At 50.5% G+C, this 120934-nt stretch overlaps 2 protein-coding genes across 2 annotated transcripts; one reads left to right on the top strand and one right to left on the bottom strand.

Moving 5' to 3' along the window:
- Positions 1-2646: 2646 nt before the first annotated feature.
- On the bottom strand, positions 2647-24142 carry Angel1 (angel homolog 1). The gene is made up of 10 exons (XM_027931605.3): positions 24021-24142; positions 20605-21180; positions 19579-19805; positions 19082-19151; positions 18045-18478; positions 15572-15695; positions 15164-15274; positions 6402-6471; positions 5716-5879; positions 2647-4767 (listed from the first exon to the last, which is right to left on the bottom strand). Exons 1-10 carry the CDS (start codon positions 24082-24084, stop codon positions 4607-4609), a joined length of 2001 nt encoding a protein of 666 aa, XP_027787406.2. The 5' UTR covers positions 24085-24142; the 3' UTR covers positions 2647-4606.
- Positions 23988-61424, top strand: Lrrc74a (leucine rich repeat containing 74A). The gene is made up of 15 exons (XM_071607643.1): positions 23988-24060; positions 28729-28893; positions 30229-30357; positions 32545-32717; positions 36557-36664; positions 38411-38507; positions 41453-41502; positions 41848-41929; positions 46175-46260; positions 46669-46863; positions 50009-50104; positions 54067-54213; positions 57451-57558; positions 58311-58393; positions 61354-61424. The coding sequence occupies exons 2-15, from the start codon at positions 28854-28856 to the stop codon at positions 61412-61414; spliced, it is 1455 nt and encodes a 484-aa protein (XP_071463744.1). The 5' UTR covers positions 23988-24060; positions 28729-28853; the 3' UTR covers positions 61415-61424.
- Positions 61425-120934: the final 59510 nt, after the last annotated feature.

Genomic DNA, 120934 nt, shown 5'->3' with positions numbered 1-120934 from the left:
TTAACCCTTCCTTCTGTCCCATGTCTCTGCTCTCCTTTCCTTCAGCTTAAAAGCAAAACCCAGACTTGTAAGCAAAGGAGATGAGATATTTCCTACTTCTTACCCCAGTCCATCTCCACAAAGTCCTGACTAGACTGCAGTTTACCACAGGAAGCTGCCCTTGTTAGTAGTGTGGCGCGCTCAGATTGGCAGCGGGCAGCTGGAGAGGCCACATCGGAACTGACGACATCTTGGACTGTGCACTGTTAAGTAGAAGCACTTTTATTGCAGGCTTATTTGAATCCACTGAAATGACATCCCAAAAGCCTTTCCACGAAGGTAACTGAATTAGCAATGTCTCGCACTGCACAGCCTTCCACAGGCAGAGCCGTCATCCACACTCTGAAAGTTCAGCTAAAACAACACAGCACAGAAGCCTGGTGGGCAAGCACCAAGAAGACGGCTCTCCTGTGTAAGAGGCCTGCGGCAGGCCTGGGCCCCTTCCTTAGAATGCAGACTCCAGGGAGGGTAAGAACCCAACTTCCTGGGGAGAGGGGCTGCCTCATTTCTTGCTCCACTGGTTCTCTCAGGTGCACAGCATGTGCCTGCCTAACCTAAGCATGTGATTAAACTGGATTGGACCTTTGGAAGTGGGTAGCACGTCTCAGCCCTGAAGATGAAAAGGTTGACACTCTGCCCCCCCCCATCCGCCAGGACCTGGCACTCTGACTGCTACTGGGGAGGGCAGTGGCCATGGGAAGCAGTTGTCACACTAAGCAGACTGGCCCAGACGCAGGTTGACTGATAACCCTTAGCGTTTGCCAGTGGGGATGAAGGGACCAGCTGTTGAGGCCTGGCTTGTGGTGATGGGCCACCTCAGGTCAGCTGGAGGGCTAGCTGACCTAGCCCACATGACAGTGTGCACAGATACATAGATTCCTGTTAATCCCTAGCCAGAAAGGACTTGGTCATGGGAAACAAAACTTCGAAGGATGTAAAAGTAGAGACTGTTCTCACCACAGCTGGCTGAGGTCCCAGGCATTAGGGTATAGGAGCAGACTAGGAATGGGACAGAGGGAAGTTCCCTTCAAAACACATGGAATTCACATATTCTGACCCAGGCCAATCTGCACTCTACCAGGCTCTCAGCCAGCTGGCCCTCATCTGCAAGAGTTTTGGTTTTGCACATTTGTTCAGAAAGGCTGGGTGCACCAGGGTGTTGGGAGCCGAGAGCTGCAACAGATCCTCCTGATGGACACTAGGGAAAGGAGCCCCAGAGTCCACTCCCAAGATGCATCCCAGCCTATATCCCAGCCGTGCCCTCCCTGGTCCCTGCCAAGCCCATGGTAGTCCATCCGGAACAGAGGAAGGAAGGAGGGTGGGAAAAGCCATCACGCAACTGACCAAAAAGCAATCCTCCAGTGAGTAGCTACGCCAGGGCAGGAACTGCAGAGGGAAAAAAAGTACCCTGGTTGATCATTTTCCTTCTCAGTCCTTGGTTTCAAGCTGCCTCTGAGCTCTCCTTCTCAGACCTTTGCTTCCAGAAAGGCTGTGTTCCGAGGAACTTATGCCAGCAAGAAATGAAGCAGTAAGTCGAGGTTCTCAACTTCTCTCTGGGATGGTCTCATCAGATGTAACGGCCCTCTCTGAACACCACCACGCTGTTTGGTGGCATGCTGTTCGACAATGGACAAGCACCAGTGCTGTGCCACACCAAGTGACTGAGGTAGCCAGGATTCCTCTGTGCCAGGGCTCATCTACCCCAAACTCCTTAATTCTGTGTAATTCTGAGCCTTCTTTTCTTGCCGCAGCACAAAGCAGATCTGAAAATCCTCATAAGAGAAATTTCCATTTCACCAAGTGAATGTGAACTGAAACTCAGAGGGCTAAGTAATTTACCTGCAGTCACCAACCAACCCAGCCAAGATGGCGAGTGGTGTTCTTAATCCCTGGCTCAGTTTTCTTTCTACCAAATCAGTGAATCCCAACCTGGGTAGTGCAACTGAAGCACCAGGTGGCTCTAAGTAACTCAGATGCCCAGAGACTCTTGAGAGGTCGAGTCTGAGGTCTGGGAATCTATTCAGAGGAACACCATACCTGGCTCCTCATGCTCTTGGCAAGGCTTAAATGCATAGAGAGGATGGAGGACAAAAGTCCCAGAAGTGAGACCTGGCAAAGAAGAAAATGTTTCCAGCGACAGATGGCCCACAGCTCAGCCCTGGCTCCAGAATGCAAGAGATGATCAGAAATAGATGCTCGGCGAGAGGCATCTGCCACGTGCCTCATGCTTCTCACAGCTGCCGCAGCTCTGACCAAGAAAACATGTCTTTCCTGCTTTGGGCACAGGCCCTCCTTTACATGAGGTGTGGCCCATGGGGAGGCAAGGGACAGGAGATGAGGTGAGCATACAGCAGCCCAGACAGAGCTTTTTCTTCTCACCAGGAAGAAAGGCTGGCGGAGGGTTTGCTCAAGCCTGTCTTCCTCCCAGGCCGGGGAAGTAGGAGGTTAACAAATGCAAATTACAAGAAATTCCTCTTTTTGGATTTGGTCTTGAAACCCCACCCCAGGATCAGAAGCTCCACAGTCTCTTCCTTTGTGTCCACCTCATCCTCCATGACCTATCTCAAGACCCCAGGCCCTTCAGGGTCCTAATAAAAAGACCAACAATAGGGAGGTAAAAGGTAAACCTTTATTTGGAAAAAGTTGCCCCAGTTCTGCAGACTGCAGAATGAAGTTTAAATGACCATTTAACCACCACCACCCCCCATTTCATCTCTAAAACAGAAACAAATAAGAAAACAAAGAAAGGATAACCTGTCAACTCCGGCCTCTGCTGTCTTTAGCCATTTCTAACCTGCATTTCCTGGCAGAAGAGAACACTGATGGGCTCTCATCCTAGGAACAAACAGGGAACTGTCTTGACACCACCTCAAGCGGTGCCCAAGGACAGACAGAGTTAATGATGGGCAGGCAGGCCTGGGGCTCAGACAGGCACGTGCCTGGTACCCAGGAAACAAAGCTTTAAAATACACAAACATAAAAAAGGAAAAATTTCAGAACTTAGACATGAAAGCTTATAACCAGGAATGCAGTAGCAGAATTGGAGCTAGGTCTTTGGCTTTCAAAAAAGAAAAGAATATCAACTTCTGGCCCACCACTGTCCCTAACGCAAGCCTCTTGGCTAGTCCCTTCAGTCTCTTTCTGGAGGCTAAGTGGAGCAACAGCAAGTCACAGTGACAAGGGCCAGCTATTGCTCTGGAGTTCAGGGAATTGGGAGGAGGTGGCCCAGGAACACCCTAGGACACACCCCAGACATGAAAAAGTAAGGCATGCAGGTGACACAGAGTGGGCTGGGGTCCCTGGGTGGGCCACGGTACCCTGTGCTACGGAGGGAAAGCACAGACACTGTGCATTGAGGGATGCTGGACAGAGCAAATCCTCAAGCATGGCCGCCCTGCGTTCTTGGACCAGGTTGGCCCAAAGCCATCTTTTTGCTGAGACAAATTGGCCTGTGCGAAACAGCAGGCTTTTCTAGAGAGAAAGTGGAAGGGAATGGGAAAAGAGGAGGCAGCAAAAAGTAAAAAAAACTGTGGGAAAAAAGAAACAGACAATTGCTTGTGGGTGTAGAGGAGAGAACAAGCCCACTAGGTCTTGGGTGCTGGTTAAGGCGGCTGCAGAGCCCACCTACTCTCCCCGGCTGTGACTCCCTCCTATGCCCAATTCTGTCGAGTCCACTGAGCAGCAGTTTCCTAAAGGTTCTTTCTCCCCATTCTTAGAAAGTTTTAAACTTCACACCACACCCAGCCCACTGAACCCCACATAAGATTTCAAACTTCTGCCTGTCTCAGGGCAGCCTGGGAAAGGGACAAGCCCTAGAGCAATCATGGCCAGCCTGCTGGGACCTCTGGGCTGAAGGCTCAGGGCCCACTGGGTAGGTGGTACATCCCCCTCCATCTGCTGCTGCAGGCTGTGGGGCCCATTTGTTCCCAGAGCCTAGACTGCAAGTAGGCCCTGGCTGGCAAGATAAAGAACTGACGAAACTCAAGAGGGTCACAAGAGGGAAAGCCCACAGCCCTGCTGCCACCTGGCAGCACCCAGCTCTCAACCTGCCCTTGGGCACCCAGCCCCATGTGGAAAGTGGACCGGGCAGAGGCAGGCATGGCCGTGCTGGGCAGTCCCACCCCAAGGGGGCACATGTATCATATACACGTCACATGTGTGCATGCCTTGCAAGAGGGTTAGGCCCAGGGGTCAGGAAGGCAGGGAGAAGGTCAGGTCAGAAGGTACCACCAAGAAACGGCCTAAAAGCAAATAACCAATGAGATCAATAGCTCCCACAACCCTGGTAATTAAAAATCAAGGGGGAGCGCTGGGTACATGGAAGGAAGGGGGACCCCCCCACCGCTTCTGCCTCTCCCAGGGCCACTGAGTATGTGGCAAAGGATTAGGAAGAGGTTGGGGCAGGGCAGGGACCACAGGCAGAAAACGTGGACAGGCCTGGAGAAAGTCTAACCACGGGCAGGAGGGAATGAGGGGGAGGGACATAAGTTTCCACAGCACAGGGCATTTCCACAGTCGCTGGTCACTGAGGTCTTCCGGAAGAGAAGCTCTCTTCCCCTGGGGGCCGTCACGGGGCGGTGACTTCCATGCCAAAGCTGGCCAGCAGGCAGAGATGATCTGAAGAGCAGAAGGGGTTGGGCAAGCCGTTGGCGGCCCACAGAATCTCTTCAGAGAGGAGGGAGAGGCGGCCCAGGAGCTTGAGAGTTCCATCTCGATCCAGCCTATCACCTGGGACACAAAGTAGAACTCAGTGGGTAGAGCAGCCACAGCCACTCCTGGGGAGCACGACAGGCCCTCCAGGAACCAAGCCTCTGTGGGCCACATCCCTATGGCTGTGTCCCACCTCCTACAGCTTCTGGCTCTGAGGCCTCATTTCCTCAGAGATGCCCCCCTGTGGTAATATCAATGAGAAGACAGGTGGGTGCCAGGGCCTATGGCAAACAGGACCATAGCCCAGGTACAGTTTTGCTTCCAAGAGAAGCAAAAAAATCCAAACTTTTGCTAGATACGCTGACACACGCCTGTAATCCCAGTGGCTCAGGAGGCTGAGGCAGGAGGGCCATGAGTTCAAAACCAGCCTCAGCAAAAGCAAGGCGCTGAGCAACTCAGTGAGATCCTGTCTCTAAATAAAATACAAAATAGGGTTGGGGATGTGACTCAGTGGTCAAGTGCCCCTGAGTTCAATCCCTGGTACCCGCCCCCCCAAAAAATCCAGACTTTCTATATAAAATCTGACTTTTAAACATAAACAATTGATTCTAACACTCTAAAAACTACATTTTAAACAAAATAGGCATGACGTTGGTAAACTCCTCCCTGTGACTACTGGTATGAGATGAAGAGAGAAAACAGGGCCTCATTTAGTTGTGTCCCCCACATTCCCACCCAAACAAGTCCAATCACTCCTAGTACTCTATTTTTACCCCTAAAATAGGGGTAGAGAGTGCCTGTTTCACTCACCTCTCTCTGATGCTGGAAGGATAAATGGAGAAGGCAGGGAGGGAGCCTACAGGAAGAATGAGGGCAGCAGCCAGCACCAAGGTTGGTACAGAACCTGCTCCTCTGCTAATCATGTCCCAGCAGCCTAAGTTATGCCACCAAATGCCTGGCTTATTATCAGCAGATCCCCAGGACCCTGGAGGTAGCTTCTCAGAACCTTGGATCCCCCAGACTTACCAGTTCTGTTCCCATTCTCGCAGGACTCAGCTGAGAAAAAGATGTAATCCACTGTTGTTCCAAGACCTAAGGGCATCGTGGTGACCTCTGGACGGCCATGCTGGGGCAGGAAATGGGTATAGACTGAGGTCAGGTGGAGGCAGTGCTGGATGGTGCCTACAACCCTATAGGAATAGAGGGGAGATGTCAGTCAACAGAAACCATTAAAATTTCCCCAGATCACTTTCTCTCTGTGTTTGATAAAGCTTTTTTTGTTTTTAAGGGATAATCCTAATGATTCAATCTCACCAAATACCTTTCCATGCTAATACAAGATGGGCAGACTTAGCTAAAATTAGCCCAGAAACAGACACATTGATACTGAGACCCTTAACCCTTAAAATCTGCATTTTCCACTTGCCACCTGATAAAGTATACCCAAAGTGCCCCTGTCCATGAGCCACCAAGCTCTCTAAGAGGCTTTACCTGCCTAGGAAGACATTCATGTGCTTTCTGTCTGCAAAAATAAGAGTGGGCTCCTCTGAGTTCTGCATATCCATACACTCTCTCCATGATCTTCTTGGGAGAAGAGCAAGAGCTTAGTAAAAATTGCTTCCCAAATCAGCCTCAGGATAGCCAATGGAATCCCTCTTCCACACCTAGGAAGGGGCTGAATAAAAGCTGAAGAGAGCTGGAGGGAAGTTTACCTGGGGAAGACAGGCTCAAGCTCAGATGTGTCTTCCTCAAGGACAGACTCGGCCCAACCAGCAGGTCGCTCTGTAGAAGACCAGAGAGAGAAAGCTTTTATCATTCTCAGTCAGTGAAGTAGGGTCATAGCTTTCCACCTTGAAATCACTTTTTTTTTTAATATTTATTTTTAAGTTTTAAGTGGACACAATGTCTTTATTTTACATTTATATGGTGCTGAGGATTGAACCCAGTGACTCACGAATGCTAGGCGAGCGCTATACCTCTGAGCCACACCCCAGTCCCTTGAAATCACTCTTAGATCCTTGTCTAGATTGCTCTAGAAGGATCTAGAAGGGGAAAGGGAAAGAAGAACAGTGAAGAGAGGAAGAAAATAATGAGCCAAGGTCAAGAACCTCAGGCCTCTAACAGAGACATTGCATTCCTTGGCTCAGCATTCTAAAAAAAATTTAATTCAATTTATAAAAAAGAATGGATCATAGAGTCACATGGTACAAAAATCAAAATGTGGGGAGGAAAAAAAAAAATCAGTGATGCTTCCTCTTACTTCTTACCACTCAATTCCCCTCTCCAGAGGCGACCAAGGTTACCAAACTCATAATGTATTTCTCTAGAGATTTTCTATCACATAGCATTGTGTGTTATCTATATACATATGTAGATATGTATACATGCATAAATACACACATGTACATATAATATCACCATATATTCATTTAAAGAAAAAAGATATAAATTATCAATTATGAGGAAAGAAAGAGGGACATAATCACAGATCCTAATGCCATTAATAGATATCGAAGATCAACAATGACAAACCCTTACCAGGACTGCTGAGAAAAAAGAACACTCAAATTACTATAATCAGGAATGAAAGAGGGGACATTACTACTAATGACACAGGACAAAAACAGAAAACAAAATTTTAAAAACTCCATAAGCAAATATTATAAACAACTGTAAGCAAATAAATTAGATAAGTTAGATAAAATGAGCAAATTCCTAGAAAGACGTAAACTATATAAACTGACTTAAAAAGAAACAAAATATCTGACTAGGCCTGTAACAAGTAAAGAGTTCGATCAGTAATTTTAAAACTTCCCACAAAGAAACACTCAGTCTTGGATGGCTTTACTAATGAATTCTACCAAAAATTTAAAGAAGAATTTATACAAATCATCCACCAACCTTTCAGAACATAGGAGAAGGGAACCCTTGCCGATTCTTTCCATGAGGTCAGTATTATTCCCATATCACAAAAAAAACTACAGGCTAATATCCCTTATGAACACAGATATGGTAGTATTCAATAAAATACTAACAAATCAAATTCAGCAAAATATAAAAACAATTTGTATAATACACTGTGACAATACAGGATTTATTCCAATAATGTAAGGTCAATTAACATAATGCAACCTATTAGTAAAGACAAAAAAACATGATTATCTCGACAGACTCAGAAAAGACATTTAACAAAATACAACAACCTCTGATGATTTAAAAACACTCAACAAACTAGGAATAGAAGAGAACTTCCTCAACCTTAAGGGAATCTATTAAAAACCACAGCAAACATCATACTTGCTGGTGACAGACTGAAAGTTTTACCTCTAAGATCAAGAACAAGACAAGGGTATCTGTTCTCACCACTTCTAGCCAACAGTGTAACCAAAGTTCTCATTGGGTAGTTATGGAAGAAAAATAAAAGGCATCCATATTGGAATAAAAATAATATTATTTCTATTTATAAGATGACATGATCTTATATAGAGAGAAAATCCTAGTGGAGATTTTAGTATTAAGTGGAGATATCCACTAAAAACTATTAGAATCAATAAATGAGTACAGCAAAATTGGAGAATACAAGAGCAACATACAAAATATCATATTTCTATACGCTAGCAATGAACTAATCTAAACATGAAATTAAGAAAATAATTCAATTTATAATATCATTGAAAAGAATAAAGTAATTAAAATAAAATTTAACAGAAACAAAATAAGACTTGCACACCCAAAATCATAAAACATGGAAATTAAAGATCTAAATAAATGGAAATTTTTCTCAGGTTCATTGTTCATAGACAACACTGTAAAATGGCAATACCTCCCAAACTGATACATGGATTTGTAGATCCCTATCAAATCCAAACTGGTTTTACAGAATTTAAAAAAATATATATTTTTGTAGTTGTAGATGGACACAATACCTTTATTTGTTTATTGTATGTGGTGCCAGAGATGGAACCCAACGCCTCACACATGCTAGGCAAGCACTCTACCAAGTGAGCCCCATCCATAGCCCATTTTACAGAATTTGGTTAAGCTGATCCTAAAACTCATATGGAAATGCAGAGGGCAAAAGCAGTCAAAATAATCTTGAAAAACAACAAAAAGGACTTTCCCAGTTTGAAAGTATACAAAACTATAGTAATCAAAGACAGCATAATACCCAGATAAAGATACAGAACAGAGAATGGAATAGAATTGAGAGTCCAGAAACCCATATTGATGTTCACTTGATTTTTGACTTGGAGGGGGTGACTGAAGAGTGACTGCTAACTCGTCTTTGTGGATGTTGACAATGTTCTAAAATTAGATCGTGGTGATGGGTATACAACTCTGAATATACTAAGGGTCACTGAACTATGCTTTTTAAATGGGTGGATTTTATAAAATATAAATTTCATCTCAATAAAGCTGTTTTAACAAAAAGAATAAGGGAATGTTATAGACAACTTCATGCCAATAAATTCGATAATTTAGATGAAAGGAAATGTTCCTTTTCATACGTTACATTTTTCCTGTCAAATTCATTTCTATATTTTTTTGTTGCTATTACAAATAGGGTCTTATTTTCTTTATATTTTTTAATAAATCAATCAGCATTTTTACATGAGAATACTACTGATTTCTACATATTAACTTTGCACCTACTTTCTAAAATCATCTTAATACTAATGGTGTTCTTAGCTGGTTTTCTTAGATCACCAGTTATATAACACATAATAATCTCCCAACGCACATAATAATCTGCCCTCTCCTTTCCATTTTTACCTTTGTATTTTTTTCTTCTATTTCTATATTCTATACTTCTAATTCTGTTATCTCCAAACACAAATAAATAATGATAGTGGATGTCCTTGTCTTGTTCCTAACTTTAACAGGAATACTATTTAAGCAAGATGCTGATTTTTGGAGTTGAGATAACCTATCAACAGTATAAGGAATCATCCATTGTTTCCTTATTTAATATTCTTATTTTTTTAAGTATGTAGAATTGATGTTGAATTTTGACAATTATTCTATGAATTTTTCAATAAAACACTGTTTTAGGTATATCCCACAAATATATTTTCTTAATATCCTACAGTTTCACTTTAAATTTCCTCTTTAACCTTAAAGTTTGTTTTTTGAATATTTTTTTGGTTGAAGATGAACACACTATTTATTTGTTGTTTATTTATTTACTGTAGTAGTAGATAGACAGAATGCCTTATTTTATTTGTTTATTTAAGTGGTGCTGAGGATCAAACCCAGGGCCTCGCACATGTGAGGCAACCACTTTCCCACTGAGCTACAGCCCCAACCTCAACCTTAAAGTTTTTTAAATGTCTAGAGCATACTGTTTTCTTTCATGTTTTTAAATTCTATTTTTACTACACGTGCTTTGTTGTCAAAGTTATGGTCAATTCTAAGAAATTTCCCAATGATTTTTTTAAAGTCTTCTTTGCTTCAATGTTTAGAATTTGATATGAATCAATAAAGGTTTACCATACAACATCGTACTTAGTTTTTTTTAATATTCTTTTTTTTTTTTTTTTTTGAGAGAGAGAGAGAGAATTTTTTTTTATTTTTTAGTTTTCGGTGGACACAACGTCTTTATTTTATTTTTATGTGGGGCTAAGGATCGAACCCAGCGCCCTGCGCATGCCAGGCGAGCACATTACTGCTTGAGCCACATCCCCAGCCCTCTTTTATATTCTTAGTTACCTTTTTTTAAAAAAATTTTTTTAGATGTTGATGTTTATTTTATTCATTTATTTATATGTGGTGCTGAGAATCGAACCCAGGGCCTCACACATGCTAGGCAAGTGCTCTACCACTGAGCTACAACTCTAGCCCTCTTAGTTACCTTTTATTCACTAGATCTATTGGAGACTGAGAGAGATGGATTAAACCTACTACTTATTTTCTGTTTATTCCTTGTTATACCTACAGTTTCACTTTGTGATTGTTGATGTGATGTTATTTGGAGCATAACTTTCATAACACTAATGTTTCCATTTTGAGCTACATCCTTTGCCATTACAATATGCAAGAAAAATCACAGTGACCATCAGAATCTTAAAGGTGGTTTCCCCTCAATACCAGGTTCTGCCTCTGCACACAGTACTGTGTACAAACAGCATTGTTCTTTCAGTGCCACAGAAATGAAGGCTCCCACCTGCCCCTCCAGGTCACATGAGGTATAGCTACCTCTACAAAAGCATCCTGTCTCAACATCTTGCCAGGGTCCATTCAGCATAGGCAGGAGTCAAGCAAGCAAGTTCTGCAAGTATTTGGGAAGAGGACCACATGGATGAGTGGAGAAGCTGGACAGAAATTTTCCTACTTAGAAAGCTAACCAGATAGCCAGGTAGGTTTCTATGTAACCTCTGGTCAACATGTTAACTAGTGATTTACGAAAGTCACACTTATTAGCAATTATTTTTTCTACAATGCACAACTTGGGAACATACTTTCCTCTTACTTAGTTTAAGACCCAAAGCCCCAAGATTCAGTGCAAAGATTAGAAAGAAAACAGTGATCCCTTTTCAGTATCTGCTATACTGTTAGTGTGTCCTCCCCACACAAATTCATATGTTGAAAATCCTAGCCCCCGTGTAAGTGATGGTATGAGGCGGCGGCACCCCTGGGAGGTGATTAGGTCATGAGTATGGATAAGAGTGGGATTAATACCTTTACAAAAGATGCCCAAGAGAGAATCCTAGTCCCTTCTATTATGTGAGGACACAGTGAAAAGATGCCATAAATGAACTGGGAAGTGGGTCCTCACCAGACAACACATCTGCCAGTACCTGATCCTGGAATTTCCAACCTTCAGAATTGTGAAAAATAAAATTCTGTTGTTTAAAAGCTACCCTGTTTATGATATTTTTTACAACAGCCTAAATGGACTAAGACTGTGTCTTTCAGAATTATACAGTAAAAAAGAAATCATTAATAATTGAAAATATTTTTAATATTTATTTTTAGTTGTAGTTGGGCACGATACCTTTATTTATTTATTTTTATGTGGAGCTGAGAATCGAACCGGGGCCCTGCACATGCTAGGCAAGTGCTCTACCACTGAGCCACACTCCCAGCTCAATAATTGAAAATATTAACAAGAAGGACGTAAGTACCCTATTTATGAACTATTTTTTCACAAAGGGAGTTGGAAAGAGTGAGAATCACAATGTTTTGTATTACACAACCTGAGTGATGTGGAACGCTCCAGTGCAATACAATGTCAGCTTAGGGGAAAATCAGACCATTACTACCACCACTGCGTTTCCTTTAGCATTCAGAGGCTCCACTGAAGTCACAGTCAAGTGGGCACGTTTTGATATAAGGTGGGTTAGATAACTGGTACTGAACTGGAATAGTATTTGTTGGCATATCTAAACAGATTCTCCCGAAAAAAATGAACTGAAACACTTATCTCCCTGTACTCCACTTAAATTTTCGCCCTCGAGGCCTAAAAATGGTGAGCTTTTTAGATTTGGAATGTGAAAGATTCATCAGCAGCCTGTTCAGCCCTAGGTGGGAGCAATGAACAAATGGAAGGGCACATGGCAGATCCATGCGTTTATCCAAATTTAATTTCAATTGTGAAAATACTATGTTATTTTGCACTGTTATTGAACTAGATATTCCCCTACTGTTGAGTGATTCTTCTCTACTTACAAAGTGATTGTCAGTATGTAGTTTAAAGGTCCTTAGTTTAGCTTCGTTATTAAATTTAAATGCTATTTTATGCTTCTTTCAAGTACAGCACTGATTTTTTTTTTAAACAACTTATTATAAAATTACCTATGTAGGATTCTGTTATTGTTCAACTATAGAATTTTGAGGTCTAAACACATGAGCCACAGCTCTCCTCGCTGAGCCTGAGTGATACAAGCACTTATCTTGTTTCCTGGTACATGTTGGTCATTCAATGCATGGTGGCAATCACTGTACTACTACTGCTCTTGCTCTTGCCACAGTTATAATAATACTAAAGCTTTGCAATTGAAACAACAACAACAAAAAAAAACCCTGAGCCACTGAAATGTTCAAAGCTCTGTGGGTGGAAAATGCCAATTCAAATTAACTACAAGAAAAACAAATTCATCACTCACCACTAGACCTTTCACTATAGTTTCCTAGCCCTTGTCTGGTTGTCTATACTTCTCTACTAATTTCTTCTTCAAGCACTGTTGGTGGTTATCAAATCTTGAGCTAAACCTTTTTTTCTTGAAGCCTAGTTTTCCAAAGTTGAATGTTGACATTAAGAAATCTGGAGCCAGGTGGCTGGGGTGTGGCTCAAGGTAAAGCGCTTGCCTCTCGCGAGTGAGGCACTGGGTTTGATCCTCAGCACCACACAAAAGTAAATGAACAAAATAAAGATAAGTTTAAAAAAAAAAAAAGAAATCTAGAGCCAATCTGATTATGGTTATACATAATAATAGCACAATCTTTTGGTTCAACTGCCCAAAGGATTCTTTGACTTCTAGTAACTTCACTATGATGTCTTGGTATTGACTCTCCTACATGATTTTTTACTGAAACATGATATGTCCTCTGAATCTGAAGAGTCGTATCTTTTCATTTTGGGGAAAGACTTCCTAGAATAAATAGTACTCTGAGGTTATTATATTGGTTTCCTTCTTTGTGGACTCCAGTTATGCATACATTGAATCTTATCTTTTACTACTGTCATTTTCTCTATAAATCCTTTCTTGTAATTTTTTTTATTTGTTCTAATTAGTTATACATGATAGCAGACTGAATAAATGACAGTAGATACCATACATAAAAGCATTATAATGTCTCATTCTTCTGGTTGTACATGATGTAGAATTACAGAGGTCATGTAATCATATATGCACATAGAGTATATAAATCCTTTTTATGCTTCCTTTTCTTTTTTGCTAGTTTTATTTATTTTGAGTTCCTGGCCTCTGTCTCTTGCTTCATTTTCAGAGTATCTATTCTTCCTTGTGCTTCATCCAACTTTGGCTTCATTCTATGTAATGTTTTGTTTTATTCTACTTCTTTTCCATGCTCCAAAACTTGTGTTTCATCTTCTGACATTTTGGGCTGGCTATGCAGTTCAGTGGATAAGCATTTGTTTTAATCCCCAGTGCCATAAAGAAAAAAAAAATCATCTGATTTTTTGCCACATGCCTGTATTTATTTCATAAAAAGCAGTCACTTTCTCATGCACAAAGCCCTAAATTCAATCCCCAGCACCCACAAAAAAAAAAAAAAAGCAGTTACTTGATTTTCTGGTCTTCTTATATAAACGTGATTGCCTTATTTTTTTTAATTCATGGGAAAATATTATAATTTCCCATGCTTCATGGCAGCAATTTTTATCTTTGAAGTGTCCTCTTTTTTCCCCTTTTCTTCTTTTATTTTTTGAAGCATTCTTTATCTGCTTTGGTTTTCCATTCCTTCTTTTTTTCTTATAGTAATTTAGTGCAGATCCCACACTGTTTTAGGCAAGCCGGGCTTGGAATTAGCGTAGATTCTTTTGCACTAGCTATCTGAATGGAGTTTATACAAAGGAAGGACTGGTTATGTACTCCAACAGGAATTTGCATGATGCAGTATTGTGTGAGGACTTTAAATCTTTATGTCTCCCCAAAGAGATATGCAGCTCTGTAAGTATCTCATTACCCTTCCACCACTTGAACAGACTGCTTAATGCAAATATGGTTTGGTTCTTTGATGGATCCTTCCTCCACTGCCTCTTAAACAGCCCAGGGATTTTCCTATCACACACTATCAATGCATTTTATTCTTGTTGCAAAAACGCAGGATTTGGGTTTTGTGCCTTAAGGTATATTCCTCACCTTGAGGAAATTTACTCTGCTGATTCTGTCTGAGATCCATTCAGCCCCAAGAGAAGAGTCTCTCCATACTTCCTCCAGCAACCCTGGAACAACGTTCAGGTATTTCTTGCAGCCATTCCACCTAAATCATGGCTCATGGTTTCAGATATCTTCAGATCTCCTACTTTTGTCAAATATGGAGTTTGCATTTTTTTCCCATCCTCTTTGTGCTTTGAAGTGGCTCCAGAGAAAAGAAGGCAAGAATGTCATGTATACTCTGCTACATTCAATCTGGAAGTTCTCCACAGGAACAACTGTTTATTACAACCAGGTCCACTGTCACCTTATGATTTCTGATGTCTTTTCCCCTAGAAACACTGTATACATGCTAGTTATTAGCAACTCAAGTCTCAAAAGATGATAAGGTTTACTTAGGCTCTTAGAGCTAGTAAGAACCCACACCTCTTGATTCCTGGTCCAGTGCTCTTAACACACTACACTTCCATAAATGCATACGACCAATGAACTCAACTCCATTTCCTTCTTGTAGACTTACTTCCAGAAGCTGATCTCTAAGAATCATATTTAGAAAAGACTAGAAAACCACAGAACTGACAAGAGTCAGGAGGGAGGAAGGAAGAGGACAAAGAAATCAGGGTTAGTTCCATTACCTGGCTTAGTGTCTGTCACTCCTTCCATGAGAACCAGTCCTACTGGTCGCTGACAAGCGATGTTACAGAAGCGGAAACGTAACAGGAAGTCTCGGCCATATTTACGTCTCTCTGTAAACCAGGAAAAGCCATACGGTGAAAGAAAGGAAAAGGAGCAACATGCTGAGACCTCCTTTGAACCAAGAAGCTTCCAGCTTCCAGAGGAAGTCTGTGCTGAAGACCAGAAGACTTTCCACTAGCTCTGATTTCAAATTGTTCATTTCACTGGGTGGCCATATGGAGGACAGTGAGAAAAACACAGGAACTTGCTAAAAGAATTGAGACTATACTTTCTCATCATTGAGAAATAAGCTTTCTCCCAAAATGGTCACGAAGACGAAGCCAACCAAGAATGTGCCATGTGCTTACCTGATCTCTTGGGGTGACAGGTGACATACTGACAGCAATCAGTGATGCCTAGGGAGCTGGGCCACAGTGGGACCTGCAGCTTCCTCTGGTAAAGCTGATGGGAGAAGTCTTCCTGTCCAGATACCTATAAGGAAAGAGCAAGATGGGAATGAGGAAACCAAGACAGAAAAAGGAAATAACAGTCCATGTTTTGGACATGTGAACAAATACACACAATCACACACTACACACATGGAATAAGCAACCCACTTAAGTCTCAGGGGAAAGTTAAAAACAGTTTAAAATATTGCTTTTTCACTAGAAACACTGCTATGTCCATGAAACAGGAAGGGGAAGTGAGAGGGTGAGATATGTGAATTAAAGTTATAAGCATGTGGTTCTAAGTTTCATCTTAGAAAAATCTATACAGTTCTACACAGGGAAAGCCAATTCTCAGGCACTTTAACTTAAGTTGGGAAGAGGTTTATCCTGACCTTTGGATCTTCTGGATCAAGGTCTAATATCTTGAGCCTACTATTGAGAAACCACAGGGTCAAACCAAATGGGAAATGCACCAAAGCACTTTACCGTATCTATGTCACCATCCTCGGTCAAAGCCATTGAGCAGCCTGGGAACGGACAGAACGTAGTGGGGGAAACATTCGGCAACATCAGTCATCTGTACATCTCCAACATGTGTAGCAAAATGCCCTTTATTTCATTTAACAATAACAAATATTTGAATGCCAACTATGTGCAAGACACTAGCTAAATGCTAGGGATAAATGTGACAGATACAATCCTTCTGCCCTTAAAGGGCATAAATTTCAATATGTCATCTGAAGTAAAACGTCATCTGAAATTTATCATCTGAAATTTAATGGCCATTTAAGAGCTGTGATTTTGGACAAGTTAGTTATAACTCTCTTGGGTTCAACATCCTTTACTGTAAAATACCATAAACAATTAAAAATCTAATAAAATAACTACCAATTACTGACTGCTTCCCTTAAACCACAAACTAGAAAACACTTTACATGCATTATTTTATTTAATCTATTAAAAAAAAAATCCCACATCTCTGATGTAGGTCCCATTATATACCTAATGTACAGATGAAAGTAAGACTTAAGTGACCTGCCCAAGGAGGCAGAGCAGGGATTTGAACTCAAGATTGTCTGGCTTCAAAGCAAATCTACTACACCTCAGTGCCTGTCATGTGGTCGGCACTCAGCAAATTCTTTCTCCTGTTCCCTGAGCTCCTTGATTACGGCTTCTTTACAGAAAGATAATGGCCTTCTCTGGGCAACTAGAACATTGCTGGCACTTGAATAACCTTATTAAAATAAAAGCCCAAGTGCTCAGCAATAATCTAATTATTTTGTGTCTTTTCTCCACTGTGCTTTGCCAAAAGCTAACCAATAACAAAACAGAATAAAGAAATCAGCACAAGCTGAGAAAACTATGAACCATATATGCTATCAATATTCAGCAGCTAAAAGGTATAAAGTCAGGCACATGGCAAAAACCTGAAATCCCAGCTACTCAGGAGGCTGAGGCAAGAGAATCTCAAATTCAAGGCCAGCCAGGCCAATTTAGCAAGACCTTTTCTCGAAATAAAATAAAGGGCTGGGGATGTAGCTCAGTGGTAGAATGTTTAACTAGCATGTGCAAGAGCCTAGATTTGACCCCCAACACCAGGGAGTGCAGGGGGTGGAGTTATGAGAGAGATTCATATGCAAATTATTGACTGAAAACAAAAAACGAAGCTACAAATGAAACACACAATACTATATCATCAATTACAATATAACATCACAGATGTGTATATCACACATTGGCTGTTACAAGCAATCACAGCAGAGTCATAGAGGGCCAAAGCTCTGGGGCCAGAGCTCCTTCGGTACAAACCCTGGCTCTACCACTGATTACCTGAATAACCAAAAGCAAATTACTTCTCTTGGGCCTTAGTTTTCCTCATTTATAAAATGAAAGCAATGATAGAAATATTGAAAATTAATGAGTTAATGCATGTAAAGTGCTTAAAATAGCACATGGCACAGGCTAAGTGCTTAATAAATGTAAGTTGTGATTATAATATCATAGAAACAGATATCAACATAAATAGATAGGAACCAATCTGAAAGACCACCACCAAATTTAGAACAGTCAGTATTTGAGGGAGGGTAGGGAATTTAGGTAATAAAGGGAGCTTCTGCCTTATGTTTGAATTCTTGCAAAAATGTACTTATGTATTACTTGTGAATTAAAAAATACATAAAAAAACTGAAAGGTTTTCAATACGCAAAGGTACTTGTGAGTTTCCAACTTCTAGTTTGAGCATAAGCTAATCAACGTAAGGAGAAAAGGCAGGAGGGAGCCAGAATAAGTGTAACCCTGACCCTACCACAGAAGCAGCACTTGACACCAACACCCAAATCTCTCCCTAGACCATGTTCCCTCCCCCCTGCCTGAGTGGCCTCCCCCATTTCACCTTCCAGGCCGGCATCCCACTGTACTGGAGCTCTCCGTCCCTGATGAAGTTGTAGAGAGGTGAATCAGGGACAGAATTCAGGTCCCCACACAGGATGATAGGGCAGTGGCTGCCATCTGACAACCTGGCCACCTTGTCCACTTCAGCCAGGAGAATGGCCATCTGGGCCAGCTTGACATCACCCCGGCGTGGGTTGTACAGGACATGAGTATTTGCCACGCACAGAGGAGCCACTGAGACCTGCCCCAAGCCTTCTGGGACTAGTGGCTGTAGCAGCAACACTAAGCCCACATTGTCCCGATTGAGGAGCTCCAAGCCAGGCCGGAAGTACTCCACAGGGCTGGCACAGAGCAGACGGAATCTGGTGGGCTTGTAGCAGACAGCACAGCCATCCGTTTTACACCCGGTCCTCCTCTTGTAGAAACAGGTAAAGCCTACAAGGAAAATCCCACCAAGGACATCGGTCAGAGTCCCTGAAGCCTGAACCCCTTCCAACCAGCGGCAGCAGATCAGGGGTGTGTCCCTAAGGCACTGTTCCTGCTGCTCAATAAGGGGAGTCCTTGTCCTTGACACCTCCTTGGTCCTGCAGAGATTCCCTTACAGCTGTAACCAGATGTCTGAAGGGCTAGAAAGGAAAGGAGGGAGGGAAAGGTATGAAGCAATAGAACATAACAGGAAGAACAAAGAATCTGGAGTCAGACAAGTTGGAGTCCTAGCTCCACAACCTACTAACATTGTAGTTTTGTGATTTTGAGCAAGTCACACAAAACTTTCAGAATCCCAGTTCTCTCAACTATAAAATGGGAATATAAACATTCAGCCTCACAGGATTGGTTACTTCAAGGGTTAAACGGCAATATGTCAGAACTGCTTAAAAACTGTAGAACTCTGCTTTCTTTCTCACCCACGTGTGGAAAGTGCTAGCTCACAGGTGAGACTGGGGGCTAATCAAGACACAAGAAAATGATGTGGGTTTCAGGAGAGTAGGTAAGGCTGGAGGAAGAAAAGCTGGCAAATATGACAGCAATCTGCAGTACCCATCATTCGCAGAGAGGGCTCCAGCTGCTCCCAGTAATGATCTTCCTGGACTTCCTGAAGACACAGGATCTGGGAAAATAACAAAGGAAACCAATCACTCCAGAGTTCTGGAATGTGACTCCCATTCCCTAGCAGGCTCCCAAACAGGAAACTACTATGGATCTCAGGTAGGGTCACAATGAAACTGCCCACAGGACTGAATTCCCAGTCACCATCAATAAGAACAGGCGCAGATTTAAACTGAGGAGGCCAGACAGGTGCACTAGATTTTCCTGCTCCTTGAATTCCTGTTTCCCTCCCTGCATAAAGGTGCTGGAAAACATATACCTCGAGAGTGTCTTAGGATCTTTCAAAAACTCAAAAGACTCTAAGCAGGCAAGCTCTAGAGCTAGAGGGGGCTGTAATCACTATGGATGTGAATTCATTCTCTAAGAGCATCGGGAAACAGTCCAAGTCTAGCACCAATGCAAAATGGCACTTTCCCCTTTTCACTCACATCAGGGTCCCAGTGCTGGAATTCCTGCATGAGGTTTGCAAAGCGATAGTTCCAATTGAGGATGTCCGGATGGCAATGCAGATACAGCTCTAAGCTCTGCTGCATGAGATCCTGGGCCAGAATGTTGTACGACATCAGAGTGAACTGGAACTGAGGGCCATCCCCTGCCTCCAGGCCCTGAGCATCTGGCTGGGTAGAGAAATCCTCCCATTCTCGCCACAAGATTTCTGCAGAGGGGTTGGTGAGAAGAGTTCACAACGAGTACAGGTTACCCATAGGCCCCGTCTCCTCCACTCCTGACCTGTAATATTATGCCTCAAGTTCTTTGTTCCATTGCTCCTGTCACTATCCCTCTCTGTTGTGATTTAGACAGCCCTAAGGACATTCTGTAGACTAGAGGGCAAGCCCCACAAAGCCAAGAGCAATCTTGACCTGTTCACAACTGCATCCCCACTACCTAGCACCCAGTAGATGCTCAAAAAATACTTGGCTCTCATTTTGGCTCCATTCAGGAGTCTCTGGAGAATCACTCAGCTGGTTGTAGTTTATAGTCACCTGAGATTAAAGACACTTCTGGAGTAATTCCAGTCTTGGGGCTTTTTCAACCTCTGCTCCTTTGTAGCATGGGGCAGCTGGGAGATTTCAAAACTATTTGAGCCACAGAGCTTTTCTTCACATTTTAATGGACTCTCAAAATGTAACTAGGCTAAGGCAAGGAGTGGAGGCCCTGAGACTTCTCAGAAAGCCCCTAAGTCACCTCTGTAGAAAGAGTGGAAAACCAGAACTAGCATCAGTCCTCAGTTCTCCCACTAGCTGGCTGTGTGACATGGCCCACTCCCTCTATGCACTGTGGTTATTTCATCAGTAAGTCCAGGGGGCTGGAAAAGATCATCTGCAAGACCTCTCTAGATCTGACACCAAAAAATTCTCAGAGACAGAAAGCAGCAGTGGTGGCGTTCCCACCAAGAACCTTCCCCAAGCCAAGCCACTCCCCTGGCTCACTCAATTTTAGTTTGCCCAACTCACCGTGATATGGTATTTCCATTGGAGGAGGCTGCAACTGCCCCAGGCCTTCAAAGGGCCAGATGGGATTCTCTTCCTGGGGCATAGGCTCTGGTGCTATGCTCCAAGCCACCATGGCAGGGTCCTCTTCCCACTGCTCTGCAGCCAGGGCACCCATTGGGAGAACAGCACAGTCTGCATACTGGGGGCCTGTCTGCACAGGGACAGCTGCCCACAAGGGACCCTGGACCTCTGGTAGCGGCTCCTCTCCTAGCACCTCAGGGAAAAGCTCATCCAGGTTCTCCGCTGCCCGCAGATCACTCAGCTGCCTGCTGGACCACTTGTCCTCTGAAGCAGCATCCTGTTCTCCAGGATTATCCATCAGGAGTGCCAGGCTGCTCTGGGCTAATCCCTTATCTGCAAGGGGACCCTCACTCGAAGTAGAGAGCACCTGGCTCGACCCTTCTTCTCGCCACTGCTGCAGCAGGCCCTCACACTCCTCCTGGTCAGGGCCCCGAGGGGCCATGGCAAAGTCACCCTCTACCTGGGGGGACGAGCTCTTCTCCAGGAGGGCATTTTTTCGACATGTAAAGAAAGCATCTAGGAGGAAAGCCAAAACATCAGGTTATAAGACAGCATCACCCAACCCACGCTCTTCTCACAGTAGGAATGTAATCCCCATACTAGCAAGAATCATGGCCACCTTGCTCACCATTACACCATCATCAAGCCTGCCCATCCTAATTCCTGGAATACCATCACCAGAGCAAAGTGCTTACTATGCACCAGGTACTGTTATAAGTGCTTTAACATGACTTAATTTACATGGTAGGGATCTGATAAATTTCAGTGCATGAGTGAAAGAATACCTGTCCCACATAATCTAGGGCACAGATAGGTACACATAACCACATCCCTTTTATCTGAAGGTTGGTTGCTATTAATATAAACTCTCTGGTTCCAAAAACCACATTATATTAGAACTAATACATGACCATGAAACAGAACTGTGGGTTATGGTCTAGCACCAAAATTAACAAAACTAACTAAACTTGGACAATGCCCCTAGTCTAAGGACTTACTCATAACTATAAAATGGGAACAAGAGAAGTTCAGATTATCTAATCTCCATGAGGATTTTTTTAGCTCTATAAATCCCTAATCTATTAAGGCATTTCAAAATAAAAAGCCCTAAAGCGAACAGTCTTAAAATCTATACAACTTCTTTCTTTACTAACACCCTTGGGCCTCTTCTCAAAGCTATTTATTGTACTCATAAAATTTTCACAAATTTCATTATCTGCTTTCCCATTCCACAACATATCAGAGGCTGCAAATTAAAAGGTGCTAACAACTGACAGTTAAGAGACAGCTGTCATCTCTCTGCTACAGCAGCTACAAATAACAGCCAACATATAAGAAAGCAGATAAGATGGGTCTGGAATTGTGGCTCAGTGAAAGAACACTTGCTTCATTTGGGTGAGGCACTGGGTTCGATTCTCAACACCACATATAAGTAAATAAAATAAAGGTCCAACAACTAAAAAAATATTTTAAAAAAAAAGAAAGAAAGAAAAGAAAGCAGGTTAGAGAATCTTTAAAATTCGAGCTTCAAATCCCCCATTGCAGTGTTTTGGTGTTGACAAATACTCTCAGTCCACCCTGAATCACTAATTTACAGCATAAGACAAGTACCATGCACAATGATTACCCACTGTCACTAAAGATTGACTTTATTGGCAATTTTTAAAAGAAAAACACCAACAGTTCCAATGTCTCACTTATGTGAATTTATTATACCACTCTAAACCAGTGACTTTTAACCCCAGTAGGAGGTTGGAAAGGGGGATTTTGCACACAGGTGACATTTAGCAATATCGGGAGATACTGTGGTTGTCACATGGTGGTAGTGCTACTGGCAGCCAGTGCTAGAGAACAGGGATGTTGAATGTCCTACAATGCGCGGACAGATTCACTCCAAATGCCAAGAGTGCTGCGAAATCTGCTCTAAATCTGTGAGCTGCATTGCTGGGCTTTATAATCTCGGAGACTTGCTAATTATCTGTCCCTTGAAACAACTCTGTGTATAGCAGATGGCAAAGGTTCTTGGTTTATATGCATAAGGTTACTAGTTTTCAAATTGAGTAGATTTTGTTGTTTGAGGTTTCTTTCTAAGAAGCAGAATAATTTTTTAAATCTCATTTAAAAACCAAATACACAAAGTTATTATAAAGTGGAAGTTTAATGTGTGGGTGGGGGGGCCTTCTCTGAGATCCCTAGAACTCTACTGTTCTGGAAACCTCTGGGCTAGCATATGTTACTAAAACTGCTCTCCTGGACATTGGACAAACTCCCAGACACTACAACAACATATGCTTAGTTCTCTGAAAACAATGGCTTCTGTAGAATTTCCCATTCCAGAGAAGTAAGGACACACAAGACAGGAAAATTCCTGAATTCACTGAATACCTACCATACACCAGGCAGGGTGTTAGCACTAGATATAATGAGCAAAATGGACATAGTCCTGCATCCTGAAACTTGTATTCCAGTGGCAGAGACCATAGAAATACACACACACATTTATATATATTTTAACATGAAATGTATTATTACACACACAAACATTGTGTAGAGCTCCAGAAACAAAAAGCACACAATGCAATTGGACTCATGACTTAATACTTCTTGGTCCTGTCGCCCCTACACTGCAGAAGAGTCTGGGAGTTCTATGTGATCTCAGAGAGGAACTGAGGGTCGCATAAGTCTCTGGAATTTCAAAGACCAGGAATGGGGCGCAGAAGCAGATTATGAAAAAGTGAAGGAATAACCCTCCCTCTTCTCTCTAAAGCATCCATGGGGCATTGCCCCATCCCACCACATCTCTAAGTCCCCGGGAAGAATGCTCCAGAGCTGGGGTTTAAATGTGTCTCTGGCTTCTGGGCGTCCGTTTTTCCACCAGACTCCGCTGAGCGAGCACAGGGAGCTGAGCGTCGGCGGTGAAGTGAGCAGGTGAAGACAGGTGCCTCCAGGATTCGAGCCCACCGAGCCCCGGGCCGCCCCGCCTCTACCGGCAGAGAATTCGGGCACTCGCCTGGGCCGGGCTGCCACCCTCCCGACCCCGGGGCGGCGGCTGAGCCGGCCCCAGAACCTCCACCCCACGGACAGCGAGGGCGGCCCTTTCCCCAGCCCGCGTCCACGTTAACTGTAGCCCGACGTCACCAGCCTCAGGCTGGAAGGGCCGCCCACGAGAGTCGCCGGCTCGGCCAGGCCAAGCCTCGTGGGGCCAGGTCGGGCCGGGGGCGGGTCAAGGACCGCCTCCCCACACCTTGGCGCTGCCGGAGGACCGTGGCCGGAGGCCCGGCGCTCCTCACGCCGCCCCGGGTCCCGCAGAGAAAGGCCGGGTCCAGGCTCCCGCCCGTCAGACGTGGGGCCGGTACCTGAGAGGGCGCGGAAGAGGCGCGCGGCCGGCAGCAGCAGGTAACACAGGCACGACGCGATCATGGCCGGCCCCCGCGCCGCCCTCCTTGCCGCCGCCCGCGGGGTCTTCCTCAGCTCGGCTCGCCCCGCCCCGCGCCGCCAGGCCCCGCCCCAGCCGGCCCACGTGTGCGCCGCCCGCATCAACAACTTTATTGGCAGCGCAGCCGCAGTGCGCCGGCAGGGGAGGGGCGGGGCGAGGGGGAGCGGGCTCCGTGGCGACGCGCCTGCGGGTCTGGGGGTTGGAATGAGTGCCTAGCTAGGACTGTCTTTCAGAGGCCATACTTTAACTCCTACTTCTGCCACTAATTAGGTGTCTACCTTGGGGCCACTATATGCCCTTTCTGCCCTTCAGTTCCCTCATCTGTGATACGGAGAGCTGGATTTTCTCTGAGGCTCCTATAACCCCAATTTCTATAATCAGGCTCTCAGCCCAGAGAAGAGAGGGAGCCAGCTTTTCCCGTTTTCCCTCCACCCCTTCCTGCCTTTACTGACTTCCCCAGTTGAGGTTTCTAAATAAAAACCGAGAGATTTTTATCTCCTTCCTGCCTGTTCCAAATGGACCTTCTTGTCCCTAATCTTGAAGAAAGGGGGAGGGGGGTCCTCATTGATAAAGGTGGGTGGAAGAAGGGAGGGAGGAAGGAAAGAAAGGGATCCACAGGCCAGAGACCAAGTGTAACTGGTGCTTGCTTACCCAAGGTGTCTCTCTGGTGCCTAATACCATTCCAGGCACTTGGTGAAGACAGATGATGGAGCGAAGTGTACCCCCCCCACACACACCACCAAATGAAGGCCAGTTCTTCCATGGATTCTGTGCTGCACAGAGCCCTGGGTGTTTCTTCCCAATCCCTCACCCTCAGTCTTCTGCCCCAACCACGCCCGGAAGAAGAAAGGACTATATGATACACCCACTTTCGGTACCCATTGTCTGAGCTGTGCGATTTCCAATTTGTGGTTGGAGCCTCGGTTGTTCAGGGATGCCCTCTGGCGAGTCACCAGATCCTGGACCCGCTGGGTACATCATAACACTGAAGGGCTAAGAGAAGGAAGGAGGAGAGAGTCAGTAGCTTGGCCTTCCCCCACGCATACCCTTAGCTCCAGCTGTAGCAATGCCTGCCTTCAGCTGGCACCCTTTGAGATGAACCAGAGGCCTCAATCTGAAGGCTGTAATCGTGGTGACTCCAGGGATTGAGGCAGGGGGATCGCAAGTTTAAGACCAGTCTCAGCAATTGAGTGAGACCCTCAGCAACTTAGCGAGAACTTGTCTCAAAATAAAAAGGACTGAGGATGTAGCTTAGCTGTAAAAGCACCCCTGGGTTCAATCCTCCCCCACCCCCAAAATAAATAAATAAATAAAAGCAACACACAAATGTGAGCTCTATCTAAGGAACCCCCAGGTCATGACTTCCTTTCTCCTGGCTTAAGTAAACCCTCTGTACCCTTCTTCCATTTTTGTACCAATAGTTACCAAGAAGTCCAAGTTCCAAATCAGATCTTAACTCAAAAGTACTTACCTGGAAACTATGTGTATCATTTTGTGAATTAATGGTTCTAAATGGGAGATGTTCTAAAATGCAGATTTCTAGGCCCTCCTCCTAGAGTTCTGCTTTTACATGTCTGGGATGAAGCCCTTTAAAACACTGTCATTCCGTGGTACAGACTGGGAACTTGTGCTAAAGTAGCTAGCCTCAGCGGGGGCAGCTTGATGCATAGTAGGTATACCATAGCAAGCTGCCTGATGACTTGTTCCTTCAAAGGCTTCTTTTATTTTTGTTTCCTGACCCTAATCAATTATGTTGGAAAGTGTAGGGTGACATGAGAATCACAAGCTTCGGAATTAGAGCCCAGATCCTAGTTCTGCCACATTTTACCCAGGGACCTCTCAGATAACCTAACCTCTTAATCCTTAGTTTCGTTTTCATGGCTGACCCAGGGTAGCTCTCAGTGTTCAGTGTTATGTTGTTTGAACTTGGACAGAAACCAGCACTGGCCACTGTAAACGTAGGGTCTTCTACAATCCCTGGCCGAAATAAGGCTCCTGCCCTCCAAATTGCAATATGGCATTGCTAAGCAAACTAGTAACTGAAGATTCCAAGGACTTGGCCCAGGGAAGTGCAGCCTCAGGCTTCCTCAGTCAAAGGAAAGTTACAAATATAATCTGCACTGTCTCTAGCTTCGACATGTCAAAAAATAATCCAGAGAGGGATGAGCCTCTGTGTTCATCCAGGAGTGATCTGCATTCATCATTAGCATGGTTGTGAGATGCAGAACCTCCCTAATGGGACAAGGGGGAGCTTTTATAGTACTTCTGAGGGACTTAAAGTGTTCTTTTAAAGAGGAATTTTCTACATACAGGAAATGTAAGCCCTTGAGGGTTCAAATTGTGCTTATGACAAAAGGTAGCTAGGAAAATTCAACAAGGTGGCTGCCTGTATTAACTTATCAGTTGGACCTGTGCAATTCTCAGGAGGCTACAGAATTCTTTCAGAATTTCAGATGCTACAGACCAAAGCCTGGGGCAGTACTGTCCAAAATAAAAGTAATGTGAACCACATATGAACTTTTTTATTTATTATTTATTTATTTACTGGGGATTGAACCCAAAAGTGCTTTACCACTGAGCAACATCCTCAACCCTTTTTATTTTGAGTCAGGGTCTTAGTAAGTAGCCCAGGCTGGCCTCAAACTTGTGCTCCTCCTGCCTCAGCCTCTGGAGTCGCTGGGATTACAGGCATAAGCTACCACACCTGGCTCCCATCAACTTCAGAGAAGTAGAAACACAAAATGTAAACTTTATTGGCTGGGGTTGTGGCTCAGCGGTAGAGCGCTCGCCTAACATGCGCGAGGCACTGGGTTCAATTCTCAGCACCACATACAAATAAATAAAATAAGGGTCCATCAACAACTAAAAAATGTTTTTAAAAAATCTCCAATAACTTCCTTCTGCTATTCAGTTGCATTTGAGTCTGTCCCTGAAATTACTCTGCCTCTCATGGTCTCCCTTTCCCTGTTCCTCTTGGCATCCTGCACTCCCAGAAATGCCCTATTCCCAGACTCTACTTATCCAGAGCAAGCTTCCCAGCAGGGAAACTCCTCCCTTCCCCTGGGCTCCCAGGGCACTCACCTTATAAGACATTTCAATTTCCAGTGCTGTGCTAAGACCTAGGCCAGCGGTCCTATGCGCCATGGCCATTTGAAGTACCTTCCTCCAGATTTCCTAACTCACCTTTCAATGCCTGAGACTGGATGGTGCTGTCAAGTGGCGCCCAGACCAGGACCCCCATACTCCCTGGTCCCTTCCTTCTGCTCATTAATTCTGCTTTCCTGTCCTCTACACCCTTGTGGGGCCAGTCAGAGGTGAGGAGCTCCAGGACTTATATCCTCCAGATCATCCTAGGAGCTGAGCACCCACTCAGCCTTCTTGGTATTACTCTCAAGGAACTGTGTGAGATTGGGACACCAGGGGTACTCTCGTGCTGATATAGGGTGACTCAAATTCTTTATATGAACAGGAATTCTTCCAGAAATATATGTTCAGGATCCTCCCCTAGGGATGGTCTTGTTGACTACCTCATGTCACACTTCTCTTAAAAGGTCCCCATCTGGATCACAACCTCGTCCCACCCACCAGGGTGCTTATCTTCGTGCCTTGTAACATAGAAGATGCTCAGCAAGTGTTTTTCAACATGAACGTCCAAAGGAAGGAGTCACACCTCGGGGGCACGTGTTTCTTTTGATCCATGATTCTGTGTTTTTCCTATACACATTTCTAGATTGTCATCGTTCCTCTGAGTGGCACAAAGGGATTCTCACATCCCCCAAGCCCTCCACTCACTGACCTGACAGTTGATGTGCCGAAAGTTTATCAAGAAGGAACAAACGCGCCTCCAGATTCTCTTGACAGCAAACTGCAAGTGAACTTCAACTCCAGGGCATGTGAAAACCGCTGAGCCCGGGGCTGGTGGTTGCCTGGTCTCAAGTTAGGCAGCCCAGGGGTTGGGGTTGAACAGTGCTTTGGCTGCAACAAACTGTAGTGATAGAACATATGTTTCTCGTGCTTTGCTTTTGATCTTCTGCTCCAAGGTCGAGGATGCTCTCCCAAGGGGGGAAGAAAAAAGGAAGAGGAACCGAGTGGGAGAAAACTGACTTCACACATCACTGAAATACTTCGTACCCGAAGCACAGTCACCCTGAGAGAAGAACATGGTGGCAGCTCTTCACGGTCACCTGATTAAGGGCCTTGAGTTTGGTCCTGACTCAGAGGGAAACACACCGCCACTGAGAGGCCCCCCCACAGCACCCAAGCACTCACAGCCAAGCCTGGGCTTGGCCCCAGCGGACATATGAGAAAAAGATGACCCCTAGAGCCACCAGGCGGGCGGGAATCCTGATGTTGCCAGGTCCACCTACGTGGATCACAATTACTGCATGAGGTCATGGAATGTTGAAGATGAAATGAAAGGTGGCTCCTAAGTCATAAAGTTGCAGGCGGGTGGGCATCCTTTCCACAGGGCTCTCAGGAACAAAGCTGATGAGCAGGGGGAGTTGCTACCTCTCCCAGACAGAGATGGGATCACACCCATGCATGTCCACATCCTCCCAAAGCCTGCTCTCCCCGCTCTCCCCGATGCTTGCTGGGTTGGAAGGGTAACCGTAGCCCCCCCCCCACAGGGTTTGCCTATGCAAAGGCAGGAGGCCCAGTTTGACACAGAGGTGAATGGACAGGTGCACTTCTTAGTGAAGCAACGGAGAGGTGGCCAGAAGCTGGCAGCAGCCCTCAAGAGAGTCTTAGCAGCATGGACCATGATGAGGAGCCTCTCGAGTCCAATTCAAAAGGTGACACTCAGTGATCACAGGGACCTCAGAGCCCTCTCCCCTCTCTCTGCCTGGTTCCCCCCAGAATTGGCAGGATGCACTACACTGACTTGGGATCAGGGCTTGGCAAAGAGTGAGATGGTTAGATGCTGTTCTGGGACTGCCTCATGCTGGCACAAGCCAAATTAATTTTCATTTTGTGGGCTGGTGGACGTCACCTTAGTCATTAGAAATCAGCTGTGCTGGGAATATTGACACCCCATGAATTGGCTAACACTGTAAATCGGGATATTTCTTTTTCTGGGAGAGCCTGTTGTTCAATATTTACGGGCATCCCACTGGTCCACTGGAATCCTAAAGTTGTTAGACTGATGAGCGTCGTGAGACTCAGAAACGCATCTCTTTTCTCAGGGCTGCAGTTGGGCAGCTCAGCTGCTCTGTGTCTCTCAACCACCAGGTCACTGATACTTGCACCCCATTTCTCACAGGCCTTGTCACAGGTTGGGGGCCAGTCTTTGGGCCAGGACTAAAAAAGACACAAGCCTCTGTGGGATCCTTAGGATCCCCAGCGTCCTAGAATCTGAGTGGTCAAAAGGTGGCGCTCTGACACACATGTTCAGCCATCCGGAGAGTAGACTGGCGGAGTTCTCCTGGGCAGTGTGGAGGGACAGCACAGCTTCCTAAACCCCAGAGTCCTGCAGATGCCGGAGGATTGAGCTCCATCCCTACAGTGGGCCCCAGATCGGGGGCCCAGTGGAAAACCGTAGCAAGGCTATGGGGGCCTGTGAGGGAGGCTCAGCTTTCCCCCAGCATCTCATCAACCCAAGGTGCATGTGTTCAATCATAGTGATGGATTTCAGCCCAAGGGAGAGTTTCAAGCCCCTTTTTCCTGGTCATAGGTACAAAGTTGGGCTGGAAGGAGAAGAAGAGGGACCACAACTTGAGTCCAAGTGCTCTCTCTTGCTCCCCCAAACTGCCCCTTGATCTTTTACTTTGTGTTTGTCCCAAATCACCACATACCATGCTCCTCCCCCCCCACCCGCCCGCCCCCCACCCCCACACCATTTGCACCTGAAGGTGGGGAAGTCTGGACTCCAAGACACACCCTTTCAATCGAAAGAGGAACAGCAGACCCCAAAACCCACCCAAGCTAATGAGATGGGAAAAGTGAACTGGAGCCCGCCTCTAAGACACGAGCCCAGAGACTGAGCTGTGTCTAGAAAGGAGGGCTTGTGGGACAGTCACCCTGGCAGGGCTGGCAGAGGAGGTGACAGAGACAAGGAGAGTCAGTGGCAGGCACACTGACAGGCCAGCAGGCTTCCTTCCCTGAACCCAGCAGGTGGTTCTGTCTTCCAGATGAGGACGACACGGACTTAACACCCAAGGGCAGCGATGACACACTCTACTGTGAGGCCGAAGCCATCGGGACTGTGGAGAAAGAGAAACCCCCCAAGGAGGATTCGGAAACAGACTTGGAGATCGAAGGTGACATGGGATTGGGGGGTGGGTTCCAGGCCCCCTGGGCCCCTGGAGGAATCCCATCCGCCCAGTGGGAGGTCCTGCAGAGGATGTCTGGAAATGCGGTTCTCCTCCAGGCTGGCTGGGGACAACGGCTGCCACAGCCCCGTGGCTTCCACACGAGCACACATCAGCTTGTTGAAAGCTGAACCAACACATAAACAGGGGTTTCTGGTCTTAAATGTGGCATCTCATGTGATGTCCCTTTAGTCGCAGAAGAGAGACATTAGTACTCACCTTTAGCCCTACTCAAGGGCCCCATGTGGGCCTTCAGCAAGTCTGAGCTGAAGTCATCAACCCAAGGTGCATGCCTACCTGGGTTTCAGGGCTGGCTGAGTGGGAGCAAAGACCTTTACTACAAACAACACCTCCACCCTCTTTTGCAGATTTCCCAGGCTGAGGCCAGCCCGACTCACCCTGGTGGGCAGTGGTCACAGTCTGCAGAGGTGGAGGGAAGGCTACTCAGCCATTAAAATTAAACTGTGCTGCTTATTTGCACAGTCAGCTTAGAACCCCACCTCTGTCAGTCAGCAGACAACGTCTACCCAGACCTCCTCTCTGCTGCCCCCAACATCTCGTTGCTCTCTGTCTTCTTGTCCACCCCGGGGCTGTCACTGACACTGCTTCCAACATGGGATTTTGCTCCTTGCAAACCTGGATGCTTTGCCAAGATCCCTGATTCTGCGTCTTTCCCCGCCCCACCCCCTGCTCCCCACACTCACAGCAAGTGATGGCGCTGTTCCAAGCTGCTTCTTAAAATATGACAGCCAGAAAGCGTCGGCATCCAGGGTCAAGGCAGAGCTAGTCCCAAGGACAAAACAGGAAGTTACCTTCCCTCTGGCCAGCAAGAACTTCTAATGGCTGAATTTGGCACTGACAACTCTGTCCTGAGCAGAAACTCAGGGCTGAGCTGCTCTGCCTCCAGGGCACGTGCTACAGGTACTGAGGTGCTGAGGACGGGGCCCGGAAGGACTTCCTGGGGAGTCTAGAGAAGAAGGGTTGGCCAGACTGTGGGCTCTTTCCCATGTAACAGTGGTTCTCCCCTGGGTAACTGCACACCTCAGGGGACACTTGGGGTGGAGGCACCCTGTGGGTGCAGGCCAAGGAATCCTACTGGATATCCTGCAATACAGTCCCTCACAACAGAGCAGGACCTGAGTCAAAATACCAGAGACACGGAGGGCGAGAAACCTCGCCCAGTGAGCATTCTAAGGAGAGGGTCGGTCTGGAGCTGCGCTTGCAAAAACAGCTTCCCTCTGAATCGCCCTTTCACCTCTGAGCTCTCACTGTCTACCTTAGAAGCTCGTGGTGTGGGTTGGCCAAAGGCCCTGGGATCCAAATAGAAAGCACACGAGTGTAGATGCCAGCTGGCCCTGGGAAGCCCTGCCGCCCACTGGACTTGCCTAAAGAGGACCCAGCCCTGGGGTCCCCAGGCCAGGCTGGAATGGTCCTAAAGCCTAAGGATGGCAATGGAGAGGTGGAACCCCTGCTTCTCTTAGCAGGTTTTTGTTTTTGTTTTTTGGTACTTACCGGCTGGACATTTAGGGCCTGGATTTGTCACTGGAGAAGCAGGGATGACTGGCTGTAAGGCCACCCGGATGCAGGTCTTTCTGTTTCTCACCAACTGGGAGGTCTCTCCCTCTTGAACTGATTGGCCATCTCGAGGTGACACAGTCTACTTCTCTGAGCCTTCTTCATGGCTCACGTTTTAATGGTGGCAGGGAAACTAAAATTGAAATGGAGACCCCCCCTCAACCATCAAAAGACCCCAGCCCTGTGCCTTTTGTTTTTCCCCTTCAGGGTTGTCCCAGGGTGGCAGGAGGGCTGGGCCTTTATATATTCCTGGCGATTGGTCTCGGGATGCCTCCAGCCTGGGAAGGTGGGGTGGGGTACGCCGCTCATCTCTCCCAGGAAAGCCCAGGGCTGACACCTCGGGCCCCTTCTCCTACACGGAGGGAGCCATCCATCGGGGGCAACCTGGAATTCGTGTCTGCCTCTCCCACCACTGGCTGACTTTAGGGTTGGAGTTGACTTCTGGAGCGCACACCCACAGGGGTGGATCCCTGGCAGAGCACAGCCCAGTCGGAAGCAAACCCTGCCCGAGGCCAGAGGGCAGAGAAGTCGAGCCCTACTGAGTCTTGTCTTTCTTCGCAGACACCGAGAAGTTCTTTACAATTGGACCAAAGGATCTGTACCTGGAGGCCTGCAAACTGGTGGGTGTAGTGCCTGTCTCCTACTTCATCCGGAACATGGAGGAGCCCCACATGAACCTCAACTACCATGGGCTGGGCCCCAGGGGCACCAAGGCTATCGCTATAGCCATGGTGGTGAGCATGGCAAGGGGGGCGTGGAACCAGGCGGAGGAGGAGGGTGGACAAGTGGCAGGCCCAAGATCCAGAGGGCCCCTCCCTCCAAGGCTGAAAAGCGACCTTGACGGACACCTGTCCTGGTCTCTGCTCCTCTGCCAGTTTCCCTGTCAACATGTGGACTTCCCTTTAGCTCTGGAAGGACATTTCTAGATACCTAGACCTTGAAGTCTGTGCTCTTTCACATTCAGGAAGCAAAGCACCAGCCCGTGGGACAAGGAAAAGGGGCTGGGCTGGAATTGGGCCCCAGAGTCAAGGCCAGAGCACAGTATAGAGTGCAGATCTGGGTCTCCAGGCCAAAGCTCAACTCTGCTAGAAATGGATCAGCTGCTGAGTCTTTCCATCCTCCATCTGCCTTTTGCGGATTTTTCAAGACCATGCTGTAGAGTAGATCATGTTTTCCTACAGGAATAATTTTATCTCTTGGTTTGGCCTAATCAAGCAAGGTCTTGACTTTGAATCCATCATAGCTTTATATAATTCCAATTGATTATATATAAAACCGATTCTCGTCCCAGAGATGTTAACAACTGTGTGTTAGCAACTCTGTTCACTTAGGAAGGTAAAAGGAAAGTTCGATGTTTAAAAAGCTCAGTAAGGCGAAGAGGCAGATGCTCTTGGGAGGCAATATGTAAAAATTGATAATAATTAAAAATTGATAACAATTAAATTGTCCATGGAGGGGCTGGGTTTGTAGCTCAGTGGTCAAGGGCTCACCTGGCATGTGGAAGGCAGTGAGTTCAACCCTCAGCACCACATAAAAATATAGGGAAAGGTATTGTGTCCAGCTACAATTTAAAAAATATATATTTTTTTTAAAAAATTGTGGTGCTGGGGATGTGGCTCAAGCGGTAGCGCGCTCGCCTGGCATGCGTGCGGCCCGGGTTCCATCCTTAGCACCACATACCAACAAAGATGTTGTGTCTGCCGAAAACTGAAAAATAAATATTGAAATTTTAAAAAAAATTGTCCATGGAAAGAAAGACCAGAGATAAAGAGGATTGAGGAAGAATTCTGAAAACATGTTATTTATAAAGGGCCTGAATTGAGAGAAGGGGTCCGTGAATTCAGTAGCAAATGAGTGGCCGAGAGCAGGGAGAAGTCAGCTACAGGTGCAAAAGAGAAGAGCCTTGGAGGGAGTGGCCAGGTTCGGGGATGCAGATGTGCAGGGTGATGAATGAGGGAGGCGAGTCCCCTCCTCTTGTGTATCTAATCATGGGACACAAGGCAATGGCAATGCATGAAGCACTGTCCTTGCTCATTGCCGGAACGTGATCCTATGTGAGTCCTCAGGACACACAATGGCAAGCTGGTCATTTGGGGTACTGGTCCTTGGTTGGCCTGGCACAATGCCTTTGAGGAGTAGAGGGTCTTATTTTTCACATCCTCTGCCCCACAAGCTCATGGCCATTAAGAAGTTACATGAGAGCCAGGTGCCATGGTGGTGAGGAGGCTGAGGCAGGAGGATTGCAAGTTCAAAGCCAGCCTCAGCAACTCAGCGAGGTGCTAAGCAAATCAGTGAAACCCTGTATCTAGATGAAATACAAAAAAAAAAAAAAAAAAATGGCTGGGAATGTGGCTCAGTTGTCCAGTGCCCCTGAGTTCCATCCCCAGTTGCACCGCCCAAGAAAGAGTTACATGAGAGCCAGGCCCAGTGGTGCACCCCTATAATCCCAGCAGCTGGGGAAGCGGAGGCAGGAGGATCAAAAGTTCAAGGCCAGCCTCATCCCTAAGCAACTTAGTGAGACCCTATCTCTAAATAAAAAGCAAAAAGGGCCGGGGATGTGGCTCAGTGGTTAAGCATCCTGGGTTCAATCCCCAGTACCAAAAACAAAAAACAAAAAAGTTACACGAGCCATGAGACTGTACTGTTTTCTGGTGAGGGGAGGAAAAACCAGAGAAGGAACAAAGCCATCTTGAAATTTACTGATGGTTGAAAGGCTGATTCATAAAGCATAGGAGGGGACCATCACTCCATGGACTTCATGGGAAAACTGCATAACGGTGACATCGTCTCGGGACTTGTATACTCAGTGGCCACAGTTTCTGTTTAGGGAGGGTAGTTTTTTCCTCTCTGACTCTCAGGATTGTTCAGGCAGCCAATGGTGTGACACTCTGATGTTGGAGCTTTTATTTGCTGTTTGTACTGCTGAATTTTTCACAGATTCACCCAGCTGGCTTTAAGAGCATGATCACGGGGATCCTGTTTCAGCCCTGGGAGTACAGCTCAGTGGTGCCACCCTGTCGGGGTGGCGGTGAGAGTCAGGAGGTTCTCGCTTCCCCTTGTTCCCCTAGCAGATAGCATAGAGAGTGACAAACAGGTGCTGGCTTTTGTGACATGAAAGAAGACAGTTTGGGGATAGGGCCTCCCCATTTACCCTGCAAAGTGCTGGTCCCCAGCATGACTCTGGAGGTGGCAATCAGCAGTGTCCAAACGCTGATCAACAGCACCTGGAAAGGAGACCCCAGGGCCATCTCCCTGGCCTTTGAACAGGTCTGAATTTTGCCCACTCCAGAGAGACAGCGGAGACTTGAGGACCCTCCAATAAGCCCCAAGGGAACCATCCCGCGTTGTGGAAGCAGGAGCTACCCTTTTCTTTTTTCCCTGGAATGGAGAATCGGGCCCTCCTGACCACTTGGTGCTTCTCTCACTGTTTGGTGGACTTTAAAACACCTGAGTCCAAAGATTCGACTCTTCTTTGCACCTGCTTGTACTGTGAATGAGGGGCAGAAGGGGAGAATAGAAGTTTTGGTTAGAGCTAACCCCAGTCGTTCATGCTGCAATGTTTCCTCTCATCTTGCTCCCATCGGGAATGTAGAATAGCCTGGACTTAGATATGAAGAGCTAAGCCCAGCGCCTTCCAAACAGGCTTGAGGTGACCTCAGGTAAGAAGAAGGCAAAATGGAAGAAACACCCTTGAAGAAGCAAAGCAAAGCAAGGCAAAAGCCTCAGGGGACCTCCTTTCAAGGACCTTCAAGTTTAAGTTCCCTTGTTAAAGGTCTCAAGTGTCTCTTAATCTTACAGTAGGTGTAAGATGGGGCAATAGGGTTAAAACCTACTTAGCTCATTCTTGTGCCTCTCACTTTTCAGGCCTTTAACTTAATGATCCCCTTCTAAGTACTCCCAGAAAAGCATATTGTTCTAGCAGAACTCAATGTGATGGCTCATCCTCTGTTTTTCTCCTTGTCCTCTCTTTCCTTTAGTATCCCTAATCTAACCTCCTGTGTTAGTTCATTTACCATAACTATAACAAAATATCTGAGGCTGGATAACTTTACAAAGAAAAGAGGTCTATTTAGCTAACCAGGTTCAAGGGCATGGCACTGGCATCAGCTCAGCTCAGGTAAAGGGCTCATGGTGGGTGGCATCGCAATGGCAGGAGTACATGTAAGAGGGAAAGATCACATAATGACTGAACCCAGGGCATTCTATATCACCAGCTACATCACCTTTAAAATGTTGAGGCAGGTCTCACCAAGTTACCCAGGCTGGCCTTGAACTTGTAATCCTTCTGCCTCAGCCTCCCAAGTCACTGGGATTACAGGCTCCTCTGCCTTAGTAACAACCTTTCATTAGGCCCCACCTCTTAAAGGTCCCTCTATCTTTTAGCATCGACACTCTAGGGTCCAAGCCTTCAATGCACAAATCCTAGGAGGACAAACCACATCCAAACCACAGCACCCCTGACAGTCTGGGATGTTCAGGAGAAGGGCCAAGCTCTAGACCAGAGCGAGCAAGGTACTGGGGAGGTCACCAACCGCTTCTCTTTCTTTCCCCCCCTCCCCTTGGGTGGTTGAAGTCTAACACAACCATCACCAAACTGGAGCTGGAAGACAACTGCATCATGGACATGGGCGTGACCTGCCTGGTGCAGATGCTGCAGGAGAACTACTACCTCCAGGAGCTGGTAGGTGCCCAGCTCTGCTGGCTCCTCCCACCACACTGGGGGCCCAGAGCCCAGGGAGCCCAGGCAGAATCCCCTGTCACTCTCAGGGCAGCCCTGGACTGTCTGAAACCCGTCATCAGGCTCTTCCCCTCTAGATGGGACTTCTCAGATGAGGGCCGCCCATCAGAGGCTGGTGATGACTGGATTCCCTGTGGCCGTAAGAAACCCTAAGAAGCCATGTCTTTCTTTTTTCATTTTTTTTAAGTTATACATGGACACAGTATCTTTATTTTCTTTCTTTATTTTCATGTGGTGCTGAAGATCAAACCCAGTGCCTCGCATGTGTGAGGCAAGCGCTCTGCCACTGAGCCATAACCCCAGTCTTTCTTTATTTTGAGTCTTTTTAAAATTTGTTCTAATTAGTTACACATGATAGAATGCATTTTGACACATCGGACATAAATGGAGTATAACTTCTCATTCTTCTGGCTGTACATGTTGTAGAGTTATACAGGTTGTATAATCCTATACACACATAGGGTAATAACGTCTGATTCATTCCACCATCATTCCAACCCTTGTGCCCCCTCCCTTCCTTTCACACCCCCCAATCTATAAAACCTCTGTTCTCCCCCATCGATTGTGAATTAGCATCTGCATGTCATAGGAACCATATCAGAGAAAATGTTTGGCCTTTGGGTTTTTTTTTGGGGGGGGGGAGTTGGCTTATTTGGTTTAGCATAATAGTCTCCAATTCCATCCACTGACCAGCAAATGCCATATTTTCATTCTTCTTTAAGGCTGATTAATATTCCATTGTGTATCACAGTTTCTAAGGAGCCATTTCTCTGTGTACCTTATAAGCCTATAAGTAGATAAGTTTACTTCTTGCACCATTACCTTAAGGTGAACTTTCTTAAAGGAGATAAAGACATGAAATAATATCATAAAACCCAATGTGCCTGAAGATAGGTGGTGGTGATGGTTATACAACAATAGAAATATATTTAATACCTCTGAACCTTATACCTAAAAAAAGGTTGCAATGGTAAATCTTATGTTATATTTTAATACCATAAAAATTTTGAAAAGAGCCGGGCATGGTGGCTCACATCCATAATCCTAGCAACTCAGGAGACAAAGGCAGGAGGATCTTAAGTTCAAAGCCAGTCTGAGCAATTTAATGATACCCAGTCTCAAAAAGAAAAAGTAAAAAGTGCTGAGGATGTAACTCAGCAGTAGAGCACCCCTGGGTTTAATCCCCAGTTCCAAAACAATTTTTTTTAAAGAAGGGGAGGAAATCAAACAAGACAGTCATGGCTGGTTTCTATGGAGTCTCTCCCACTGCCTGAGAGGACTCTGTCCTCATAAACCCCCGGCTCTTTCTAGGGTAGCGAATCATATTTTGTGAATCAATGAGTAGAATCTTTATTAACTCATTTTTTTTAGTTGTTTCATGCCCAACTCATCAAATGAAGCTGTCTTGGATTTCCAAACAAACAAAATAATGATGATGATGATCATAATAATAATAATAATAAATAATGTGCTCATCAGAAGTACGTGGGCTAAATTGGGGGAGCGGGGATTTAATGAAGCCAACTTCAGAGAAACAGATGGCCTGCGTCAGGAAAGCCTCCCCCCTCTGGCCTCCAGCCACTCCATCAGCCAGCCCCTCCTCCCCACCTTGAACCCTACCCGGATGCCCTTGTTAATGAGGCCCCTTTGGTGGGATTTTACGTACACAAGGGTATTCTTGCCTTTTAGAATGTTTCGAAAAATGAAATTGGTTTGGAGGGGGCCAAAGTCATCTCTGAGTTCCTCCAGAGGAACACATCTTCGCTCTGGAACCTTGGGCTGTCAGGTGAGCCCGGGCAAGGGGACGGGAGGGCATCGGGAATCAAAGGGGCAGGAGGGGAAGGGCAGAGAGAACCCGCACCTGGTTGACCTGACCAGAATGCTGTGTCTGCCCTGCCCCTCCCCATGGCTTCCCTCCCCCTCCACAGCCACGTGGCTCCCTGCCGTCCTCAACAAGCTGCTTCCCACCGACCTGCTTTGCCATATTCTGCCCTTGGACGTCCCCGCCTGCAGAGGTCTGCTTGGTTTATGAGGCTTCCTCTCAGGTCTCAGCTCAAATGTCACCCCCTTGGAGAGGAGGCTCTCCTAACCACCCTATCCAAACAGCAACCCTCCACCACCACTCTCTGTCCTGTGTCCCCGATTGGTTTAACTGCATTTGTTACCACCCGATGCCCTCCTGTTTTTAAATTAGCTTAGTAACATCTCCCATGGGGGAGAAAGTCAGGTGAGAACTCCAGTTCCCCCAGACCTCTCCTCGTTCAGGTTTACAGATGTACGCTGACTGCCTGGAACCCCTAAGCCAAGAAATGCACATTAAAACATGATCCTGGTCTAGGGCTATAGCTCAGCGGTAGAGCGCCTGCCTTGCACTTGTGAGGCACTGGGTTGGATCCTTGGCACCACATAAAAAATAAATAAATAAATAAAGGTATTGTGTCCATCCATGAAAGTCCGGCACTATGGCACATGCCTTAATCCCAGTGACTCAGGAGGCTCAGGCCGGAGGATTGCAAGTCGAAGGTCCAGCCCGGCAACTTAGTGAGGCCCTAAGCAACTTAGTGAGACCCTGTTTCAAAATAAAAATAAAAAGAGTTAGGGATGTAGCTCAGTGGTAGAATTCAGTCACTCCTGGGTTCAACCCCCTGTACAAAAAAAATAAGATGAAAATAAAAATAAATGCATAGATAAAAACAGAAGAGATCATTCTTTTTAAAAGAACTCTCCTCCCCACAAGAATATCAACAAGTGAAAAATATGTCCTCCTTGAAATTACAGATTCAATACACATATCCAAAAAGTGCGGTAGACACAGGTCAATAAAAATAGCCAAAAAATATTTATCTAAATATATTTACAGCGTAGAAAGAGAAAAATGGAGAGAAGATAAAAGATAAAAGAGTGTAGGATAATGAATAGACTCAATATAGCTACTAGGAGTTCCTGAAGGAGGGAAAAAAACAAGTGAGCAAATAATAGTTGCTGTGCTTCTTGAATTTGAAGCATTCGGGGATCCGAGTAAGTCCTAAAAAAGGTAAACAAAAAGAAATTCACACTTGAATGTATCACTGATAAAGCACTTAAGATACAGAGACCTTAAAATTATCCAGGGGAAAAAATAGTTTCTCTTTTAATGTAAATGTTACTCTAAGTGAGTGAGGTATTATTCTTGAATTTCTTGTTTCCCTCTAAATATATCTTGGATTTCTTTCCATAACAGAACAAATAGCTACTTCCCCTTCGCTGGGCAGTCTTCCTTGTCATGGCCACAGCATCATTTATCATCCCTCTGTTGGGGGATGGGACTCATATCATTTCTAGTTTTTCAATCATTCAACTAATGATTCAAAGGACTTTCCTGTTCATACATCTTCTGGGCACATGTCCTAGTATTCTAGATGGACACCCAGCAGTATAATTACCGAATATAAAGATATATCCACTTTTATCAAGTTAAAAATTAATTTCCAAATTTCCCGTAAGGAGCCTGTACCAGATTAAAATTCTACCAATGGACAGTTTCTCTATGCTGTCCCCAAAGAGTTAATAGCAAGATGTTTGTGAATCGAATGGTTAAATGTGTGGGTGTTGAAGTCATTGTTCTTGGATCCAAATTCCAGCTTTGACACTGGGCAGGTTAGTTAACCCTTTCGTAACTCATTTTTCTTATGAATAGACTAAGGACAATGATATAACTTGAGATGGTGATTGGGAGGATTAAATGACTTAGAATCTAGAACACCTAGAATAGTATTTAGCATATAAATATTCAATAAGTGTTAGTCACTACTATTATCTTTATTTTTTCCACATTTTTTACTGGTGCATTATAGTTGTACATACCGATGGGATTTGTTGTTACCTATTCATACATGCAAACAGTATAACAAGGTAATTCGGCTAAGCTCACTCCCCAGCACTCTCCCCTCCCTCCCTGTCTCTCACCCTTTAGTTCCTTTCTTCTAGTGATCTCCCTTTCATTTTTAGGAGATCTACCCCAACCTTTGTTTTTCTTTTTCCTTTCTACTTCTGCATATAAGAATAAACATGACCCTGAACCATCTGAGTTTGACTTATTTCACTTAATTATGATGGTCTCCAGTTCCATTCATTTTCCTGCAAATGCATTATTTCATTTTTATTTATGGCTGAATAAAACTCCATTGTGTATATATACCACATTTTCTTTATCCATTCATCTGTTGATGGACACCTAGGCTGGTTCCATAGTTTGGCTATGGTGAAATATATTATTATCTTTATTACATTCCCACATTATTATTATTTGAAAAGAACATCTTTTAAGATGTTTGTTTCCATTTTTATTTCCTCTTCTTTGAAAAGTCAATTGTCTGGGCTGGGGATGTGGCTCAAGCGGTAGGCGCGCTCGCCTGGCATGCGTGCGGCTTGGGTTCGATCCTCAGTACCACATACAAACAAAGATGTTGTGTCCGCCGAAAACTAAAAAATAAATATTAAAAGTTCTCTCTCTCTCTCTCTGTCTCTCTTAAAAAAAATAGATTGAAATGTCAGTTGTCACAGAGAGAAGGACACATTAAGTTAGATGAGCATTCTCTCCCGTTTTCTTGTGTCTACACATTTGCTTTAAGTGCTTGTCATCTTTCCCACGTCTGATTGTTCTGGAGTGCAGAGGACTGGCAGGGCTGTGATGTGGGTGGGCAAGAGGGCCACAGTGCAGAGTGCATTGTTAATGTAACCCCCTCACTTTAGGAAATAACTTCAGTGAGGAAGCCATAGACCTCTTCTGCCAAGCCTTGTCGGTAAGGAGCAAGGGGTGCAGGTGAGCTATGAGGGCAGGTCTAGGGGATCTGGGTGACTCGGGCTGTGCTGGGCATGGTGGAGCAAGGCTACTTATATGGTCTGGAAGTGGATGAGTGTTTGGTCTCTTCCAACCCTGGTAAAAACCCAGTAAGCAGTGGGGCTTTCACGGTGGCACTGCCTTGTCACAGTGACTATCAACAGTTAATGAAGCTTTCAGTCTAAGAGCCCTAGCCCACCTAGTTTTTAGTACCTGGGAACTCTCCACCATACTGCCCTGAGATAAGTAAGAGATTTTTCAGCCAGAAGACAAAAATAACCTCCTTTCTCACCATTTGTTCCTCTAGATCAATTACCTAATTAGGAACCTGGATCTCAGTCACAACCAAATCTCTGATACAGGAGGGGAACAACTGGGACAGATGCTGAGTACGTCCCCATGGAGGGAAAGTGACCAGCCAAGGGGAGGGATTGAGAGAAAGTTCATTTATCAGAGCTGAATCACCCTTTATTTTTAAATTAATTTTGAATGTTTGGACTATAAAAGTGATGTAAACCATGCCCCCCCCCAAAAAAAACATTTTAAATGAAGCAAACACTGAGATGTGGGAAGTAAAACTTTCCAATGATTAGAAGACCATGGAGAGGAACAACTTGCTGAGCTTAAGGAGTCCAAGGACTATTACAGTGGTACAGCAAACACAAACTGTAATGAAAACAACCCGTATATTGACAACAATGCATTTTAAACACGTATGATAAAAAGACACCATGGGCCAGGCAGGATGACATGCACTCATAACCCAGCTACTCAGGAGGGTCGCAAGTTCTAGGACAACCTCAGCATCTTAGCAAGATCCAGTCTCAAAAAAAAATAAAAATAAAAAGGGCTGGGTTCAAGACCCAGTACCACAAGAAATACAAGAGCCACCATGGACAACTCTAAGACATAAGCAACAGAGGGGACAGGGAGTGAATATTTGCAGCACTTATATAGATAGAAGATTAATGTTCAGACTATTGATAAAAGATCCTATATATCTCCTGGCATAGTGGCGTGTGCCCATAGTCTCAGCTAGTCTGGAGGCTGAAGTAGGAGGATTGTGAGTTGGAGGCCAGTGTGGGCAACAGAGCAAGACTCTATCTCAAAAAAAAAAAAAAAAAAAATAGGCACAGTGGTGCATGCCTGTAATCCCAGCAGCTCAGGAGGCTGAAGCAGGAGAATCGCGAGTTCAAAACCAGTGTCAGCAATGGCAAGATGTCAAGCAACTCAGTGAGACCCTGTCTCTAAATAAAATACAGAATAGGGCTGAGGATGTGGCTCAGTGGTTGAGTGCCCCTGAGTTCAATCCCCAGTAGCCCCCCCAAAAAAATCCTATATTAACAAAGACCTATAGGTTAATAAATACCCCCAGTAGAACAATGGTCAAGGCATATGGGCAGCACAAGAGGAGAGTCCACTGCCCGACCCCTTTAGTAATTAGGGAAATGCAGCAACAAGAAGATGACCCTTTTCATCTATCCAAGTTAAAAGAGTTTAAAGTCAGTGAATATCAAAGCTGAGGACAGTGGGGAGAAACAGGACCACTGACAGGCTACTAAGTAAAGCCACTGTTCAGAGTGACGATGGGACTGAACAGCAACTCGCCTCCTCCACACGCACAGACAGATGTCCAAGGAGGTTACTGCAGCACTGCTATAAAACAGGGGACAGTACCTCTACCTAAATGGCCATCCCTGGGCAAAGAGTAGAAACAAGGAGGACATGCAGCAGTGGACAGGGAGGATTAGGGGCGGGGGGCGGGCAAGGCCCACGGGGAGGGGAGCTCTTTGCTGAGACCTGAATAACAAAGATGACCGTGCTGAGTTCTGGGGTTCAGCATTCCAGGCAGCAAGGTCAGGGCATTGCATGTTTGGGGAACATCGGAGGACAGGGTGGCAGGAACAGAGGGGACTGGGAGGAGACTGGAAGGAGCGGAAGTCTCGGAGGTGGCCCATGGCGTGGACAACATCTGGATTTAATTCCACATCGGGGAAGGTCACAGTTTGATTTGCAATTTGGAAACTTCTGTCTGGCATGAAGAACAATGAAGAACACAAACAGAGGGACAGCCATTAATTAGGAAGCTGTCCCTAGCCTGGGGAAGACAACGCAATCGCGCATGAGCGAGACAGAAGAGTGGATGGGTTCCGAATGTGTTTGGGGGTGAGGCGGAAAGGCTTGCTGAGCTGAAGGAAAGTTAGGAATAAGGACGGACGCCTGCTCATCTCACCTTCTCTGCTGGCTGGACGTGGTGCCCTTTACCTGGGTGGGGGAAACTCAGGGGGCAACAGCTACATTTTGGTAGTCGATGGCCACTCAGCACTTCTCAGTGGAGAGTCGGGGGGTGGTTTGCTGTGTGGCCTTAGAGGTTGGTGACAAGATCAGCACTGGATGAAACACCTGGGAGTCACAGACAGGAGGATGTATTTAATCCAGGAGACCAGATCAAGGCAAGAAGTGTAGAGGCTTGAGCAGTTCTCTGGTACTGACGCCTGGGTCACTCCAACATGCGCAGGTGCTGCTGCAGAGGAGCAGGGATCTGAGAAGTGTCAATCGAACAGGAGGGTGACCAGGAAAATGAGGTCTCAAGAAAACGAGGGAGAGAGCTGTTTGGAGAGGAAGCGGTCAGCAGGGTCCACTTAAGTGTTGCTTAAGATCTAATGATGAGGACGGAAAAGTGACCCCAAGTCTCAACAGCACTGAGATAGTCGGCCACTTGGTGAGAGTTTTGGTGGAGTGGGCGAGCACGGAAACCCAGCTGGAGACACAAATGGGTGCAAAGAGGAGGCCAGAGGCTGGGGAGGCTGGAGCTACTGAGGAGGCGGGAACCCGAGGGAGACAAGAGGCCAGGAATGATTTTTAAGGCTGAAAAATGCTGAAGTAAAAGAAACTGATGCTGCAGAAAGAAGGGAAGACAATTAAAGGAGGAGTTTGCAAGAGGAAGGGGCCTGGCCCTAGAGAGCCTTGAAGTGGCGGAGGCAGCAAGGCTGGCCGCTGAGGGGAGGGTGGGTGGGAGGACGAGCCCCACCTCCTCGTGCTGCTGCTCCAGGGCAGTGAGAAGCAAGACCCTCTGCTGACTGTAGAGAAAGCACTTGGGAGGAAGGAGAGGTGGAAAGGGACCACTGTTCAGCCTCCACTGAAAGCTGAGGTCGTAAATCTAAAGGAAACCAGAATGTGTTCTATCTTCCTGTGGTTATAATAGTCCTGTGGGTGAAGATTTTTAGACTGTTATTCTAACAGTAGGCACGGTGGCGCACACCTGTAATCCCAGCCGCTGGGGAGGCTGAAGCAGGAGGATCACAAGTTCAAAGCCAGCCTCCGCCACTTAGCAAGGCTCTAAACAACTTAGCAAAACTCTGTCTCAAAGTAAAAAAAAATAAAAAAGGCTGGGGATGTGGCTTAGTGATAAAGTGCCCCTGGGTTAAATCCTCAGTACAACAACAACAACAAAATTATTATTAGTAAAGCTCTCAAACAGTAAGTGATTACTAAGTGAGGGGCATCAGACTCGCATGTCACATCAATCCTCACAAAATCCCTACACAGGTTAATACTCCATCTTACAGACGAGGAAGCTCATGAGGAACAGATCCGTGACCTGGCCAAGGTCGCACAACTGTTAGAGGAGATGAGCCTCTGAGTTCAATTATGTGGCCACTTAAGGGATGCAGATGTGCTCGGAGAATCTTCAGAGGAGGAGAAGAAAGTGAGCGAAAGAGGTGTAGGAAGAGAATGAAGGCAGGAGACTATCGTTATCACAACAATATAAGGTGTGAGTCACTAACAGGACAGAAAAAAGTAAGGGCTGGGGACCTGGCAGAAGCACTTGCCTAGCGTGCACAAGGCCCTGAGTTCCATTCCCAGCACACACACACACACACACACACACACACACACACACAGGAAATAGAAAAGAGAGAGACTCCCTCCTGATGCCCGAAGACAATGCTCTCTTTTGATGATGCCCTCTGCAGAGCCACTTTCCCCAAATAAAAGTAACAACGTGGTTGAACAGGAAGTTTTGCCAACCCTGTGGAGTATAGGAGCAAAAGCGTTTTCTTCTTTTTTTCTTCCTGGTGCTGGGGACCAAATTGAGGGCCTTGGGCATTTGAGACCAGTACTCTATACCTCCAGCCCCCAAAAAAGCATCTTTAGTTTTTTTTTAAGTGTGATCTCTGTGCAAACTCAGATCCTGGCACCTCCCACCTCCAGCTGCTGGTGCCTCTGAGGCTCTCCTAAGAGCAGCCCCAGAGCCAGTGCTGTTCCCATGGCACTCCTCGAGACAGTCACCTGGTGACCTAACACGCCAGCCCATCCCCGCCTCCTGTGTGCAGCAACAAGTCTCAGAGTTCTGTGATAAGGTATGCATGCACATCTTAGTGGGAAAATAGCTACGATCATGTAATATTTGCCAAACAGACTATATTCATTTACTTGCCACCTGCTATAGAAGGGTAAGATTATTTTCCTTCATCTTTCTCAGCATTGAGGATAGTCTGACAATTGTGTGTTTAAATGAATAACTGAAAAAAAATCATTGCCTGGGTGCTTCTCTTTGCATGCCATGTGAACCCTGAGGCCGGGTTCTTTGGGATGTGGGGGATACTAAGCTGACTCCCTCTCCCTCCCAGACATCAATGTAGGGATCCAGGTGCTGAATCTGAGCTGGAATCACTTCCACACCCAGGGAGCAGTGGCCTTGTGCAACGGTCTCCGGGTAAGGTGCCCTGAGAGTGGTGCGGCGACCCAGGTGGGGCAGCCAGGTCGTCCCTCCTGCCATCCTGCACCTCTTCCTTGATGAGGGTTTACTAGCTCCACAAGTGCTCTCCTAGTCCCTGGTCTCTCTCCCACAACTCCTGGATGGGTTACTTTTTAATAAATCCCAGCCGCTAAGCCCCACTGGGGGGCATCCTTAGGCCCTTCAAGAGTCCGGTGCAATTAAGAGTTAGGGTCCTGTCCAAGTCCCAGAGGTCCCTGAGACCGAGCTGGGAGGGAGCAGGAGGGATGGGGCAGATCCGGGGACCCCCGAGTGCTAGATGTCCACGCAGTAGCAGGTAGAGGTTGGAGGAGTTGCCTGGGCGAGTCACCCATCAACTTGATGCTGGTGTTGTCCCTCTGCCACCAGGGTAATGTGACCCTGATGAAACTGGATGTCTCCATGAATGGCTTTGGGAACGAAGGGGCTCTGGCCCTGGGGGAGGTCCTCAGACTCAACAACCACCTGACCCACCTGGATGTCAGTGGAAATGACATCAGCAACGAAGGGGTCTCCAGGCTCAGCAGGGGGCTGGAATCCAACGAGGGCCTCCAAGTCCTGAAGGTAGTCTGCCCTAAGCTGGGAATGGCCGGCCGGCCGTGGTGTGTGTGTCTGTCTGTCTGTGGGTATGTGGGTGTGTCTGTCTGTGCTGGGGTGGGAGCGGCTGGGGGACAGGGCTGGAGAGAATCACAGGGAACACCCATCTTGTCCTTTCTCTCTCTGTCCCCCATGTCACCTCCGCTGTCCCTGGGGCACCCTCCAGCCGGGTCTCCCTCAGGCAGCCTGGGCTTTGGGAACACAAACCTGACTTTTGGCCCCTCTACCAGCCCCTCAGGCTGCTGGCTTCCAGCTGGAGACCCCTGGTGGCTTCCTGCCCTAGGGCCAGCTCTCCAGCCCCTGTGTGCCTCCTGGTCCCCTCTGCTTTCCTCCCACCACAGGGTCTTGGCCGGCCGCTCCACTCCCTCGAGCTTCTAGAAAACCCTCCGGTGGGAGGTGGTCTTCTCCCAGCACCCTGCCGACTCCTCCTGGCAGAACTTGCTGCTCTTTCCAATGACACGCTCGTTTGAGCAGCGGTTTGAGCGTCTGTCACCCACCAGTGTGGAAGCTTCCTGTTTTAGTCAGCTTTTTCACTGCTGTGATAAAAAGATCCAAGCAGGACAAACTGCAGAGGAGGAAAAGTTGATTTAGGGGCCCACAGTTTCAGAGGCCTCTTCCACAGAAGGCTGGCTCCATTCCTCAGGGCTGGAGGTGAGGCAGGACATCATGGTGGAGGAGTGTGGCGGAGGGAAGCAGCTCATGGGGTGATCAGGAGGCAGAGAGAGACTCCACTCACCAGATACAAAATACGTACCCCAAAGGCACAGTCCCAGTGACCCAGCCCCTCCCTTACAGCCCACCTGCCTTCAGTTACACTCAGTTAATCCCTCCTAGGGGATTAATCCACTGATTGGGTTCAGACTCTCACTACCCCATCATCTCTCCTCTGAGCCTTCTTGCATGTCTCACACATGAGCTTTCTGGGGGGGCACCTCACATCCAAACCACGACACATCCTGAGAACAAAGACTATTTGGTTGGGTCCCATTATTACACTCCTCATTCCTAGCCTAGTGCCGGCCATAGGGTAAGTGCCCAAGGAGTGGGTTTTGAGGGAATGGACGAATGAATTCTTCTTTCGTTTTAAATGGACTGACTTGTAGACACTGATTCATAACACTGAATCCTCTGGGCAGTTGGAAAGCAGACGAAAGAGGACTTCTGCTGCTAGTTCCCCTCTCTGGGGCTCCTCCCACGAGCCACAGCAGGTCAGGTGATTCGCCTATCATCCCCTGGCCCAGCTCCCTCAATGCAGGCCACACAACCAGCCAGAGGCAGAGGGCAGCCAGCTCTGCCTGGCTTTCATGGCAACCCCACCTCCCTCAAGATATAGGGGTGTTGTGGGGACCACAGACATGGTGTCCTAGTGCCAGAGGATCAGGCATGAGGAAAGAGAGGATGAGCCTGGGATCCCAGAGGACAGCCACCCAGAGCTATTAAAAGGACAGGAGGAGGCTGGGTTCTAACTGGAAAAAGGGAGCGTGATGGCTGAGGGGACCAGGTCCCTCTCCTGGGCCACTGAGGGACCAGGAGAGCTGGGACTGGCTGGGTGGAGTAGTACTTACTAGGCGTCCCTCAGAGAGGCAGACCCAGGCTGGGAGAGAGTCAGCCCAAGGAAGCTGAGAGAGTTCTGAGAACCTGAATTTCAAAAGAATAAGACGTTGCCTCAGAAAAAATGGCACCAGGGGTTGCCTCTGGTTGGTGGAGTGCGGGTGATTTGAAACATTTTTTCCTAATTCTTTTCTGATTTATCCACAATGACCAGATGTAATAAATACATTTAAGTACTTTTTTTCTAATTTTTAAAAGCGAAACAAGAAAAGTAGAAAATGAACCTCTTAGCTTGGTCATACCGACTTTGTGACAGGAAGCATTGGTGGTTCCCACCTCCAGCCCTCGCCACACCCCATTCCTAATCTTGGGAAACTAAGAAAGGGAGACCCACAAAGGCTGGCTGCAAAGCACCTTGAGGGCAGGGCTCAAGTCAGCATGTTCTCACCAGAATCCATCAGATTCTGGGAAACACCTGAGACATAGTAAATGCTCAATAAAACACTTAACTCCTCTTCATGAAACCACTCAGTGAAAGCCGCCATTGATCAAAACTACCATTCACAGACTACTTACCACGTACCAGGCACTCTTTTTGAATGTTTTGCCTGATTTGTTAAGTCACTGCTTTTATCACAAATCTGGTGCCATTTGCTCGTGTGCCTGTGTCTCCCCCAAGTAGAACTGAGATACCTGAGGGCAGAAACCTTGTCATGTCTGCTGTGCATCCCTCAGGGCTTAGCCCAGTGGCTGGCACATAGTCGGCCTCCAGAAAATACTTGTTGGATGGATGGATGGATGGATGGATGGATGGATGGATGGATGGTTGGATGGATGATTTGATGAATGGATGGACGGATGGATGGATGGATGGATGGATAATGGATGGATGGTTGGATGGGTGGATGATTGGTTGGATGGATGGGTGGATGATTGGTTGGATGGATGGATGGATGGGTGGATGGATGGATAGACAGATGGATGGTTGAATGGATGGTTGGATGGATGGATGGATGGATGGATGGATGGATGGATGGATGGTTGGATGGATGATTTGATGAATGGATGGACGGATGGATGGATGGATGGATGGATGGATGGATGGATGGATGGATAATGGATGGATGGTTGGATGGGTGGATGGATGGATAGACAGATGGATGGTTGAATGGATGGTTGGATGGATGGATGGATGGATGGATGGATGGATGGATGGATGGATGGTTGGATGGATGATTTGATGAATGGATGGACGGATGGATGGATGGATGGATGGATGGATAATGGATGGATGGTTGGATGGGTGGATGATTGGTTGGATGGATGGTTGGATGGGTGGATGATTGGTTGGATGGGTGGATGGATGGGTGGATGATTGGTTGGATGGATGGATGGATGGGTGGATGGATAAGCAGTGAGGTGGACAGGTAGGTGGACAGATGGACAGAGAAGTCTGGGAAGACAAAGGATGTAGTGCAACGGGAGGAAGTGCAAGTCAGCTTGGAGCCAGCCTCTCCTGCTCTGGTCTCAGCCTCAGCCTGTCTTGCTCTTCTTTCTGCAGCTTCTCCTGAACCCTATGAACATGGAGGGGGCTGTTTTGCTTGTCCAAGCCATCAAAAGGAACCCCAAATCCAAGATGGAAGAGCTTGACATTTCTGTAAGTGATCGAATGGTCATCACTTATCCCAGGGCGTGAGCCAGTTCCCATGCCCCCTTGTGCCCTCGGTGCCACCAGCTCCATCCCCCATGGGCCCTCTCACTCCATGAAAAGGACCCTCCTTTGGCACAGCTTGGGCACCTCCGGTAGACCAGGAGTAGCCATTCAACCAACAGCACCACAGTGTGAAGTGATTAGCAGATCCCAGGAACCGGGGCACCAACACCGGAGAGCAGAGGTGGACAAACACCCAAAGAAAAAGCCGGCAGACCCCAACAACAGAGTCTGTTTACTGTCGGCTTTGATGGCAAATGGCCCAGATCTCAGAACGTTCCAGAATCACAGGATCTTTTATGACCTGGGTGTTAAAACACTGAGAAACTTATACATTCGTGTCATGACTTGGCCTCTTGCACTCGGAGTCTATCTCCTGCCCCCTTGATGGAGGGGGAAAGCCTACCCAGGTGACTTCAGGGGGCAGTGGGTAATGGCAACATCCCGTCCTGCCAGCTCCTTTGATCCTGCTCGGGGAGGTACACTGAGTACTGTGGCCGTTTCCTGGGACGACTTTATCACAAACGGTGGCTTAAGGAACAGAACTGGATTGTCTCACCGTCCGGGGCACCAGAGGTCCAGGGTCAAGGCGTCAGCAGTTTGGGTCCTTCTGAGGCCTGGAGGGTGAATCTGCCCCAGACCTCTCTCCTTACTTCTGGGGTCTGTTCCCCCTCTCTTGCGTTCCTCGGCCTGTAGACACAGCGCCCCGATCTCTGCCTTCCTGTTCTCCTGGTGTCACCTGTAGACAGGTCTGTCTCCGAAGCCCAAATCCCCTTTTTATAAGGACATGGTCATTTGGGGTTAGAGCCCACCCTTGATGACACCATTTTACCTTGATCATCTGCAAAGACCCTATTTCCAAATAAGCTCACCTTCACAGGTACTGCGGGTGAGCACTTGAAATTTTTTGCAGAGAGAAGGGGCAAAATTCAACCCATAACAAGTACTTTCCTTCGTTTTTCCATGTAGTGAATAAGGAAATGGAAACAGGATAGTTAGGTCACTTGCCCAAGACCCACAGCAGTGAGAAACACCACGGAGCCAACACAGGGCTCTCCTCCTGCTCCAGGATGCTGTGAAGATACCGACGTTGAAGTTCTTTGACATTTTTAATGCTTCACAATGATGTTTGAAAGAGTATTTTAATGCCTTGGAATTATATGAGTGATGAGGTTTTTAAATATCTAAACTCAACCTCCTGAGAATTGAATATTAGTAAAATTTAGATGTCTATTTGCCACAGCTTATAGAACATTATAAAAACAGCTGCTTTTCATTTTATTCCTCCCCCCACCACCCCTTCCTCCCTGTTCCTCCTTGTGCTCCTGGGTCTTCTCTCAGAGACCCCTCTCTCTCACCCTTGTACTTTGGCTCTGACCTTACACCACAGCATGACTCCTTCACCCCCACCCACCCAGGTCCTGGATCTCAGCCACAGGCTCAGATTTTGTTGCCATTCACCACCCGCCTTAACCCACAGAGCAGGTTAGGAGACATGGACCCAGGCCCTGCTTTGGTGTGTTTAAGAGGACATTAGAAATGATGCTGTTTGGTCCCTTGATGGCACATTAATCCGTGAACTATGACCACATTGCCACTAAACAAGCCTATCAGAACAAATCACCTGAATTAGCTTGTGTTGGTCTGTTTTCTGTTGCTATAAGAAAATACCCAAGGCTGGATACTTTATAAGGAAAACAGGTTTATTTTTTTTTAATTTTTATTGTTGGTTGTTCAAAACATTACATAGTTCTTGATATATCATATTTCACACTTTGATTCAAGTGGGTTATGAACTCCCATTTTTACCCCGTATACAGATTGCAGAATCACATCAGTTACACATCCATTGATTTACATATTGCCATACTAGTGTCTGTTGTATTCTGCTGCCTTTCCTATCCTCTACTATCCCCCCTCCCCTCCCCTCCCCTCTTCTCTCTCTACCCCCTCTACTGTCATTCATTTCTCCCCCTTGTATTATTTTTCCCTTTCCCCTCACTTCCTCTTGTATGTAATTTTGTATAACCCTGAGGGTCTCCTTCCATTTCCATGCAATTTCCCTTCTCTCTCCCTTTCCCTCCCACCTCTCATCCCTGTTTAATGTTAATCTTCTTCTCATGCTCTTCGTCCCTACTCTGTTCTTAGTTACTCTCCTTATATCAAAGAAGACATTTGGCATTTGTTTTTTAGGGATTGGCTAGCTTCACTTAGCATAATCTGCTCTAATGCCATCCATTTCCCTGCAAATTCTATGATTTTGTCATTTTTTAATGCAGAGTAATACTCCATTGTGTATAAATGCCACATTTTTTTTATCCATTCGTCTATTGAAGGGCATCTAGGTTGGTTCCACAGTCTTGCTATTGTGAATTGTGCTGCTATGAACATCGATGTAGCAGTGTCCCTGTAGCATGCTCTTTTTAGGTCTTTAGGGAATAGACCAAGAAGGGGAATAGCTGGGTCAAATGGTGGTTCCATTCCCAGCTTTCCAAGAAATCTCCATACTGCTTTCCAAATTGGCTGCACCAATTTGCAGTCCCACCAGCAATGTACAAGTGCACCCTTTTCCCCACATCCTCGCCAGCACTTGTTGTTGTTCGACTTCATAATGGCTGCCAATCTTACTGGAGTGAGATGGTATCTTAGGGTGGTTTTGATTTGCATTTCTCTGACAGCTAGAGATGGTGAGCATTTGGAAAACAGGTTTATTTAGCTCACAGTTGGATGCTGAACATTCCCAACAGTGTGGGACTTGTTCTTGTAAGAGCCCCCCAGCTGCGTTACCTCATGGTGTACAGCATCATGCTGAGAGTTCATGTGAGAGAGAGGGAGAGATCACATGAGAGACAAGAAGCCAGAGACTAAGGAGGGGCCAGGGTTGCTCTTTTATAACAACTCCTTCTCATGGGAATTAACTGGAGTCTCTCAAATACTTATGGAGCCGAGTGCGGTGGCCCACGCCTGTAATCCCAGCAGCTCGGGAGGCTGAGGCAGGAGGATCATGAGTTCAAAGGCAGCCTCAGCAAAAAGCGAGGCGCTAAGCAACTCAGTGAGACCCTGTCTCTAAATCAAATACAAAATAGGGCTGGGGATGTGGCTCAGGGGTTGAGTGCCCCTGAGTGCAATCCCCGGTATCAAAAAGGAAAAAACTTACTCCACCTCTGAAGAGTCCCACGTCACTACTCTGGGAAGCAACACAGGAACCCCAACCACAGAACAGCCACCATAACCAAAGGGTATCGAAGGTCCTGCCTTGTACACGCTCCTAGGACTTTGTCCAGAATATACCTACAAAGTCCTCAGACCTTAAGCAGAAGTTTAATTTGAAAAGGTAAAAGATACTGAACCACAGCCGCAGAAACACACAGGTTGATCAAATTGTAGAGGCCAAGTGTGACGCATTTTCTCCCATGTCCTATACACCAACTCCAAGGGCACTTCCAAGAGGGGGAGCTCCCAATTCCATCTGAGCCATGACAGGACGGCTTGACTAGGGATGCTCTCCCGGGCGCCAGGTCTGAAGAACAACGCTCACGTGGATGTGTGTATCTAGGGTATTTGTGTGAGGACTAGTTACTCAACTCCAGAGTTGTCTCTTGTCCATCAAACGTGGTCACGTCCGTCCACTTGCCATCTGAGAGCAGAGCTGAGCTGGCAGCATGAGACACACCAGCAGAACTCCATGCAGACAGCTGGCTGAACATCGCAATCACCCAGGAGACTTACGAGTCAGACCACAAGCTCTAAAACTCCAGAACCATCCCCGTCCTGGAGCAGCGCCACAGAACAAATTGGGAAAGACCCGAGCTCCTGACTCCGGCTTGGGTGGAAGGGGAGGGCCTGCTGTGGGCGGGGGAGAGCGCGGCCAGAGCACCCTCGCCACCGGTCCCTTTCCCCCCCTGCAGAATGTGCTGGTGACCGAGCAATTCGTGAGGATGTTGGATGGGGTCTGTGCCGTCCACCCCCAGCTGGACGTGATCCACAAGTCAGTCCAGGGTTTCTCTGCCAAGAAGAGCACCTTCCTGATGGCAAACCCCATGAAACTGATCCAGGTGAGCTCCTGCCTTCCTCTCGGAGCCTCCAGGGAGGCCTGGAGAGAGGCAGCCTTTGACCCCCATCAGCTGCCCAGCGTCTCTCCTCCCCAAAGCGTCTGTACTATTTTATTTTATTTTTTTGGTCCCAGAGATTGAACCCAGGGGTTCTTAACCACTGATCCACATCCCCAGTTCTTTTTATATTTTATTGGTGACAGGGTCTCACTGAGTTGCTTAGCGCCTCACTAAGTTGCTGAGGCTGGCTTTGAACTCGTGATCCTCCTGCCTCAGCCTCCCAAGTCAACTGGGATTACAGGCGTGCACCACCACGCCTGGCAGTACAGTCCTTTTTAACAAGGAATGTCAGCCCCTTAGACTACAGACTGGACTGTCCCCGCGGATGCTGGGTCCCTGAGTGCATCCTACCTCCCAGAGGAGGGAAGGTCTGAGATCGGGCTGGGGGCGGGAAGTGGGGGTGGCACAGGATGGATTCCACCACCCAAGCCCTCCATGTAAAGCAAGTCACCAAGGCTCTCTGTGACTTGTACAGTGGGCACCCACCCCCGAGGGTCGCTGTGAAGATTAACCTAGTTAATACGCACGAGGCGCTTACGGCAAGGCCTGCCACATGACAACGCCCCCAAATGCAGGCTCTTTCCACAGGATGCCAAGACGCCCTGTGGTTGGGATGGCTGTTGGCTGGCTTCCGCTAAAAAGGGACAGCTGAAGCCTTATTTGTAGTGGCTTGCATCTGCCTTTCTTTCCTTAGATGGTTTCTAGGAAATCACAGGAAGTGGATATGACCTGAAGATGTTTAAAAGGGAGAACACTCAAGCCGAAAGGGGGTATGAACTGCTTACCTCGCAGAGCGAGGGCCAGACCCAGGTCTGGTGTTTCCCGGCAGTGGGGGAGCTCGGGAGCCCACTGCTGCCTGCAGGTGTCTACCCCAGGGCTATCACCTGCCCCGGGTTGGTCTGCTCTGTGCCTCAGTTTCCAAGGATAAATAATTTTTAAAAATTGCATAGCTAGGCACAGTGGCACACATCTGTAATCCTAGTACTCGGCAGACTGAGGCAGGAGGATTATGAGTTCAAAGCTAGCTTCAGCAACTTAGCAAGCCTGAGCAACTCAGTGAGACCTTTTTTTTTTTTTAAATAAAATACAAAAAGGGCTGGGGATGTGGCTCAGTGGCTAGGTGACCCTGGACTCACTCCCCAGTACAAAAAAAAAAAAAAAACAACTCTTGCATGAAAATTATTGTCATGTGAAAAGGGTATCAGTACATTCCTGAATAGATGACTCCAGATGGAACCACAGGGGAACCTGTTTTGCAAGGGGAGCAGGATGCTCGGGTAAACTGGCAGGGAGTTGTCTGAGGCAAGGTGAGGCCCCACCCCCAACTTCAAAAGAGGATAGAAATGGGGAGCGACCCATGCCTGGGAGCTGCAGACCAGGAGCCAGAGTCAGTCTCAGATGCCACTGGGTCTCCAGGACATGGGGGTTGGGGGAAGAGTATAGAAAAAGCATCTTGGGGCTGGGCATGGTAGCAGACGCCTGTAATCCTACTGGCTCAGGAGGCTGAGGCAGGAGGATTGCAAGTTCAAAGCCAGCCCCAGCAATGGCGAGACACTAAGCAGCTCAGGGAGACCCTGTCTCTAAATAAAATACGAAGTTGGGCTGGGGATGTGGCTCAGTGGTCGAGTGCCCCTGAGTTCAATCCCCAGTACCAAAAAAAGAAAAAGAAAAGCCATCTTGGGGTAGGGCTCAACAAGTCATGCAGGTAAAACAGGCCTTCCCCCTGGGAAGCCAAAAATCTGGTTGGAAAGGTGGAATGGATTCAGTAATGACCAATAGAAAATGTCATATGGTAGACAGTAAAGAAGTGATGAAGACACTGTTAAAATCAGAATCCAAGGCAGAGATGAGCACAGGATTGGGTAAAAAGAAAGGGGGATTTCCTGCAAGAAGTGGGGTGGGGAGGGGCCTTGCAGATGGCAGAGACTGGTGAGGAAGAGGGCGGGGAGGAGTGGTCAGAAAAGGATTCCCGCCAAGGTGCTGAGGTGGGACTGCACATAGGGGGCGCTGTGCACCGCACGCTGCGGGCTGCGAACAGAGCCGCGTGAATCCGGCAGAGGAACCACGTGGCTCACGGAGGAGCCTCCCAGCTGGCGTGGGAGACTGGACTCCATGACGTGTGCTCAGATTTCAGGCCTCGAGTTGGGGTTTGATTCCATGGGAAGCAGGGCACCAGCAAGAGCTGTTGAGCTGTAGATGTGACGTGAACCCAGCAGGGCAGGGGGATTATTTCTGTGGCTTTGGGAAGTGACATGAACTGAAGGGGATAAAGTGGGAGTTGGGAAAACCCAATACCACTGTAGGCTCCTGGATGTGGAATGATAACTTGCCTGAGGGTAACGATGGAGATGAAGGACGGGTGTAAGAGGGTCATTATGGAAACATCTCCCAGACCTGGTGAATGATTGGGAATGTGGTCTGAGTGTGTAGAGTGTGAGGTGTGGGTCTGTGTCTTTGGTGCTGGGCATGGAACTCAGGGTCTCTTTTTGCACATTTAAAGATGCCTTACAGGGGCTGGGGCTGTAGCTCAGTGGTAGAGCACTGGCCTAGCATGTGCAAGGCCCTGGGTTCGACCCTCAGTACCTCATAAAAATAAATAAATAAATAATTATGTCCAACTGCAACTAAATAATAAATAAACAAATTTGCCTTACAATGCAATTAATATTTTTGAAAAGGGAAACAATGAAAAAAAATATTTTTCAAATTTTCTAACCAAGTACTTCTCCTTATGTGCATTTGTGCAAAATTAAGAATCCTAGAAATTCCTGGAGTCTTGCCCCCATCTCCCCAAAATCAAATAACGTGAATATGATCACCGTCCCTACTCCCTTGGTGCTGTGGCCTCTTAACAGTATTGACGTCCATCTCTTAAGGATGGATGAAATGGATGGAGTTTCTGCTCAGTGGCGCTGGGGTGGGGGAGGAGACCTGCAAGAAACTGGGCCAACCCAAGACCTGGCCTGCAGTCCTGCCCCCCTGCCCGCCTCCACCTGTGCAAGGCCCTTCCTCTTCAACCACCTCTAAAGTCTGGGGGGCTCAGGCTGCTGAGTTGCCCTCTGCCCTCTCCAGCCTCCTGGGTCTGGAAGCTTGGGCCTCCTCTTTGGGGGAGTGGAGGGAGAGTAGTGACAGCCGTGACAAGACCCATTATTCACTCCTGGGATCTCCTGCTTCACTCAGAGCTACGCAGACCAGAACAAAATCCCAGTCGTGGACTTCTTCCAGAGGCTGAACCCTGCTGGGACAGTAAAGATGCCCGTGGGCGAGTTCCGGAAGGTGATGGTGCAGGTGTGTTGAGGTTCTTCATGGCGCTGAACCCTCGCTCACTTATCTAGAGCCAGAGGGAAACCCAAGGCCTCCCTCAGCCTCCTGCCCAAGTCATTCTCTGCCATGTGGCCTGATGCCACTGATCCCCCCAAATGCCCCACATTCTTCATCGTTTAGGTCTTTGTCCCCAATGCATGTGGCTGCTGGGAAGATGGGAAGAGCAGTGAGAGAAGCCACCACATCCCAGACCAGTGTTTCCACCTCGGCCCCGCCATCTTGTCTGAAATCCCAATTCCCCCCGCCCTCCAATGTAATGAAGGTGTTGAAGACCCCCCTGAAATGCAAACATGAAGAACCCATCATCAGCACATCCTGGGAGGCCTGGGCCCAAGGCAGGGGGCTGCGGGAGGCCCAGGCAGGGATGGGTAAGACCCAGTGTCCAGGTGCCGGGTGAAGAGGGCTGGCCAGGACTCAGCAGCTGGGAGCAAGAGTGGCCCTTCCCTGCTGCAGAGGACTGTCCTTGTCCACTCCAGGGCCACCTACTGCACCCAGATCCTGATCTCCTTTTCCCTTACTTCTCCCCAAAAAGGGGGGGCCTCTGGAGTCTGAGCCATGACCTGTGGTTTGGGGTGGGGGGGTCTTCTAGCCCTTTCTCGTGTTGGACCCAGTTTCCTGTTTGCTCTAAGTTGCTAACTGTGGTCCCAAGAGGGGTGAGGCATGGGGGGTGCTGGAGATGGGGTGCGAAGGATAACATGTTCCATTGACCTTCTCAGCAAAACAAGGTCCCCCTAAACCGGTACCAAGTCAGGGAGCTGATCAGGAGACTGGAAGAGGAAGCAGGCATGGTGAACTTCAGGTGAGGCCAGGTGGCCCTCCCAGGGCTCTCCTCGGGGTCCTGGCTGGGTGGGCACTCATCCTCTGCCTAGTTCTAGAGCCCACCCCCTGCAGCAACTGGCTGCCCTTCCCCCGCATTCCCAGCCCTGAGCTCACCTCCTTCCCCTCTTCAGTTTAATTGCCCACGGCTGGACCCTCCGTCATGTGCTGCTGGATGTTGGGCCAGATGCTGGGACCAGGCAAAGGAGCTTCAGCCCAGACTCAGGGCGCACAGGGGGTGAGATGAGGGTCACCTGCTTAGGCCCCACAGAAGTAAGAGAAAGGGCAGGTGTGCAGGGCACCGCCGTGGCCCACAGGGGAAGCATCAGACTGGTGGGAGGTGGTGGTGGTGTTTCAATTGAGTTTAGGCAAGACAGAGAGACAAGGGCAGGAGGACAGAGGGACAGCAAGTGCCCCACGCCGAAGCGTGAGCCAGCTGATGCACTGGGGATCCACAGGTCATCCAACTCTGCCCCGGAGTAGGGGGCCAGGCAGGTTGTGACTCAGGCCAAGTTCCTTGGACAGAAAGGACTGTGACAAAATAAGAACAATAATCCACCCTCGAGGAGCCCTGACCACATGCCACTCACTCTGCCCTCACCACACAGGTGCTGACCTGATTTCCCACAGCACCCAACTGCCACCAAGCTACTATTATCTCGTTTGGCAAATGGTGAAACTGCAGTTAGAGAGGGAAGTTTGATTCTCACAGCTGGAAAGGGAAAGCTACTGCCCTTGACCTCAGGTCCCTGTGGTTCTAGAACCTGTTGGTTCACCCACCACTCTTGACCATCTCGCAGAGGTGCAGGTGGACACTGCCCCACCAGGCAGGGGTCTGCAGATGGGCTCCCTAGGGATCCTTGCCTGTGTCCTCCAGGAGCCCCAGAAGGGGCCCCCATCTGGTCCTGCACCACAGGCTCCTCCCAGCACCTCTGCCCTGGTCCTGGCTCAGCATCTTCCATATGGAGAAACCCCAACACAGATGGGAAGGGCAGGCTGACTGGCTACAAAGGGTGAGGCTATGCACAGGGTTCTCAGGCTCCCTCATCTTAAAACTGGGTGATAACACAGTGACCTGTCATCCAGCAAAAAGGAGCCTCAGAGACGGCTCAGGTTTGCACACCCCAAACACTATATATACTCTTGTGTATATAGTGTTTGCACACATGTGTTAACTTCTAAGGTAGGTTTGGTGGGGTGCATAGCATGGGCTCAAGGTTGGGTGCATTCTGAAATTTAAATCTGCCCAACCCTTCCAATCTTTTTTTTTTTAGAGAAAGAGAATTTTTTTAATATTTACTTTTTTTAGTTTTCAGCGGATACAACATCTTTGTTTGTATGTGGTGCTAAGGATCGAACCCGGGCCGCACGCATGCCAGGCGAGCGTGCTACCGCTTGAGCCACATCCCCAACCCTTCCAATCTTGCAAACCAGTGCTCGCTGGCCTCTGTCCTGACCTCCTCTTCCTGCCTTCCCTTGAGAAACTGGCAGGAAGTACCCAGGTACAGCTCAGGTTCCAGAAGGTCCCAAGTCAAGCAAACACCTCAGGTGAGCAGATGAGGTCACACTGCCATCGAGAGGCAGAACTGGGACCTAAGTCCCCAAGTCTCCAGTTGGGGGCTTTTGGGGCCACTTCTAATTGCCCCTCAAAATCACACACCACTGTTCTACTAGTTCTACTGAGGAGCAGAGTTGTAATTGTTATCCTTGCATGAATCTTTTTTATTGTCACAATTAATATCTCCTTGTGGGCTGGGGTTGTGGCTCAGTGGTAGTATACTTGCCTAGCACACTTGAGGCACTAGGTTCGATTCTCAGCACCATATACAAATAAAATAAATAACGGTCCATTAACAAATAAAAAGCATTTTTAAAAAAACAGAGCTGGGGATATAGCTCAGTTGGTAGAGTGCTTGTGTAGCATGCATAAAGCCCTGTGTTCAATCCCCAGCACCAGAAAAAAGAAAAAAAAATCTTCTTTGTAAAAATTTTAAATCCACAGAACCGTAGCAAAGAGGAAATGAAGGCCCTCTTTAATCTCCTCTTCCAATTCACTCTGCTCCCCAAAGGGTTCTCAGAGCAAATTCAAGTGCTTGTAATCCAGTATGTGTATGCACATGTGCGTGAGGGTGAGTGTGAGACCAGTAATGGTTAAAAACATGGGCTCTAGGGCCAGAGCACCTGGGTCCAGTCCCAGATAACTCCCCGGCAACCTTGGACACATTCCCATTCTCCCTGCGCCTCGGTTTCCTCACCTGTATTGCAGAGTCAATAATAGTACGCACAGCATAGGAGTTTTTGAGGAGGAAATGAGTTAATGCCTGCAAAGCATTTAGGACAATACTTGGCACATGGTAGGTAGACGCACAGCACATATGTGTTTTTATTAAATTTTATTTTACAGACACAGACATGCTGACACACAGGTTTTGATCATAAATAGAGGCAGACTTTCATTTTCTCTGAACTTGCTTTGCCTTAACATTACATCTTGGTGGCCTTTCCATGTTGGAACGGTATTAACACCACATAGTATTTCATGACATAGCAACCTCGTGATCTAATCTCATTTTCATACACACTTAAGCAATTTCCAATATTTTGCTACTGCAAATAGCAGTCACAAACACCCTTGTGTATACAGTGTCTGCACACATCTGTCCTTCTAAGGTAGGTTTGGTGGGGTGCACAGCATTTGCTGGGCTCAGGTTGGGTGCATTCTGAAATTTAAATCTGCCCAACCCTTGCCAATCTTGCAAACCAGTGCTCTGAGGCAACCCCCTGCCAACACGGAACAACCCACCATCAGTGTCCTGCCAACCCAAGAGAGACCTTTCTGGATGGTCCTGTCTGAATTTGAGGCAGTCTTAATGTTCTCGCCCATCAGCCATGAGCTTCTCGTCCTGACCCTCCGTCATCCTCATTCCCTAACTTTCATACCAGTTTTTTCAAAGGGCAGAAGTCAGAGCAACAACACTCATCTGGAAAGAAGTTCGGCTCGTGAGAAGTCTTGGCAAGTCGGATGGCGGCAGTGAAGACCAGTGAGGGGACCAGAAGCTCAGGTGACAAATGCCATAGCCAGGACTATGCACAAGCAAATAAAGTCTGGCTCAGTTCTGGGTGTGTCTCTGGGCTGCTGGCAGCGTGCCCTGCAGTAGGGCACCTTCTGGTTTTAGTGACCACCAGCGGACATGTTCTGGGTGGTCTCATGAAGAGCCACAAAGACACACTGGGACTGGAACAGAGTTTCTAGGCAGAAGGAAAAGAGCCTGCCAGGAACAGGTCATGGTCCTTATGAACCATGTGTCACGGGGAAGGATTTTTTTTCCCTTTTTCTTTTTTGATACTAGGGATTGAACCCAGGGCACTTAGCCACTGAGCTACATCCCCAGCCCTTTTTATTTATTTGTTTTTTTAAGACACCCTCGATAAGTTGCCCAGGGTGGCCTTGAACTTGCAGTCCTCCTGCCTCAGCCTCCTGAGTCACTGGAATTACAGACATGCACCACAGCGCCCAGCTAAGGGGAAGGATTTCTGAAATGAGAGGCAGTGGCAGAGGGAACAGATGCCGAGGAGGTGGGGGAGAGCCCTTTAGAAGCAAATCTCAGCAGGTCCCAAGCAGGGAGCCTGGGGTGGAAGACCAAGAGACCTGGCATCCAGTCGAGGCCGGCACAACCTGGCCATGCAACCTTGGAGCCTCAGTGGTCCCACCCCAAAAATGGAACCACTGAAGACAGGCTTCCCAGCCCATCCCAGGAGCCTGGGGTTCTGCATTGTGTTTTAAAATTCCCTGGGAAACAGGAAGAGCTTAGCAAGAAAACAGGATCATCCTCAGCTCAGGTGGGTGGAATGGGCACCCTGGAGGGTTTTGATTGACCTTAGTGTAGTCCCCATTGTGGACCACCAAGGGTGGGAACTGTCCCCTGTACACCATGATCAGTGTGGACAGATAACCAGGGCTTTCCTGACAGGTGAGGCTCAACCCCCATGGTCCTGAAGTTGAGTTTCCACCAACTGTGGTGAAATAGGGGTTTAGAGGCCAAATTAGGTTGACGAAAAAATAAAGCAACCAGGAGCTTCCAGGCTGAAATATCTACAAGACACTTCAGGGTGCTCTGTGGACATGTCCCCAGAAGAAAGGCAAGCTTCCAAAGTCAGGGCTGTTTGTTTTTTTTTTTAAGAGAGAAAGAGAATTTTTTAATATTTATTTTTTAGTTTTTGGTGGACACAACATCTTTATTTTTATGTGGTGCTGAGGATCGAACCCAGCGCCCGGCGCATGCCAGGCGAACGGGGTACCGCTTGAGCCACATCCCCAGCCCCAGGGGCTTTGAGCTCTTAAATGTTTATAGCCCAAGAAATTCTCTGAGTTCTCCATTACGGAGCATCCAATAACCGTTGGGGTCAGGGTGGAACCCTAAGGAGGGTGTGCAGCCCGGAAGGAGCAGCCTTTTTGTACTGGACAAATCCCAAATCTGTAATGTCTGTGGATCAATAAAAATTGCATTTTTCCCCCAAGATGCTTCTGTTCTTTCTCAAAATTGAAAAAGGCCGCCACTGTTCTTACCAATCTTGGTTTGGTCGGATGATTTGGGGGAATGATGGAGATTATGGGAAACCACTACCCACCCACCCGGCCACCCTCGGCCCTCCAGGCCACACAGTGACACTGGCCCCCACAGATGGGTGAGGGATGGATGGCGGAGCCCCAGAGCCCCTGAAAGTGGAGTCATGCCTTCATCTGGCCACTAGATGTCAGCTCAGCTCCAAAAGTCCTTGAGGGCGATGCTTTGGACTCAGAGGTTTCTTAAACCCGGGAGTCCTCTCCAATTTCTGCCCCAGGAGCCCAGCCTGAAACCTGAACCCCAAGGGTCAGCAACCTAGGCCTGGGCAGACCTCCCCAGACCCCAAGTTCTCATGGTGAATCATGGTCACTGGTGACTACCTCGCGCCCAGGAAGAGAATGGGCCCCCAGGCCCAGCTCCTAACTAGTCCCTGCCCCAGCCTGCCCACCCTGGAGCTGGGCAACCCGAAGAGAGAAGGCTCTGTTACGGTATGACTGCGCAAGCCTGCAAGTTGGTACTGACCGCCATAGAGGCGGAGGGGCCTGGCAAGAGCAGCAGAGGGCAGCAGGATCAGGTATGGAAGGCCTCGGGCTGAGCCTCCTTCCATTCACGACTCAGGTCGACTTTATGCACCAACGCTGCATCCTACCAGTGGCTGTGTGGTAAGCGCTTCTAATAGACCCATTTTACAGTTAGGGAAATAGAGGCATGGAGAAGTTAAGCACCCTGCCCAAGATCCCCCCAGCTAGTAATGAGCAATGCTGAGATTCAGACCCTGGCCCTGTGGCCCTGGCTCCCTGAGGTCTTTGAGATGATGCTTACTGGCCCCGTGCAGCTACGGAGCAGCTGTGGTTCAGCTGGGGAGGGGGCAGTTAGCTGCATGTTCTGTTGACCTCCTTTCTGCACCAGAATGAATAAGTAAACTAATAAGCAGAGGAGCTCTGGCCAGGCTGGACTGGCTAGTGGGAGAGACCCAAAGGCAGAGACGGGAGGCTCTGCTGTGGCCAGATTCTCAAGGGCTGGTTGCTGCCCCCACTGGCCCCACTCCCCAGCTCCCTGGGCCTGGCTCGGATACCATGGGAGATGGCAGGTACGGAGACAAACGTTGCATGGAATATCTGTCTGTCAGAACCATTAAGTGGCTGCACATGTGAACTCTGGCATTTAAACAGTTCCGGGCCTGAATTCTGTCTGGCTTTACCGATGACCAGCTCTGTGATTGGGCAGTTCCTTCTCTCTGAATCTAATGATACCTAGCACGTGAGAGGCCCTGAGCCCCATCACCAGCACCAAAAAAAGAAAAATTATTTATTGAAATGATGCACATGGAACGTTAAGCTACAGGCCTGGCATACCTTCAGGGCCTAATATAAGCATGACCTCTGTACTGTAGACTTCTGCTCCAAGAGGCAGGGCTGCAGCCACTGTAGGTCCAGCAGGGGCCTGTTAGGGGCCAAACAGAGCAGCCATACCCAAAATGTCCTTGGCAGTACTGTGGGAGGTGTTCCAGGCTTGGGCTGTGGCCCAGGGCTTAAATGAACCCAGAGACCTGCCCAGATTCTTAAGAAGAATCAGAGGGAGGTGGGAGGGCACTGCTGGGGTGGGGGCATGCCTGTAATCCCAGTGACTCAGGAGGCCAAGGCAGGAGAATTGCAAATTCAAGGCCAGCCTCAGCAATTTAGCAAACTTAGTGAGACCCTGTCTTCAAATAAAAATAAAAAGGGCTGGGCATGTGGCTCAGTGGTTCAGCGTCCTCAGTACCACATATATACATTCCTTTGATCAGGGAAGGCATTGTGACAGGGGCTCATACCTACACCAGGCACCCACTCCGGATTCAGGAAATGGTATCCAAGGAACCAGGAGCCACCCAGGAGTCCCACTGGTGGCTGGGGCATTACATCCCAATAGAGTTCTTGTGGGCAGTGGTGGCCACGATGCTGGTGGGTTAGTCAGGGTCCAGGGCCTGCAGGTCAGGGGTGCAGGCTGTAGCCTCTGGTGTCTGTCCTGGTGGCAGCTACAGTGTCCTCAGAAGACCAGGCCTGCCTTGCCAAGTGGGGGTGTGGGATTTGTTTTGCTTTAAACAAAAGAAAACAATGTCTGGCAAGACCAGTCTGTGTCCTGAGCGCTGGCTTCTAGCCAGTGACCTTGAACCAGAGAAAGGAACGGATCTCCCTCAGGAAGCAGACCTCCTGGAGGGTGGGCAAGGCTGCCCAGGGGCCCAGGGGTGCCCATTATGGGAGGCCAGCAGCAGGACCCTTGAATGGCCTTGGTTGGTGTTATCACCACTGCCTCCTCCGGAAGTCCGAGAATGAAGCTGGGCAGGGATGAGTGATTGGCTGCTGTGGATTCCAAGACACCTGGGCCACAATCAGAATTGTGTGAAAAGTTTATAGCAGTTTATAGCAGGGCATTTTCCCAGTTCTTGGAACAGAGTTTCAAAAATCCTTGGAGCTGAGCACAGTGGTACACACCTGGGATCCCAGCGACTCAGGAGGCTGAGACAGGAGGATCACAAGTTCAAGGTCAGTCTCAGCAATTTAGGGAGGCCCTAAGAAACTTAGGGACAGCCTTCCTCAAAATAAATTTTTTTAAGCTTTTTTTTTTTTTTTTAGAGAATTTTAATATTTATTTTTTAGTTTTCGGCGGACACAACATCTTTGTTTGTATGTGGTGCTGAGGATCGAACCGGGCCGCATGCATGCCAGGCGAGTGCGCTACCGCTTGAGCCACATCCCCAGCCCAAAAACAATTTTTTTTTTTTTAATTTAAAAAGGCTGCAGGGCGTGGTGGCACATGCCTGTAAATTCCAGCAATGATAGAGTTCAAAGCCAGCTTCAGCAACTTAGTGAGGCACTAACAACTCACTGAGACCCTGTCTCTAAATAAAATATTTAAAAAGGGCTGGAGATGTGACTCTGTGGTTAAGCACCCCTGAGTTTAATTCCCAGTACCCCCCCAAAAAAAAAAAAGTTTTAAAGGCTGGGGGTGGTGTGGCTCAGTGTTTAAGTGCCCCTGGGTTCAGCCCCTAGTACCAAAAAAAAAAAAAAGAAATCCTTGGAATTTCTTGAGTAATAGTGTCTTTGTTATGCTAATGAGGTGACTCCCACAGGCCCTAGTAGCTTCCTGGTGAAAGCTGGTCCCCAGAAAGGCTAAGCAGGAGTCCAGCTAGCTATCAGACCCCTGGACAGTCCAGTTTCATCCCACCTACCTAAAGAAAATGTTAAGACCGCAGCCACCAGGGCTCCTGGAGTGCCCCATCCCACAAAGGGACATTCCCAGGCTTTGTCCACCCTCCCAGATCTTGGCAGTGCGTCATTTGACTGTTCCTGAGCTGCATCATTCTTTAAAATAAAACTAACTATAAAACCAGGCATGATGGCCCACACCTGTAATTCCAAAGACTGGCTGGGAGGCTAAGGAGGGAAGATCACAAGTTCAAGGCCAGCCTCAGCAACTTAGCAAAACCCTGTCTGTCTCAAGATGGATGTACTCAGCCCTTAGGTTCAATTCCCATTACCAAAAAAAAAGAGGGGAGGAAGGAGAAGTTGTTCACAGCTGTCCCATCAGAAGTGAGGCACCCTAGGAACCTCACTTGCACCTGGCATCTGAAGTTGGGCAGTCTCAAGGAGGATGGGCCCCAAAACCAGCAAAGTCTGATGCCAAGTGTGGGGAAGTGCAGGAACGGAATCACAGCACACACAGGGTTTTACCCCAAGTTGGGTGGAAAGGGAACATGTGAGCATATAAGCACATTTGAGTTTTAGAGGGCCATGTGTGTCTGTGCTCCAGGGTATCCATGCCCCAAAAGAGGGGATTTGAGGGATATGAGGCTCAGACCGCTAGCCTTCTGGGGAAACCTAACAGCCCCGCCAGGATGCTGTCACCCCGGGCTATACTGCAGGTTTGCCAGCAGAGGGCGCTCCAACTTCAAAAGTCCGTCTCTGCACAACTTTTCCAGTTCTCTGGGGCCTGATGCTGAAAGCCCAGAAAGAGGAAATCGAACCCACGCAAGTTCTGGAAAATCAAATTCTTATTAGGTACCCCCAAGAGGCAGCCAAGCCTCTTGTTTCAGCCACAGACCCCACTGGGGGGGCCTAGACCAGAACACTCGGCCTACTTGAGAAGCAGGCTTCTCCACCCTGGGCAGACTCGGGTTGTGGGACCTGAGTGCAATTTTGGAGTCCTCTTTTTAACAACTATGAATTAACAAATAAAATGGTAGAGATCGAGCTGAGCGCAGTGGTGCACACCTGTAATCTCAGCATCTCCGGAGGCTGAGGCAGGAGGATCCCAAGTTCAAAGCCAGCCTCAGCAACTTACCAAGGCCCTAAGCAACTTAGTGAGACTCTCTGTCTCTAAATTGAAAAAAAAAAAAAAAACAGGCGAAGGGGATGTGACTCAATGGTTAAGTGTCCCTGGGTTCAATCCATGGTACAAAAAAAAAAAAAAAAAAGGTAGAGGTAGAAAGTAGATATTTATTTAGAAGAATTAGGGGGGATCACAACGAATGTCACATTTTTAAAAAAGCTCCACTGTTATAAATGCCAAATCCTCAGGGGCCTTGAAAGAGGCCTTGATGAAGCAAGGGCCCTGCAGCCCCAGGTAGAGCAGCACCCCTACCCCCACCCCCACCCCCCACCACCCCCCACATGCTGCTTGCTGCAGAAGTTGGTGACCCCCTCCCAATGCAGAAGCCAGTGTGCTTCCTGAGCCTGCCTTGCTGAGAAGGTGCTGGAAGGACTGGGGCTCCAAGGCTCCACAGCCTGTGAGCAACTTGTCCGGTTCTCCACGGCTCCCTCCTCATCGAAGTCCTTGGAGCAGCCAGTTGTAAGCACACCTTGGACACGTGGTGGGGGGGCAGGGGCTGTCCTTTCCCCCTAGGTCACCCCTGCCAGGCTGCCACTCCTACCCCCTCTGCTCTGAGGCATCCCGGGGCTTCTCCTTCCTTAAGTCCTGGCTCCACACAGGGGCTCCATCCACTCGGTGTTGTTTCAAGACTGTAAAACCAGCCAGGACCGTGGTGGTGCCATCCCAGTGGCTCAGGAGGCTGAGGCAGGAGGATTCTGAGTTCAAAGCCAGGCTCAGCCATTTAAGTGAGGCCCTAAGGCATTCAGTGAGACCTTGTCTCTAAATAAAATATTAAAAGGGCTGGGGATGTGGCTCAGTAGTCCAGCGCCCCTGGGTTCAATCCCTGAGCCAGGGAAAAAAAAAAAAAAAGACTATAAAACCCGCTGGGGGTAGTGCACACCTGTAATCCCAGTGATTTGGAGGTTGTGGCAGGAGGATCACAAGTTCAAAGCCAGCTTCAGCAACTTACAAGCAACTTATGGAGACCCTGTCTCAAAAATAAAAATAAAAAAGGGCTGGGGATGTGGCTCAGTGATTAAGTGCCCTTGGGTTCAATCCCCAGTGCAGAAAAACAAAAAAACCTGTAAAACCCACAGCCCTCAAAATGGGGTTCCCAGGCATCCTGTGATATAAGAAAAAACCCCTTTATTATGATTTAGGTGTGAGGTGTCCCCCAAAAACTTACAAGTGGGCTGAGGTTGTGGCTCAGTGGTAGAGTGCTTGCCTAGCATGTGTGAGGCACTGGCTAAAATTCTCAGCACCACGTAAACAAATTAAATAAACAAACAAACAAAAAAGTTATTGTGTCCATCTACAACTAAAAAAAATTAAATTAAAAAAAGCTTACAAGTGAGGTGAGTGATTATGAGATCCTAACCCTGATCGCTGCATTAGTCCACTTGAATGGATTAACTGAATGGCAACTGTAGGCAGGCAGGGTGCAGCCGGAGGAGTGAGGTCACTGGGGGTGTGCCTTTGGGGGTTACATTTTGTCACTGGTAAGCAGAGCTCTCTCTGCTTCTGGATTACCATGTCCTGAGTCGTCTTCCTCCTCCGTGATGCTCTGTCTCATCTTGTGCCCAGAGCAATGGAGTCAGCCGACCAGACTGAACCTCTGAAACCGTGAGTCCCAAATAAACTTTTCCTCCTCTAACATTGTTCTCATCAGATCTTTCCATCACAGCAGTGAAAAAGGCTGACCAACGCCCCTCTTACAATTAGCAGGGGGTAAACCTAGAATGTCGACCCTCTGAGAAAGAGTGGAGAAGGTGCATTTGTTTACATGAAAGTGTGACTTTAATGAAATTCAGGGCAGACTTATTAAGTGTCCGTGCTGTTGTGGGTGTTTGAGATACATCAGTGAATAAATAAGACCAAAGCCGTCCCTTAAATAGAGTTTACATTCTAGCAAGAGGAGACTGCTGGTAAATAATCCCCGACAGCGGCTCTACAGTCCATGTACAGGGGGGAAGCACAGAGCCAAGAAAGCAGGTTCCAGAGAGCTGGGGTGGTGGAGGGCTGGGAAGGTCTCTAGGTGGGAGAGTCCTGTGGATCCCTGGGGGAAGAGCCAGAAGCTGGAGTGTGTGGGCCATCTGAGGGCAGTAAATCAGCTAGCATGGCTGGCATCCAGGAGGGGGGCCTTGGGAGAAGAGAGGCCACATAGGGTGGGGCGCTGAGGGCCACTGTAAAAATCCACATCTGAGTGAGATGGGGGCCTGCAGGGCTCCAGACAGAGAGTGGCATACTCCAGCACCTCTCCAAAGGCCAACCTGTTAAGAACAGATCTGGGGAGCCAAGGTAGATCAGGAAAATGGATTGGAAGGTGATTGCAGGCAGGAGATGACGGTGGAAAGAGAAGCAGTGGGAACAAGGAAAGGAACCAAGTCTTTTTCTTTCTTTTCTTTCTGTGCTGAGGATCAAATGTTGGATCTCGCTCATGCTAGGCACACACTCTGCCACTGAACTAGGGCCCAGCCCAGAACCCAGTCTTTAAACCCAGTGTGCTGTCCACTGGCCACGCGGAGAGCCTCTGACTTCTCTGAGCCTCCCTTTCCTTATTTGTCAGGGGGGTGTTAGCACCTCCGTCTCAGGACTGTGGTCCAGGATAAACCAGGTGATACAAGCTGTATGAGAACTCCCTCGGGGGATTTTCAATGCATATTTGTTGAAAGAGAGTAGGAAGGAAAAGGGGATGTCCTCTTTCACCTCCTCTAGCTAAATAACTCTTCATTCTTCAAATCTCAGTCCAGGGTAAACCTTTTATAGTTTGGGGATGATTCCTGTCCCCACAGGTTCATGTTGGTCCCCAGTAGGGTGATGTTGAGAAGTGGTGGGTCTTTAAGAGGGGGGCCTAGGTCATTGGAGAAGCTGCCCTGAGACAGGATTAATGGTCTCATGAAATGAGTTATTTCTCACTAGAGTAGATAGATAAAGGCCTGGTGATGTGGCTCAGAGGTAGAGCACTTGCCTAGCATGAGAAGTCCGGGGTTTGATCCATAGCACATTCTGGCTTCCCGTCATCTCAAAATGTAATCTAGGTTGTGATGCAGCCACAGGGGCCCTCACCAGAAGCCAAACAGATAGGGCCACTCAATTTTGGAACTTTGACCCTCAAAATTGTGATCTAAACAAATTTCTTTTTTTTTTTTTTTTTTTTTTTTTAAATATTTATTTATTTTTTTAGTTATCGGCAGACACAACATCTTTGTTGGTATGTGGTGCTGAGGATCGAACCCGGGCCGCACGCATGCCAGACGAGCGCGCCACCACTTGAGCCACATCCCCAGCCCTAAACAAATTTCTTTTCAGTCAGGTATGGTGGTGCATGCCAGTCATCCCAGCTACTCAGGAGATTAAGGCAGGAGAATCAAAAGTTTGAGGCCAGTCATGGAAACTTAGGTCACCCTGTCATCTAAGGGCGGGGCATGTATCTCAGGGATAAATTGCCACTGGGTTCTATCCCCAGTACTGGGGGATAGAAAAATCATTCAATAAACTTTTTTTCTTTATGAGTTATGCAGCATCAGGTATTTTGTTATAGTTCAGAAGATGAATTAAGACAGCTTCCCTGACTCCTCCTTGTGGCTTAGATCCAGATCAGTGGTTCTCAATGGGAGGGGTGATTTTGCTCCCTTCTCTCCCTACTCCCCTCAAGAGGACATGTGGCAATATTTGGACATGTTTGTTGTTGTCATATCTTGGGGAAGGGTGCCACTATTTGGTGGAGGTCAAGTTGCAGCGACGAATCCTGCAGTTCACAGAGGAGCCTTCACAGTGACCATCCAGGCCAGAGCATTGACCGTGCCACGGTGGAGACACCCTGCTCTCGATGGAGCAGGGGGCAGGTGACCTCTTTCCCACTCAGTGGCCATTGTTCCTCTCCTGGCTTCTACTGAAACAGAACCGAGAACTCCCGGTACTCAATTTCCCAGCTTTCCTTGCCGTTTGTCATCCCTGTGTGACCCAGTGGGGCCAATGACATGGGAAAAATCCACTGGGCGCTTCTGGGACATATTTTTCTTCTTGATAAAAGGAAATCAGTGCAGGCGGAGGCCCTGTCCTTCCACTCTGATTTTGGACACAATCGTGTGAGGATGTGATGCTTGCAACTGTGACATGCATCCTGCCCCAGGTAGTGTCACCAAAAAATATAGAGGATGACAGAGGAAAAAGATGACTAGCTTCAATGTGTCTTCGAAAGATCACTAAGTTGCTAGGCAACCCTACCCCAAGCCCTTCCTACAAAGCAAGGCAATGCATATTGTGCATGTAGGTTACTTTGAGTTGATTCCACTGTTTCTTTCCACCAAAGCATCCTGGGAAATATGGACCCTCCTCCCCACACTCTGTGCGACAGGCATCGTTCTGTGTGTTGGAGGTCCGGTCATCCCCCCCCCCCCCCCGTCCACTGGACCGTGAGCCCCTTGAGTGCAGGGCTCCGCTTCCCTTCCTGGACCTTTGTGCCTAGCACCGTACCTGACACAGAGTAGGGGCTCAGAGAGAATGCGAGGGACACATTTCAAGGATGAAGGAAACATGAATGGATTCTGCCATTGGCAACCCCGCCCTGGGGTTTCCCAAGAGCTGCTCCAGCAGACGCATCACCCAGCAGCCTGGCAGGCCTGGGTCTAAACACGCCTGGGGTGAGCACCTCAGATGCTCAGGCTAACAGAAGGGTTGGCCCCGAGGCCGGGGCTCCGGCAAAGCTGTAGGAGCAGATTTTCCAGCTGCACTGTGAGGTGGAGGGCCCCGTTGCTCAGACTGGGAACCTGCTCTAAAGGCAGGTTATTCCTTCCTCCCTATTAACGCCCTACTGCCACCAGCCCCTGCAGGGGCAGAATCTTCCAGATGCCCGATATTACAGGGCCGGGAAGGCAGTAAGTCACCCAGGAACCAGCAGACAAGGGGGCCTCCCATGAAGGAGACCTACCACACGTCAGGAGTGAGGACACTTGTTTGGGGGTAGGGACAAAGCCCCTTGCCCTTCTCCCCAAGCTCCTTCCATGAAGCCAAGGCCAGTCCTGCCCACTCTCCAGCCAGCCTGTGTGCAGGGCTCCACTTGAGTTTGTCCCGGGGGCCTTCACTAGGCTCTCAGAAGTGTGTCAAGGGATCCCTAGGGCGACCACGAGATGTGCAGCCCAGTGGTCAGAATCCAGGCTTGCGGGCAGGCTGACCTATGCTGGATCCCTCCCCCCCCCAGTGGACTCTTTCCTTTCTTCCCTTATTATTCACAGAAGAACTATTACGTGCCAAGCTTTTCATGTGGAACCAACCAGGGTGACAGCCTGGAACATCAGATCACATGACAACTGTAAATTAAAACGGCAGCTCTAAACCAGGCGGTGGTGCACACCTGTGATCCCAGTGACTCGGGAGGCAGAGGCAGGAGCATCACAAGTTCAAAGCCAGCCTCAGCAACTTAGTGAGACCCTCTCTCAAAATAAAAAAGGGGGGCTGAGGGTGTGGTTCAGTAGTAAAGCACCCCTGGGTTCAATCCCCAGGAACCCTCCCCCAAAAAAGAAAATGGCAGCTCTACTCTGGGACGTGCATGGAGCCCTAGCCAGGGAGACACACAAATGGTCCCCCAAACATTCCCATCATAAGGACTTCCGAAAAGGAGGAATAGAGCCCAGGGGACCCAATGGCAGCTGGACTAGAACCACTGCTCAGCTAATCTGAGTCGTATTACAGTAACAGGACCACCTCTTGGGACTTTTGAGAATCAGTGGAATAATGCGCACAGACCACTCCCGCCTCGGGCCTTGGCTAAGCATCTCCTAATGACAGGGGCTGGAGCCTTGGTGGCAGGGCTGGAGGGCTGGGGACGAGGCTTCAGAAGCAGGGTCTCAGCTCTGGCTGTGGCCTGGGTGGCCTGCCTCCTGGGCCTGGCACCTCCCTGCCCTGGAGTGGCAGTGCTAGGCTCTGGGCACGGCTTGCCTGCTCTCCCGGACCTTGGCCCAGCGGTCTCTGCCAGAGTCCAGCAAACCTCCCAAATCAGACACTCCTGGACTGTGACCCCCGCCCCTGCCCTCCCCCTGGCTCAGGGGACTGGACAGACCCAGGGTCGTCTCCCTGCTGGGTCAGGCAGAGCCAGCTACTCTGCTGCAAAGTTGCCCAGGTGGCATGGCGCTGGCCCGGTCTGGAGCTGGCAATGCTGTGCTCCTGAGTGCCAGCCCTGGGGACCATGACACCACTGGGTACCAGAGGCCCAGCCCACTGTGGAGAGCCCCGGGCCCAGGGCCACCACTGTCATCCTCTGGTCAACTGGCACTGCAAGATATCAGGAGGCCCAGGGCCTCTCTGCTGCCTCAGGTTCCCTAGAGGGAAGGCAGGGGTAGGGCATGAGAGCCTTCCACTGAGAACTGGAGGTGAGGAGCAGAGGGCGCAGGAGTCTGCTAGACAAGCCTTCCCTCCAAGATCCCAAAGCCACTACGGACCAGGACCAGAAGAGACAGGGTGGGCAAAGGCAGGGTGGCAAGTGTTTGGGGGCTACAGGGTCAGTTTTATGGGTGTGCAACCTGTGCAACTGAGTTTCATGCCCTGTTGTTGCCATCTTAAAATTCTTAATTTTTTTTTTTGAGAGAAAGAGAGTATTTTAATATTTATTTTTTAGTTCTCGGCGGACACAACATCTTTGTTTGTATGTGGTGCTGAGGATTGAACCCGGGCCGCACGCATGCCAGGCGAGCGCGCTACCGCTTGAGCCACATCCCCAGCCCCAAAATTCTTAATTTTTTAACATTAAATGGCCCCACAAATTCCATAGCTGGTCCCATCAGGTGAGGATCTTTACACATAAAAGGCCCTTGTGCCTGGGACATGGACTTACAGGGTGTTGGAACAGCCACCTGGTCCTCCCCTCAGCATCCCAACCCTGCACCCTCCTGAAAACTCTCTGATGAAGAGAAAGTCTCTGGAAAGGCCTCTTCAGGAAGGTGCCAGATGGTGAGTGCATCTCCAAGAGGAGGGATAAGGAACAGCACTGACCTCAGTGGGTGGCAGGTGGGGAAGAAAGCAGGCAGGGCCTGGAGGGGACACGCTCTGCCCCTTCAGGCCCTGGGTGGTCTCCTTCACCACCGGGGCAGTGGGCAGGCTAGCTGGTGATCGCCAGGGGCTGGAGCTGCCATTGGAGCAGGCTGACATCTGAGATGGGAGGGCAGTGAGTGGGTGGGAAGGAGGCCGGGAGGTGAGGCCGAGCGGTGGGGAAGGCTCCTGGTGCCTCAGCCAGCCAGGCCAGCCCAGGCCCGCTCCGCCTTCTGGTCTCCAGCCAGTCGGTAATTCAGAAATTCCTCCAGATCTCTGCCGGGGCCTGCTGGGCCTGCTCCTCCCGCCGGGCCAGCCGCCGGGCCAGCCGACGCCTGGCTTCTACCTCCCAGATGCGCCCAGCCTCCCTTGGCACTCACAGCTGGGCCGGGGTCAGGCGGTGCCGGGAAGGGAGCTGGGGGGAAAGGAGCGGGCCTGGGTCCCCGGCCAGGGCTGGGAAGGATCCAGGCTCCACAGAAGAGGGTGGGAAGGGACCCCACCCAGTGTGTGTCGGGGTGGAGGCCATGGAGACTTAACCTCAGGAGCTGCCTGAAGGCCGGCCTGGACCCCAGCCCGGCTCTCGGAAGCCAGGCCAGCAGAGCCTGCCCGCCCTGGCAGAGACCGGCCGTCGGAGAGCCAGGGCCCGGGGCAGCACGGCCTCCACACCCCACCTCCTGCCCCAGAGGCTGAGAACTGGGCCGGGAGACTCCTTCCCAGGCATCTCCCAGGATCTGGGCCACTAATCCCCTCTCCATTAAAATGCAAATGTCCCCCAGCCTGGAGGGGGTGAGCAGGCTCCAGGCTTTCAAGCCTCCCAGTCTCGGGGTTCCGAGGCCAGACAACCTCCAGTACGGCCCCCAGGGCAGGGAGGGCGGGGTCCAGCAACCCGGGCTGCAGCCGACTTGCTTGTGTCAGGGGGGAACCCGAGGAGCAAAGGAGCAGACGAGCTTCCCAACTTCAAAGTCGTGCCGGGCAGGCCCCCCGCCCACCGGCCCACAAAGCTGTTTTCTTTTTGCATATTTGTCCCAGGCAGGGAAAATGAGGGCTTGGAATGTTATGTGGAGTCCACAGGCAAGGCCCTGTGGCCAACTCCCTGAGGCCCTCCCGGACAGCACAGCAGAGGCCTGGTGCACACAGCTCCAGCCTGTACCCGCCACGTGACCTTGAAACGCAGCTGCACCTTCCCATTCTGTAATGGGGAAAGAGCCCCCTCCCAGGGTCACTGTGAACATGATACCGGTTTTGGAAATCAGGTTGAAGATTCAACACCTGAGAAAAGCCTAGGCAAGTGCAGCAAACAAGTTTTACTTAAAGGATAGAACAGAGACAGACTTCTAGGGGTGGGGGCAGAAGGGGATCCAGAGCTGGCGTCCCGTCTGCCTGACCCAAAGGCCGGAAGGGAACTGCCCAGGGGGTACTCATTAACAACTCCTTGCTTCAAGGCAGGTGACCTTGGCAGCAGGTGAGGTGGATGGGGAGGTGTCCTGGAGGTAGTAGCATTCCATCTCCTTTCCAACCAGCCCCCATCTTCCCAACCCATCTACACTGGCTGCCAGTCCTTTTGCTCCTGCCTCCAACACAGGGTTCAGTAAGGGTCATGGGGGGCAGGGGATGGCAGGAAGCCCCCAGTGAACTGACCCCGCCTCCTTCCACCAGCTGCATCCCCCATGTAGCCACCACCTAGTGGCAGTCCCAGAGCCACTTCTCAGACTAGAGGTGTTCCCAGGCCAGAAGGAACTGGAAGAGCTCCGCAGGCCCCAACTGAGCTCTGGGCCCTGGTCTTTCCTGGGGCAAAGTTGAATCCTTTCTAGTTGCCTTCCACTGTTGAAGAATTTTTAAAGTACCTGACTCCTGGGGCATGGTGCCCCCCCATCCCCAAGGATATGGAAAATAAGTCCAAGGATAGTTGTAAAGGAATACCAAGGAACTCACACCTGACTCCTAATGGGTCAGCTGACCCCAGTACAGTCAGTCCCAGGAAATTCCACATTCACATTCCGGTTCCACCTTAGAGAATCAGCCGACCCTAATACACTGAACCCCCAAAACTACCCTCCTGTCCCACCCTTAACGAAACCTATATATATATAAATCAGACTCTTGCTTTAGCCCACTACCATTTTCTGCCCTGAAGATGAGCCATGCCAGGTGCCTGGCTCAACGGCTGATTGACCCTGCCGCCCCCTGCATACTGAACAAAGGAACCCTCTGGGCCTTCACCACCTACGCGCCATACACGCCATTCGTGCTAACAGCGCACACCACGAGGATCTCTGAGTTTAAAATGGGCTTCAGCAATTTAGTGAGGCCCTGTCTCAAAATTAAAAAAAAAAAAATACAAAGGACTGGAGATGTAACTCGGCAGAAGGACCCCTAAGTTCAGCCCCCCAGTACCAAAAATAGGTAAATAAATAAATAAATGAAAGTACGCGACTCACCTCCAGGTGTATCAAATCTACATAAGCAGCAGAGCCTAATCTTCCTTCCTGGGTCCCTGTAAGAGCCAGGGGGGTGCCCTGGAGGCCTACAGCTTCTGCACCTGCAGGGCCCTTGGCCTTCAAAAGCCAAGCCCAGCCCCTCTGTCTGCCCTGGAAGGCACCTCGGCCAGCTGCTTCTGCCAGGCCACCGAGCTGAAGGAGCTTCTGCTAACATGGTCCCCACCTCCCGCTGCTGCCTGCTTCTCAAAACCCCAGCTCTCTCCGCTCATCAGTTTCCCTCTAAGCAGAGCTATCCCTAATTTTGCTCTACTGTTTTGAATCAGTTCAGCCTGAAGCCCCACCCTCAGCCCAGACCAGTAGCCAGGAGCGCAATACTTCCTGCTTCCTAGGGACCCCTCGACCACTCCCACCTGTCTCCCTGGCTACCTGACACTACAGTCACTAAGGGCCCAAGGCCTCTGCAAAGTGCCTCCCAGGCCTTATCAGGAACTTCTAGGCCTGGAGAGGTGGTATGAGTCTATAATCCCCGATAACTCGGGAGGCTGAGGCAGGAGGGTGGCAAGTTCAAGCTAGACTGGGCAATTTAGCAAGACTATCTCAAAATCAAATGAAGAAGGGCTAGAGTGTAGCTCAGGTCAGAGCTCTTGCCTACCAGGTGTGAGTCCCTGGGTCCAATCTCCAGTACTGAAAAAAAGCAAAACCTAACTCCTGGAAACTTGAGGGCATCTCACATGTGCTTAAGGACGAGCCCAGCTTATCCCCATTTTGGTGCCTGGGGTCAACTCTTCTGCCCCATGCTGTGGGCACCATCCACACTCTATCCCACTCCAGTGGACCCTCCCCACCAGGATAGGATCATGTTAATGTCCACGCATCCTGTGGCAGGGGTGACGGTCTCTCTCCCCTTGCTGGGTCTCTCTTTGGTAAAGGACCCCAAAGCTGGGTAGCTTGTCACCGTCCCCCACACCAAGACACAGACAATTTTTAATGAGAGAGTTCTTCCTCTTATTTAGTAGACCACACCCCTTCATTTCTTCCCGTATTTTCCATAGGGCTCAAATGTGCACCTCAGGAGCTGAGCCAAGTCTAGTAGGCCCCATGGGCAGTACCTAGATCACCCTCCCTCCAATGCCACAAGGCCCTGGGCCCAGCACATTTCCCTGGAAATGAGTCACCCCCAAGTGTTCCTCCACTGCTCCAGCAAACAGGTTCTAGAAGGACTGCCCTTCCTGCACACAGACACGCCCTGGACCTAAGCTGGGACCTCACACACACTCATCAGAGCTCCCTGGCATGGTGTCCTCCTGCCACAGATAAAGAACCTGGAGCCCAGGTAGGACTGTGTCTCCGGGCTCACACACTGGGTGGTGCCAGCTCAAATCCAGAGCTTCTAACTGTCCCCCAAGTGGTCTTTCTTCAACACAGAGGCCCTGGGCCCACCAGGAATGGCATGCAGGCGTTTGGACCACCCGCACGCCCAGCTGCAGCAATCAGAATGGACATTGGTACTGAGTCAGGGTCCACCTCAGGGGAGGTGGCCTTCTAGTTGGTAGATCTGGGGTAGGTCCTGGAGATCCTGGAGAGAGCAAGCTGGGGCAGTCAGGGAGCATTTGGGCTGTTTTAGGAGCAGCTGTTTGCCAATTGGAATCAAAGTGTTTTAACATGGTTGGGCGAAGTGGCGCCCGCCTATAGTCCCAGCCTCTAGGGAGGCTGAGGCAGGAGGATGGCAAGTTCAAAGCCAGCCTCAGCAACAGCAAGGCGCTAAGCAACGGAGTGTGACCCTGGGTCTAAATAAAATACAAAATAGGTCTGGGGATGTGGCTCAGTGGTCGAGGGCCCCTGAGTTCAATCCCTGGTACCAAAAAAAAAAAAAAAAAAAAAAAGTATTTTAACACATTAACATACTCTACTGGAGACCAGGAATACCCCAGGCAGCAGAGCCTCTGGTAAGAGGCCCCTCCTACCTCTTTAGAGCAGGCTTCTTGGGAGATCAGAACCTGTCCTCCCTCCCTCTCCGACCTGGGGAGATGTGGGAGGAGGAAAGAAGGCAGTGAGAACCAAAGGACAGGAACCAGCCTTCAGGCTCTGGACTAGGCTGAGTCACCAAATAAAGAAAATGCACAGGCCGCCCGCCCTTCCCTGTGGCCAGCAGGCCCCAAGAGCACAATCTGCAGCTGTGCAGAGCCACTGCCAGGAAGCAGGGTGCAGGCCCTTCTCTGGGCCATCCACGCATAACTGGACTGTCTGGTGTGGTCCCTGCAGGGATCCAGCCCGGCCTGGAGGCTCCAGGTATAGTTCCTCATCCTCCGTCCAGGCAGAAGTCGGCTCCCTCGGGCACCTGTCCTCCTCCTCAACACCCGACCTCTTGGGGACAGGTTGGGAAAGGGGCAATTCTATTGCCTGATGGAATCTCTCAGTTTTGTCCATGTTCAAGCTTTTAAAAAAAATCTGAAAGACAAGTCTGCCGTCTTTATCCACGCTCTTGCAGCTCTCAGTGGCAGAGGCGAATGCTGAGGTCCGATGTCAGCCAGCACCTACCTTCTCACAACCCCAGGGAAAGGGACTGAGGGTGCAGCCACCCGCGGGGGCCAGTACTGAGCCCTCAGAACCTGCAGTGTCCCAGGCTGTGAGCTCAGCCCGGAGCTGAATTGTGACTTGCAGAGGGGCATGAGAAAGACACAGCCTCTCCCTGCTACACCCCGTCCCCTGAGAGGCCAGAAGGAGCCTCCCTCCTGCCCTGCAGCCCAGCTTCCTCCACTCCCCTTGGGCCAGCTCCTTTCAGAGAAACACATCTGGACCCGGCTCTGGCTCTCCCTCCCGCCAGGCTCTGCCCTGGCTCAGAATGGGAGCTGAGTCAGGTGGTTTTCCCTGCCTCCATCGTAGACCACCTGTGTCACCTCCTGAAAAACTGAGCCAGTGTTTGCTCATCTGTAAAATGGGAACGATGGTCACACTTCCCTCCATGTATGAGCATTAGACAAGACAGACAGGCTCGGTGGCGCCCACCTGTCATCCCAGCAGATTGGGAGCCTGAGGCAGAGGACCGTGGGTTCAAAGCCAGCCTCAGCAAAAGCTAAGCAGCTCAGTGAGACCCTGTCTCTAAATAAAATACAAAATAGGGCTGTGAATGTGGCTTAGGGGTTGAGTGCCCCTGAGTTCAACCCCAGGTAATTAAAAAAAAAAAAAAAAAGAACTGGTCTCAGGCTGGGGATATAGCTCAGTTGGTAGAGGGCTTGCCTCACATGCACAAAGCCCTGGGTTCAATCCCCAGCACCACCAAAAAAGAAAAGGAAAAAAAAAAAAAGAACTGCTCTATATTAAATTAAAAATTAGCAAACAATTGGCCCTTGACACTCTGAATTGGAGCAGCTCTGTTCCAGATGTCCTCTCGTCTTGTTCTCACCAACCTTTATGTCAACACGTTCCATCAAAATGTGCCACTTGGGAGGGAGGGCTGGGGGGTATGGCCACTGACCCCAGCAGTGCTCCTGACCCCGGCCAGGTCTCCCACCTTGGCAGTCCAGCTCAGAGCTGTCCTTCTCCACAAGCCCTTCCTGTCACCCACTTGCCAGCCTAGTCTCCTCCAGGACTTTCTGTCGTCCACTCCCCTCCCCATACTCATTTGGCAATCTGCCTAATTAAAAAAATAATAATAGCTGAGTGCAAGGCTTTGTTCTGTGGAATCCAGCAGAACTTCCTGGAACTCAGCCCCATGCTGTCCTCCCTGGCTACTTCCCAGGCCCCTCTTTCTGTGTGTGGAGGCCTCGCCTACTGGCTTGGAGGCACGGGGCACGGTGCCACTGTCCACAGTTCTTGTACCCACCCCTGCTAGACACCAGACCCTGCAGGTGGTAGAGGTGGAACAAACAGATCCAGCCATGGGCTGCCCCAGGGGTTTGCGGCAGATGGGAAAGAAAGGAGCTGAGGACTTCTCTCTCTCTTTTCTTTGGTTTTGTCTCTAAGCCCTGCAACCCTGCTGCTTTTTGCTTTAAAACATATTGATTTAAATATATATATGCATGAGGCAAAAAATTCAAAACCTATGGAAAGCAGACAACGAAAAGGGAGGGCCCAGCCCGTTGGCCCAGACCCTCCAATCCCACCCTGCACAGCCAGCCGCCCCTGCCCCCCCACAGCTGTCCTCTGCAGCTCCAGGGACTCTGAGCCAGCCATCCCACGTCTCAGGCACTCACCCAGGCTCTTCTCCGCCTCTTTGTTTAACAGTAGGTCTTGCAGCCTGGGCCCAGCCGTTGTTGCGTGCTCTACTCAGAATCTCTGTCAGGGATCTAGAGCTAGAAGGTTCCTCAGAAACCTGGCCTTCCCCTGATGACCCGCGGAGGCCTCAGGTGGGAAGCTTGCCTGGCTAGGTCAGAATCACCTAAGAGGACACAGCTAAGCATAGGGATCTGGGTCATGCCCCCGTCCAGGGTTCACGGAGGGTGCCTGGGAATCTGTATTTTTAAAAGCATTCTCCACGTACGACTCTCAGTGGATCTCCCACCCTGCCACATTTTGGACTGGCAGATGAGGAAACTGAGGGTCAGAGCAGATGTGTTAGTCAGCTTTTTGTCACTGTGATGGAATGCCCAAGATAGTTACCTTATAAAAGAGAAAAGGTTTATTTTGGCATACAATTTTGGAGTCTCCCGTCCAAGGTTGGGAGGACCCTTTGTTTGGGTACCAGGGTGGGGGGCAGAATGTCAACGACAGGCAGTGTTCTCCTCCCAGGGCTCACCTGGGGCTGGGACTTACTTTATCAAGGAAGGCTCATTCCCTTACATATGGAAAAAAAGTTTACTGCACAATCCTGCAAAGACCCCTCCTTAGAAAGGATGTGTGAGGACATTCCCAAGTTACTTGCCTGTCCAGCTCTGTGGCTCAGCCCCTAACTGGTGCAAAGGCTGTCTCTTCATCCGGCCCCACAGAGGGTCATCTAATCACAGTGGGCATTGCCCCGGGTCCACTCTCTTAGCAAGCCAAGAACCCAGAGCATAGCGAGAAGTTATTTTTTCCATCTGACCCAGTTTCTGTTTTCTAGCATCTTCCGGAGTCCCTAGGTCTTCCCTCCAGAGCAACAAAGGAGAAGTCCAAACCCACTCCCCAAAGCAATCCTGTATTGGGGAAGAAGTGTCCTGTTCCTTTTTACTAATAGAGATTGGGTTCGGCTGTATCCAACAGAAGCCGGATTCAGGGACTTGACCAAGTGCAGAGTTGATTGCTTCTTCACCTTCAAGGCTGGGCTGGGCAGAAAGGGCAGGGCAGGGCAGATGTAACAGCTCTGTGAGGTTCTTGGTGTCCCTGTTCCTTTCTATCTTTCTGCCCCACCAAATAGGAAGCTTTTAGCCTCGTGATTACCTCCCACTTCCAAGGTAGCTGCTGTGCCTCCAGATTCCAAACAACTCTCCAGGCAGAAATTTATTTATTTTTTTTTAAAGAGAGAGTGAGAGAGAGGTAGAGAGAGAAAGAATTTTAATATTTATTTTTTAGTATTTGGCGGACACAACATCTTTGTTTGTATGTGGTGCTGAGGATTGAACCCCGGGCCACACGCATGCCAGGCGAGCGTGCTACCGCTTGAGCCACATCCCCAGCCCCAGGCAGAAATTTAAAGAGCAAAACAAGAAGGAAATAAAAACTTTCCCCCAAAATACCCAGCACGCTTCTGGCTATCTCACATAAGTTAGAATCGGCCATGTGGCCTTCTCAAGTTGCAAAGGAGCATGGATTATCTTTTATATTTTCATGTTTTTTTTTTTTTTTAATTTGTTCAGATTTGGATACATTTGCTGTCTCAAATAAACCCACGGTGCTATTGGGAAAGAAAGGGTGAATGGCGCTGGTCAGCACAGACAGTTGGGCAGCCTCACCTCCACACCCACGGGACTTCAGGAGTTTGGGCACGTGTCTGATGAAGTGCAATTCCTGAGGGTCTGTGGGAGCCCAGAGCCCCTGGGTGCCCTGACATTTTAGACACTCAACAAATGCTGATTCTTCTCTAGCTTCCGGTGAGTCCTCCTGTGGCTCGTGTTGAGTCCTCTCCTCCTGGACCTGCTCCCAGGCTCTGCGGCAATGTCCCTTTCTAAATGCAGCCCCAGGACAGAGCACAGAACCCCATTGTGTCTCTGCAGAGTGGGGGACAATGGGCCCTTTGCCTCTCTGCTCTGGGCACTGGACTTCCTTCTTGCAGCCTAGATAACCGGCTGGGGGGGGGGATCTTGGGAGCCCATAATTGTAGCAGGTATGGGGACTCTGCCCTTGACCCTCCTCCCCTTAGGAGAACAGATGGAAGAGGCTAAAGTGGGTGGGGGGTGCTGCTCTCTGAAGGCAGCATCAATACCAAACTGGCCGGGCCTCCAACTTCCTTCCTCAGTTCAAGGCCCTTGCAGGAGCCTGGAGGAATCCTTCTATCACAGGGAGAGAGTACCTGGCCTTCCGACCCTCACACAGATGAGGAAACCCAGGAACAGAGAGGTCAAGGAATCAAGATCACACAGTGCACTGTAAAACTGTCTTCCAAGTGCAGCAGTCTGAATCCAGCAGGCCTGCGTGGTCTGTTTAGTCCAGGGCAACCAAAAGCGAAGCCCCAGCTGTAAAGAGCACCTGCTTCACCTCTGCAGTTCCCCGGGAATGTCATGCTGTCCCCAAGCTATTCGATCAGATAGGTGACTTTGTCTCCAGCTTCTTGCTGGAGAGTGAGAGGGTGATGAGACCAGTGTTTTCAGGCCATGAAGTATCTATATCCTCGTCCCCAGAACCTGTCAATAGTTTAGCTTTGGGAGGCTGAGGCAGGCAGATCACAAGTTCAAGACCAGCCGAGCAACTTAGCAAGTCCCTGTCTCCAAATAAAAAGAACTGGGGATGCAGCTCAGAGGTTGAGCACCCCTGGGTTCCATCCCTGGCAAAGAAAAATAAAACCACAACAGAAGCCAGCCACTCTCCCCCTACATCTCTGACAAGCTATTTTTCTGTGTCCTCTCTTGGCCACCAAAACAAACGTCACTATGGATACCCAGTGCTTTGTTTGCATCTTACAATTTCAATCCTTCCCCAGGAATTTTGAATCTTCCAGCCCTTGAATGGAGAAGGCGTGAATCCCGCTGCTCTTGTCTTACTGCATGTTGTCTAACCTAAGTCCTGCACATCCTAGAGAGCAGGTTACTGATGGGGGGGGGGGGGGGGCGGGAGCAGAGCGCAGTGAAGGGAGGGAAGCTATGTCTGTGCCCTGACATTGCCACTCCCTGGCTGCAGTTCAGCCGGTGACAGTCCTGCCCTGGAATTCTTGACATACCTCTGGGGTCTTTCCAATAGACTTCCTGTTTTGCTGAGCCTGGCCGGAGTGGCTTTCTAGCACTCACAACCAAAGGAGTCCTAAAAACTTTGGAACAGGCCAGCTGGAGCCAAGAACAGGGGGCAGGCCATCATTGAACAGAGGACGGTACATTCCCAAGCCAAATATGGTAAGCCTGGCTTGGCCAGAGGGCCCTGCTCGACCTCCTGTCCATGCAGAACTCGGCAGAGAGGCCAGAAGGAGGAAAGAAGCCCATTGTTCTGAGTGCCTGGCTGCAGGGTGGGAGCCAGGAGGCCCAGGGGGACAAAGTCAAAATCCAAGGCAAGTCCCAGGCTGGAGTAGCGTGGGGGGCATGGCTGGGAACGGGAACCCAGGGGAGCGGAAGCCAAAGATGCCTGGATTTCATGGCCAAATAGAAGGGGCAGAAAGCCCAGGAGTGGCCCAGGGTCCAGCCAGCAGGGAAGAAGGCAGCCTTGGGACACCAGAGAGCCCTGACGACTGTCCCAGGGAAGGCTCTGTTCTGTGCGTGTGAATACACCTCTTAAAGGCCCAGCACCCCTGTCACCGGCATCTCCCTGCCAGGTAGGGCCATTGAGATGGAAATCCAGTGCCTGAGCCCAAATCAAACCTAAGTCAGAGCCAGGCCTGGTGGCACCTGTCATCCCAGCTACTCAGGGGGCTAAGGCAGGAGGATCACAAGTTCAAGGCCAGCCTGGAGGACTTAGTGAGAACTTGTCTCAAAATTTAAAAATGAAAAGGGCTGGAGGTGTAGCTCCATGGTAAAGCGCCCCCTGGGTTCAACCCAGGGGGTTGGTGGGGGTTCAACCCCCACCACCACCACCAAAAAAAAAAAATCAGGATCACAAAGCTCATCTTAACAGCGGTCCCTGAGGCTGGATTCTACACCTCTTTACTTCTGTTTTCAGACCGGTCATAGGGTCATAGCAAGCTTGCTTATCTACAGCTGTGCTCCTCAGCCTCGCTATGACACTCAGGGCAGGTTGTTCTCTGCCAGAGGAGGTGCCTCCTATACTGCAGGATGCTTAGCAGCCTCCCTGGCCTCTACCCACTGGGTGCCAGCGGCACCCACCCTCCCATGTGTCAACCAAAATGTCTCCAGACATTGCCTTATGATACAGATCATCTCAGGTGAGATCCACTATGCTGCAGCGACAGATTGAGAACCAGCCAAAAAATCAGAAAAGGCCACAGCCCAGGCCAGCCAGCTGAGCAGCAGAGCGCGGAGCAGGACAATAGCCCTTAAGGACAGGTGGCCTATGGCGGAGCAAGCAATCCCACTTTGTGCTCATCAGAGACCTAGGGCTTCCCTGCCCAGAATGCCATCTGTGGCTGCCTGCCTTTTGGTGAGGAGGCAGGACAAAGTCTGTTATCCTCATCTTCTTCTCTCACTTAAATTAACAAATCGAGGAGTGAAGAGGTTCATTGAATTAGTCTTGGGACCAAGGTCCTCCATCCCGGCTCAGCTCTCTGGCCCCTCGACCTCCCTGATGGACGTTCCCAGGGAGCCGCAGCAAGGTGTGACCAGGCCTGTGTGAGAAAGCGGGTGGAGGAAATGTGTACCCACAGAGTGACAGCGCTTCCCTGGGGAAAACAGGATTACAGGGGTCTTTGATCCTTCTCTTAAGCAGTGCTAGACAGAGTCCGGCACCTAGTAGGCTCCCACTCAGTATTTGTTGAATTAAATGAGATTTAGGTTTTAATCTAAACCCAATTAAAATATAAATGATCTAAACAAAATTATGGTTTACAGATTTCTACATTAATTCTGTACTGCTCTGGGACCTGGAGAGTGACTTAGTCTGTTGTGGGCTGCTATAACAGAATACCTGAGACGGGAGAGTTTATAAAGAATAGAGAGCGGGGCACAGTGGTGCATGTCTGTAATCCCAACAGCTCAGGAGGCTGAGGCAGGAGGATTGTGAGCTGAAAGCCGGCCTCAGCAATTTAGCAAGGCCCTAAGCAATTCAGTAAGACCCTGTCTCTAAATAAAATACAAAATAGGGGATGTGGTTCAGTGGTTAAGCACCCTTGGGTTCAATCCCTGGTACCAAAAAAACAAGAGAGATCTATTTCCTATAGTTCTAGAGGCTGAGAAGTGAGACTCTGGGCTGACTCTGGTGAGGGCTTCTTTGCTGTGTTCTAGGATGACAGTCGGCATCACCTGGCCAGAGAGCAAGAGGGGGTCCATCTCGAGATAACTGACCCGCTGCAGCCGTGTGGACATTAATCCACTCCCTCGAGCCAAGCCCTCGTGACCTAAACACCTCTTCATAGGCTCCATTTCTCAACACCGTAGCGTTGCCGGTTAAGTTACCAACACATGAAATCAGGGAGACGTATTCAAGCCACAGCGGAGGGTGATGGGTGTTCACGCCTTTCTTTCTTTTTTTGCTTTTTGATTTGTTGTGGTTTTCGCAGGGCTGGGGATGGAACCTAGGGCCTTGTGCATGCCAGGCCAGTGCTCTACCACTGATCTGCACCCCCAATTCTATTTTAACTTTTTTTTTTTTTGGTGGGGAGGTACCAAGGATTGAACTCAGGGGCGTTCAACCACTGACCCACATCCCCAGCCCTATTCTGTATTTTATTTAGAGACGGGGTCTTGCTGAGTTGCTTAGCACCTCAGTTTTGCTGAGGCTGGCTTTGAACTCCCGGTCCTCTTGCCTCAGCCTCCTGAGCCCGTGGAATCACAGGCATGAGCCACTGCACCCAACAAGGCTTTTTTGATGAGATCTTCTCAGCACTTCAGGGCCCATCTCCAAACCTGCTTCTGTCCCATGACCTGTCCCCTCGTCTTGCCAGTACTTTGACATGCTACAGTTATCATGTAGGTCAGAGGAGTTAAGACTCTCTGTACCCACTCGGAGCCAGGTGCATGGGTCAGACAAGCAATGCCTGCAGGCTGGAGGTGTCTCTCTCATTTCTTGTTTGCAGCAGGCACTGTCCTCACTCCTCAAGGGGAAGAGAAGATGGAGAGCTTCCCTATGGGGTCACCATTGCAAAAGAAGTACTGTAGCTGGGCACCTGAAATCTCTTAAACCATATTCTCCTCTTTTTTCTCAGAACATCATGACCAAAACATGAGCTGAGTTAGACGGACGGCTGTCTGGCACATGCACAGGAAGCTTGCGTGCACGCACACAAGTGCGTGTGGATGTGTGTGGGGCTGTGAGCGTGCTTGAGTGCGTAAGTGTGCGTGGGAGGGTATGGTGTGCTGTGTGCACATGCGCTCTCAGGTCCTCCACATGCATGTTCTACTTGGGGTCATTTGGGGTCTGCATTCCAGTTGTTGGAAACAGAAACTGAGCCAAGAGGCCTCTTTGGAGATCAGGGATCTGAGTCTCGGTCCTTCCTCCTGCAGCAGAAATGGACGCTGAGGTGGGCTCGGTGGCTCACACCTATAATCCCAGCAGCTTGGGAGGCTGAAGCAGGAGGATCACGAGTTCAAAGCCAGCCTCAGCAACTCAGCGAGGCCCTCAGCAACTCAGCGAGGCCCTGTCTCTAAATAAAATACAAAAAAGGGCTGGGGATGTGGCTCAGTGGTTAAGTGTCCCTGAGTTCAATCCCAGGTACCAAAAAAAAAAAAAAAAAAATGGATGCTGTGGTGAATCACACTGTTGGCTGGACAGCGGGGACTCCTGGCTGGGATACATGGCTCCCAAGCTGCCTAAGTGATGTCACCATCAGACCTTCCTATAGGGAAAGCTCCAGCAAGACGGCCCCTAGCACAGTGTGAGGCTCTGGACCGTGGCCACTGACCTGAAGGATTACATCTCAGGATGTCAAGGTCGGGGCACACAGTTTGGCCTGTGTTCAGAGACTTGAGGGATCCTTCACCCTCTCTTTGGTTTTTGGGGTTTGTTTGTTTGTTTTTGTACCAGGAATTGAACCCAGGGTGCTTAACCACTGAGCCACATCCCCAGCCCTTTTTGTATTTTATTTAGAGACAGGGTCTCACTGAGTTGCTGAGGGCCTCGCTAAGTTACCGAGGCTGGCTTTGAACCTGCAAACCTCCTGCCTCAGCCTCCCGCATGTTGCTAGAATTGCAAGTGCACACCACCGTGCCCAGCCCTTCACCCCCTCTTTGAAGAGGTGAGCAGGGAGCCATGCCATTCCTCCTGGTCCAGGAGATTCACATCCTGGGAATTCCCAAGGCTCTGCCCTTAAAGATCTAATTTGAAATCCAAATTCAGCCGTGGGAGAAGCCGACCTCCTCATCCGATTCTGGTTCTTAGTCCAGGGTACAAGACGAGCTCTCACGCCTGCTCTGCTGGTGGGAATTTGGCATGAGACTTGTGCCCTGAGAACAGCAGTCATGGAAAGACCCTGGGGCTCCCTCTCAGGGAGGCCAAGATGAACCAGGAACTGCTGGGCCAGCGGGAGAGGCACAGCAGAGAAGCCGCTCAAGGTCACCTTAAGAAGACACTTTGGGGGACATGGCCCAGGCGCCCTGCCAAGTGCTGCGTCAAACGCAGGCTCGGGGATCTTCAAAGCAATGCCCAAGGGCACTGGGGCCTGAAGCTGCTCAGCAGACAGAGCAGCAAACCCAGGCTCAGAAATCGGAAGTGACTTTCTTGTTATCACACAGCTATCGAGTGGCAGAGCCAGGATTCAAACAAGGTCAGGAATGAAGTACAAAATGTCCAGCAATCAATAGAGCGGCTGGATAAACAATGGTTTATTTATGGAATACTGGGCAGCCGCTGACATTTCTTGGTAGAAAAATATTGAATGGCCTGGAAAGATGTTCAAGATATGTAGCGAAGTAGAGGAAAAGAGAGGCCACCAAGCAGTGTGGGCTGCAGATGGGTTGTTAAAAAGTAAAATAAACATGGCGAGACCCTGACTCAAAAGAAAAATAAAAAGGATGTAGCTCAGTGGTAGAACATCCTTGAGGTCAATCCCTAATGCTGATAGACAGATAATAAGCTAAGCTCAGTGGCTCACGCCTGTAATCCCAGTGGCTCAGGAGGCTGAGGCAGGAGGATTGCAAGTTCAAAGCCAGCCTCAGCAACGTAGTGAGGCCCTAAGCAATTCAGTGAGACCCTATCTCAACAAAAAATATAAAAAGGGGCTAAGGATGTGGCTCAGTGGTTGAGTGCCCCTGGGTTCAATTCCCAGTGCCAAATAATAATAATAATAATAATAATAATATAAAAACCAGAAAAGTAAATACAGAGGTATTATTTCCCAAAAGAAAATCAAAACATGAGCTGTGGCATTCTCTGGATAACAGGAGTGGGTAAGATTTTTACCCTTGCTTTGTCCTGTTTTCTTACGACATTCATTTTGTAACAAGAACAAATCTGATATGGAAGTGCCCCAGCTGTGTTCCTGCAGGGACGGCAGAGGGCAGGGGGCATGGGTGGCACTTGTTGGTGAGGGTTGAGCAAAAGCAGGAGGGTGTGGCGGGAAGCGATGCCTTCCTAGGAAGGCAACCTGGCTCAGGCTGAGGATCCTGTGTTGATCAGAATTCACTGGACTTTTCAAAGTCCATTTCCTGCCCCGAGGTTAGCCTGCCTTTCAGCCCCTCTGATGAATCACACGGACCACACGTGGAGACCCGCCTCCTGTTTTGTAATCCTCCCTGCATTCTTAGCCAATCTGCCAGCCAGAGCCAGCCTCAGGTCCTGACAGTCATCGCAGTGTCCTTGGTCTCAGCAGACCGTGGAGGGGTGAGCAGACTCCTGGCTCAGACCCCGAGGGGGGCAAGAAGTGGCTGGGTCAAATGCCTTGTGCCATCAGTAAGAAGCATTCTGCCATCCCCCCAACCCTCCCCTGCTCTCTGCTGAGACTCTCCTCCGGGGAAGAGGGGATTCTCAGACAACCCTTTGGCCACTGCACTTGGCTCTTGCCTGGAATAATTAGAGACAGAGCCAGGAATGATGTCATGCCTCTGCAGGAGATGGAGGATGACTTTGAGCAAGGCCTTGGCCTCGGCCCTCTCGTTTGTCAAGCAAGTTGGGGTGGACTTGACAAGTTCTAGCATTCCAGCTCCAGCATCCTGATGTGAAGACAGTCATCCCCCTGGCAAATCACACTCGAAGAGAGTGGAGGCCCAGCTTTGCACACTCAAGTCCCTTCTCACCCTCTTCCTCCAAATTCCCCAGGGAACCCTGCTTCCTCTCCTGGTTCTACCCACATGGCTGTCAATCAAGGTGCCCCACCTCCTTCCAGGGCGTGGTGCCCACTCCAGAGGCTGAGGCAGGAGGATCACAAATTCAAGGCCAGCCTCAACAATGTAGGTGGGTCCTAAGCAACTTCAGGGAGACCCTGTCTCCAAATTTAAAAATAAAAAGCTCTGGGATGTGGCTTGGTGGTTAAGTGCCCCTGGGTTCAATCCCTGATGCCCAGAACAAAAAGGAATGGAGGGTGGTAAGCACAAGGCTTGGGCTCCATCCCCAGAACCAAAAAGAAAGAACAAGGTTTATTTGACTCACAGTTTTGAAGGCTTCAGCCTTAGACAATTGGCCCCCTTGGTTTGTTTTGTTTTGTTTTGTTTTGGGTACCAGGGATTGAACCCAGGGGCACTCAACCACTAAACCACATCCCCAGCCCTGTTTTGCATTTTATTTAGAGATAGTTTCTCACTGAGTTGCTTAGCGCCTCACTTTTTCCTGAGGCTGGCTTTGAACTCATGATCCTCCTGCCTCAGCCTCCCCCCGTGCTGCCAGGATTACAGGTGTGCACCACCGTGCCAGGCAGTCCCCCTTGTTTTTGGACCTCTGGAGAGGCAGCACATTATGGGGGCAGGAAGTGGCAAAATTCTCACCTCAAAACAGAGAGGAAGAGGAAGAAACTGAGGTCTCCCAACATCCCTTTCAAGATCACTCCCCAGTGACTGGAAGGACCAAGCCTTTAACACCAGGTCTATGGGGGACAATTATCCAAACCCCGATAGGAAACACAGAAGCTACGTTTGGGCTGGACACGGGAACTGTGATGCCCATCTTGCAGCAAGCTGTCCCCAGGAGCTGGGAGTGGACAGGGCCTCTGGATGCAGGGCACACCAGTGTGTGCTCCACAATCAATGCTCACCCTGTCATGGGAGGCTGGCACCCTCTAGCACTGGGAATGCAGGGACCTGGAGTAGAATTAGCCCGTCAGGCCCTGCTGATACGTGGCATTTGGAATCATCCCCTCACTGCCTCAAGCTGACAGAGGACGCTGGCCCCAGCCACAAGGCCAAGGAAGATCTGGGTCTTCATGTCATGGGTGGTATGTCGGCGGCACCTGGGTGCCGATCAGTGTTCCTGAATGGTGTCGTCCAGGATTCCAGTGCTGAATCCTATCCCACTGTGACTGTGGTGGAGATGGGGCCTCTGGGAGGTGATTAAGGTTGAACAAGGTCCCCCCGGGGGGGGGGGTCTTATCCCAAAGAATTGTTGGCCTTCCAAGAAGAGGAAGAGACTGCTGGCTCTCCCTGATGCCACACATCTGCGTGCTCTTTCCCTCCCACCTCCCAGGGACATGCCACGTGGGCACAGTGGAAGGCCGCCATCTATAAGCCATGAAGAGGACCCTCATCTGAACCTTGCTGTGTTGGCTCCTAGTCTTGAACTTCCAGCTCCCAGAACCAAGAAAATAAAGACCTGTTACGTAAACTACCCAGTCTGTGGTACTTTGTTATGACTAAGACACACTTCCACCCCCACCAGAAAGGACACCCCCGGGTACTTCCTTCTGAGGTGGGGGGTGTGTGTGATTCTTAGCCAACAGCAGTGACCACGGAGGAACATTGTTCTAAGCACTTCCCACGTGGTACTGAATCTTCCTAAAATAACCCTGAGACTTAGGTAGCATGATAACATCAGAAAAATGGGAAATAGGCACAGAGAGGTTAAGGAACCAAATCTTACTATGCTCAGTAAGACTGCAGAACAGGGTGCAAACCTTAGCCATCTCAATCTCAATACTGAGAAACTGAGCCAAGAAGTCATGAAGACCGTCTTCCCTCGTCCAAAGACCAGGTGGGACTGGGCCTGGGGACAGTCCAGCCCCACACCTGTCAGTGCTCTGTTGCGGAATGAACTCAGGTTCTTCAGCTTATCACAATCCACAAGGAAGTGACCTGTCACCGTGTCTCCTCTGGGCAGATGGCCCCTAAATGAGGTAGCTCTGTGGCCTTATCCAAGTCATGTCACGAAAAACAGAAGGTGGATGACATGCTGCTCAAGGCCTTCATTGCTGTCAGGGGTATTGTGTGCAATCAGATGACCTAGAGTGTCCCCTGGGAAGGGTGTCAGTCCAGGCGAGGGCCCTGTATAGGTTCCAATTTGGTTCTGAGGAGGGCAGCAAAATCTGCTTTGTGCCTTTGCAACCCTGGGTATGGAAATTGAGGCTCAGGCCCAGGCCCTTCCAGATCTTTCTGGAAGCCTCATCCAACCCTAGTGGCCAAGTACCATGACTTCATGATCTGCACAGGCCCCCCAGAGCCCTTGTCTGGCAGGGGAAATGAATCCTTCCAAGGCTCATCTCCTTGCTCAGAGGTCCCCAGTGCCTGGGACTTTGGGCTTTGAGGTAAACTGCAGGATTTCGGCTACCTGTGAGAGTAGCTGAGCTGCAGCCCAGGGGCCTGGGGGAAGCTCGGATTCTGGAAAGCAGGGTTTAGCCTTGGGGCGGGCAGGGATTCTGAGGTCTTCATGTGATGGCGCCCAGGATCCACCAGGTGTCACTGTGTGGCCGTTGAGATGAAGGGCGGTGGCTTATTTTCTCCACCATCCTCCCGCAGGGCTGGGGAAGTAAAGGCGGGGGACCTAGGTGTGCAGGGCCACATCAGACTGTCCCCCTAGTCTCCGGGCTAGCAGAAGCGCCCTGAGAAGGCACATGTCATGGTCTACAAATCTGAAGACAGCAGAGGTCTCTATCAAAGGCCTGAAATGAGTTCAGGGTGTCAGAGAAGGACAGTTCCCCACCCATCTGCTGGACCAGAACTTCTCACCCCAGCAAGCCACGGGGTGGGACTGGAGACTCCCCACCCTGGACACACACACCACGCCCCTCTCCTGGAGCTCCGCCCAGCTCCCTGGGCCCTGCCTGGATACTAGATCCCAAGGCCCATGCAGCAGAAGGTGTCAGTGGGCCTAGCCCACCGCACTGCCTGCCACCCAGGGGCCTTTTGGGTCTTATCAGCAACAGACAATGGAATCTGAGCCCTCACCCCCCAGCAAAGCAGGCTCCAGACCAGGCAGGGCCAGGAGGTTCAGATGGGCCAATTCCAGCCTAATCTAAGGACACATCACCCAGAAGGCAGCAGAACCCCCCAAGGCTGTTGGCTTCCTTCCCATCATCCTCTGTCTTGCCCTCTTGTTCCAGCCTCCGGACCCTGAGGCACCACAGCACAGAGAAGCTGAGCAGGGGAAGTACTTCCTGGGCTCAAGCCACCTGCCCAGGCCACACAGGGAGGCCCACCCACAGTTCCCTGCAGATCCCAGGGACCCAGTGACAGTGACAGGGGACCCATCAAGGACAGGTCTGCAGGAGAAGGGGACTGGAGGGGAGCCAGGGTGGGGCCTACCATCTCCCCCTGAGGTCCCTGCGGGCTAGGACCCCTCTTCCAGACCCAAGTCCTTTTCTCTCCAGCAGTCTCTTGGAAGCTTCTGTCTGATTCTCCTCTGGAGAAGGAAACCCAAAGGTGGGGATAGGAAAGGTCACAGTTCAGGGAGTCGGCCAGAGCCTAGTGCGTGAGGTTGAAAAGGGACGGGGCTGGCAGAGACACCAGAAAAGCAGAGGTACCAGGGCAGCCTTGGCACCAACACACCTGAGTGAATGAGGTGCTGTTTAGGGGTGTTGAGGAGATAGGTCCAGACGGTGGCTGATGAAGGTGTCCTGAGGAAGGTGAGTGCAACTAACAAAAAAAAAAAAAAAAGATTAGTATAAATCACCCCTGGGTTTTCCTTCCCCATCAATGCACAAGTACAAATTGATCACCTATTTAAGGCTGCGCTATGTGAGGCAATTTAAGGGAGGTGCTATAAAACATCCTGTTTTTAAAGAGGTTCCAGCCCAGGACCAGGTAGGGAGACAAGGCTTGTGAATAAGAAAACATATGTGGTTATCTCACAGGACACAGACTGCCAAAGTCCTTTGACAGCTCTTCCAGTCTGAAAAATCCTATGAAATGTTCCCTATCATAAAAAATGCAGCTGGGTGGGGCAGGGCATGCCTATAATCTCAGTGATTCTGGAGGCTGAGGCAAGAGGATTGCAAGTTCAAGGTTAGCCCGGGGAACCTAGCCAGACCCTATCTCAAAATAAAATATTATAAAAATAAAAAGGGTTGGGGATACAGCTCAGTGGTCGAGTGCCTGGGTTCCATCCCCAGGACCACAAACGAAAAAAAGAAAAAAAAAATCAACCAAAATACAAAACTTTCCAACGCCCTGCCCAGTTCCGTAGTAGATCTGTGTGCCTGTTGGACATTCCACACTGTACGTGCGGACGTGACCAGGCCTGATCAGCATCTGTAACCTTGGGCTTGGGAGTCCTGGAAGAAGACAGTTTCTTAAGAATTGTTGCATGTCCGAGCAGCAAAGGAACTGAAGTTTTTCCTAGACCCCTCAATGCACAGAAGGGAGAAGATAAGGACCAAGAGATTTAATCTTAAGCCTCTGGTCACTCAGAGAGTGCACAACTTAATAAAATTCACCACAGGGCTTATCTTGGCTGATATGCAAGGTCCCAGCGGTCAGAGGCAGAAGCATCATTGGAAATGGAATTTCAGAACGTTTGTTTTCTCTTCTACCTATGGCAGCCCTAGGGAAGGAGAGGCCTCTGGTGTTAGCTGTGCCAATCCCAAGCGATGACAATCGTCGGAGGTAACAAGGGAAAGTGCTTAGAGGCTCAGCTCTGGAGACCAGCTCCTCTGGTTGAAATCTTGGCCCTATTACCATCTCTGCGCCTTGGTCTCTGTGCCTTGGTTTTCCCGGCAATGCAGCTACCTCCCCTACAGGTCTGTTGTGAGGATGAGACAGAAAGATAAATGCAACAGTTTAGGTCCCTGGCATGCGGTCAAAGCTCAGTAAGACTGTGTCGTTTTGGTCTTTTCCTGTTTGTTCCGCACCAACAGACTCCAGCAAGCCACCTCAGTCCGTCCAGAGACACTGCTAGGGTGCAGAGCACACCCCTTCAGGCTTCCCAGCTCTCACGATGTGATTTTTACTGATTTACTTCTTAATTTCCAAACCTGACCTGTGGGTAACTCATATAGAAGCTTTCGCCACCTTCTGGTAGAAACAAGTACTGCAGACAGATTGCTTAGTTGGAAAAAGAATAGACCAAGAGTTTCCACAACAGGTTGATGGGGACAGCAGTGTCCTCAAGGCATGATACTGGGACACTGTACATTCCCTTTCTCTGTGATGGTTTACTATGTGCCCGAGGCTTATGACACTTTTGAAAAGATGTATCCAGTAAAGAGTTCCTTCCATAGGAATTTGCATTAGGTTGTTGACATTCTCACATCTCTTTGTGACACTTATTGTTACTTTTGTCACTTAAAATTTTTAAATTTAATTTTATTTAATTTTATTGCAGTACTGGGGATTGAACCCAGGGGCATGCTCCCATTGAGCTACATCCTAGTCACTGAGGCTGGCCTCAAACTTGTGATCCTCCTACCTCAGCCTCTGAGTCTGGGATTACAGGCATAATCCAGTTGGTGGAGCCACCTGTCGTTTGCTTTATTCTTAATTTCCACACCCCCACCTGCCTCTGCTGCCAGTATTATTGCACATCAGTCAGAGGGCTAAGGACGTGGCTCCTTGGTAGAGTATTTGCTTGACATGATTAAGGTCCTGGGTTCTATCCCCAGAACTCTAAAAGAAGAGAGAGAGACAGAGGCAGTAACTGTGTAGTCAGCCTTGATTTCATTTTAGGATGAGAACCCTGAGCACACACAGATATTTTTCTTGTGGCTGATGTGAGCTATGCCCAGCCTGCTGATCCAAGCCATCCAAGGCTCAGCCCTGGAGGCCAGGTACCCAGCCTTCCCTAGCAACAGCTGCAGATCACAGGGAGGAGTGCTCCTGGGATCTGGCCCCTGGGGTGGATCCATTTAAAGAAGCCACACGGAGCCTGAGCCCAGCAGAGCTGGAAAGAAGTGTGGGCCCCATGCTGGCCCAGAGCCTGGCTGTCCCTCCGCCCCTTGGAGAACTCGTGACAAACAACCTTGCCTGGTGCCTGAGCGCCTGCCAAGCCCTGTCCCATTACAGCCCTGGAAGGCTCAGCACGGAGTCCGATTTCAGCAGGTGGGGAAATCAAGGCAGCAAGAGCCCACTGTGACCAAGGTCACACACAGTGCTGGCAGCCGGGCCCTGAAGGCTGGGCTTGCAGGGCTGGGAGCTAAGTATGTGCTCTCAGACTCACCCCACACTAGGCCCTGGGCCCAGCACAGAGGAACAAACATTTCCCAAATCATGTCAATGACAGAGCCCAAGAGAAAGGTTCATGAATCCTCACAGTCGCCCCCTCTCTTCTGGGGAAACAGGGGCCCTAAGACTCCCCGGAGGGAGATCCTTTGGTAAGTCAGGTCCAAGCCAGGCAACAGGCTCTCAGCATTGCAACTCCCAGCCAAGGGCATGAAACACCAGACCAGACACAGAAACCTGCAGCCTGGGCTGGGTGCAGCTTCATGGTAGAGCATTTGCTTCGCATGCACGAGGCCCTGGGTTTCATCCCTACCATTGCAAAACAAAAAAGCTGACAGGCCTCTGGATCTGGAGAAGGGAAGATTAGATCATTCCGGCAGAATAAAGGAAACCAAGGAAGCTGGGGAGGGGAGGAGCGACAGAGGCCAAGCAAAACTGCATATTGGAGCCGGCCTGTGCACTATCCTTTGCTCCACAGCTGGCCAGAAGGCCTTGCCAGCTCAGCTCCTTTGGTCCAGGGATGCTCTGGTCTACATGTGTAATGCGATCCCTCACATATGAGTATGTAACTCCCACGAAGGCGGCGGGAACGCAAGCGTGTCCAGATGCTTGTGCGCGCGCACGTATTCAGGTACGCAAACATGTGTGCAGGTGTCCAGGCCTGCCGGGGGCGCCCCGGCAGTGCATGTGTGTTTGCGTGCAGTCTACAAACATGTTTTCACAAAGCTCAGGGAGAAGCAATCAGTCATCTCTGAGGAATCTTAGCAACACCATCCCCAGTCAAGGCGTCTGCCAGCTGGAGCAGGGATGAGTCAGCACAGGGCAGTGGGGGAGGCGAGACTCTCCCTTCTCCCGGGAAGGTCTCCAGGCCAGGCCTGGCCTGGCTGCCTGGCCTGGGTCACTGCTCTGGCACTCGTGTCCAAGAACACATTCCTGGAACTGGCCAGCACAGGCAGCTGGAGGGTTTTTCCCTCCTCCTCCCTCTCCCCCTCCTGTCCCGCCCCACACCCGCCCTTTTATTTTTCCTTCTTGCTGCAAAACCAAAACACCGCGTTCAGGAGTTCAGGAGCTGCAGCCAGATGGCAGGAGCTTGTGGCTGAGGGGTTGGACCCACGAGCTGCCTTAGGCCCAAGCCGGCAGGAATGGAGACACCTCCCTCCAGCAGCAGGGGGCCTGCTAGGGGGTGCTGAGCTCTCCCTCAGGCTGACAGGGCAAAGTGTCATTGCCCTGGGTTTCAGGGAACAAGAGTTCAAAATGGTGGCTCCCAGAGACATGGACTGTGTCTTTCTGCCCCAGTAGCAGAGCCCAAGGTTGTTTACACAACAGTGGGAGGCAGGGGAAGTGACCAAAAGAGATTAATCATGACCCAGTGCGCCCTCCAGAGTGGCAGCGTGGTCTTTCACAAACTGGGAGATGTAACAAGGGACGGGATTTGGGCCAAGGTCACACAGCTTTTAACCAGAGAGCAACTGAAACCAGGTTCCAACCACTTTGGGGGCTTTCACAAGTGGGTCAAATTTGCCTTCCTCTTGGGAGGCACCTATCCTGCGTGTGCCAGGATCACCGCACCCACAAAAATAAACCAATCGGAACAAAAAAAGGGGGTAAGTTTTGTCCCTGATCCTTCTCCTCCCCAGCCTGGAGAGCAAACAGATCCCGGGGAAGCGCCATCTGCAATCTCAGCAGCGGGTGACGGCCATCATGGGCAGGGGCAGCCACAGCCTGGCCCAGCCCGAATCCCTGGCCTCTTTACTGGAGGCAGGAAATGAATAAAAGCTAAATGAATTTGGAAATGCCAGGAGGCAGTGTTTATCCCCTTCCCCCACCCCCTCCCCCTGGCAAGGACCGCGTATAGTTACAGTTTAATCTTGGAAATGCCAGACAGCTGTTCCCCGTTGCTAAGAGACTGGCCCACATTATGCAGATGTCAGGGACCTCAAATGTCTGCCGGAAATTACAGATCATGTTGGAGGAGCAGAGGGGCCTTCTCTCGGCTGGGGAAGCGCAGCAGGAGACCCCCCCTGGGGGGATGGCAGAAATAAGGGGCCCAACCCTCCCGTCTCCTCCTCGAGTCTCTGGATCCCGGCTGCTCGGCCGGCTCCCTCCTCTCCAGCTCCCACCCCCTCCAGGCTCCAGCCCTCTACCGCAGTGAATCCCGACGCCCACCTCCACCACCCCCTCCAGTTTGCCTTCTGGGACAGCTTTCTTCAGCGAGTGTCCCACTCTCTGTCTTCCCACTGCAGGGATGCCCCTAGCTGGCCAGGGCTCAGTTCCAGGCACCGCTGGAGGAGGATGGGACCACTCTGGAGCCCTCCTCACCAGGAGCTTCACCAGGAGGTGGAAGTGGCCACACACACACACACACACACACACACACACACACACTTTCCCGACACCCCCACCCCACCCCACAGAAATCCAAAGGAGGGCCATTGCCATGGCAACCGCCAGCTACCAGAGCTGCTGCTTCACTGGGCTCTGAGGAAGAGGACCTGTCTTCTGGACAGGGGGGTGGGGAGGGGCAGGGGGACCCCCTGGGCCCTGAGGTGGGGCGGGGAGCCAGCTGGAAGGTGGCACAGAGGGAGCCGCTGCAGGGCAGCACCAAGGGGAGCCAGGGCATCCGCAGGGTCTTCAGGAAGAACTCCGGGTATCCTGGCGGCAGGGAGGGGGACAGGGCCTGGGCCAGAGAGGTACCCTGGGACCTGGGACAGAGAGGTACCCTGCGCCTGATGTTTCCCAGGAAGGGCCCGAGGGCACGAGTCTTATCTCCCTGTCCCTGCATCCAGGTGGCTGGCGTTTGTTCTCCCGGTTGGTTGCCAGCTCTGTGGCCTTGGCCCTCCTCCAGCTGAGGAGCACCAGCCCTATAAAATCAGGCCAGCATACTTTATGTGCCATGGAAGGTGGCTTTGAAGATAAGAATGTGTGTGTGCATGTGTGTGCGCGCGCGTGTGTATTTACCCACATATGAAAGTGCTTGGGTCAGAGGGTCTCAGAAGCCCCAGGAAAGAGGGGCATATTACCAACCATCTGGCCTCCCAGAAGATGCTGATGAGGCTGCCGGAGGGGGGCACTCTTGACCCTCTTTCTTTCCAGGTCTGGGGTCTCCTCCATCCCTCCAGGACGGCCTTCCTAACCTGGGTCCTGGCTCCCCTGATCAGCTCCTCCTCCTGCACATTCCCAGAGCCATCGCCATGGTGGGGGGAAGTGAGGCATCGAGACCCACCCACACCAGCACAAAGCACCAGCCAATCCCGCCTCAGCCCTGCTCAGGGTTCAAGCCCCAGGAGGGCCTGGCCTTGACCTTTCTCCCTGGGAGGTAGGAGACGCCTCCTCTCAGCTCTGTGAGCTTGGTCAAACAACCCAACCTCCTTAGCTCTCATCTCTGCTTCTGCAGAATGGCATGCCACAGACATCTTAGGGTTGCTGTGAGGATTATTGAGATGAAACGCATAACAGTTCTCCACTCCTGCTAAGCTCGAAATACATTTGAGTTCTTTCATTAAGGTGCAGCCGGTTCCTGGAGGCGCCAGGCTTCAGTAGCGGAAGGAGGGGAATTCCTCAGGCTGCATCTGCACACCTACTCCCCCCTCCTCCCAGTTTCTGCCTCTTTGGAAGGTTCTAGAAGGGCTGTCCAGGACAGGGCCCCTGGGAGAACTCTGAGGGCAGGTACCAATCGTGGGAACCTCGGAGGTGGGAGTGGGGCCGCAGGGGAGATGCCCAAGCAGCCAAGGGGGAGCGTGCACCCCCAGACCAAGCAGAAAGTACTGAGGCAGGAAGGACTCCTGGGGGCGGGGCGGGAGGCCCCGGGCTGAGTCACGGCTGGCTCCCAGTTCACTCAGCCCCTGCGCCCTCTGCGGCCTTGGCTTGGCGGGAGGGAGGAGCACAGCTGCTCAGCCTCAGTCCTGTCTTTGTTCCTCTCTCTTCCCCTCGGCCTCTCCTCCTGCTTTCATCTCCAGCGCCCAGCTCCTGGCTCCCTCCCTCCCTCCCTCCCTCCCTCCCTCCTCCTCTTCTCAGCTCCGTCAGTCCCGGTCCCCCCTCCATCCTTCCCTTGAAGCTGATTTCTTGCTTTCTCATCCTTTCTTCTTCCTCGCAGCTCACAATCACGCTTGGCCGGCTTCCCTCCCTCCGTGTCCTTCCCACCCCCCAGTCTCTTTCCCTCCCCGTCTCCATTTCCTTCCTGATCCTTTTTTCCTCCTGTCTCTCCTCCCCCCTTCATCTCCCCCACCTTTCCACTCTCCCCTCCATGTCTTTCTCCTCTTCACCTAAAAGAGACACTTCAAGTCCCCAAACACACAAAAACCAGGTCAAGATCATCCGACAAGCCCTCACCTGCCCTGGGTTGGGAGGTTGGGGTCTGGAAACCAAGGTCAGGGCTGAGCAGAAAATCTGGCCAAGCCCCAGCAGCACCTGGAACGCTCCTCCCCAGCCCCCCCAGGGACTCCTGTGCCGGGTCACCTGCTTCCTACAAACAGCCGCCCGCGCTGGCTTCCAGCTTCTGCAGCAGAAACTCCCAGTAAACCAGGGCATGTCGGAGTCGCTGACCCTCCCTGCCTAGCTCTGCTCAGCTCCTGCCTCTTTGCCCTGGTGCCGGGAATCAGGGCAAGCAGAAGGCAAGAAAGGTGTCAGGAGCAATCGGGACCCTGCGCGAACAGGACGGGGAATGGCTGAGGGGGACTCTACCACAGTGAGGTGCACGTTGGCAGTAAAGACCTGGCTTAGAAACCACTGGCCGAATTTGCCTCTTGACCCTGTGTCTTACTGGCCAATGACCTTGAGCAGCATGCTCACTGCATCTCAGTGACCACTTCTGTAAAATGGGGGTATAACAGGGTGCCATCCTCCCATGGGTGTTGTGGGGACATAATAAAAAAATGTAAGAGAAGCACTTTGGCATGTGGTGGCTGCTCCTAGCATCAGAGGGAGAAAGAAAGGCTTCTTGGAGGAGATGGGGCTTGTTCTGAGTGTTGAAGGATGGATAATAATAGTAATCATACTTCTATTTTTGTTGATACAGGGCGCAATGCTCAGCACTTTGAATACATTGTCTCGTTTAGTCCCCCAGCAACCCTAGGAAGCAATTTTTTAAAAAAAAATTTCTGCTTCATGGAGGAAACCGTTCAGATTCAGAAAGGCTAGGCAATTTGCCCAAAGTCACACAGCAAAACAGAAGCAAAAATTCTTAACTGTGCTGCTGTCCCTTGGGCTGGGGGTGGGGGACATGGGCCAGAGAGAGAGAGCAGGACCTAAATCAGGCACACGCAGTGGACAGCAATGTGTGACCGTGGAAGTCTAATTGAGGCCCTTGCAAACTCTCCCCTCACCTTGGGTCAGACCCCACTTTCCTGTGTCCTGTGAGCCTGGGTCCTGGCCAGGGCAGCCAGCAGTCCTGAGGGAGGACCCCAAAGAGGAGGGGAGGAGGGAGGGATCCTGGCTTCCTGTCTCTGGTGCTCAGGTCCCTGACACTGCCCCTCCTTCCCACACAGCCCCCTCCCCTGTAATCCAGATAATCCCTGAGGTTCTCGGGTGGCCTCTGGTTTTTTGCCACCCTGGTTATGTAACAGGGATAAGCTCTCCTTCCGGGGGACCAGGTCAGGGCCTGGGAGATTATTGCCTGAGTTACAAAGTGGGTTGGAGGGAAGTGCCCTGGTGGTGGGACTGTGGGAGGAGGGTATCTTGGGGCATGGAAGGGTGGCGAGGCCCCCCACAGTTTCTGGTGGCAAGAGGTGAGCAGGGAGGACCTTAGGCAAACAGGTGCAGCAACCCCACCCACCCCCAGCCCTGCGCCACCGGCCATCTCAGATTACACCAGGGACTGCTTTCAAAAGGAACTCCACAGTTTCCATGGCAACTCGCCCACGTGGTGGCAGTCTGGGGGGGTTGTGTGCGTAAAGGGCAGTTGACAAGAGGCACAGGTGCCTCTGGGAGGCGAGGGCAGAGTGGAGGCCGCCTGGCCATCCCCCGTGGCCCCTCCTGCCTCTTGGAGGTTCTGCCCGAGCCCCAAGGGAAAGAGGAGATGAAGCTCAAAGACAAAGAGACCGGGAGTTCTCTGCCCCATGATGTGCCCTTGACCTGTGCCAATCTGTGCCCTGGGCCCTGTCTCCCCATGCCTCTGCGCTTTTACAGAGGAGACCCAGGGGGAGATCCTGAGCAGGAAATGCACCTTGTCTTCCCCACTTTGAGATGGAGTGTCGGGGGGGGGGTGGTGGTGTTGGGATTCTTGCTGGGCTGCTCTCCTGCTCTGTGACCTCTTGCAAGGGGCTTAACCTCTCTGGAACTGCATCCTCCTCTTTGCAATGGAGATGGCACATCTCCCGTCATGGTCGCTGAGAGAAGCAAATGAGGCGACATTTGGGGAAGGTCTTTGTGAAAGAAACATGGAGGAGATGGAAGCAGAGTTGCCCTGGTGAGGCTGGCACTGGCTGGCCCTCTGCCTGGCCGTCTGCTTGGGCCCCGCAGAACTGCATAGCGCCCTGCAGCGTAGAGGCCCCCTCCCAAAACACAGATGTCCACACCTTCCCATCCTCCTGGCCTTGACTGACCTTGACCTTCACCAGGAGCCTCTCTAGTCTACAGCCAGCGCCATGACAGTCCCCTGATGTCGCAGTGCCCCTAGGATGGTAAAGGCCAGCTGGACCCTGGCCCTGGCCTTCCCAGTCCCTGCATGCTGGCTCTTGAGAGTGGAACCCCCACAGGATCAGCATGGCCTGTCCCTTCTCCAGAGGGCCCTCCGGTTTCCCTGGGCGGGCTCTTCCTGCCCTGGGACCCTGGGTGAGCCACAGGCCTCACTCCTGGGCTCTGTACCCCAGCCAAAGGGGGGTGGGCGCCAGGCCGCCTTTGGCTCTGAAACACTGACTCGGCAAATCTCTACAGCAACAGAAGCGCCTGGCCGCTCAGCCTACTCCCCCACACCCAGCTCCCTCTTCTCTTTTGTCACCCCACTTGGCAGTGCCCCTGAATCCCAGAGAGGGTGGCTTTCATTATTATTTTTTTATTTTATTTTTATCAAAGCGGGTTTTTTTTTTTTTTTTTTTTTTTTTTGTCAAAAATTGTGTCTCCCCTGAGACCATGCAGCTTCTGAGCAGGCTCCCCTTGTTTCCATGGCGACAGCAGCTGGCTCACATGTGTGGTTGCTATGGAAACAAGGCTGGTTCTCCCCTCCTTCTCCTCTCACACTTTCTCTTCTGCCTTCCTCAGCCTCCCCGCCACCCCCTCCTTCACACCACTTGGGGTGCAAGGAAAGAGCTATGGGGGCCCCAAGCACCAGGAAGCAAACCAGGTCTGAGCTCCTGGCTGGGCAGTCACCAAGGGGCTGGAAGTTTCCCTGGCCCTGGGGGTCCCTTCCTTCCAGCCACTGGGGGGAGGCCTCCATGATACCAGGCATGGGAACGAACACCCTTGGACTCCCTAGGTGAGGACTGCCCCTGGGGGGGGCCTCGTCCCAGCACAAAGCCCACCCATGGGCCGTTCCTTTCCCATGATGCACCCTGTCTTTCCTGCCAAAGCAGAGATGGGGGGGGAAAAAGGGCAGGATTTGGGGGAGAAGACTCGATGGCAGGAGAGGTGGATGGAGATTATGAGAACTGTTCCCTCTGACATGGATGAACAGAAGGGGTGGGAGCCCTGCCTGCTTGTCCCAGATGTGTCCTCCGTGTCTGTGGGAGGAGTAAATGGAGGGAGAGAGAAAGTAATAGACTCCAAAATGTTACTAGTGATTATTTTTGAAGTGAAGATCTTTTTTTTCTTCCCTCGTTTTGTTTTGCGGTACCCAGGTGCCTTCTACCACTGAGCTACATCCCCAGGCGTTTATTTTGGAGAGAGAGTTTTGCCTAGTTGCCCAGATTGGCCTCAAACCTGCAGTCCTCCGGCCTCAGCCTCCTAAGTGGCTGGGATGTCCAGGTGGTGATTTTCATCATAGCCTTTTGCTTCTTTTCGTCAGTGAATATTTATTACATGTACTAAACGAATAAGTGATATGTCCATTTGTTTGATCTTAGAAGAAAAATGGAGAAGAATTTGGAAGGGGCCAGAGTCCAGCAAACCACTGGCTCTTCTCATTACATGCTAGAGCAGGAGTGTGACTTTTTAATTAGCCTGTTGAGTCACACACTGAGACTCAGAGAAGTGAAGTGACTCTCTGGTGTCACACAGCAATTGAGTGAAAGAGGAACCGGGGAACTTAAGTCTGACAGGAGAGAAATATAATCAGCCTAAGTAAGGGCAGGCCAAGAATTGAGACTGGCACATGCTATATACTGAGGTGACGACAGTGGTGTTGGGGGACCCAAGGACCCAGACCAGCAGTGAGACACACCTCCCTCCTCTTCTTCATGCCTAAGCCCAAATCCCCCAGAAGGTGGGCTCTGGCACCCATCCCCTCCACATCCACCCCATCTCTCAGACCTCAGATGGTGGGGGGGCGGTGGTTGACAACACAGAGTCCCCTGGAGACAGTTGGAAAGCTGACGGTGCCAAAGGGGAAACTTCCATTTCAGGCTCCTATGAAGAAAGCACTCTCAAGGTCAAAGGAAATGTCATGTGGATCCTCATCCTCGGCCAAGGGCACCCTGCTGGGTTTCCTTCCCTGGTCTGCAGCCAGATCACAGGGAGTGGCCCCAGGCACCTGGGGAAATCAAAGCAGACGGGAACCAGACGCCCAGCTAGCCGGGGTGAGGAGTTAGCCTCTGGATCACGGTGGTGAAGGTCTGCGGGGGTCCTCCTAGTGACCCTGCCGTCCCCCCATCTGATGGACAACCAGGGCCGGAAGGCAGGCTGGCCCTGGCTCATCCTCAGCCAGTGAATCCTGCCAGCTGTAAGGCAGAAAGAGGAACACGGAGAACAAAGACCCAGGAGGGAGGGAAAAGAGGACAAGGCTCCTCCAGGCCACCAGAGAGAAGGGTTGTGCCCACCTTGCTCCTCTGTGTTCCTTGAGGCCACCTGAAGCAGACCTCTGATCAAGATCAGAGATGAAGGGAGGCCATCGATGGGGAGGGGGAGGACAAGGAGGTTCAGTGATGGGGTGCTGCATTCAGTGCTTGGTGACATAAATAAAACGCAAAATTTCAGTTTGTCCTTTTTTTTTTTTTTTTGGTGCTAGGGATTGAACCCAGGGGTGCTTTACCACTGAGCCACATCCCCAGCTCTTTTTATTTTAAGGCGGGGGGCCTTTAAATTGCTAATTTGCTGAGGCTGGCCTTGAATTTGGGATCCTCTTACCTCAGCCTCCCAAGTTGCTGGGATCACAGGGGAATGCACCTCGCACCTGTGCCTGGCTTGGTTTGTACTTTTCAGTTTATAAACTGAAGTTTACAGCAAGAAAACTACCATATAATAAGGTTCCAATTTCCCTGGTTCTACGTGGTCTGGGCTGAGGTCCTGGAGGTAGGCACTCTTTCTACGGTCTCTTCACCAAAGCAGAGTGAGAGACTGTGGGAGCGGCACCCACCCAGCTTCTCTCCCCTATGGTGGAGAAGAATTAAGGGTCAGACTCTCTAGCAATGAGTAATGGGTTGTGTCCCCTTTGAAGTCACGGAGGATTCCCTCTATAACAGCTCTGATGGAAGGGTCCTTTCCAGCCTCTGCTTGAATCCTCCTCCTGCGACCAAAAGCGTACCACCTTCGGGGTGTCTGGCCTCCCCAGACCTCGGGCTCCAATTCCCTCTTGCTAATACTTGTGCTACCTTCCCCCATTTAATTAAAAAAAAAATTGCATTTCTCTACAGAGAAGATCAGTAACTGATATCCTGTCTGATGCCCCTGAGCGCTAATCCAGCCCTCACCCCGAGGCAGGTCTCATCTCAGCCCAACTTCTGAAACTCCCGCCCCTCCCCCACCCTCAACGGGATCGCTTTGCTCCCGGCCCTTTCCGCCAGCCTCAGCGCCGTGTGGCTGCGCGTGCTGGATCTATTCTTGCCATCTCCCTTGCTCCTTTATTCTTGCCCTTGCTTCTGTGCCCTTCCTTCAGCTTTGAAGGCGTCTTTTCCGTCTGAGCTCATCTGCGGGGCTCTTGATGATCCCCTCGCCTCTCAGGCTCCTCCTCCCTGCTCTTTCTGTCAAGACCTTCCCGGATGGCACTGTCAGAATGTCATTCTGTAGGGCTGCAGATGGGCTGGGCTCCCTTTCAAGGCCCCCTGAAGGATGGTGCTCTTCCTCCCCCCCCCCCCCACTCATTCTGAAAGTTACCTGACCAAGTTAGACACGAACCCTGACTCTCTCCAAGTCAGGTTTCTTTGAAGTGCAGAGAGCATATTAGTTTCCCGGGGCTGCCGTAACAAATCATCACACGCTGGCTGGCCTAAAACAACAGACATTCTCTCACTGTTCTGGAGCCCAGAAGTCTGAGATCAAGGTGTTGGCAGGGCCACGCTCCCTCTGAAGGCTCCAGCGAGGCATCCTTCTCTCCTCTTCAAGCTTCTGAGGTTTGCCTGCAGCCCTTGGCATTGCTTGGTTTCTAGTCTGTTGCCCCCACCCCTGTCTCCTGCACCGCGGAGACTCCTGTGTGTCTCTCTGTGCCTGAGACCCAGGGGCGCGACCACTAGCTACATCCCCAGCTCTATCTATTTGTTGATTTTATGACAGGGTCTCGATAAGTGGCTGAGGCCAACCTTGAACTTGCCAACCTCCTGTCTCCACCTCCCGAATGGTGGGATTGCAGGTGCATGTCACCGGACCCGGCTCTTAACTTGACTTCATCTGCAAAGACTTTCTTTCCAAATCGGGTCACACAGGTTCCAAGGACACATGAATTGGAGAGGGGACAGCACTGTCCTCACCCTCATCTTTAATGTCTCCCTCTCCCTTATCCCCACCACCCAAGACACATTCAAATGAGCCTGCCTGCTCCCCCTTGACCTCCGCTACCTATCCCCTTCACTACCCTGACAGCCAGGGCATTTCCACTGAACAGAGACACTGGGGCCAGCCTGAGTCCTCGTTTCCCTCCTCGGGTAGAAAAACTTGACAAAGTTACTTGCCTTCTCTGGGCCTCAGTTTCTTGACCGGCAAAGTGGGGATAATAGTAGAACTTACTTCACAGGATTGTTGGGATGCCCAAGTGAATTATTCCATAAAGCAGTCAAAGACCCCCGCCCAGCCTAGGAGTGGGCATCTTATCAGATACATCAGGCCCCGCCACCTCTAGCATGGATCCCAGCAGTGGGTCCCTAGCCAGCGCCTGGCAGTTCTGCTCTCCAGCACCCTAATGCATGCTCCAAACACGGATCACGCCGTGTCTCTCCACGTCCTCCACGTCGTCTAAATGTGCCCCGCTACCTGGGAGTCTTCAGAGCAGGGCTCAGGGCGCTTTGGCAAGGCGGCACCACCCGCTCCTTGCTTGCAATTCTGTGCACATAGGCACCTAGGCACATGCATGCACGTGCGCACGCGCGCGCACACACACACACACACACACATACCACCATCCCCAGGCCCCCCTGAGCCGACCGAAGCTCTCGGGAAGCCCCTGGCTCTCTCTGCCTCTCAGCCTCTGTACTCCCCCTGGGACTCTCCTGTCCCTTCCCTACCTGGATGCTGGCACTTCTCCCTCCGGATAGACTCAGTGGGGCCTCACCACCTCCAGGACCCTGACCACTACTCCTAACCTTCCAACCTGAGTGGGCGCCCATCTTCTAGGTCTTTGAGAGAGGCCTTCCCTGTCTCCCAGCCGGGAGCTACTCCAGGACCAGAACCACATCTCAGACCCTCTCCTGGACCACAGGGGTGTGCGATGCAATACCTGAGGGTGGATGGTGTCTGTTCTCTAGACCCAGCAGACTGTCCTTTGACCCACCATTCTATTGGACTTGACACCCACCAGTCTTCAAGTCACTGGGACCCTCTGCCACCTGCCCTTTCCCAGGGCCTCCTACTCTCAGCCTCCCAGCTGTCCTGAGTCTTTTCTTGCCTTCCTGGCCTCCTCAAACAGCCTCCCCTTGCCCCGCTTCTCCCTGGTGTGGGCCAATCACAGGCGCGAGATCTCTCTCTCGCTCTCTCTCTCTCTCTCCAGATAATACTTTTGTCTATAATTGGGTTATGTATGTGCACAAGCTGTTTGGAGAGCCTTTGTGGGGAATCTTTTCAGTGTACAGTTGTTAGGACTCGGTTGCCAGCAAGAGAGCGGCCAGCGCCCAGGGCTGCAGGCAGCAAAGAGCAATAGCTCTCACCCTCGGGAAGTTTCCCTATCCCCAGAGCCTACACCCGATTCCCCCCACACACCCAGGGCAACACCCCAGGGCACCCCTCAGGGCTTACCCGGCACCCACGCCCCAAGGGGATCATAGTTGGCAGAGGAGGAGGGTGTGGGAGGAGGAAGCCTCTCCCCTGGGGTGTCACCGTGGGAAAGGCTCCCCCTGGGGCAGCTCAAAGGCCCAGCTACAGGCAAAGAGGAAAGACCTCAATGCCCGGTCTAAGGAGGTCTCAGGAGCCAAGACTGAGAAAGTTCCCTCCCGACAGAGACCACACTGGGTGACAGCCATAGCCTAAGGCCCAGCAGGAAGAACTTCACAATGGGATCTGCCAGTCTGGAAGCAGAGGTCAACCTGTAATAAATGATTTTTGAAGGCCTGATTTGTACAGAGGTGCACACCTGTCATCCCAGCCAGCGACTCAGGAGGCTGAGACAGGAGGATCCCAAGTTCAAAGCCAGCCTCAGCAACTCAGCGAGAGCTTGTCTTAAAATAAAAAGGGCTGAGGATGTGGCTCAGTGGTTAAGCGCCCCTAGGTTCAATCAGTATAAAAAAAAAAAGATTTGTTGATCTTCCATGACAATTTGTTGATCTCCCATGCCTACCCATGGTTTGCTCACACTCAAACCTGGTCTTGTCTCTCTCCTGGTAAAATCCTTCCATGGATTCCCATGGAACTGGAGAAACACAGAGACAGGTAACTTTGAGGCCCTTTGTCACCAGGCATTCTCGTGCCCCCTGGGGGCAAGACAGCTGGGTCCAGGAGGAAGACTGGAGCCTTTTCCAGCCAGGACGACTCTAAATCCCTCCTTGCAAGATTCACTTCCTGCCTTCAACTCTTAATCCCTCCCCTTAATTTCCCCCCAATTCTCAGGCTCCCAAGATGCTGGAAGCGCCCCCAACCCCGACCCAGATATCTCTGGGAGCTCCTGAGCTTCCCAAGGAGGAAGTCCACCTCCACACCTCCCTGAGGGTGGTGGCGGTCAGCAGGGCTCACCATTGCCCTGGTGGATGGACGGACGGCCAGGCCTGCGACCCAGCCTGGCAGTTCTGCCCAAATGCATGCCCAGGGCTGCTGCAGATGCCACATGGAGCCAGTGCTAGGACCTGGGCCCAGCAGAGACCCAGGTCCCTCAGCCCCATGTCCCAAGGGCAGCAGCACGCTGGCTCTCTGCTGCTCCAGGCCCTGGCTGCCCTCCATTTTGTATTCAAGACCTGTTTGCTGCTTTGATGAGGCAGGAACATTTTCCAGCTGCCCCGCACGCACTCCTCTCTGCATTATTCATGGACTCCTCTCTCTGCTACCGACAGACAGGCTGCTCTCAGGCCCATTCAGAGAGTAACACAGTCGAGGCCCTGGTGAAATGGTGCCCCTCCCACCTGCCCTTTCTAAGTCACAGCTTGGAGAAGGGTTTGGAGGGCCCCGCAAGCCTCTTGGTGTCACAGGGCCCTTTTGCTCATTTACTGCTTCTTATCCAGACCCACGACCCACCCTCAGGCTGGACAGGGATTTTGGAAAGCTGAGAGAGAGAATTTCTTTTTTGTTTGTTTTTGAGATACAGCCTAGCTAAGTTGCTGAGGCTGGCCTCAGCCTCCTGAGTTGAAGGCACCTGGCTACAGTTGAGGTTTTTTTGTTTTGTTTTGTTTTTTAAATGTACTGAGGATTGAACCAGGGGCACTCAACCACGGAGCCACATCCCCAGCCCATTTTGTATTTTATTTAGAGACAGGGTCTCACTGAGTTGCTGAGGCTGGCTTTGAACAAAGGATCCTCCTGCCTCAGCCTCCTGAGCTGCTGGGTTGGCAGGTGTACACCACTGTGCCCGGCTAGAGATGAGTTAAAAGGATCTTGCCAGAGAGCAGAGTCAGAAGTCTCCTGCTCTGGTCTGTCTGTGAGTTAAATCCAGGGTCCCGCAAGTCCAAGGTCTACCTCGTTGCCTCTCAAGCAAGGCAGGTCTCACGGGCCCCCACCCTCCCTTACCACCTTTCCAGGGGTCTGCACTGGGGGACCTGGGGATGTCTCTGGACCTGGGCACCTCGGAACAGCATTTGTGCTGGACCACGTTCCTGCCCTCTGGGCCAGCTGTCTTCTGTCCCCACCCAGGACTGGTGAGAGGCTGCTTTGGGCAGCTCACATGCTGGGCTGCATTTGTACCCCTCACCCCCATGTCCACCTCCGCCCATTTGCTTCTCCCTTTGTGAAAATAGGACACTGTACCAGAATGGTCACCGTGGGGCACACGCCCTCCTTTCTCCGCCAGGGTGTGATCCTGGCCTGCTCTCTTGCCCAGTCTTCCCAACTCTCTCCAGGGATGCTGCCTGTTCTCAGATAAGCCCTGGGGACCCCAGGAGGGTGTCTCAGCCCCCTCCCCAGAGCAAGGAAGTGGGAGTGGTGACATCTCCTCCAAGGCTCTCCAGTGGCCTGCCTCAGCTTCCCCGTTGGATGCACAGAGAAGGTTCCAGAAGGGTCCCAACTGCGCTGGTGGGGGCAGGGGCGCTGCGACCATCGAGTCATTGTGCTCTGTGCAGTCACCGGATCGTCACATTTACTCTGCAAGAGCTCCTTGAGGTAGGGGCTATTCCTCTTGGTGAAGAAATAAATGAGCTCAGAGACATTGTGTGGCCATGGTCACGCAGCCGACAAACAGTGGCGCTGGGGTTCTTCTCATCAAGCCCCCCTGAGTGACAGCTCTGGGGCGGGGGCAGGCATGGGCGACGGCCCACAAGCCTTCCCTACCCGGGGCCTCCATCCTCCCATACCACCTTTCCAGAGGCCTGCACTGGGGGACCTGGGGAGGCCACACCCATCTGGTTGGGGATGCGGTGGCTCTGCCTGCCCCTGAAGGACCCAACTGCTCATCAGCAGCTCCGGTATCCAAGCAACCAGCCTCCGGCTTCAGATAAGCGGAAACAGCTGGAGCTGCTGGGTGTGGGAAGCCAGGGGGAGGGGCAAGGCCGGCCAGCCAGTGGGCATGCATTATTGTCACCCTCCCAGACAAGTGACCTGAGCTAGGACCCTCCCCATCAGCTTGTCCTTACCATGGCTGGGGGGTGGGGGGCATTTCCAGGGCCTGCCCGGCCGTGAACCTGGCACAATTCAGGGCAAGTGAGGGCACAGCGCTGAGCCTTCTCTCTCGTGGACAGGGAGGGAAGAAATTTGGTTGCAGGTGAAGGGCCCCAGGCTCTCTTGATAAACAGCAGCCTCCAGGTTGGCCTCTCAGCCCCCAGGAGAGGGCCAGGCCAGCCTGAGTACAGGGTCGCTCACCCCCATCCCACTGCACCCCCAAAGGGCTGCAGGCCCTGCAGGGGGAGGGGAGCTGCAGGCAGAGTGGCCCAGCACACAGTCCCACCAGCCAGGGCGGCTCAGGCTCAGCTCTGCTGTGACAGTCCTGGCCATGCTTCTCTGAGCCTCAGTTTCCTCATCTGTAAAATGGAGACAAAGGCCCACCCTGCAAGCTGGAGGTAGGAAAGAGGGTAGGAAGGCAGGTGACATGCCCAGCCTGGTGCCTGGCACCTGGGGTGCTGATGTAGCTCTCCTTCCTGGCCTCTGGGCCTGCCCTGCCCAGCCTGAAACTCTCTCCACGTAGGATTCTGTCCTCTCCAGGCTATTTCTGTCTCCTGCTCTAAAGGTCAGTGCCTTTCCCGGGATGTGGCAGCTGCCGCCTCTTTTCCACCTCTAAGCAGCATTAGTCCCGTGGCCAGGGGCTGGAGGTCACACCAGGTGGCTTCCCCCCTGCTTTCGCACAGGACTGGTCTGGGCATGCCACCCTCCCACACACGGGGTCTCCCAGGGCCACCGGCAGGCCTGGAGCATGACCTTGTTAGACTGACACTCGTCACATCAGTGGCCAGAACCTCCCTGCCCTCCCTCCAGCGCCAGGACTTCCCTGCCCACAGCCCACGGTGGCCTCCCTGTGCCTCTTTCCCTGGGTCCAGCTCCAGGGGGGAACAGGCCCTCCGTGAGGGCAGAATGGCTGCTTCTCCAGGAGGCTTCAGGAAAGGGCAGGAAGCCACAGCTCGCCCACCCAGGCAGGTCTTCCCAAGAGTTGGGAAGACTGGGCTCCCCTGGGAGCCTCGGAGCTCCTCTCCCCTCCCTCTGTCCTCCAGCTGCCAGGGGCCACTCCCCCCATCCATGGCCTTCAGGTCTAGGGTCTGTAGCTGGGGGACCCGTGACCTCAGCAGGAGGTGGCCACCGTGTAATGGAGGTGTCCCTCATCCCCAGCATTAGTGCAGACTGCCACCTGCCCCCGAGGCAGGGCCTTCTGTGGCCTAGCCAGACCTCCTCGGTGACAGGATGGCTCCCCCCAGACTCCCCTGAAAAGAAAGCGGGAGGCTAAACCCACCAACGTGGCCCGACCTCGCGGCCTCCCTGCTAACACTATGGACAGTGAAGCTTTCTGTTCAGGACACCCTGCGTCCCCCTGCAGTCCCTCAGAGAGGGGACCACAGCTCATTCTGTTGCATGGGGGACGCAGCAGGGCCCCAGTCCGGCTGCTCCTGTTGCTCCCCTCCACGCGGGAGTCCCACACCCACCACCTGTCCTGACACAGGGGCAGGGGTTGGAGGTGACCCTTCCTGCCCAGCCACACTAGGAAGGAGGAGTGAGAGGATGGGCACCCCGGCCTGGGCTGGGGACCTGGGGACCGACCGTGGAGGCCCCGTTCACAGTGGCGGAGAGGAATAATCAAGTAAGGGCCAAGCTTCGCCAAGCCAGCCTTCCCCACTTCCCGGGCTGGGGGAGGGAGACAGAGAGGGGTCCCCCCTCCCCGCCCCCCTCGGCACCCTCAATCCACTGATGCAGAACAGTCAGAGGGGAACCCAGACTCAAAGGCTGATAAACAGAAGTGAAGGGGGCTTGGGCGGAACATTCCAAAACTAAAAATAGCAGGGTCAGCAGCTGGGAGAGCAGCAGCCGGCAGCCCCTCCCCAGTTGTCCCTCCAAGGCGCCCAGCCAGCCAGGCCCCACCTCCAGCTCCCAATTGGGCCCCCAGTCTGGGGAGTCTGGAAGGCCCATCTGCTGTGACCACCCTCAGGTCACCTAACAGACCCCACCCACAGCTAGAAAACCCACCCCAGAGAGGCCCGCTCCCCCACCATGTCCACTGGGAAGGCCAGGCCACCCTATTATGGTTTCAACAGAACACAGGTTTGTAGTTCTATCAGCAAAGATAGGGGACTTGAGATGAGGGAGGAGGTGGCTCCGTGCAGCACGCCCCCTCCGTTGGAAAGCAATTCTGTTCCCATAGATGGGGAGGGGCATGGAGAGCGAAGAAAGTTCCAGAAGAAAATTCATGACCAGACCCTGCTCGGCTGGGCCTTCCCCATGTCTCACTTCATCCTCACAGAAGGAGGATGTTGTCCTTTCCCCATTTTCCAGAGGTGAAAACTGAGGCTCACAAATGCAAAGAAAGAAGCAAAGTCCTCAGAGGCCGTCCAGGAGCGGGCGAGTCCCCACGGCCAGGGGCTGCCCCCAGGGCACATGTTCTCCCTCAGCGACTTAGTCTCCCCACTCCAGCTGCTCCGGCTGCTCTGAGGGATCCATTACAGCAGCTGAGATAAGCCCTGGAGCAGATCAGTCCTGCCTGCCAGAGTTCAGAGCCTTCTGGAAACGTTAGCCCAGTCCCCACACCCACGGCAGGAGTCGGCAGCCTGTGCCTGACCCCGGGGAGCTCCTCTCCCTGAGGACACCCGGGTGGGAGGGGGGTGGTTCTTTCCCCTGGTGGCAGCTGCTACTGTCCTGATCAGCACTGCTGTGATGTGGGTGCACTCAGACGATGACACCTTGGGGTGTCCAGCCTGAGAGCAGAGGAGGTTCGGGGGACCTGCTGTCTCCAGCAGCTCTAGAGGCAGGAGGACGCCCTTTCCCGAAGAGCCAGGAGGCCTTGAGCAGGCCTGTGAGCCGAGGGCCTGCTCTGCCCACATAGGCCTGGTCCTCTCCCCGCCTGTGGCCGGGAGGAAACCGGAAGCCATTAGACCCAGGGCAAGCAAGCGCAGTGCCCTTAGATGAGATTCAGCCACTGTCCCGCCAGGCGAGCGCTGGTCTGTCTGTCTGTTCTTTGAGGAAACAGAAGGCAGCTGCATAGCTGATGTCCTCCTGAGAGGCAGGAAACCAAATAGAAAGGGGCACTCAGAACCCAGGACCTCACCTCCTTGTGGTCCAGCTTCCTTATCATGGATGCCCTGCATCCTGCCCACCTCTGCTTACACACACCTGATGACAAGAGGCTCCTCCCCGTGAGAACCTTCTGGGGATTGAACCCAGGGATGCTTAACCACTGAGCCACATCATGAGCCCTTTTTTTTTTTTTTTGAGACAGGCTCTGGGTGAGTTGCTTAGGACTTTGCTAGGCTGGCCTCAAATTTGTGATCCTGCCTCAGCCTTCCAAGTTGCTGGGATGGCAGGTATGTGCCACCACAACCAGCAAAGATAGAGCCCTTTCTCGTGGTTGGGCCCAGGCCGACTTTCATACTCTAGAACTGGAGATAAATGTGGAAAGAATGAGGTGATTCAAAGCCGTGCCAAAGGGGTTGATAATAACTGCTACCCAGACTCTGCTCCCGTGACTCCTTATGTCACTGACACCTTCAGTGGAGGCGTCATTCACATGGGGCTCTTTATTTAGCAGGAGTGGGAGCTTTTACTGCCCAGCCCTCATAGACTCTGGGGAAAGCTTCTCTCCAGTCCAATAAATGTGGGGCCTTTCTTTCTTTCACAGTGTGGACATTGCATTGTTCATGAGGTTTGTGGGGCTCCTTGGCCAAGCATTCAGGAGTCCCGACACTGGTCCCACTCTCCACAGACCAGCCCATGCCATGCCCTCTCACTCCTACAGTACCCAGGTCTCACTGCCACCCACTCTTCTCCATCCACCCTAACCTGTCTAAACCCTCATCTCTCACCTCCTAACTGCTCAATTTCCAGAGAAGTATCCTGCTGCCCACCTTACCCCCAATTCTTTCTCCACTTAGAAGCCAAAGTACTGTTGCATGTCATTTACCTGGTCAAACCTTACAATGGTTGCACAGTGCACTCCAAATAAAAAACAAACTCCACCTTGAGGATTCCAAGATCCTTCAGCACTGGCCCTCTCATCACTCTGGCCTTCCAAGAGCACACTAGGCTCCTACCCGCCACAGGTCCTTTGTACATGCTATTCCTCTCCCTGGAACATCATTCTGTTAGCTCTTCACATGTCTGGCTCATTCTCAACCTTTAGGTCTCAGCGAGAATGTTACCTTCTCAGAAACACCTCCCATAACTGCCTTATCTAAATTAGATTCCCTTTTGTATTCTATGTTACAGCGACTTTTATTTCACCAATATCATTTACAATGTACTGATGTACTCACTCACTCATTTGTGTTACTGGCTGTCTACCACACTGAAACATAAGCCACATGAGATCAGGGACCTTGTTGTCTTACCAACTGCTGGACCTGCTGCATCCTGTATAGGGCCTGGCACCTGCAGGCACACAGAGAGCATTTGTTGGATGATAAAATAGTACCCTTGCCCCGGGCTAGGCTACAGAGGGTTTAGAATCCAGGCCTCCTTGGAAACAGAGAGATGGACAGGAAATGGCCCAACGGCTTCCAGAGTCCCACCAAAGGAGGAATGCAAACCAGAAAAACTGGTCATGCTGGCACACACCTGTAATCCCAGTTACTTGGGAGGCCGAGGCAGGAGGATCTCAAGTTTGAGGTCTGAGCAGCTCTGCAAGACTCTGTTTCAAAATATACAATAAAAAGGGCAGTAAGGGTGCTACCAAAACTAAAACTGGGTCTTGGAGGAGAGATGGAGTGAGGGAGTGAGAGGAAGAAACCAGGGGAGGTCTGGGGGTGATGAACACAGGTGGGCCTGGGCACAAGGGGACTTCCTCCAGCCCCACCCTCCACCCTCATCCCATCTTCAAGTAGCAAGCACAGCACATTTCTGGTAGGAAGACGGGAGCAGGTGCCAGGATTTCAGGGAAGTTCCCTGTGGCCAGACAGTTCTCCTGCCCAGGTAGCTGTGTGCTTACAGCTCTGTGTCACTGTGCACCTGCCCCCCCCACGCCCTGGGGGGCTTGTCACATAGTGGGAGGGCAGCAGAGATCTTCTGGGAGCATATGAGGTCAACACTAAGGTGTTCGATACCCACCTGCAGCATCTGTGGACTTACAACAGGGGGTGGGCTGCTCCCCATGCTCACAAGGAGCCGGACATGCTTTATGGCCCAAGAAAAAATCTCTGTCTGCCATAGCTCATAAAGGGAACTCTATAGCAAATAAAAACAAAATAGGGCTATGATGAGATTTGTGGAAAACCAATTTGAATGCTAGGATGACTTTTAAAAAAAAATCACCAGGTGTGGTGGCACACACCTGTGATCCCAGTGACTTGGGAGGCTGAGGCAGGAGGATGGCGAGTTCAAAGCCAGCGTCAGCAAAAATGAGGTGCTAAGCAGCTCAGTGAGACCCTGTCTCCAAATAAAATACAAAATAGGCTGAGGATGTGGCTCAGTGGTCAAGTGCTCCTGAGTTTAATCCCTGGATCAAAAAATAAAATAAAATAGAAAATAAAAAAGGACCGGGGATGTGGCTCAGTGGTAAAGCACCCTGGATCTGATCCCCAATACTAAGCAAATAAATAAATAACATATTTAGGTAACACAATTGTAGGAGGGTGTATGTGGGCTGTGAGGGGCTGTACATTTTGGTCTTGGCAGGGTGCCGGAGATTGTGTGTCTGGGGTGGTAAGTGTGCATGTGGGTATGCATGTGGGTAGAGTCCTTCTCTTTCATTGGCTTCACGCGGTGCTTTCTTACCTCTTTCCAAGTCACTTTCGGTCATCACACTTGTGCATCCCCACCATGATCCAAATCACTGAGGCTCAGGGGTGGGGAAGAGGGAGGAGAGAAGCTGGACCCGGATGGTGCATGGCTACCCTCCTCCTGCGGTTCACTGACAGGTGGAAATTCCTATTTTCTATCTGTTGGGGGTGGGGGCACGACCTCCATGTACCTGCTGCTCACGTCAAAGCCCTGGGACACACCCTGGCCTGTCCCCTTATCATCTGTCTTCCAACCAAGCACCAAATTCTGACGCGTGAACCTCTTCAATCGCTCAGCTTTCCTCCCACCTCCCGCCAGTGCTCACCCCTGGATCGCTGTGGAGGCCTCCCCTGGCCTCTCCCACCCACCCTCCCCATCTTCCCGGGGTCCTCCTGGCCATCTCCAACGCACAACTGGCCTCGACACTTGCCATCCAAGGCCAAGAAGATGTCTGTGACCCTGCCACCCCATGGCTTGGCTCCACAGCACGGCAGCCCCTCCCCCTCTCTGCACCGGAGGACCTGCCCGCTCTGCCCCTCCCCCCCCCCAATCACCTTCTCCCCAGAGCACAGGAAGGTGCCCAGGACACAGTGGCACTGCCTGGTGACACCCTGGGCCAAGACAAGCCGTCCGATTTTTCCTCCTCGCTGAGCTGGGTAACCATGTGGTGGCAGATGAGGCCCCGAGAAGAGCCAGGCAGCACCAGTGCCCGGGCAGCCGCTGGGGTCGCCATGGAAACCGCGGCAGCACCTCCCAGGCCTGGCCTTTCCCTCTGCCTTTTCTGGCAGGGTTCCTCAGCCACCCCGAAACCCATTCACCAGGCGAGACGGGCCTCACCCCTGCCCCCTCCCTGTCCTTCTGTCCCCTTTGGCCAACTCTCCCTCCCTGCTCCTCCCAGCCACCTCCCTTCTGCCGCCTTGGCCCAAGCGCAGGGAGGGAAGCGGGGCCAGCGAAGGACGAGATTTTCCATTCTAAGCCGATTTCCCCTCGACAGGCTGCGAGCCCTTTCATGCATTTTCCCCTATTATCATAAAGGCAGGAACTTGCATTAGGATGAATGAGCAGAAACTCCGGGCTTTGTCAGAGCCTTGGCAGAACGCCAGGCAAAGAATGACCTAAAACACTCAGAATTAAATGGAGCTGGAGAGGGGGTGGAGATCCCCTGTCGGGCGAGAAACGGAAAGGGGAGGGGGTGGCCCTTAGGTCTCTAATTAGAATAAATAGAGAATTCGAGATGTGCCAGGCACTGTGCTCTATGAGCTCTCTACATATATTTTCCTTAAATCCTCATAAAACGCCTGCATCCCATTCATCTTTCTGTTTTTATGCCTGGTGAAACGATGGATCAGAGACATCAAGGAGGGGCCCAAGATTGCCCAGCCAGTGAGGGAGGGAGTGGAATTGGAATCTTTCAGACCCTGCACCCAGAACTATAACTTCAAGGTCACCTGCCTGAGGGAGAATTCAGGGATCCACAGAGAGTTCCAGTCACCCAGACCCTCCACCCCAGGCTTTCTTCAAAAGGTGCTCCCCGCCTTTTACTGTCAGTATAATTATGTAAATCAGACTTGCTGCTCCAGATCAGATAAAGATGGGGAAGCCCCAGGCAGAGGGAACAGGGCCCCTCAACGCCCAGCTCAGGTAAGTTGGTGCTGCCTGTAGGGCAGAAACCAGGCTTTATAGACCTCCAGGTCCCAAGTTGGTCTAACAGTGTAGCACTCTGGCCCAGGGCCGGGGCCAGCAAATGTTTATCAGGTGCTTAGCTGAGTGAGCCACCCCCTCCAGATCCACAGTCACCTCCCACACCCCGTTTCCCTGCCCTCTACTCCTCTTCCCACAGCTCAGGAGCTGACCTCTGAGGACTGTCAGAGAGCCCTCTTGCTCTTTGGCTTCTGGTTGGTTCCCGCCCATGGGAGGAGGGTGCAGGCCATGGGGCAGGAAGAGAAGCAGGTCTGGGTACTGACTCCCCATCTGCTCCCCTGCTGGGCCTTGGTGGGCCGATCTCCTCCACAGGAGCAGCTCCTGGCCCTGGTATGCTCCTGATTGCCTCCCCTTCCCAGTGGGTGGTTAGTCCTCACACTTCCTGTTGCTTCTCACCTTACCGGCAACCTTAGAAATGGTGGTTCCATTGACGTCCCCTGGAGAGCCCTATTCAATTTCCTTTCCTTCCAAGACAGGGGCCCAAGTTCCCACCATCTTTTTTTGTAGGTGACAGGGATACAGCAGTGAACAGAACAAAAACTCCTGCCTTCAATGATCTGGAGTGGAATAAGGACAGACAGTAAACAAACTGTGAGGAAGGGATAAGAGGCATGCATGAACCCAAGAATCAATGAGTGCATCACTTAGAGGGCATGATGAGACTTCAGAGGTGGTCTGAAAACCCCTCTCTTTACAAATGAAAGCAAGAAAGCCCAGAGAGGATACTTAAGGTCACACAGCAAATTATTGGTAAAAGCTGGGCTGGATTCCAGCCGCCCTTGGCCTGGCCACAGCCGGGGCCTGAGAGATGCACTTCAACCCGTGGAAGTCAGGGAGGTGGGGGATGCAAGAGTCTTTGAAGTTCCTTCTCCTTTTCTTTCCCCTCTTTAAGAATAATCTTCCAGAAGCAATAGCAAAGGCGGAGATGGTGTTGGCAGCTGAACAGAATGAAATCTCCCAGCGGGAGCGTCCATCTTCAGAGGGTACAGTGACCACTCACTCAAGTAGAGGGCGCCATGGGCCCTGGAGCTGTCCTGAAGGGGCCTGTGGGTGGAAGGGCACTGGGGCTGCCCAGTGGTGGGAACTGGGAATTGGGGGAGGGAGGCTCACGCCGCGGCCTGGCCCTTTAGGAAGGGTATTGTTCTTTTGTTGCTGACGAAGCCCCAGCTCATGTGCAGGGTTTGGCTGGGAACCTGCAACTGTCCTTGGTGACTGGGTCATCTGTTTCCCAAGCCCCACGATTCTTGCCATTCCACCCGGCTCTCCATCTTGGCATGCCCCCAGTGCTGTACTGTGGGGAAGGAATCGGCAACAGTCGCTTATGGATTCTGTAGCCAAGCTCAGCGGCCACCTTATCTCGAGGTGCGATGCTCCTTGCCACCCCCCTGCGCAGTGCAGCTATTCCCACCACCGTACAGAAGAGCAAACAGGCTCGGAGCCGCGTGACTTAAGTCGAAGAGCAGGAAATCGCAGAGAGATGATTCAAACCCAGGCTTGGCTCCTGGCTCTTTCCTCATTGCCTGCAGACTCCTACCAGCAGGCTTCTTGGAACCTGCTAGAACACCCTCTTGACTGGCCCACAATAAGGACCACCAATGGCATTCCTTCCCCTTTCCATGTCACCTCAGAGCTGGTGGCTCAGTGGCTCATGCCTCCTCTGTGGCCCTTAGAGTCTTGGGTCCATGCTCAGAGCAGCTTCTCGACCATGTGGCCCTGCACCTGGCTCTTGGCCCAGTGGCCAGGCTGAGGTTGCTATGGCAATGCCCAACCCTTGGACAGC

Source organism: Marmota flaviventris, chromosome 2 (assembly GCF_047511675.1).
Source record: "Marmota flaviventris isolate mMarFla1 chromosome 2, mMarFla1.hap1, whole genome shotgun sequence".
NCBI lineage: Eukaryota > Metazoa > Chordata > Mammalia > Rodentia > Sciuridae > Marmota > Marmota flaviventris.
Note: the sequence above shows the minus strand (reverse complement) of the source record. Positions and strands in the feature narration are given on the sequence as shown.

Excerpts from the sequence above, each read along its gene's own strand:
- Angel1 (XM_027931605.3), bottom strand. The coding sequence starts at position 24,084 with ATGATCGCGTCGTGCCTGTGTTACCTGCTGCTGCCGGCCGCGCGCCTC. Across the intron at positions 19,152-19,578 it reads TCCAGCACTGGGACCCTGAT|ATCCTGTGTCTTCAGGAAGT; the intron begins GTGAGTGAAAAG and ends TTATTTTCCCAG. Across the intron at positions 4,768-5,715 it reads CGAGAATGGGAACAGAACTG|GTGATAGGCTGGATCGAGAT; the intron begins GTAAGTCTGGGG and ends TTTGTGTCCCAG.
- Lrrc74a (XM_071607643.1), top strand. The coding sequence starts at position 28,854 with ATGGACCATGATGAGGAGCCTCTCGAGTCCAATTCAAAAG. Across the intron at positions 28,894-30,228 it reads TCTCGAGTCCAATTCAAAAG|ATGAGGACGACACGGACTTA; the intron begins GTGACACTCAGT and ends TCTGTCTTCCAG. Across the intron at positions 58,394-61,353 it reads GCAGGCATGGTGAACTTCAG|TTTTTTCAAAGGGCAGAAGT; the intron begins GTGAGGCCAGGT and ends CTTTCATACCAG.